Raw genomic sequence first — 144,179 nt, 5'->3', positions numbered from 1 at the left:
TAACTGCACTTGAAGCCATCAGAGGGTTTTAAGCAGAAGAGAGAAAGGAACTGACTGGATCAAATGAGCCCCCTTGGATGGGTCCAAGGTCAGAAGCAGAGAGGGCAAAGAGGGGACCTTCTCAATGGCCCACATGAGGTATGATGTGGCTTGGATAGGGCGCATTATGCTTAGAAGTTAGTGCCAATAGGATGCTCTGATGGGTTGAATTTGGAGTGTGAGGGAAATACACAAGGATAATTTCATTTTCAGCGGGACAAAATATAGCATTGTAGTTAAAAGCTGGAGCTCCAGAGGGAGACCACCTCATTGTGTAACCTGTGTGTTATTCTGGAGAAAGATATCTGTAAACTGGAGGTGTTGAAAGTGCCTATGTTCCTCCCAGGGATTTTGTGAGGATTGCACGAGTTACTACGTGGAAAGAGCTTAACAGCGTGGCTGGTACACAGTAAGAGCTCAATAAATGTTAGTATGGGAAAACTGGAGAACGTGTTTAGGAAAATAAAAAAAATATTTTTGCCCTTAAACATAGATTTATCTTTTCTAGCAATGCAAAGAGCTCTATTTAAGAATCCTGTGTTTGTTACATCAGTTTCTTACCCTTCACCAGCTAGGGAAGCATAGGCTTCTTACTATATCTATATCCATGAGATAAACTCAGCTTCTTATCTGTGTGTTTTCTAGTAAAAATCACTGTGTTTCTAAATCTGCTTAAACTCCTTCAAATAGACGTACACATACTGAGAGAGAAAGAGAGAGGTAATATGCACATACAGTGGTTGTAAATGTGTTAGTATTTTATTGTTGAATAACAACTTATCACAGAGTTAATGGTTTTAAACAACACCTATTTATTATCTTACAGTCGGTGAGACATGCGGATGGGGCCAACTTGATTCTGTACTTAGGATCTCACAAGGCCAAAATCAAAATGTCATACAGGTCAGGCTCTTATTTGGAGGCTCTGGGGAAGAATTCACTTCCAACTCTTCAGGTTGATGGCAGAGTGTTGTCCTTGCAGCTGTAGGTCTGAGGTCCCCATACTCTTGCTGACTATCAGTCAGCCCTCCAATTCTAGAGATCCTCGGCATTCCCTATCATGTGCCTTCTTCATCTTCAAACCAGCCAATGTACCTTAAATCTTCCTCATGTGTAAAAGCTCTCTGATTTCTCCTTCTCTTACCAGTGGAGAAAACTCTGCTTTTCAAGTAATCATGTGATTATATTAGGGCCACCTATATAATCTCTCCTTTGTTCTTTATTGTAAGGAAATCATGGAAATCACACCAGAGACAAAAGTCATGGTGTTTTCTTGAAATTCTGTGTACCATGCTAAGTGTACAATTTGATGAGTTTTGACCATTTAAAAAAATTATTTTATTTTTGGGGTGCCCAGGTGGCTCAGTGGATTAGGCCTCTGCCTTTGGGTCAGGTCATGGTCTCAGGGTCCTGGGATCGAGCCCCACATTGGGCTCTCTGCTCGGTGGGGAGCCTGCTTCCCTCTCTCTCTCTGCCTGCCTCTCTGTCTACTTGTGATCTCTCTCTGTCAAATAAATAAATAAAATCTTTTAAAAACATATTTTATTTTTTTCAGTGTTCCAAAATTCATTGTTTATGCACCACATCCAGTGCTCCATGCAATATGTGCCCTCGTTAATACCCACCACCAGGCTCACCCTACCCCCGACCTCCTCCCCTCCAAAACCCTCAGTTTTGTTTCTCAGAGTCCACAGTCTCTCATGGTTTGTCTCCCCCTCCGATTTCCCTATCTCACAACCCCTCTCCATCTCCCAATGTCTTCCATGTTATTCTTTATGCTCCACAAGTAAGTGAACTATATGATAATTGACTCTCTTTGTTATACCCATGTCACACCACCCCAATCAAGATTTGAGATATTTTCCATCAGAAATTTCCCTTATCCCCATTCTAGTCAATCCTCAACACCACAGGCAAACACTGTTCTCATTTCTATCACCATAGATTGGATTTGACTTCATACAAGTGGAATCATGGTGTATACTCTCTTCTGTTTGGTTTCTTTGTCTTATAATAATATTTTTGAGATTCAGCCATGAAGTTATATACATCAGTAGTTTCTTTCATGTCATTTAGAAATAGTATTCTTTTATATGACCATATCACAATTTGTTTATTGATTGTTGATGGACATTTTTAAATTGTGACTATTATGAATAAAGCTGTTGTAAACATTCTTGAGAAATGTTTGTATAATGATAACTATTTTGGGTAGATAGCTAGGTGTGGGGATTTCTGGGTTTTTAGGTAGATATATGATCAACTGCTAAATAATATTCCAAATTGGTTGTAGCATTTTACACACTCACTCCAACCTCCTGTGAATGTGTGAGAATTCCAGCTGGTATACATCCTCACCAACATTTTTCATCAGTCTTTCTAATTTGAACTATTCCAGAGGATGTATATTGGTATCTCTTTCGTGGTTAAATTTGTGTTTTCCTGATGGCTAGTGATCTTAAGTAATTTTTTTTAAAGATTTTATTTATTTATTTGACAGAGAGAGATCACAAGTAGGGAGAGAAGCAGGCAGAGGGGGAGGGGAAAGCAGGCCCCCCACTGAGCAGAGAGCCTGATATGGGACTCGATCCCAGGACCCTGAGATCACGACCTGAGTGAAGGTAGAGGCTTAACCCACTGAGCCACCCAGGCACAAAAGTAATTTTTTTATATGTTCATTGGTCATTTGTATATCTGTGTGTGTGTGTGTGTGTGTGTGTGTGTGTGTGTGTGAAGTGTGTGTATAAGTCATTTGCCCTATTTTTAATTGGGAAATTAGTCTTATTATTTATTTGTAAAAACTCATTACATATTCTGGATATATGTGTGTGTGTGTGTGTGTGTGTGTGTATGTAAACTTATTTAGGTAATAATGTATTATATATTCATTATAATACACCTAATCAAATAAATATATATATATATATATATGAATATTTGAGGAAAGAAGAGATAAAAAGAAAGGGACAGAGGATAAGGAGACAGAGCTTTAAAAAAGGCTTAAAATTCTAACTCACTGACTTACATATCTGTTTCTTTCCAATCCCACAGATAAAAAAGAAAACTTGCATTGATTGAGCAAAGCATTGCTAATATGTGGTATAGAATATTGCATTGTATCCTTCAAGAGTAAGAACTTCTTAGGAGCAGCAATTTAAGTTTATGTTATTCATCTTTATATCCCTCCATTTGTTATTATATCTGACATATTGAAGATGGTCAAGCATATTTGTTGAGAGAATGAGATAATGAGTTAATTGGCTGATTATCTCATTTAATTATCACAAAAGAGAGAATCAATCAATGAACTTTGGGGAAAAAAAATAAAACCACTGCCAATAAGAGCAACGTGTATATTATATATTGATCGTGCTTGGCTTCATATTAATGAGGGATGGGCACAGTATGGAAACAAGATGGAACACACATCCACAGTTCCTAGATGTCCATAAATCCCTTTTAGCCAAAGGCTAAGAATCATGCACCAACGTTTCTGGACATAATCAATTTCTCTCTCATGCATCATGACTCATTCTCTCTTTCCTGGATCAATCTTATCAGCATTAACAGTTTTTTTTTTTTTCTCCTTTCACAAACCCTCTCTTGACCCCACATTCTCCTCTAGCATTCTCAAAAATGAAAAAAACAAACAAACAGAAAAAGTTTTTGAGAAAGTGTCAACTTGCTGCCTCTTCTTCCCAGTATACTATTTACTCTTCTCACCTTTCCTATCTGGTTTCTGCCAGCCACCACACCATGGATATTACTTTCGTTAAGGATTCCAGAATGCTAAATCAATGGGCAGTTCTGTGTCTTATTCTTACTTGGGAGTCTCTGCAGCACTCAGTAAGATTGAGAGAGTCAGGTAACAGTGTGGTTAATATGGGGTATGAAAGCACCCTGAATGAATTTAAATCTCAGCTCAACTGCTTATTCAGATATCCTTTTAGAACCATCATGATATCTTTGCTCTTCCTTTAAAGTGGTGGTTCTCATTTGGAACCTTTGCACTTGTTCTTTCTGCTCAAAATGTTCTTTTCCCAGCCCCTCCCCATACTTCAGGTCCTAGCTCAGATTTTCCCTCCTCAGAGAGGACTTCTGTGTCCACATTTACACATAAATGGCATTCCCCCTATAGTTCCTATATCTGGTTCTAAAACAAGATTGATATGTATCCTAGCTCTTCTGCAGACTGACACTATGACCTTGTTCAAGTGTATACTCTCTTGCACAGAAGCTTCCTACTCTGTAAACCATGAATGATCATGACACTTCAAAAGATTGCTGTCAGCCAATCTGTTAATGGGGGGTAAGCTACTTAGAATACTGTTTGGACATACCAAACTATTGCTTTAAGAAATGTCCACATTCACTTTCCCTTTTCCAGGTAAGCCTAAAAGATACAGTGTGGCTCAGATCGCCCACTTTCTTCTTTTGGGAAAACATCCCAACTAATTGGAATAGACTTACCATACCCACTAGGAGAATAAAATCAACTTAAGATGATCATACTAGAGGCAAGATAGTGGTGACTAGGTCTCCAAAGAAAATGGAATGAACCATCCCTGTGTTTTTTTAATAGAAGTGTTATTTAATTTTTATGGGCATGCCACAGAGAAGAGACTTGTTTCTGCTTGGTGAGATTAAAACAAAATAAACAGATAAGGAAGTAGTGGGCCATTTGATTTGCCTCCCGGAAAGACACACAGCAATTGGAGAACCAAAATTAGCTAGCTGTGTTTATCCACTTTTAACTTCTGTTTGGGTTGAACTTTCATTTCTGCCTAAGCATATGCTATTTTCATTGTTTGCTGCAGACTTTTCTCCAAAGAAAACACCAAACCCAAACTCCCCTTTGTTCACTAGCCTCCCCATCTGAATGTTCTCCTTGAACTGGTGATCTGAGTGCATAAAGGCGTACATGAAAGGCAGCATGGCATTGCGGCTAAGAAAAACCTTCAATCAGACAATTGTAGTTCTGTCATTTGACTACTGCCTGACCCAGAGGAATTTTCTTAGTATTTTAAGCCATATTTTTTAATTAAGGAAATAAAAGTCACCTGATTTATGGAATTACAGAAAAGTTTAAATAATATGATTCATGTAAAGCCTTTGGGAGTTGCCTGGTCTGGAATAAACAATGGTCCAATATTAGACAGTTTCCCACCTCCCAGAATCACTATTATTACAATTATTGCCACCATTACCATTATCAGGAGCAGCACTCAGGGGGCTTACTCCTTGTCCTTGCCACTTAACCTTTTCAGTCTCTGATTCTTTGTGATATTTGATACCCATACTTCATGGAAGACATCCAAAGAGAAATTGAACTGCCCTTCTTAGGGGTGTTAGAGAATGGGAGCTGGACCTCATATGTTCGAAGGCCCCCTCCATCTCCTCAAGTCAACTCGACAGTATAAATCAAAATAACTGTGACAAATGTACCTCCCATTTGTAAAGCTTCTTCATGTCTTGGCTTCTTTCTTCATGTAAATTCTGTGCTCCCCCTAACTAGCCAAATGACTCTAGGCTAGTAGAAAAAGTCTGATATTTGCCCATTATCAAAAAGAAGAAGGAAGGCAGACTAGATCACCTTTGAAGTTCATTAGAGCACCAAAAACCATGATCTTCATTCCTTTGCAAACAAATACATAAACAAAGCAACAACAAAACCATGTGTTGGTGTACCCTTTTTTACTGCTGCTGCAACTAAATTCCCAAACTGCAATAAACCATATTCTATTTTCTTGCTTTCATCAGTGCCTGATCACTTCCTTGGTGATGGAAGTCTCTGCATTGTTCCATCTCCACAGAATGATCGGAGCTGGGCCTCTCTACAGGTCCTCTGTACCAATCCAATAGCCCTCATGAAGGCCCAGTCCTTGGGTGATAACAGTTGCTCAGAGACAGAACTGGGGCAAGACTCCAGCCTCATATCAGAAATGAGAACATTCATTACTGGATGAGTTCTCTAGGCCTGGTTTGAAAAAACCCTCTCCAACTGATTGGACTCTTTCCTGATTAACGCTGGATAAATATGGAGACTATTACTTAGATACCACATGCTGGGAAGCAAACATGATGATTATAACTGTCAATCTGCAAAACTCCCTGGTCTCAACCAGAGTGAAACACTACCATTTCAATCTAATCTGTGAGACAGGCAAATGGAGAGGGGCCGATAACCGCGGAGCACACTGAAAGCACCCCAGCTGTCAATATCCATGTGGGAGGCAGCTGATGGTTTGGATGTCATCACATTAGCAATCTCTTCAGTGAAAAGGAAGTCTGGATGCTTTGTGCCTTGAAAAGGAGCAGCAGTTGAAAGCATTAAATTTAGTGCCATTTTACTGAAGATCATGATCACTTAAAATGTCAGTTGCTGTTCCAAAAATTATCATTTATGATGGATTGTAAGGAAGAATATCAACACAGCAAGAGACGAACCTACAGTGGAGGAAGATGCACCATTTCAGGAGTCCCTGAGGAGTGAAAGAGGTAGAGGATGTGTTTGGATGGATGCATGTGCACACATGTGAGCACTTAGGCATTCCCAATGCCACTCAGAATTTACATCTTCTGATTGGCCCAAAATGCAGGCTGGGGAAGATCATGGGAGGCTGTCCATGAGTGAAGAGGAAGGAGAGGCTCACGAAGAAACAGTGAAACATTGACAGTGTCCGCCAAGATAGAGCACCAAAGGAAGAGCAGGAGCCTAAATAATGATGGTGTTTATAACAACAATACCTAGCATTGACAGGCTGTCAAGTATAGGACTATTTTATTTGTGCTAACCCATCAAATGCACTCGATTTATGGATTGGAAAATATTTTTAATCCCAATTTTACAGATGAGTAATCTGAAGCACAGGTAGGTAATTATAGCTAGCCCAAGATCAAATGATGGTGGGAAGTTTGGGAAATGGATCTAGAGTTTATACTCTTATCTTCTAAGATAGATGCTTCTCAGAGTGATGGGTTGGATAAGCACAGGGACAAGTATGGAGTAGCAGTTGGCTCATACACAGGAAATGGTTAGAGAAATTACTGCAAAAAAAAAGAAAAAAAAAAAACCTAGGTGTAATGTGGAGGTAAATATAGGGTTCCCATATGTGAAAAGCCAGGTGGATTCTAAAAATATTAAACCTCAGCAGGGAACCAGGACAAAACATGAAGATGTCACTGAGGAACCACCCTAGAATATGTCTAGAATATGTGTGAGCATAGATTTCTAGGATGCATATATTTGTTGAGACATCTTGCTCTTTTTTTTTTTTTCTTTCATTTTCTAATACTCTAAGCTCCTTTCTGCCACAGGGTCTTTGCACATGTTGTTGCCCCCTCTTGATATGTTCTTCCCCAGAGGAAAGTTCTGACCCCCCAAATTACATAGTACTATACCAGTCCAGTACCCCATTCTTCTTTACAGCACTTAATAGCTTGCCAAAGTATATAATTTTTAATTACAAAGTATTGAAGTTATTAGGATTTTTTGGTTTTTGTTTTTGCATGATTTGTTTTGTTTGCCTCTTCTACTAAAACAAAAGTTTCTTGAAGGCATGGGCTGTCTCTTTTCTTAACTATTGCATTTCCAAACCCTGGCACAGGTTATGGCACATAGAAATATTGAGTAATAATCACTTTTATGAATACTTTCTGTATAGCAGATTCTATTCTAGATGTTTATTTGTATTATATTTATATTCTCACCATAACTTCATAGGACAGGTAATTTATTATTCTTTTTTATAGATGAGGAAACTGAGTCACAGAGAATTTAAATCCTATTGATCAAAACGATAGGTCTGTGATTTATTTATTATTTATTTATTTATTCATTCATTCATTCATTCATTCATTCATTTATTTTTAGTTTCAGGGGTAGAATTTAGTGATTTGTCAGTTGTATGTAACACCCAAGGCCCTCCTTAATGTCCATCACCCAGGTACGCCTTCTGCCCCACCAACCTCCCCTCCTGCAATCCTCAGTTTTGTTTCCTAGAATTCAGAGTCTCTTGTGGTTTTTCTCCCTCTCTATTTTCATCTTATCTTATTTTTCCTTTCATTCCCCTATGTTTATTTGTTTTGCTTCTTAAATTCCACATATAACTGAAATCATTTGGTATTTGTCTTTCTCTTAACACAGGCATTTAGGCTCCAAACTCTACTCCCTTTCATTGCACTCTCTCCTCTGTAAGTCCTCAGGTAGGATTTATTGAATGAACGAATATGTTGATGAGAGGCCAAAATAAAGTCTTCTGAGGTCCCGTAACTAAGACACCAAGCCTGAGGGGATAAATGTTTGAAAATTTAAACTGTCCATATAGAAGGAGGCAGATTCTGCACCTTAGTTAGATGGGATTGGGGTTGAGAGGGTCTGAGGGAAATCACAGTAAGCAGCACAGAGGTCTCAAGGGCCACCACTCAGGCAGAGCACAAGATGATTTCAGTGTAGCTAATCTTTTACCACTTGGCACATTCTGTTACTAAAACCCAAGTTCAGCTGCCCATGGCATGAAAGGTCAATACTTAAGAGATGAGTTTTTATTGGAAGGGAATATGAACTTTATTCAGGAGGCTGGCTGCCTAGAGAGAAGGCAGACTCTTGTCCAAAGGCCAACTCCCAGGTTTCTGCCTGGCCCACAGAATTTTATAGGGGTTTAATCAGTTAAGGGAGTGCAGTGGTCTGTGACATTTCTTGCTTACATGCAGACTCCATAATGTCAGCTACAGAGTTATCTTGGTACTCAGATGTTGTGCAAGAAGTTCGAGTTTCTTGGTGCTCAGGATCGGGGGGCTTTGTGGGGGTGTGTAAGAAAGTCTGTTTCCTTGGTACCAAGAGATTGTGCAGGAGTACTCTGTTCCTTCTGCAAAGGAGGGCAAGGCCTACAGACGCACAAAGGGAGGTCAGTAAAGTCATTTGTGTCACCTTAAAAAAGAAAAACATTTTGCTAAAAGATTGCTGAGCTATTCAGAAAACTAAGGGGGCTTCAAAAGGACTTGCTGGCCTCTGTGGCCTGGGAAAGTGCGGGTCTTTCATTCCTCAGGGCCAGTGGTCGGCCAATCTCAAGAAAGTAAATAAATGAGTTCTATTACAGATCAAGGACCTTAAGTCAGCAGGCAAGGAGTGTGTTACCTTAAAGCATGTTAAACCTTCAGACCAGCTTGAGCGCTGTTGTAGGTCTAGGTGTTTTTTGGTTTCAATTCTTAAGGAACCAAGGGCGATCCCACACATGACTGATACTTGGGTGTGGATATGCCCATTAAATTAAGCAAAGCTGTGATCATGTTGATTAATCTACCCATTAATCAAATCAATCTCTCCAAAACCTTATCTGAATCAGAACCTTTATGAAGCAGACATTAAGACAGGATTAGATGTAGAAGAGATTTATTGGGGAAATAAATCCCTCCACAGAAACACCTGTGAAGGATAAAGAGACATGTGTGCAGATGTGGGAAGAGCTTTTAGACTATGATGTAGCTATTGCATCCATGAAAGGGAATAGGGAAGGAAAGAAGATGACACTGCATTGCAACTCTAAGAAAGTTTCAACAAGGTCAAGGGGAGTCTGGGAGCAAAGTTGTTCATTAGAGGAGTCCCACACTGGGAAGAAATAGCCTGGCCCTAGTAGTCCCATTATGTTCAGTCACTGGCTGGGAATCAGGGCCTCAGGTGGGTGCTATATGGGTTCAGAGATAAGGTATGGCAACTGGAGGCTATCAATCCACTTGGTCTTTTTGTGGCAGGTTCTCTTGAAAGGAGCTCTGAGTCATGCAACTGCATGGTCTCTACACTATCAATTCTTTAATGTTTTATTCATTTGCCACCTCCATTTTGAAACTCTCCCTATTCACCTCACCTGATAGTAACTTCCTCCACTAACACTCTTGGAACTTGTGTGTTCCCTATGTTTATATCACTCTGAATTTTAGTTTAATCATGCATGACATAGTTCATGATGGGGCGGGGGACTTTGACCTACATGCTTATTGTGGTAATTCTCAGATATCAGAGCTCCCAGTGACATCTGGACATCCACACCTTTGCAAAGAAAACATGATGAGAACTTTGGTAAAGGAAAGATGAAGATGTTTTTGAGGGCATCTTAATGATCCCTGTTGTTGGTGTCCTGAGTAGACAAACCACAGTTTGCTGAATAAAGGTGGTTCGGAATTGTTCAAGATCGTCATTTTTAAGTGCCATAGTATTGCCACTTAATACCCTCTGGGGAACTTGTTTTTGTTCCTTGGCAAACAAGATCACAGTGGAAGGACCAGTTTCCTTTAAGGTTTATAAGGAAGCTGACCTTCAAAAGCTGACCTAAGGACTTCATACATCTTAAGATTTTCCTGCCTCATGTTAAGATTAAACACTGCCCATAGATGGAGGAAAAGGTTAAAAAAATTAGGCAGGAGGCTAAGGGATTACTCAAAGTTGAGAAAGCCATGGGTACTAGCTGATATTAACCTATAGGCTTCAGATTCAGCCTTAACAAGGACCCTTTCCTTCTAGCCAGTTTCCCAGGTCACATACCAGCCTCCTGAGACTACATGTCTGTTCTCTGCTCAGTTCACTGATACTGGTTGAGTTTCCAACTACCAACTCTGCTAGTTCCCCAGTTCTCTCTCCTCATCAGGGAATTGGGTGTTCTTCATGACTAACTAAGGTATTATACCAGCTACTTCAAAAACCTCACAGGAACCAGCAACCTGTTCTCTATATTTCTGAGTAAAATTGCCTAGCCTGATTCCAGATCAACAGCCTCCACCCTCCTGCCGTTCCTCCCCTCTTCACTGGCCCCTCTTATCTGGCATCATTACTGGAATGGAGACACTCCTTCCATACTCTATATACCTCACTGGATCTTTGTTGTCTTTCCACAGTGATCTGAAATGGGGTAGAAGACACTGGTTTTAGGAAGCTATCACTAAGTCCAGAATCAATCAGCATCTCTGTCATTTGTTTTTATAACATCATGCCCATTTCTTGTGTTGTACATGTCACAATTTTAATCATTGTTTTATTTACTGGGTAATATCTCCCTCACTATAAGGGCTTCATGAAGTCTTGCTTTCTTGGTCATTGTTATATCCCCGGCTTCTGGCATAGTTCATGGTATATAAAAAAGGAACAATTAAAATTGTTCAACAGATGAATCAATAAATTAATTAATAAATGTTAAAAGAACCACTGAGATTAAATTTATCCTTTGGAACAAGAAATCTCTGCTTTTATATGTGTTATAGTATCAAGCTATATACTACAAATTCTAGAGGATATACTGTATCCTGATAGGTTCAGGTTTCTTCATTGTAAAATGATTTAAAAAATAATCTATATCATCTATCAGCTCTAGGTTTATTTAGTCTATTGAACCAACTTGCTTTGTGTCAGAGTGTGAGTGGAATGTGTTTTGTTTTGTTTTGTTTTTCCTCTCTAACATTTTAGGAGTTTGAAAACAGCTCCTGGACCAGGACTTCTAAATCAGTTCACAAATAACCTTTGTAGTAAAACAACTGGGCTTTTTTACAGATTGTTTTCTATCATTTCTACTTTTCTTAATTTTGAAATTATTTTAGTCTGACATAAAAATATGCAAAAAGAGTAAAGAAAATTCCCATATCCTCTTCATTCAGTTTCTTCCAGTGATAACATCTTCATTTACCATGGTAACCATTCACACCATAATAATAACCAAACCACAGACCATATGCAAAATTCACCAGCTTCCATGTACACTCATTTCTGCATTTGTGTCTGTGTATGTGTATGGTTCTGACTTTTTGGAACCTGTACACTTTTGTAAAGCCACCAGCACAATCAAGATACAGGACTATTCCATCACCCCAAAGGAAATCCCTAATTCTCCTTCTTTAATTGTTATACCCTCCCTCTAACCCCTGACAACAATTCATCTGTTCTCTTTCTCTCTGATTTTGCCATGTTGAGAATGATAAATAAACAAAATCATATAGTATGCAACATTTTATTTAAAGAATTTATTTATTTATTTGAAAGAGAGAGCATGAGAGAGCAGGGGGGAGGGGCAGAGGGAAAGGGAAACATGGGCTCCCCGCTGAGCAGGGAGCCCAGCTCAGGATTCCATCCCAGGACTCAGGGATCATGACCTGAGCCAAAGGCAGACCCTTAACCGACTGAGTCATCCAGGCGCCCCGCAACAGTTTAAATTGGTTGTTTTTTACTCAGTTTATTGTGCTTAAGAAACTTCAAGCTGTTGTATAATCAATACTTTGCTCCTTTTCTTTGCTGAGTAGCATTTCATTGTATGGATGTACTAGAGTTTAATTAACTCTTCACTGTCTAAAGGACATTCAGGTTGTTTCCAAGTTTTGGATATTGCAAATGAAGCTGCTATTTTTAATTTTTATAAATGAAGCTGAATATTTGTGATAAGGTTTGGGTACAAAAAGTTTCATTACTTTATGGTTAATATTCAGAGGTGGAATCGTTAGGTCATATAAGAAATGCATTTTTTGGACACCGAGGTGGCTCAGTCGTTAAGCATCTGCCTTTGGCTCAGGTCATGATCCAAGGTCCTGGGATCAAACCCCGCATCAGGATCCCTACTCAGCAGGAAGGCTGCTTCTCCCTCTCCCACTCCCCGCTGTTTGTGTTCCCTCTCTCACTGTGTCCCTCTCTGTCGAATAAATAAATAAATAATTTTTTAAAAATAAAAAAAAAAAAGAAAAAGAAATGCATTTTTAACTTTATTAAACACTGTCAAGCTGTTTTCCAGGACAGTTATACCATTTTGCATTCTCAAGAGAAATGTATGAATGATCAAGTAGCTCCTCATCTTTAACAACACTTGGAATTGTCAGGTGTAATTGTATCCATCTTAACAGGTGTGTACCTTATTTAGAAATAATCACTTTTTTCCCAAGAATCTGAGATAAAAAATGCATTTTTCCAATAGGCAATACCATAACACTTCCAATGTAATACAATTAAACATGTCTCTGATAGCTATGACAGAAGAAATTAATGTTTTCATATCAAATGTCATGGACATCCACAGGCACTTAATAAATTATAAAACATTACATCAGTGAAAGCTGTTCTTGTTTTAGCACTCACAGAAAACATTTAGGGAGGACTTAGATACAGGACCTGTACCACAGGACCTGGATACAGGAGTCCTTGAGTGGTAGGGATGGAATATGTTCTCAATTTTGTAGACAGCCAAAAGTCATCAGGAAAGCAGTATAACCAAAGCTAATATGTTGGAAGATCCACATAGTGTCATCATGAATGATGAAATGAATGGAAAGGATGCTGGAGGGAAGACCAGGTGAGCAGTATTAGAGGAATTTTGTAAACTCTGTACAGTACCAATGGTAGAGGGAATGGAATGAAAGGAAAACCAAACAGAAGAACACATCACAAAAAAGAGCCTATATAACAATGGAATGAATGCTTTGATTTACGATGACCCAAGACTATTAAAACAGAAATAAGAAAGTCAGAATTAAACTATGGCCTAGCGTAAATAGAGTGATTGTTACCATAATATCAATGAATATTATTAACAAGTGGCTGTGTTGTATTTTATTTGGACCCCGTGATCCTGACACCAGCTCCATGACACAAGGACAATCAGCTCCGTGTACAGAAAAGGAAACTAAACCTTGACAGCACAGGGATTTGTCTGATATCAAACAGAGAGTAGAATCCTGGTCCCATGTGTGAAATGGGACAGTAATAATATCAAAATGATCATTGAAATACTTAAATAAGATCATATCCGTAAGTTTTCAAGGGCCATATGATTGTTATCTATCTATGATTTTTGTTAATAATTCTTCTCCAAAAGTTGAATTCACAAAAGAATCCCAGGATTTTAATGATGTGTGTATTCTTGCTACGGAAAATAGCTATCACTCTTTAAATGCTTTTTATAGCCAAAGTGTAAGCTCTATGGGCTTAATTCCATGATCTTTCATCAGAGTCCTTAATTTAAAAAATGAGCATGAGGGGAGCTCAGAAATCTTTTAATTTTCCATCAATTACGCATGCATATAAATGTGCATTGAAGCAAATATTGCAGGACCAAAATAATATTTTATCTCTATTTTTCTAAAGAATGTCAAGAATGATAAATTTGAATATTTGTGGTAAACACTCAGTGAAATGTCAGAAACATCACTTCCGCAAGACATTGTCTCATTGTCAGCTCTTTGTAATCAGTTTAATTTTTATTGAGGAAAAGCAACAATCACAAATCAGCCTTCTTGTGTCCTTAGAATTCTTATGGCTGCAAATGAGGCTTCCAGCCGCTTCAGTTTCATTTTGCAAAGGCACCATGTTGAATCATTAATTACCTAAGAAGGTACTGCATTCTCATCTCCTTCTGGTAGAAAAATATATAAATCAGATCGGAACCTGGGGCTGTGAAGTCATTTTTTCTTAAAATGCCATCTGCCAGGTTCCACTTCAGAACATCCAGAAATCATTAAAGGTGAGGGAAGGAGGGAGGAGGGAGGCTAGTGAAGCATCAGAGTGTCAGGGTGTCTTGTCATAGCAGTCTTTGTTGTCACACCTCCGCCAGCCTTCACCAGCCCCTCACCCCCACCCTGATTACTGACACAGCCTCCTAACTCTGTGCCTGTCATCTGTCCTATCCAACCATCAATCTGGGCAGTTAGAGCAGTCACTCTCTAATGCCCATTTCACCATGCTTCTCCCCTTCTCATAATCTCTCAAAGGCTTGCTGTCCCTGGGATGTTAGAGGTCCTGCATGACCAGCAAGGCCATTCACACCCAACCTCCACACGCCTCTACAGTCTCAACTCTCAACTCTGCCCATCAGATTAACCACACTCCTGCCATGTTTAATTATTAAAGTCACCTTAACTCCAGTCTTATTGTTTTGTTGACCTCTATCTGAGGCAGAGTTCAGGACTCAGTTCATGTTTTACCTTTTTGAAGCTCCCCATAACCTTCCTTCAACCACTAACACCCATTACTCATCCACCTCAGCCAGCAAACTGATTATGGTGCCCAACAGAAGGGCTTCAACAGACTTCAATACTGACCACATGCTCTTACAAATGTCCTTTGCCTTTTCTCCATCTTCTAATAGATTGTGAGATGCTTAAGGGTAAATATCCTATTAGATTTGCCAGTGTAAGTATATATACTGTTATATTTGCCAGTATAAGGCACCAACATTATAGATATGGTTGTCAGGGAAAGAAAAAGTCATCTGTGAAGATATCTGAAATGAAAGAAAGAGGAGAAGGAAGAGAGGGAGGAGCAATACAAAATTGTGGTGTGGAGAGATGTGTGGTGAGCTGCATGACCAATTAGTTAACTATATGGACACATGTTTCTATATCTGTAAGATTAAAGAATCCCTAGGGCTTATTTTAATTTGAAAATTCTATGACTCAGTCTCAGCAGTCACAGAGTGATTTTAGCAGTAGAAAAAGGTAGGACTTCAGGTGAAGTTAAACATGCCTATCCTACCCTGGGAGCTCAGAAACTGCCTCAACATGAAGCCTTCATTTAGATCTATCCAGGTACAAAAACCTTCCTAAAAATCTGCGAGTTGATACTGACATCCTGGATATTCCACACTTCTCACCATTATGAAACAACCCAACCATTTCCAGGCCTTTTCAACACTCCAAATGTCTGCATGAGACCACACCTGGAGAAGACTAGAGACCCCTGAGAGCTTGGCACTATACCATATTGATCCATTCAACAAAGACTTAGTAAGAACTTATTTTATAACTACCACTATACTAGGCATGAGTGATATAACTAAGAAAGAAACCTAATTCCTTCCCTCCTGAAGCATTAGTTTAGTGTTAAAGACAGATACTAACCAACTGTACCTATCTTGATGATTTTTGTAACATGCCAGAAAACAGCTCAAAATGGATAATCAAAAGAAATACAGTTGACTCTTGAACAACATGAGTTTGAACTCTGTGGATCCACTTATATGCAGATTTTTGACAAACGCAATATATATGATAAATGCATTTTCTCTTCTTTATGACTTTCTTAATAACATTTTATTTCCTCCAGCTTTTTAATGTAAAAATTTGTATATAATACATATATAAACTAAGTGTTTTTTTAAGTTTTATTTTATTTTATTTTTTCAGTGTTCCAAAATTCATTGTTTATGCGCCACACCCAGTACCCCATGCAATATGTGCCCTCCATAATACCAACCACCAAACTAAGTGTTAATCAACTGTTTATATTATCATAAGGTTTCCAGTCAACAGAAGGTTGTTAGTAGTTAAGTTTGGGGGGAGTCAAAGTTATACATGGATTTTTTAAAACACAGGGATCGGTGTCCCTAACCCCTGCATTGTTAAAGGGTCAGTTATATATTTGGTATGTAACTGAAGACTCTGTCACTGGGTCCGGTTCAGGGATAGATTGATCAGGTATTTAAATGATAATCAGAAAAAGATACACACACACACAAACACACACATTTCCCTTTCTCTTTCCCTTTCTCTTTCTTTACTCTAGCTCTGGCCTCTACATCTTTCCTGATTCATGTCCATAGGAAAGAGGAAGCTGCTTCTCCAATCACTTTTTATGGCCCAGAATTGAGTTTCACTTGGCTATACTTTCTGATTTGAGAGTGAGAAAGATCTTTGAACCCATCACCACGAGCAAAGGGCTAAACTTTAATGATCGTTTTGTTCTATGTCATGCAATCCTGTCCTGGAGCCTGGAATGAAGTCAGCTTCACCTAAACCTCCTAGCTCCTCAAAAGCTAAATTCAAATTATCCTGAACTAGGAAGTTTTGTGCAGCAAAACTCAAAAATATTCTCCACTGTAATTTAGATGTTAATAGGGGCACCTGGGTGGCTTAGTGGGTTAAAGCCTCTGTCTTTGGCTCAGGTCATGATCCCAGCGTCCTGGGATCAAGCCCCACATCAGGCTCTCTGCTCAGTGAGGAGCCTGCTTCCTCCTCTCTGGGCCTGCCTCTCTGCCTACTTGTGATCTTTCTGTCAAATAAATAAATAAAGTCTTTTTTTTAAAATTTAGATGTTAAGTTATATGAAAGAAACAAATTAGTGAAGAAGAAAAAAAAAACAAAAAACAGGAAAAAATACTAACTCTGAAAGCATGGCCTAGGAAAAGCTCCATAAAGAAATTATCTCGCAACCAGAGGGAGTCTTTCAAAGGGCAAGAAGGAAACAGCCAGATGGAAATTCATGGGAACAATATCCCAGGCATAGGAAGTGCACAAATGCCCAGAGTCTCAGAGGTGCTGGCCGTTTCTGGACATGGTGAAACCAGTGCGTCTACACAGTGGTGACAGAAGCAAGGACTCTCGGGAGGTTGGGCTTGTGCCACACACAGCATTTTAATTGTAATCTGATATTATAGGAAGTCACTCATAGATTTATTCCTCTTATTCCCCAGTGTTGCCAAGCCAATTTTCAGCATATTTTTGTGTTTTATTTATTCAGTAAGTTGAAGATGTCTGGGAGCAGGCATGCTTCTAACCTTCCAAGAGTCTTTATAGTCTTTTCACCAAATGAAGACTGGGAGAGACAAGACAACATCATGGAGAAATAAAAAGAGGAGTGATCATATTTGGATATCTGCCATACACCAGAAACTGTGCTAGGCATATTATCTACATTTCCACTAATTCTTATAACCAATATACAAGATGAATGTAATTTTTCAGAAAAAGGCTCTCAAATATCTGAAGGCTAAGAAACTGTCTTCAAGTCTTACCCAGAGATTACATAGTACAAAAGGAGTCTTGAATTTAGGCCTGGCTGAATAATAATTAAGCAGTCATTTACATAGAGCTTCGGCTCATTCTCACAACACTCGCCAGTCAGTAGTACCTTCTCTTTAATAGTAAAAGTGATGTGGACTCAAATAAATAAATATATTTCCAAGGTCACAGAGCAAGCACGTGGCACAGCAAGATATCAAAATCAGGGTGATCTGGGTTACAAACCGGTGTTATCCTTGTCCTGCCACAGTGTTCTAAGATCCTTAAACACAAATTACTTTGCTGATTCAGAAAATACACGGGTGCATTTCCAGCTGAAGAATTAATGGAGGCTTCTTATTTGAGCAGTAACTTGCTGGTGAGGCATTGAAGGAGCCTGTGAAATCTCAGAGGCGGTCCCTCTAACCGTGAGGAACTCAAACAGTTTCTAAGTCCCCTATCTCCCTAGTGGGTCCTGAAGGACAGAAATTAAACATATACCTCCAACAGGCTAGTCTTCCCAGATGGTCTCATGATGGCTGGGCTTGGCAGGCCTCCTCTCCCTCCCTCTGGGCCATTGGGGAAAAGTGGCTTCCAGTGAACAGAGGAAAGTAGGAATCTAATGGTTCTGGCCTCTCTACCTAAATAAGCTCTCATAGTTTACAACTCTGCTCTGTGCACCTACAGTCTGGTTTTCCTCCTGCCAGAGATACCCACGAGTACCAATGGGGTGATAAAGCTGGTGTAAGTCTCATTTGTGCAGATTAGTCCTTCAGGATATGTGGTTTTGTCCCACTTCTCCACAGCATATCCTAATTAACTTTCTTTGAGCATCTAAAATGGGGGCTGAGTGCCCTGGTGACCAAAAACAAATCCTGCCTAGTTTCTCATGTCTCTTAGTCATGGGGAAGAGGGAGCACCAAGAATTACAATTCAGTGTGATTATTTATTTATTATTTTATTTTTTGGAGGCAAAGTGCATTATATGCATCAGCGATACCCAGAGGAGTCTCAAGAGAGCTCTGAACCCAGTCTACTCCCTGTGTTTTCACCTCCATTGAAACCTCAGGGGACACAATGTCTTCTGTTGAGTTTGCTGAGACTGTAAATGAAATAAAAAACCTTAAGGATTTATTTCCTTGAACTCAGAAAGTACCTGTTACAAGAACAAATATTAACGCGCTGAGCCTTGCGCAAAAGGCAGCTGGAACAGGGGAAAGACGGATCTGGTGCCTGGCACATAGTCACCTTCTTTCCTTGGCTGCCCCTCCAGTGCTCAAGGGCAGAACTTGCAACTTCTCAGCTTGGCTGTACGCCCTTCTGTTCTTGGATCCTGGTCTGTATTTGCAGTGTCACTTCCTACCACTTTACCCACAAAGGTGATTCACCAGGCTCCACATCAAAGACCACAGCTACTACTCAGACTACCTTATTTCATCTTTTTAAAAAATGGGTTCTTTGATGATCCAGCTCAAATAGCACCCACTATGCAAACTGTACCCTGAACGTCTATTGGCAAAATTGAAAGGTCTTTGCTTTTCGATCTGAAATTAGGCTGTTGATATGACACTTACCAAATTATAGCCCAGATAGGTGTATATGTGTTCCTCTTTGTCATCTCCATACCCCAAACATAGAACACAGCACCCTGCCTTGCATGTGGTAAGTACATAATTCAATGATGATATTCATGATAATAAGGTAAGATCATGGATTTAATAGAAGGTCAGGTTGCAGAAAAAGGGAATCGGCAAAAATACATCTGTCTAAACCCCTGCAGATATGTTTGAGAAATCTTCCAAGAAAGCCATATCAGTCCTTTTTTTCTATCTTCCATGGTTGGAGGTCAATTTCTCAAAAATACTCACACAATGACAAAAACAAAATACAGAGAATAATAAAAATTGAACCATGTGGCTTGAGTATTGAAAACATTTTTATCACAAATATAGCATATGTTCATTACAGTAAATTTAGAAAATGCAGAAAAGATAAAAAAATACATTAATTGCTCCATAGAGAGATAACTACTATTAATAATGCATTGTAAACTCTTGGGTTTTTTTGTTGGTATGTAGTATCTAAATTCTATCCTCTAACCTTCCTTTCTGACCCTTCTTTCTCCCCCCTCCTTTTCTTCTATCCCCTTTCCTCCCTTTGTACATATTAATAGAGTCATTTCTCCAAGATTTAAAATGATAGCTAGTGTATAGTGTGCCACCTTTTGTGTAAAAACCAGGAGGAGAAGGATATACACCCATAAAGGACCTGGGAGGCAAAGAAATGAAAGTGGTTACCAGCTGGAGAGAGCTGAGGGAAACCAAAAAGATGAGAACAAATATGGAAGGAAGGAGTCTTCCTTTCCACTAGCATTGCATAGTGCTTTGCTTTTTCATTATTAAATAAAAATAGTAATTGTGGCAGGTCACACCTGCTCTTTTGTCATGGGCTACCACCACTCTCCACCCACAAGTGAGCCTGTTTCCTATGTCCTCTATGTGCTTTTGAATCCAGAAGGAGCCTATGACGTTTGCCCCATAGAATGTGGTGGAAGTGATGCTGTATTCACTTGGGATGCCATCAACTAGCCTAGAAGCTTCCACTTCTCATCTCTAGAAAGCTAATGGCTATTGAATAAGTGCAGTTACCTACAGAACACCGTGCTGTAAGAAGCCCAAGACTAATGCAGATGCCAAGAAGCATCAGGGACTCTGACACATTGTAAACAAGCTTCCAGTGGCCAGTGCAGCCACACCTTCACCTATGCTCTCACTAGACCTTCTTAGCGGACCCCAAGGGAGAATTGCCCAGGCAATCCACAGAAACCCGTGAGTCACAATAATGCACTTTATTTTAAGAAATTACATTTGGCATGGGAGGGAGTGGGATGAAGTAAGAGATAATCTTAGCAAAAATAATAAAAATAATAAATTTAGGTCAACAAATATTTACCATGTGTCTGCTGGGCAGCCACAAGGGTTAAGAACCTCAAGATCAGGGGTAGGCTGCCTATATTCATATCCTGCCTCTGACTGTACTATCTGTGTGACTTTGGACAAAATCCTTACCTTTCTGTGTTTCCACCATTTTATGTAAAATGGGGACAATAACACTGACCTCAAAAGGGTGTTATGAGGATTTAATAACATTTAGAATAGCACCTGGCATATAGTAAGTGCTCATTAAACATGAGCTATTATTATTATTATATGCCAATTAATTGCAAAAAATTGTCAATTTATTTCTAATATTAAACTATTTCTTAAGTATATAATGGATATTATTCTTGAAAATATTGCAATTGATTTCCTTTTTAATTTGTGTGTGTGCATGTATAAATTTGAACCCTGTGTTCATAAGTGGAATTGGATCGGAATTTTGTTTCTGGACTGTCTTTTCCAAGTTCACAAGGTTATGTTTATCCCATAAGCCCTTTAGGTCTGGAATAATTTGGACAACATATGACTTACCTATTCCTTAAAAGTTGGAAATCCACTATAAAAACGCTTGGGGATATGGACTTCGAATTTATTTCTTTGAAAACATGTAATGAGTTTGTAATCTATTCTATCTGCTTTGGGAGGAAATAGAAGGTGTTTATATAGGCAGTGACACGCTTGAATCATCTGAATGGCCTTGTCCCATGTAATACTGTGGAGAAGTGAAGTGGAAACATGAAACTTTTTGCCATTGTAGATATAGTCCCATTTTACTTCCTGCTTAAATTAAAAATTATTTTTCCTTTCCCTTTTTCACTGCGAATGTCACAAGGCCAAATGCAAGTATTCCAGTTAGGAGCCTCATAACATTAATTTCATGGGTGAGACTTTCTGATTTGAACATTAATTATTCAGCCTTATTTTATTATTTCTTTCATTTCTCATCTGATCCTACATATCATTTATTTTCTCTTTAGTCATATTTCTTTTATTTTCCTTGAACAATGGAAGTATATTTGAACCACCTTCTGAAATCCTGATGTATTTACTTTTCTTATCGAATCCTGTTCTACCCAGTATCTCTATTACTTTTTTCCTCAATTCTGAAATCATGTCTCTCCGCATTATAAAATATTTTTATTTTAAATCACTCCCATTCATAACCACCTTTCTTTTTTTACTGACTTGATATCATCTCAAGTTTTGGTGAAAATATGAATGAACATATCTTGAATATATGTCCTAGATTTTTTTTTTTTAATCCAATTTCTTACCCCCTCTTTTTTTAGTTCTTTTACTCTCTCTTTTCATACCCATAAATCCCAGAAAATCAATTTATTTAATATTGGGAGTTGACAGTGCTTCTGTCAAAGACAGCACATATCTGTCTACATGATGCTCTGGTATTGGCATTAGAAGTTGGAAATGAGGGAAACACACTGGTTGGCAGTTTTGAGATGTGAATTTGTGACCTACACTTGCTGGTCACTTTCTTTCTTTGAGCTCCAGGTTATTTCTCTTCTAGCTCAACCAAATATTAGGCTAGATGCCTTAAGTGCCTCCTTTCTTCCTTCCAAACTGATCTATAGGATGGATCTGATGGATTTGCTTTTCTGTTCTATGCATTTGGTATATTATAAGAACTAGGTAAAAGGAGATACAAATAAAGGTCACTGCAGTAGGAAAATATACTCTTTGGTAGCAATTTTCTTTCTCATGAGTGCTCTAGAAGCTGTGTGCCAGTTGGCATCTCACTGTTTTCTCTGAATGACATGAATCTAAACCTTCAGTGACAGCATTGTTGGCATCTTCCCCCTTCACTGAGCTCTACATCCCTGCTATCTTTGGCCCCTGGTGTCCAGAAAGTTGACTAGATCTCATTTAGAGTGTCCTTACCACAAAATTATAATAATAAAAATAAAAAGAGGAAGAAGAAGAGAAAGAAAGAAAGAAAGAAAGAAAGAAAGAAAGAAAGAAAGAAAGAAAGAAAAAGATTCAAAGAGAAAGAGAAATAAAGAGAAAAGAAAAAAGAGACCCAGGTAATTTTGGAGGTGTTGGAAGTTTTAACACCTGGATTTTGGTGATGGTATCATAAATATTTGCATACATCCAAACACATCAATTTATACACATAACATATTCAGTTTTTTGTGTATCAATTACACCTCAAGAAGACTGTTAAAAAATAAAGAAAAAATGTAGATCAGAACATTTCTATCATTTCAGAAAGATCTTTTGGGCAGCACTGGGCTAGAGGATTGGGTCTGACCTTCCACCAACCCCTTGACCTCAGACCAGCCAGCACCTAGCTCCTGCTCATATATCTTAGGGGCATTAGTGAACTTATAGTGGGCACAACTTCCACCTATTGTCCTGGTGGGATTCTAATTACTTCCCATATAACCCTGTAGAAACTCCTGGGGGATGATCCTCTTATCTTGCTTCCATATCATTCACCAATATTATTCTAGTTTAGCAGAAGCTGAAGTATGTTGCCATCCAAGAGGTCAAGAGAATATGGAATTGAATAATTTGAAAAATTCTCTTGAAAGAATTCTGATATGATCCTTCTCCTATTTAAGGATCTCCTAGAACAATGTTCAGTGTTATTCCAAGTGTCAGCATCTCAAATGTAGTTTAGAAGAATAAAAATTGAGGTAAACTTCAAGAGGCCAGTTACTCTAAACACTGGCCTGGAGGCAACACCTCATTCCCACAGATTAGTTTGCAAGGAAGAAAGAGGGGACATCAGGGCGTCCAGCCAAATCCTCTCTTGAGCTAGACAAGAAACCTGGGGTTCAAAGAAAGTCAGTGACCAACATAGGGCAAGTCTAGGTCACAGAGCCAGCTCCCAGACTCCCAGCCACTGTGTTTTCCCTGGGCCAAGCAAGGCTGAAGAGACAGTCTGAGGCCCGATGATGAAAGGCTCATCTCTCCCATCTGTAATTTAAATGAGGTAGGCAATTGGTCATAACAATGATAATGTTAATAAATCATGTCCCTTTATTCTTTGCAAAGCACTTTCACATCTATTCTATCATTTGACTCTTAATACAATCTATGAGGTAAGAAGGGCAGGGAAGACTCCCCCTATTTACAGATGAGGAACTGAGTCTCGGAGAGGATGTGTGAGTTGTCTGAGTTCATGATCATGTGACAATGGAAGGATGACAGAGAATGGGCACAGACCTGACACAGGCCCCCGAACTCTACCTCAGCCAGACTTCTGTCTTTACAAAGAATGACAAAACTGGCTGGGAAAACAGAGGGAAGGGTAACAGAAGTGGTGCAGAAAAGATTTAAAGGGATCTAGGAAGCAAGGGCTGGCAGAATTAAAAAATGATAAACAAGGTCTTCTCCGTGTAAAGGCTCAGAAATATGCAAGATCTAACATAAAAAGTGGAAAGGAGGGAGGATTATCTCACTTAATTTAGGCAAAACCTTTACCATTTTGTCATCTCCATATGCACACAAGAGGCCAATAAAGATCTAATTAGCCTCTAGAAAAACTGTGTGATTCTCCTTCTTACGTTTTTCATTTTGGGGGAGGAGAGAGGGTGTAGACATTTCCCTAAACCAGTGTTCTCACTTCGGAGAGATTGCCTTAAGAACAAATGTCTGGAAACATTTTAATGGTCATGACTTGGACTTGGAGGAGGGAGGTACTAGCATCTGATGGGTAGAGACCAGTGATGTTTCTGAACACTCTCACAATGCATAGGAAACCCCCCAACATTAGGAATCATCTGGCCCAAAATGTCAATAGTGCCAAGTCTGAGAACCCCTGACTTGAACTGATAAAACCACAATTGTGATTGGAAGACCCCACAGGAGTTCTACTTCTGGCTGAGTCCATGCCCTGTCATAGGCAGCCTCTCCAGAGAAGGGGAAAGGGAAGGACACTGAGTACAAGGGCCTTTCCCCAGCTCCAGAGGATATGTGCCCCTACAGAATCAGATGTGTCAGAGACTCTGGCCCCCCAATCCAATTTGTGCTGGGACTGGATGCTCCCAGAGAATGTCCAGGAGAAAACAGAGCCCACTGGATATGTCTGAAGCCCCTGTGGTGAGAGCACTGAGCTTTCAGGTGAGCCCTGGTTTGGGAGTCAGAAGGGCCATATCCTCCCTCTGTCCCCAGTGACCTGCTGGTTGGGGGAGTGGATTAAAGGGCACCAGTTGTGGATGTAGTTGGGGCTGCCTGTCTCTTGCTAACTCTGGCCTCAGATAACTCTCTACCCATTCTATTTTCTTTTCTGGGTAGGCTGAAAATAGTAACAGCCTGACAATTTTGAAGGGAACATGGAATATAGTAATTCACATAAAGTTCATGTACTAACTTATGGTAACTGTTATTCCTGTGACCTTTCCACCCTCCGCCTTCACTGAACCTCAGGTTCCTTAATGATGAAGCCAAGTCGTTGAGCTAATTCCTTTCCAAAATCCTTTTCCAGTCTAAAAAAATCTGGACTGTTAAGAGGTTCTTCCTGAAATTTCAGACTTGTGGACTGCTGATATTTGGCATTGTAATTCAAAGAACCAGGGCTCTCTATCTCCTTGGGCAATAGATTTTCCCATCAGCCTTGAAATTTTGCTCTACTCCATTTCACACGCTCTGATGCCAGCCTTCACACCTAGTTCAGGCATGATCTGTCCTCATCGTCCTGGCCTATCGTCCGTCTGGTGGAAGGACACACTACTTCTCTCTGTTCCACCACACTGGAGATGGCCGACTGAGTACCGAACATATTTCTAAAAGAAAGACATTATGTAACAGGAAAGAAGTGGGTGATTTATTATATGAGAGTAATTTTAGTGGAACGAAGTTTTCACTTTGATATTTAACACATATAATTATTTTTATTATAGAAAATGCATGTATGTAAAAAGAAAATGAAAGTGTCTATAATTCTACCATCTAGAGGTCACTAGCTATAATATTTAGGCATAATTCATTTCAACTGGTAGATAGACCATGCTGTACAGTCCTATAATCTGCATTTTCCCTTAGTAATACATCATGAACATTTTCTATGTCAAATTATTTGACTCTGCTATCACCTCATAAATGGCTGCATAGTGGCCATTTCTGGAATGTGAAATAATTAGTTTTTCTATTCCATATTATTGATGGCATTTGAGTTCTAAGTTTAGCTACATCAAGTATATGGGGAAAATATACCCTTGCACTTATATATTTGTGTATTTGTTCAGTCATCTGTTAAGGATATATTCCCATGTAAATGGAAACTCTATGTGAAAAGAAGGGGGAATTAAAGAACTTATCTATCTTTTTATCCCCAGTATCTAACTATAGTATCTATCATGTAATATAGTCTAATATCTACTTGTTGATTAAGTGAAGTTCTCTAGAAATGGAATTATTGAGTCAGAAGGTATGCATATTTTATTTTAACACACATTTCAAGTTGTATATAGAAAAAAATATACACATGCAACCCTATCAACAATATCTGGAGGTGTCTGTTTCTACCTTGCACTTGCTAATATGGAACATCACTAATATTTCAACTTTTGCCAAATAATCATATACTCATATAATTAAGACCATCTAGTACTTTATTACTGAGACAATCAGAAATGGTGTGTCTTTGAGGTTCTTTTCTTTATGTTCCCTCTTCCTTCCTTCCTTCCTTCATTCCTTCTTTCCTTCCTTTTCTCCCTCCCTCCCTCCTTCCCTCCAACCTCTTTCCTTCCTTTTTCCTTCCCTTCTGTCTTCTTTGAAATCCTCCCCTGGCCAAGATGAATGCATCTGTTGACAGTATTGAGTAGGTATCATCAGCTTGTGATGTCTGCCTTCACGAGTTCTTAGATGTCTATATATCTCTCTACATCTTCATGATATGGTTTTTAATATTTGCTTCTTTAGATTTATATTTTAAATCCATCTGGAATCCATTTTAACTGAAGGTACAATGGATGGATTTGAATTTGTTTTCAAAGTGATTCCATTTGTCTCACCATTTTTCAAGTTGTCCCTCTTTCCCTAAGAATTCTGGAAGACTGATGTAATCATACACCAATTTTTATATACATAAAAGTCTCTTTCTGTATATTGTTCTTTCCTTTCAATTTATCTCTCTATCTCTATCCATGCCACTACCTCTCGATTCTATTTTCTATATCTCTGTAGCAGATCTCTAGTAGAACAATCCCCTAAGTCATCCTATGCAACTCCCCACACCATTATATTCTTTCCCAGATGTTTATTAAATATTATTGGGCTTTTATTTATCTAAATAAATAATTTGGCAAGTAGAAATTTTGATTGGAATAGGATTAAATTTATTCTTTGAAAGAACTCTATAATAGTTTTAGTATCTAATAACTTTATAAATAAATAGTTGTTTTCCTTTGTACACTTGAGTGCAATTTTGTGGTTGTCTTCATCAAATTCAAAATTTTTCATCTTTCTTGTTCATGAATAATTATATATTTTAAAATTCTATTGCTATGGGGTACCTTGGTGGCTCAGTTGGTCGAACACCCAACTCTTGGTTTCAGCTCAGGTCATGATCTCATGGGTCATAGGAATGAGACCCTCATCAGTCTCCACACTCAGCAGGAAGTCTGCTTGAGATTCTCTCTCTCCCTCTGCCCCTCCCTCTGTTCTCTCTCTTTCTCCAAAAATAAGTAAATATGTTGGCTAATTGAATTTAAATAAAAAATAAGAATAAAGATAAATGCATTTTTAAAAAGATAAAATAAAATTTTATTGCTATTTTGAATGATATAGAGAAATATATATTACAAATGAATTACAAGAATGAAGGTATAGATACACACACATGATCTTATTGTATTTTGTGCTAATCTTCCCAAAATATTGAATATTAATATTGATGCCAGGCATCTAATAACTTTCTTTTACTGGATTTTAGTGGTACTTGCTTGTAATACTCATAAAGGCTTATTGCATGGTAAAGCCTATTTGGAAGCCAGTCTGCCTGAGTTCAAAGGACAGCGCTATCATAATCGTGATTAGTAAACATGATATTTACTGTTAGATTCCGACACATGCTTTATCATCCTACAGAAGTATTATTCTCTTTCATTATTAATATACTAAATTTTAAAAATCAATAATAGATATTTAATTTTAATAGACTTATAGCAACCTATCAGTTAATTCAAACTTTTTTTTTTCCTTTTCTCTTTTATTGCAATAAATGTTGATTAATAATTTCTTAATGTTGAAAAATCCTTGAGTCAGGGAAAAACCCTTCTGGGACATATTATATTATACCTTTAACACATCAATAGGTTCAATTCATTCTTATCTTTTGTGAGTATTGTGCTATTCAAATATTTTACTTCTTTATGATTAAATTTTCTCAATTATATTTCCTTAGAAAAGTATTCATTGTGTTGAGCTACTCAAATTTGTTAGCTTAAAATTTAACTATATATCTCTTATAATTTATAAATTTCCTGTCCATATATATTATTTACCACCTTTAAATTTCTGATGCTATATGTTTCCTGTCCCGAATAAACTTTGAAAATAATGAATTTATTTATAACACAACCTAGAAGACTCTCCTTAAGATTCACTCACTTGGGGGAGGAGTCAAGATGGCAGAGAAGTAGCAGGCTGAGACTACTTCAGGTTGCGGGAGATCAGCTAGATAGCTTATCTAAAGATTGCAAACACCTACAAATCCAACGGGAGATCGAAGAGAAGAAGAACAGCAATTCTAGAAACAGAAAATCAACCACTTCCTGAAAGGTAGGACTGGCGGAGAAGTGAATCCAAAGCGACAGGAAGATAGACCACGGGGGGAGGGGCCGGCTCCCAGCAAGCGGCGGAGCAACGGAGCACAAAATCAGGACTTTTAAAAGTCTGTTCCACTGAGGGACATCGCTCCAGAGGCTAAACTGGGGTGAAGCCCACACGGGGTCAGCGTGGCCTCAGGTCCCGCAGGGTCACAGAAGGATCGGGGTGTCTGAGTGTCGCAGAGCTTGCAGGTATTAGAACGGGGAAGCTGGCTACAGAGACGGAGTCGAGGAGTAAGCTCACAGCTCGGGCTTACCTTGAACCGGTCGCAGGCACTGTGAGCTCGGCGCGGCCGGAGGCCAGGCTGACAGGAGTAATTGGGCGCTGTTCTCTGGGGGCGCACTGAGGAGTGGGGCCCCGAGCTCTCGGCTCCTCCGGCCGGAGACTGGAGGCCGCCATCTTCATTCCTGTCCTCTGGAACTCTACGGAAAGCACTCAGGGAACAAAAGCTCCCGAAAGCAAACCCGAGCAGATTACACAGCCCGGCCCCTGGTAAGGGCGGTGCAACTCCGCCTGGGGCAAAGACACTTGAGAATCACTACAACAGGCCCCTCCCCCAGAAGATCAACAAGAAACCCAGCCAAGACCAAGTTCACTTACGAGGAGTGCAGTTTCAATACCAAGGAGAGCCGCGGAATTCCAGAGGAGGAGAAAGCAAAGCACAGAACTCATGGCTTTCTCCCCATGATTCTTTAGCCTTGCAGTTAATTTATTTTTTTTTTCTTTTGCAATTTTTTTTTCTCTTCTTCTGCCAAATTTTTTTAACTTTTACCCTTTTCTTTTTTAACGTTTTTTAACTAGTTTATCTAATATATATATTTTTTTTCCTTTTTATATTTTTTCATTATTGGTTTTCTTTTTTTATTTGTTTCTTTTTTCTTTTTTCTTTTTTTTTTTTTTCTTTCTGAACCTCTTTTTATCCCCTTCCCCCCCCATCACGATTTGGGATCTCTTCTGATTTGGCTAAAGAATATTTTCCTGGGGTTGTTGCCACCCTTTTAGTATTTTACTTGTTCCTTCATATACTCTTATCTGGACAAAATGACAAGGTGGAAAAATTCACCACAAAAAAAAAGAACAAGAGGCAGTACCAAAGGCCAGGAACCTAATCAATACAGACATTGGTAATATGTCAGATCTAGAGTTCAGAATGATGATTCTCAAGGTTCTAGCTGGGCTCGAAAAAGGCATGGAAGATATTAGAGAAAACCCTCTCGGGAGATATAAAAGCCCTTTCTGGAGAAATAAAAGAACTAAAATCTAATCAAGTTGAAATCAAAAAAGCTATTAATGAGGTGCAATCAAAAATGGAGGCTCTCACTGCTAGGATAAATGAGGCAGAAGAAAGAATTAGCAATATAGAAGACCAAATGACAGAGAATAATGAAACTGAGCAAAAGAGGGACAAACAACTACTGGACCACGAGGGCAGAATTTGAGAGATAAGTGACACCATAAGACGAAACAACATTAGAATCATTGGGATTCCAGAAGAAGAAAAAAGAGAGAGGGGAGCAGAAGGTATATTGGAGAGAATGATTGGAGAGAATTTCTCCAATATGGCAAAGGGAACAAGCATCAAAATCCAGGAGGTTCAGAGAACCCCACTCAAAATCAATAAGAATAGATCCACACCCCGTCACCTAATAGTCAAATTTACAAGTCTTAGTGACAAAGAGAAAATCCTGAAAGCAGCCCAGGAGAAGAAGTCTGTAACATACAATGGTAAAAATATTAGATTGGCAGCAGACTTATCCACAGAGACCTGGCAGGCCAGAAAGAGCTGGCATGATATATTCAGAGCACCAAACGAGAAAAACATGCAGCCAAGAATACTATATCCAGCTAGGCTATCATTGAAAGTAGAAGGAGAGATTAAAAGCTTCCAGGACAAACAAAAACTGAAAGAATTTGCAAACACCAAACCAGCTCTACAGGAAATATTGAAAGGGGTCCTCTAAGCAAAGAGAGACCCTAAAAGTAGTAGATCAGAAAGGAACAGAAACAATATACAATAACAGTCACCTTACAGGCAATACAATGGCACTAAATTCATATCTCTCAATAGTTACCCTGAATGTTAATGGGCTAAATGGGCCAATCAAAAGACACAGGGTATCAGAATGGATAAAAAAACAAAACCCATTTATATGTTGCCTACAAGAAACTCATTTTAAACCCAAAGAAACCTTCAGATTTAAAGTGAGGGGGTGGAAAAGAATTTACCATGCTAATGGACATCAGAAGAAAGAAGGAGTGGCAATCCTTATATCAGATCAATTAGATTTTAAACCAAAGACTATAATAAGAGATGAAGAAGGACACTATATCATACTCAAAGGATCTGTCCAACAAGAAGATCTAATAATTGTAAATATCTATGCCCCTAACGTGGGAGCAGCCAACTATATAAACCAATTAATAACAAAATCAAAGAAACACATCGACAATAATACAATAAAAATAGGGGACTTTAACACTCCCCTCACTGAAATGGACAGATCATCCAAACAAAAGATCAACAAGGAAATAAAGGCCTTAAGTGACACACTGGACCAGATGGACATCACAGACATATTAAGAACATTTCATCCCAAAACAACAGAATACACATCCTTTTCTAGTGCACATGGAACATTCTCCAGAATAGATCACATCCTGGGTCCTAAATCAGGTCTCAACCGGTATCAAAAGATGGGGATCATTCCCTGCATATTTTCAGACCACAATGCTCTGAAGCTAGAACTCAATCGCAAGAGGAAATTTGGAAAGAACCCAAATACATGGCGACTAAACAGCATCCTTCTAAAGAATGAATGGGTCAACCAGGAAATTAAAGAAGAATTGAAAAAAAATTCATGGAAACAAATGATAATGAAAACACAACAGTTCAAAATCTGTGGGACACAACAAAGTACATTAAAAGCATTATTCACCACGACCAAGTGGGATTTATTCCAGGGCTGCAAGGTTGGTTCAACATCCACAAATCAATCAATGTGATAAAACACATTAATAAAAGAAAGAACAGGAACCATATGATACTCTCCATAGATGCTGAAAAAGCATTTGACAAAGTACAGCATCCCTTCCTGATCAAAACTCTTCAAAGTGTAGGGATAGAGGGCACATACCTCAATATTATCAAAGCCATCTATGAAAAACCCATCGCAAATATCATTCTCAATGGAGAAAAACTGAAAGCTTTTCCGCTAAGGTCAGGAACACGGCAGGGATGTCCCTTATCACCACTGCTATTCAACATAGTACTAGAATTCCTAGCCTCAGCAATCAGACAACAAAAAGAAATTAAAGGCATCCAAATCAGCAAAGAATAAGTCAAACTATCACTCTTCGCAGATGATATGGTACTATATGTGGAAAACCCAAGAGACTCCACTCCAAAACTGCTAGAACTTGTACAGGAATTCAGTAAAGTGTCAGGATATAAAATCAATGCACAGAAATCAGTCGCATTTCTCTACACCAACAACAAGACAGAAGAAAGAGAAATTAAGGAGTCCATCCCATTTACAATTGCACCCAAAACTATAAGATACCTAGGAATAAACCTAACCAAAGAGACTAAGAATCTATACACAGAAAACTATAAAGTACTCATGAAAGAAATTGAGGAAGACACAAAGAAATGGAAAAATGTTCCATGCTCCTGGATTGGAAGAATAAATATTGTGAAAATGTCTATGCTACCTAAAGCAATCTACACATTTAATGCATTCCTATCAAAGTACCATCCATTTTTTTCAAAGAAATGGAACAAATAATCCTAAAATTTATATGGAACCAGAAAAGACCGCGAATAGCCAAAGGAATATTGAAAAAGAAAGCCAAAGTTGGTGGCATCACAATTCCGGACTTCAAGCTCTATTACAAAGCTGTCATCATCAAGACAGCATGGTACTGGCACAAAAACAGACACATAGATCAATGGAACAGAATAGAGAGCCCAGAAACAGACCCTCAACTCTATGGTCAACTAATCTTCGACAAAGCAGGAAAGAATGTCCAATGGAAAAAAGACAGCCTCGTCAATAAATGGTGTTGGGAAAATTGGATAGCCACGTGCAGAAAAATGAAATTGGATCATTTCCTTACACCACACATGAAAATAGACTCAAAATGGATGCAGGACCTCAATGTGAGAAAGGAATCCATCAAAATCCTTGAGGAGAACACAGGCAGCAACCTCTTTGACCTCAGCCGCAGCAACATCTTCCTAGGAACATCGCCAAAGGCAAGGGAAGCAAGGGCAAAAATGAACTATTGGGATTTTATCAAGATCCAAAGCTTTTGCACAGCAAAGGAAACAGTTCACAAAACCAAAAGACAACTCACAGAATGGGAGAAGATATTTGCAAACGACATATCAGATAAAGGGCTAGTGTCCAGAATCTATAAAGAACTTAGCAAACTCAATACCCAAAGAACAAAGAATCCAATCAAGAAATGGGCAGAAGACATGAACAGACATTTCTGCAAAGAAGACATCCAGATGGCCAACAGACACATGAAAAAGTGCTCCACATCACTCGGCATCAGGGAAATACAAATCAAAACCACAATGAGATACCACCTCACACCAGTCAGAATGGCTAAAATTAACAAGTCCGGAAATGACAGATGTTGGCGAGGATGTGGAGAAAGGGGAACCCTCCTACACTGTTGGTGGGAATGCAAGCTGGTGCAACCACTCTGGAAAACAGCATGGAGGTTCCTCAAAATGTTGAAAATAGAACTACCCTATGACCCAGCAATTGCACTGCTGGGTATTTACCCTAAAGATACAAACGTAGTGATCCGAAGGGGCACGTGCACCCAAATGTTTATAGCAGCAATGTCTACAATAGCCAAACTATGGAAAGAACCTAGATGTCCATCACCAGACGAATGGATAAAGACAATGTGGTATATATACACAATGGAATACTATGCAGCCATCAAAAGAAATGAAATCTTGCCATTTGCGACAACGTGGATGGAACTAGAGGGTATCATGCCTAGTGAAATAAGTCAATCAGAGAAAGTCAACTATCATATGATCTCCCTGATTTGAGGGAGATGAGATGCAACATGGGGGATTAACATGGGGTAGGAGAAGAGTAAATGAAGCAAGATGGGATTGGGAGGGAGATAAACCATAAGTGACTCTTAATCTCACAAAACAAACTGAGGGTTGCTGGGGGGAGGGGGCTGGGGGATGGGGTTATGGACATTGGGGAGGGTATGTGCTATGGTGAGTGCTGTGAAGTGTGTAAACCTGGAGATTCACAGACCTGTGCCCCTGGGGGGAAAAAAAATGTTTATAAAAAATAAAATTAAAAAAAAAAAAAAGATTCACTCACTTATTCTGAAGCTTGTTCAGATCAGTCCTTTTAAAAGATTTAATGAAGGGCTTATTTATAAGATTTTAGAAATTGTAAGATTTTAAAAATTAACAGACATCTAGAAACTTAGCTCAGAACTTCAAAATTAAAACTAGCCATTTATTGAATACCTAGTACCTGCCAGATATCTAAAATGCATTCATCTTACTTAATCATAATCCTAATCATAATGTATTTTTAGTCTAATTAAACAGGTGAGAAAACCAAATCTCTGGACAGTCAGGTGTCTTGCTAAATTGACAGTAACTGGCCAGCAAAAGCAGGATTTGAACCCAGATCTTTTCCTAACATTATGTTCCTTAAATAGTAAGCTTTGTTAAGATGAGCAATGAATTGTGTTCTGATTCAATGACCAAGGTTAACCTTGCAGTTGCTAAAACAATACATGAGGCAATCATTTCACTTCAGACAAACCTTGTGACCCACAATGTTATCTGGCTTGTTGGTTAAAAGATCAGTCTCATGTACAGCTGCCTATTTTCCAAGAGTGAGGCTGCAGTCAGCTCCACCTGATACTCAAATAGCACCAGTTGCTCTTCTTGTCATTAAACCCTTGTGGGTCTCGCTATCACCAAGTTTTATCAATTCAGGAGAGTATGGCCCTGGCTGATGAAGAGTTTCAGCTAATGAAGCATTGGCTGATAGAGAGCTGATCATACTCTGTAGACATGAAAAGCCTACAGACAGAGAAAATTGTTAGTCTTAGAGTTGGTTGGAGTGCAAGAACAGTTTGGTCAAACTGATCAAAATCATAAATATTCAAACACTTTGACCCATAGAATTCCTCTTTCAAGAATTTACCTTATGGGTAACCCACAGAGATATGAAATCATATACGTATTAGCTTTGTTTTTAAAAACAAATATTAGAAACAATTAAAATGTTCATCAGTAAGACCAGGTTAAATAAAACATGATAAATGTCCATACTCTCTTATCCAGAACACTTATGGCCAGTTTTGATTCAGAAGGCATATTCACCTTTTTGGGACACATAGGTGACTTAGTTAAGCATCTGACTTTTGATCTCAGCTCAGGTCTTAATTCAGAATTGTGAGTTTGAGCTCCATGGTGGGCTCCAGTCTTTAAAAAAAAAAAAAAAAAAGGAGGAAAGAAAGAGAAAAAAAAAGAATACAGTTTCTCCTTTTTTATTTTAATAAAGTTATACAAGACAAGTATGATATATACTCCCATTTCCAGCAGACTCTGAAGAGCACCCACCAATAAAATATATTCATACTTCTGAAGCATACCCAATATAACTAAGTGAGATTAACAAACTGATAAGTATTCTCATATCAGCTCAAGTAAGTTTTGCTGCTAGATAGTTTGGGTATCAAAATTTGGGGTAAAATTAAGTTTTGGGGGCTTTGGGATTTGAAAATTAAATGTAAGTATTCTGGATTTATGCTGTGGAATACTGTGAAAACAGCTAAAGAGAAGTGGGGCAATTCTACTACTGATATGGAAATGTTTTCCAAAATACACTGTAAAGTGAAAAAGCTAATATGTCACGTTTTTTGTGTACACACACACACACACAGACACACTCAAAACCTTACGTAGTTACGCAGGCTTGAACAACTGAGATTATCTCTGAAAGATCCCACGCTGCTGTTTTCCCATACAGTTTGGTGTCATCCATGCTGATGTCCACATATTGCTTTTATTCCTTTTCAGTCTTATATATTGCTTACATGTTTCTTAAAGAACAGTATTTGGAACTTCCACTTCTGAGAGGATATACTAGATGTAAATTTTGCTCTTCCTCCTGCTCAGTACAATCAACAATAAAATACTTGTGTGTAAATCTAGCAAAATGTGTGCAGGAATGGTATGGGGGAAACTAAAAAAATGCTGATGAAAGAAATCAAAGAGGTTTTAAATAAATAGAGAGGCAAAGTGTAAATGGATTAAAAGAGAAATAGTAAAGATTTCAGTTGTCCCAAACTGGTGAACAGGTTTAACATAATTTTTATCAAAATACCAACAAGCTTTTGATATAGATATAGACAAAACTATTCTTCCACTTATATAGAATGGCAAAGAAACTAGAATTGGTACAATTTTAAGGAAAAAAATAGGCAGGATGAATTACTCTACTCAATTTCAAACCTTATTATATAGTTACAGTAATTAATATTGTGTGGTATCTGTGGAGAGATGGACACATAGATCAATAGAACAAAACAGAAAACCTAGAAATAGCTGCAAACAAGTACAGTCAACTAATTTTTAAGACAATCTGTGTAAAAGACTAGTAATATCCTTAATATATAAGTAGTACTTACAAAATGCAATATGCAAAAGAAACTCAGTGATGGAGAGATAGCCTCTTTAACAGAACAGTTGAGCATTCACAGGCAAAACAAAATAAAATGAAACAAAAACAAAGAAAAGAAAAAAAAAAACGACCTAAATCTCATCTTTATTTTTGCATAAATCAACTTAACACGGACCATAGAATGTAAATACAGAATGAAAATATAAAACTATAAAAGATTTAGAAAATAATATTGGGAAAATCTTAGACATAGGGTTTGAGGAAGTGTTCTTAGACATGACACCAAAAAATGATTCCATTTAAAAAACTGATAAATTAGAAATGTTTGCTCTGGGAAATCTTGTTAAGAGAATAAAAAGACAAACTACATAATGGAGAAAATATTTGCAAACTACATACATATAAGTCCTGACTAAGGACTTATATGTAGATTATATAAATAGCTCTCAAAACTCAGCAGTAATAAAACTATCCAATTAGAAAATGGACAAAAAACATATCTTCACCAAAGAAAATACACAATGTAATTAAGCACATAAGGATGTTCAACATCACTAGTCATTAGGGAAATGTAAATTAAGACCATAATGAGATACCACTACACACCTATTAGAACAACTACAATTAAAAAAACAATAATAATGGCAATACCAAGTACTGATGAGCATGTAAAAAATGTAGACCTTTTATAAGTTTCTGGTGTGAATATGAAATGTCACAGCCACTCCTGAAAACACTTTACAGTTTCTAAAAAACCTAAATGCACATCTAACGGTAGTGTTTCTGGGCATTTATCCTAGAAAAAATGAAAACTTTTTTTTTTTTCTGATCAAAAACATTTGCATGATAGTTTATAGCATCTTTATTTATAATAGCCCCAAACTGGAAAGAGCAGAATTTTCTTTAATACCTGAGTGGTTGAATGTTGTACATCTATAACATGTGCTATGGACCAAACACTCACATCCATCCTAAAATTCATATGTTGAAATCCTAATACCTGTGGTAATGGTACTTGGATATGGGGCCTTTGGGAAACAGTTAGGCAATAAGGGCAGAGTTCTTATAATAGGATTAATACCCTTTTAAGAAGAGAACAGAGGCAAACCATAAGAGTCTCTTAACTCTAGCAAACCAGCAGGGTTGCTGGAGAGGGGGTGGAAGGGGGCTTGTAGTAACTGGGTGATGGACATTAAGGAGGACACTTGATGTAATGAGCATTGGGTGTTGTATGCACCAATGAATCGCTCAATTCTACGTCTGAAACTAAAAATGTACTATATGTTAATTAATTGATTAAAAAAGAGAAAGGGAAAGAAAAAGAAGAGACCAGAACCTTGTTTCCTCTCTTTGTCATGTGAGGATTCAGGATGAAGACATCCATCTGTGAGCCACGAAGAGATTTCTAACCAGACACCAAATAGGCCAACATACTGCTTTTGGACTTCCCAGCCTCTGGAACTGTGAGAAATAAATTTCTGTTATTTAAGCCATACAGTCTATAGTATTCTTTCCATTACAGCAGACTGATCATATTAAGACACCATGGAATACTACTCAGTTTTAAAAATGAACTATGGATACATGAAACAGCCTGGATGGACCTCAAGGTCATTATGCGGAGAAAAAAAAAAAAAGCCAGTAGCAAAGGTCACATCATGTATGATTTCTTTTCTATAACCTTCTTGAAATAACATTCTTGAAATAACATAACATAGCAATGGAAAGCAAATTAGTCGTTGCCACTAGTGGCTTAGGGATCTTAGAGGAAGGGAGAGGGTGGATGTAATTTAATAGGAGAAGCATGATGGAGATCTTTGTGATGGTGGAATAATTCTCTATCTTGTTTCTGTGGTAGTTCTACAAACCTATACATGTGATAAAATGATGTAAGTCTACATGCACATGTAAAATTATTGTTTTGATATTGTGCTACAATTATATATAATGTAATCACAAGGAATTTGGGTGAAACATACCCAGGCCCTTTCCATACTATCTTCACAACTTCTTGTGACTATATAATTATTTCAAAATAAAGAGCTTATAAGAAAACTATTTTTCAATCTTGACTCATTAGCCATAGGAATGACTGGCTGTCTGATTCTGATTCTGATTTGGCAACTATCATCTCCTTCCAGGAACTTGCTCTCTGTCTTTGCTCTGGGGACATCAGCCCTTTTCTCCACCACACATACCATCTTCCTACTGTGGTGATGGGATTGGCTCTAAAATCCCTTTGGAGAGTAGAGTCTCTTTATGTTTGGGCTTTAAACCAACAACAAATGTGACATCTTCTCAATGTATGCCCTTTCCTATGTCACACCATTTAAGGACCCACTTGGAAGTGATGCACAGTGTATAACTGTTTAATTATATCAGGTCTAATTCTGTATAGATTACACTACAGTTTGCTTATAAAACTCTTGGTTGTTGTTTGGTTGGTTGATTTCTCTTGTGATTTGTCATGCACTATGGCCTGAACATTTGTGTCCCCCAGAATTCTGATGTTGAAAACTTAATATTCAGTATGATGGCATTAGGAGGTAGGGACTTTGGGAGGTGACTGCATCATGAAGGCAGAGCCCTCATGAATGGGATTAATGTCCTTATAAAAGATACCCCAGAGAGGTCCCTAACCCTTTCTGCTATGTGAGGACACAGGGAGAAGATGGTCATCTGTGAGCCATAATGTGGACTCTCACCAGCACCAAATCTGCTAGCACCTAGATATTGGACTTTCTAACTTCCAGAACTATGGGAAATAAATGTTTGCTGTTATAAGCTACCCAGTCTATGATATTCTTTTGTTATAGCAACAAGGATAGACTGAAACAGCATGTTACAGTTCTACTATAAAAATGTAAAATTATATAAGAGAAACATCATAGTTTGTAGAAAAGAATATTAGACTAGTAATGAAAACTTAAATTCAAGCCCTTTTATAGTATTTTTATATTATTGAGAGCAAGAGAACAACTTGTATAACATTTGAAAAAGATCACTCTAAAAGTCATTGGAGGTGAGATTGGAAGGGAAGAGATTGAAGAAAGTGAGGAAGTGATAGAAATAGTCCAGCAAGGATAACCTGGGGGCTCCCTTTATCTTTGCTAATGCTGTGCTTTCTGTCTAGATACACCATTCCACCTCAGTTCAAGTTTAATATATGTTGGACAGTGGGTCAAGCACTATTGGTTGCCTACCTAATAAGAATGCCCAATTTTGTTTCACTCCTTCACCACACGGCTCAGAGGCAAATCCTGATTTATTTCACCCAAACACGGCAATCCCTTCCCCATTAACAATGACTGGTTTGAGGGAGGTCTGTGACCGAAATTTAGTCAATGAGTTGTGAGGGATAAGCTTGCTGGTGGTCTTTCATGAAAATTCCATATGGTTACACATAAACAGTGGGAATAAATAGTTCCTTTTCTTCCACTGAAAGTGATGGTGTAGGATTCTAGCCAAGGACATAGTCAAATTAATGAAGATGGTAAAGTGAAAGATGGGGGGAAAAAAAACTGGGTACTTGTTGGATTGCTGAGATACTGAATGACCAACTCTAGAGCCACATGACCCACAGACATGAGCTAATATATTTGTCTGTTTTGTTTAAGTCAGGTATTGAGTCTTCTGCTATTTCGAATCAAAAGCACTATTACTAAAACAAATGATTACCATGAACCAGACATAGTACCATGAGTTAGAAACTGTAGTAAATTGTTCTAAGTCTTGTCCTCTAGGAGCTTGTTGGAAAAGTTCACGGTCTGGGTGCTAAGTATTAAAATTAATCCCATCCTTCTAGGCTGTTGTCAAATTCCTGAGTCTCAAAAGCCTACTCAGATTGAGTTCATTTTTTCATGAATTTTTAACACGTCTTTTATTCTAGTCTGTCTTGTCTTGCCAATGAGTGTATATGTCCTACAATGGAGGAGAGGGATGAGGCTATAGTGGAAGTAGTGTATTGTTATTACTCTATTTTATCTGATTGTGAAAGTAGGTATTCAAATTACACAATTGCATATAGCCTACACATAAAGACAGCCCTGTCTGTAACTCTGGTCAGATGATTTAATCTTCTGGCCCTGAACATAGGTCTACAAATATCATAAGTAAATATTTAAGAGAAGAAAGGCTAACTACTAAGCAAACAATTGATATTTCAGGTCTCACTTTACTCCCTTTTGAGGTCAATGCCACAAGGACATTTTCAAAGCTCCCCTTTGTCCCTCTGCCTGTTTACATGGCACTACCTCTTTGGTAATTGGGGATACACATCATGTAGTCTATTACAAAAATATACATTTTATTCTGTTGAGTTCTTTAAAAACAAACAAACATAAACATATACACTCACTGGTTCCCTTCTGTTTTATCCCTGGGCTTACTCCATCACATACAAGTTGACAAGTCTGAGTTTAAGGAAAATCTATAGGAGTGCAACACATTTAATATGTATAATCATGCCATCTGTCAATACATAAACTCTTGAGTTTGGTTCTTACAATGAAATGTGAAGCTCAAAATGATCAAATTAAAATGGAGAACTTCTTTCCTTTTCAGGTACAGAAGAATTGCTACATCTTAAATTGGGAGGTCTTCTACATGAAATAAACCCTAAGGCAAAAAAAAAAAAAAGCTATGCAAATATTCTACATGGCAAATGGTGGTTTGAACTAAGAGAAGATCTTTTAAACCAAAATTAAGTTGGAGATTTTTGCCTTAGGAAATCAACCCATTTATTGTAAAGAAAAAGTTTTTAGGTTTGGATGTCTGGTTGGTTGTCCTAAGGTGATAAACATCAGAACAAACAAACAAACAAACAAAACCACATTCTCCTTTAATTTCTGTGGAGCTGATAATCAAACACAGCCCTATCCTTGTAAGTTACTTATTTTGCTCCCGCAATGACTCCAGGCTTTGAACTTAAGAGTATAATGCTTTGGGCGCCTGGGTGGCTCAGTGGGTTAAGCCTCTGCCTTCAGCTCAGGTCATGATCTCAGGGTCCTGGGATCAAGTCCCGCATCGGGCTCTCTGCTCTGCGGAGAGCCTGCTTCCCCCTCTCTCTCTGCCTGCCTCTCTGACTACTTGTGATTTCTTTCTCTGTGTGTCAAATAAATAAATAAAATCTAAAAAAAAAAAAAAAAAGAATATAATGCTTTTTTGGAAAAAAAAGCCCTAGGTACAAAGGTACATCTTCTAATCAGTAACTGTAGTTTGAGCCACTCTGCAAAATGTGTTAATCCTCTCCACAGTCTTCAATCTTACAGAGTCTCTGTGGCACTTCCTGCAACTGAACCAGCACTCAGAGGGCACAGGGGATCAATGATCAAAGTCCCTGCATCTGGAGGTGCCAGAATTTCCTCTGCCTGGAGTCCTAGGCCCAGGACCTCCAAGCTGGGAATTTCCCATCTTCTCTCAGTGTCTATTCCAGGAAAGAAAATTGATGGGAATACAGTGAAAACCAAAGAGAAAGTGGAGGAACAATCAGTCTCTAGACTTTTTTCTTCTAGCTAAGAAGACCCAGATCATACATCAAGTCCTTTGAACTTGATGTATGATCTGGGTCTTCTTAGCTTCCACCCTGGTACTTTCTAAGACTCTGGCCAGATGTCTCATTTGATGTTCCCACTCCTGGTCATCTCAGGTAGAAGAAACTATCTTTACTCCTTCTTAGGGACAAACAAAACAAACAAAACAAATAAACAAACAAACAAACAAAAACTGGTCCCCCCAAGATATTTAAATAGAAAGAGAACTGGGTGATGGGCGTTAAGGAGAGCACAGGATATAATGATCAGTAAGTGTTATAAACAAGTGATGAATAACTGAACTCTACCTCTGAAACTAATATGTACCACATGTTAATTAATAAAATTTATATAAAATTAAATTAATAAAAAGAGAGAGAGAGAGTTGGAAGAAACAATCCAGAGGGGTGATGGACAATTGACAAGAATGAAGTTGAAGAAGTCTCATGTTGGTGCTATTGGAGGTCATTTTCATGGGAGTATATTAGTAAGTATTTTATATATATATATATACATATATATATATATATATGTATATATATATACACTATATAGTGTATATATAGTATAAGTAAGTATATTAGTAAAACTAGTTATGAAAACAGGCTATTTTAGATGTTAGGATAGTAAAGGTCAGAAGAAGCAATGACTCATTTTGCAAAATTAATATTTTTTTTAAAGATTGCATTTATTTGAGAGAGAAAGAGAGAGCATGAGCAGGGAGAGGACAGGGGGAGAGGGAGAAGCAGACTACCCTGTTGAACAGGGAGCCAGATGTGGGACTCCATTCCAGGATTCTGAGAGCATGACTTGAGACGAAGTCAGATGCTTAACTGGCTGAGCCACCCAGACACCCTGCAAAATTAACAATCTTATTTCTTCTCTGATACACTAGCCTGTCTTCTCGAAGAGTTCTTTCATGAGTATCTCCTTGTCACAAGCCAAACTGTGTCTGTAAGAGACCTTAGGGGTGCTTTGCGTGATGGCCATGTATCTAAACTCTACATTTGACACTGACTGGGTATGGGGAGCAGACTGTATAGTTTAGTATATACCATGGTGCATACTAAGGGAAGGGAACTATAGTATAGTATAAAATATATTATGAGTAGTGTATAGTTTAACTCTATACAGAGCTGAGGTTTCATTCTTGGAGGGCCAGCACTGGATTATAAACCCTACCTAAGGCACCCAGGAACAAAATGGGTCAATTTAACAAAGGACCAGTTGAAGACAAAGCTCTTAGATTATATAATGAAAATCAATGATAAGTGTCCAGTCCAAAGAAGAGCATGTTTGAGTTATCTATTGCTACATAACAACTCAAATCAAACTTAGTGGCTTAAAAGTAACAATAATCATTTATTTCCCATATGAATTATTAATATCTACCAGGTTTGTATGGTACTATGGAGACTGAAGGATATACTTTAAGATAACATACTCATGCAACTGGTATGTTAATGTAAGTATTATGGATTAGATTATATCACCCCAAAATTCATACATTGAAATTCTAACCATTGATACATCAGAAGGTGATCTTATTTTGAAATAGGGTTTTTATAGAGGTAATCAAGTTAAAATGCAGTCATTAGTGTAGCTCTTAATCCAATAGACCTATTGTTCTTAGAAGATGGGGAAATTTGAACACAGACATATATAAAAGGAAGACTGTGAAGACACAGGGAGAAAATGGCCATCTACTAGACAGGCAAAAGGAGCAAAACCTGTTGACAATTTGATCTCAGATTTCTGGTCTCCAGAACTGTCAAGACAATACATTTCTGTTGTTTAAGCCATGCAGTTTGTGGTACTTTTTAACGGCAGCACTGAGAAAGCAATCTAGCTAGCTATTAGTTTCTCTGCACATGGGCTTCTCCCTGGAGTGGCTTGAGCTTCCCTGTGGCATGCTGGCTGGGTTCCAAGAATGAACATGCCAACAACAGGGAAGCATAAACTGCCAGTCATTTCCAGCTTGGGCACAGAAACTGGCATGGTGCCATTTTTCCTCTATATCCTATCGGTCAAAAATTAAGAAGCCAGATTCAAAGGAAGGGACCATAAATGTTACCTCACTTCTTGTTGAATAAATCATCAAATAATACTTAGGCCATGTGTGAAAACATCTTAAGAATTGAGACTGGGAAACAAAGTCAAGGATGGAGCATCTTTGTCATGTCTTGTAAAAAAAATAACAGCTAATATCTGTGAAGTACTCTCCGTGTTCTAGGCACTGTATTAAATGTTTATGTGCTTTATTTCTTTCTATTCTACCCATTATCTTATAATGTAGATGTTATTATGCCCAGTTTGAAATAAAAAAAGATCAAGTAACTTACCCAGAGTCATATAGATAATGGAAGTCAGAATTATCATCTAAGACTAAATTTCTGACCCCTGACCCTGCACTTTTAGCCATTGTCATACTGTTACATGGGTCTTCCAAGATGGTTAAAATAGGAGTCTTTATTGGAGGTAACTTTGATCTGAGGCTTTCAAATATGTACCTGTTGGTGTCCAAGCTTCTCTTCCAAAGCATGTTGCACAGATCCTCAGGTTTAAAAGAAAATGCAACCCAATTCCTCTTCCTTTCACTTTTTCATAAAGGATAAGAATGAAATCTCATAAGTTCTATAAAACATCCATAGATTTAAAGAGGACAATACAGGCCAGATGAAAAAGTTTGTTACTCTGAGAATAAACCCAAGTGCATTGAGTTTACAGGAACTGGTAGGGGAATAAATCAATTTAACTCTATATCCCATCATTCTTTACAGGTTTGTAACAAGGTGTACTTTGTTAGATTTTAATCTGCCTACATTTGAGACAGCAAAGCTCTCCACAATCATCTTTTAATGGCATCGCAATTTATAGACAGTAACTAATTTCAAACTTCATAGCACTTGGCTTTTATGATTATTTCAAATCATTTAAATGCAAATGAATTTCCAGAGAGAGAAAACATCAAATGCCCTTGAGTGGCAACATATAATAGAACTGTGCGCGGAAGCCACTGTAGGAATCTGAAGCGGTTGGATAAGGTTGGATGGTAAGGCTGTATAAAAGTATTTGCCTAAATCCAATTTACATTTCATTCTATGTTATATTCTATTTACGCATTTTGTCATTTTAATATGACTTATTTACTTAATCCTTGACTGAAATCCCATCCACTCCTCATTGCAAACCTAAGATTCAAGTTAGGAGAGGAGAAATGGCAATGCAAAATTCCAAAACAATCAAAGACTCCTGGATATCTCCTGCTTCTCCACACCTCTTTGCAGCTAATGATGTTACTGCATGAGGCAGTCCCAAACATCCATGCATGCATAAAACTATTACTCTTCCTTCAAATTAAGCTTGTGTTTGCCTGCTGATCAAGTCATATTTCCTACACTGAATTGCTAAGCAACCATATACATAGAGTGTTGAGACACAGAAGGCTGGCCCTTATGTGAATGAATGCTAGCTTGATAGCTCACAAAAGCGTTGGAACTATCATGGTAAAATGCATTTAGAGAAAAGCTGAGGATAGTGATGTGTTTTTCAAAGAAGAGGAAAGATGATGTTTCATTCTCTCATTCCACTTAGAATATTACCAGTTCTGAGTTAAGTGCTGAAGATTAAACCATAAGCAGAACACCATCTCTGGTCTCTTTGAGTTCACAATACAACAGAGTGAAAAAATGTAACTCTTCTTATTTTATTTTATTTTTTAAAGAATTTATTTACTCTTTTGAGAGAGAGAGAGAGTGCACACACAAGTAGTGGAGAAGGGCAGAAGGAGAGTGGTAAGCAGACTCCCCACTGAGCAGGGGCCCTGATGTGGGGTTCAATTCCAGAACTCCGAGATCATGACTTGAGCTGAAGGCAGACATTTAACCATCTGAGCCACCCAGGGACCCCAGGAAAGGTGTAATTAAATAGGTATATACCAAGAGTGTCCACGACTGCAGGACAATGTCATCTCTGAGCCTTAAAGAACATAGAGACAAAGAAGAGGGTGGATGATGTGACAGATATTACAAAGAATAGCTTCCTAATGGGATCTCCTGTTTTTACTCCCAGTCCCTGGGGCTTTCCCTCCACAATGTTCATCAGGCCTAATTTTCAGTGATTCTAATTTGTGTTCCCCACTTCTACAATGGAAGGGCCAAACAGAAAGGAACAATATCTGTCCTTCTCAATGCCGTATTTCATACCTTAGCACAGGGCCCTGCACATAGCAGGAACTCCATAATTGTTTGTTGAGTATAAGCACCAATCTAAAATTTTTCATTACCATTCTCAAAATTGGCTTTCACACCCATTATGTGATCTCCTATCCATCCCTTTCCTGCCTGCCATAATAAACTTCCAAATCCTGTGCTCATTCCCACTTCTCCACATTTGCCTGTTCTGGTCTTTCTATTTGGACCACAGTCCTCACTTTTCTCTATGTGGTCCTTTAAGGGCTCCTTTAGAGATTTGCTTTTATTATAGGAACTGATCTGATAATGCCACCTATAATGACCTTTATGCCTCAAATTTGTACAACATGAATTATCATTTTCATGCCCTTCAGCATAAAACTAGTTTGTTGTTCTTGGCTTCATGAAGTGAGTGTTGCTATGTCTATGCGTGTTCAACATGGAACCTCTCATGAAATTCCTTAAAACTGGAGACTATTGAATGTTCTCTGTTCTTTTCTCCATCTTCTAGAACACAATGGCAACCTCAACCAGCAGAATATTCAAATCTGATAGACATTAACACTAGACATTGCTCTGCATTTTCCAGTGGAACTACGTGAGTGTCAGAAGCATGAAGTAGCCTAGCCAGCATCAAGAAGCAGGTGCGGATAGTAAGTATTCATTCTCCCTTATTCTAAACTACTCTTGCTTTAACTCTTTTTCATAGCTGTTATTAGATGCACAATGATGAATCATATGAAAGATAAGAATTTGAACTAGTCAAAATCTATCTTTTTAAAACCAATTTATCTCCCTGATCCAGGCTTCCCTCTTTTCCCCTCCAAAAACAAAAACTTTGGATTAAGGGACTTTCTCCATCCCCTTACAACTCAGAAGTGCCAGTTTCCATTTTCTGAGTTAATGGTTTCTGCTGCTCAAGGAAAATAATGTAAGAATCTGAATTTCAAAATTAAACACTGTGATATATGACATAATAAACTTCCAACCCTCATATTAAAATGTAATTATCTTTTTACATTAACTTGTGTCAAAAAAATGAACTAGGCAGGAATACAGTACATAGATATCACTTCTAATCTTTTCTAAAGAGCTTAGAATTTAATTAGATAGACTGACAGGTGAGATGAAAATTATAGGGAGAAAATGAGTCACCTACTCAAGGAACATAGAGCCTACAGGCAGGCTCCTTGAGTGGTATGTATCTACTAACACAAACCCCATTCACTAATTCAACAAAAGCTTCAGGACAGCTTCCAGAATAATGTTTGGCAAAGACTGTGAAAGATTAGTTGGACATCAAAAAAGAGGTTCATTTGGGGCCACAGGATGTGAAGGGTGGTATAGAGTAACAATTAAGTGCATAGACTCTGTACTCATTGAGAGCTGAGTTAAATCTGGACTACATAACTTCTAAGTGCAAGCCAGACCAAGTTACTTAACATCCATAAGCCTCAACACAATCATCATCAAGCAAAGATAAATAAAAATATTTCCCTCAAGTGTTTTGTGTGTGGTTTCAGTGATACGATTTATGCAGCTCCCAGGGCATAGCAAGTGCTCAATAAAGTTAATATAACAGGAGATCAATATTTATTAAATTGAATTCACACAGTTTTAGAAAGGTATATTGCTGAGACAATTGCCTCAAATTCTTTCTGGAAGTCAGAGATTATAAATAAGCAACAAAGATGGGAGATGGAATGGGAGTAGGAAAGGAAGCTGCATAATATTGGTCACTAATATTAGCAAAGGATTTAAAAAACTTTCTTCTGTTCTTATATCACTTGATAGTCTCAGCAGTTCTTGAAATGGGCAGAAAAGGAATTGTGATACTCACTTTAGACATGAAGAAATCAAGTGACTTGTTTGCAGTCATCTACTTACAGAGATGGGGAGATGGGTCTCACATCCCAAGTCTTCCAAAACAGGAGCTCAACTTAGAGACTTAGATTTCAAAAGAGGCAAGTAGGGGTTATATGTAAAGACCTAGAAGGGAAAGGATAGTGAATTTATAAGAATGCGGTAAGTGTGGGACAAGTAAACACAGAGGGTGAATCTAGAAAATAGATAAGAAAATGGCAAAAGAAGAAATGTCCAGGAACTCCATGGGAAGGAGTACTTGGTTGTGGTCTCAGTGTGTAGGCTAGGACTTTTAACTCTCATCCTGGAATGTTGTAATACAGATGTGATTACCCAATTGATATCTGCTCTAGAAAATGGGCTTTCATTCTAACCTGAAATAGATGAAGGAGAATCTTGGTTCTCTGTTCCATCTCATAGTGTGTCCTAATGAGGGTCAGATGCTGTTTCAGAGGCTAGACATAGAGAAATGAGAAAATGAGAAACTAGCCCTGTTAGTATTGTTGAGACTTAACAGGGAAACCAAACAAGGAAAAAGACAACTAATTAAATGGAAAAAGATTATAATAGAGGCAAACACAGGGTACTCTGAGATCAGAATAGAAAGACCTTCACAGGGACAAAAGTTGTGGACACTTTCTTGACCTGCAATGAGTAGACTGAGCCTCAAAGGCAGGGCATAAGATGAGCAGGGGAGAAAACTGAAAAAAGGAGGTACAGGAAGAAAGAGAACTCCAAATTCTAGGCAGAGAGTATTTCTCATATAATAGCATTGTAGTATTGAGTGGATTGATCAAATTTCTCTATCCCTGTTCCTAGGCTGTATCAAGAAACCCACTTACCTGGAGATGTCATTGTTCCTGCTCTACCCTTAGTCCTTCTAAATGTACCTCTCCATTTGTGGTAAGGAATATCCAAAGTTATTTTGTCCCACATAGCCTGACCTTAGCTAGTGAAAGCCAATTAGACCAGGTTGGGCATCTGGCCCATGGGCAGAATAATCAGTGACATCTATACTAACATAGGTATAAATCCTTCATGTGACATGAAAAGATGCTTCAATCAGATGTCTCACTCATTAACAACAACAACAACAACAAAAAGTAGGAGAACAGAGGGATCAAAATAGTAAGTAATATGAGCAAAAGCCAAAAGAAGGTATCTAGAATTATCAAAAGCAAGAATCAGAGGAGAGAGATTGGAAGACAAAGCCATAAGGAAGACAAAGTTAGCAGGGCAAGGGAAGCATGAACAATCCAAGACACTCATCTGGTAGATAGAGAAAAGTGAAGATATAAACAAAAAGATATGTCAGATCTTCATGTGAGAGAGAAGAGTGGTCTGTTCCCTAGTGGCCCCTGGCATTATCATCATATTATATGCTACTGGAGATATAGTAGAACTAGGTGAAAAATAACAGAAAATTCTGAGTCATAACTCTGAACACTTTTCTAACCAGAGCCCATATTTGGGAGATAGACTAGCCAAAGATATTCATATAACAATGTTAACAAAATATAAATTTAAAATAAACAAATATTGATGACTGACTTGTCCCTGAGCTTTCTGTCTGTGACAGCAATAGGGGTAATGCGCTGTCAGTGAATATCATTAGTACAGGAAGGAAGGTCTCAGTTTCCTAAAGGAAATAGTAGTTTTCCTTTTTGAAGTTTGTCTCAAACTTCAAAATTGATCTCCATATGGGTCATTCACTGGGGCTACTCATTTGTGTGGTAAACACCATCCTCCATGATAATTTCAGAGCAAATGCAGAAATAGTTTTCAGTCTTAAAGTCTAACCAACTGAAAGGGGTGCTGGGAGGAACTCATACGGCCTATGTATAATCTGGTGACTCTAAATGGAACTCAGCACACTCTGAACTCTGGTCAAGCTTTATCTCTTCTTTTCCATTCTTCCTTTCCCTCTCCATGCCCTGGGGGCATGTGGACAATAGAATATAACCTTCAAGAGGGCAGGGAATTTTATCTGTTTTGTTAACTGCTGCATTATCAGTGCCTACAATAGGGACTGGTACACAGTTAGGACTAAGTCAGTATGTGTTAAATTAATGTGTAATGAACCATTCAGATCTCAACCTATAAACAAAGATAGATTTCCTTTGCTAAATGTTCTATCAAGTATTTTTCACTCATTACTGAAATTACATGTTTGAAATTGACCTTCCTGGAAGACTGTAAACTCTTTGAGGGCAGTGTTAATTTCTGCCCCATCTCAGGCTTTGCTCTGGGCCCTGTATTTAGAAGGTGTTCAATACACAAATGACCAGCGGTGCCTGGGTGGCTCAGTAGGCTGAACATCTGACTCTTAGTTTTGGTGCACGTCATGGTCTCAGAGTGGTGGGACTGAGGCCTGTGTCAGACTCCATGTTCAGTAGAGAGTCTGTTTGAGATTCTCTCTTTCCCTCTCCCTCTGCCCCTTCCCTGCTCAAAAAAAATTTTTTTTTTCAAAAATACATAAATGACCAATAAGTGACAGTAGATATGAATGACCTTTGAGTCACATAATGAATCATGTGATGCAGTCTCTAAATGCAACATTATCAGAGACAAATAAGATGGAAGGATTTCAGGGCTATTGAAAACAAAGAGAAGGGATGCAGTGACTAATGATGGAAGAGGAAGATAACAACGACAGATGAAAAGAGATCAAAAACAAGGAGTGTGGAGGCCGAGAACATTAAGGCCACCCCACCTCAAGTTTAGCATTAGCACAAGTACAGCCATCTTAGCTTTGGCAGCCATCTCAGGCCCCTGTGACCAAGGGCTGAACTTTTCCCTACTTTACTTTAGTTCCAGGGACCCACCCCTGCTTTAGTTCCAAGAAAATACCCCACCCTGCAACACCCTGGCAACAGCTAATCAGCTTACTGCAGAAAAGTCTGAAACTTCTTCTCCTCCTCCCCGCCCCAAGCCCCTTGTAATGACCCATAAAACCCCCTGCCTTAACTAGCCTCGGGGTCCAAGTCCCTACTTGGCTGTGTCTGGTATACTTGGGCCCAAGCTTAAGCTTGTCAAATAAACCCTCATGTGATTACATCGGTGTTGGCTCCTTGGTGGTCTCTCAGACGTCAAAACTTGGCCATAACCGGAGAACCAGAACAAAGCCGATGACAAGGAGGAGGACAAAATTATACTTATCATCTTAATTGATTTTCTCAATTCTGTGAAACTTGGTTTGTAACTATCTAATAGATAAAAAGACCAATATTAAAGGAGTGTCAGTAAGATATATTCAATACATTGAGCTAAAGATATGAGAACTATGATTGTTAAAGATTGTGCCAAAGAACCACTGTATCATATTGCTGGTATAACTTGCTCAGGACCACCTTGCCCATTCATCCATTTACAGACAAAGGAAAAATGTCTAGAGAGATCTCACTGGTTGCCCAACCTTGCCCAAATACCTGTTTGGTAATGCAAGTGACTCCTCAGATAACTGACACAATGGTTAAGTCTTCAATGTTCTCGTGGGTTCCTTCAGAACTTTGTGGGATCAGCAGAAGCTGATCAGGATGTGAGTGAAGGCAGAGAAACTTATCCTCTCTTACTAAGTAACCCCTGTACCTGACCCTGAAAAAACCCCAGGGAAAGTCAAAGGTCAGATCAATCCAAGACCAAAACAATAGGGCTGACCTTTGCAAGAGATTTGTAAGAATGGAGAGCTTGTCTTGCAAAGTTCAGCTACCTCTTGTGAGGAGAAGTGGCACTCTGGTCAACTAATGCTAAGTGAAGCCTGCAGGGGTACTGAAGGTAGTCCCTTTGGCCTTGGTGAGCCAGGTGGCCTCCCTCCACTGACACCCTGCTGGAGTCACATTTGGAATTCTTAGAGAATAGACCTTTACAACCTGAATGAAGTGGGATTCAAGGAGATAAACACATAAGTGTTATGCCTAGAAATAGCAGCACACCAGGAAAAATACAATTATTCTAGCATTTAGCACATTACCCATTCTCCTAAATGTAGAGTTCAGAAGTCTTTGGTATTTTGCATAAAGTGAAAAATTTTCAAGCACATACTTATTACAAATACTGTTTGCATGTCAAACAAAATCTACATATGATTAACTGAAATAGAGATGGGAACCATCTCCTGTCCTTTAAACCCCTTTATCCCCATAGCTGCTGCAGAAGCACTTGTAACTGACTTAATGTTTTTAAATACCAGTGTAATAAAACAAATCTCAACAGCACACTACATTGCATGATTATTAGCTTAATATCTACTTGCCCCACTGTCCTAGTGCCTTCCCAAAGACATATACCATGTCTGATTCTGCTCAATGTAGCTAGCCTTGCCAGTGCCTGCCAGAGTGCTCAAAAAAGGGCTTGAGAAAGTGTATGGGAAAATGCTTTGTAAATTCTAGAAACTCTAAAAGGCTAGAAGGGAGTAGTCTCAATTCGCTTGCCAGAATCTATTTTCAGGAAGCAATTATGTTCAGTCGACTTGAAAGTGTTTTCTTGGTAAGTTCACGGACTCCCAACAAACAAACAGAGAATTATTGTTTTACTGATGCCTGGCACACACGTGGAATGATTCCCAAGCCCATCACTGCTTGTCATGATTTAAACATTGCCTGTCCCTCTCACAGGCTCTGTGTCCCACAACTCATTCTGTGGGGGGCATCCATCGTCTCTGGATGCTCTCTCTCTCTCTCTCTCAAACACCTGCTCTCACTCCTTTCAAACTGCCACGCAACAGCAGAATGTAATTGCACTTTCATCTTCCTTAGGTATCATGTCTAGAAAAAATCAGCAGTGGGTCTTTTCTTCTGATTAGATGGGCACAGTAGCAGAAAAATAAATTGAACTTCTGTCTTTCCATGAAATCCAATATTTCACAATATACTATTTGACACAGCTCAGATTACATTGATCTGAATCAGAGCATTGTAGCACACTCTGAAAACATTCCCTTTTATTATGTTACATGGATAAAGAGAGGTTTATAGTCTCAAAGCATAAACAAAATCTTGAACTTTCATTGCTGGTTCATTGATATACCGGGTGTTAATTAAATCTTTTGAAAGTGTACTGCTTGGTTCATGAACTGGCACATAATGACAATGACTTGTAATGCTTCATACCTTGCAGGGTCATGTGGCATAACATGTGGATTGGAAAATCTATCCTTCAGGACTCCCCACCCTGTGGAGAGACAGATATCCCCACAAATTCAGCCTATGGTCATTCCTTTTACGGAGGTGCCTTTTGCCTGTAGATGACAAGGAAGATCCCATAGTGGAGGAAACATTTGAAGGACGTCTGGAAGAGCCAGCTGGCTTTCCTTGGTGGTACCAGGTAAAAAGACATTCCAGAGAGAGGGACTAGAATGTGCAAATGAATAAGCACAAAAATCTCTCCGTCTCTGGTTCATCTATATTCCCTCAAAAGCACAAGAATGGGGTATCTCACTAGAGACTGTCCACTGTGCAAAATGAGGGGCTATAGCAGTAAGGCCCTGCTTGTTCAGTCCATCACTCTTCTGAGGGTATACATAAGGCTAGCAATCAAGTAAATCCTTAGTCATTTTTCAGTGAGCAGCTTTCTGGTCAGTTCTCTTTCTGAAGTTATGAAATTTCTCTTTAATTATTTTCTCATGAGCAATTTCACCTCTACTGATTTTCACTTTTACTATTTTTCAGAGCTTTTGTGCCTCTGGAGATTATTTTAATCTCATTCTTTTTTTGTTTAGGCATATAAATTACCAATCCCCTCTTCGCTGTTTCTTTAGCAAGCTTATCTCTATGTCTATGTACATCCTTTATTAAAAAAAAAAAAAAGAAAAAGAAAAAGAAAAAAAAATTGTCTAGGATAGGATCAGGAAAGCCCTGTGAAAAGAGGACTTTGACTACTTCCATTCTGACCTCAGTCTGTATTTTCTAATTGATTAAATTCTTCATTCTAGCTTATGTCTTGACTCAGACAAAAGACCCCATGGCCAAAGCATCCTGTGATGGTAACCAAAACTACTCCCTCAAGCCCTGTCATCAGCAAAACCCATATGACTGACCCCAAGACAATGATTGACTTGACTTTCACTGCTCACCAGCACAGATACACAGACCTTTGTTCCACATTTTCCCTATATAAGCTTAGAGGTATTTTCAGCACTTTGGAGACAGTCTTTGAGATGTTATTCCATTGTCTTCCTGGTGTGCACCTCACTGAAATCAATTCATTTCTTGTTTTACCATTACTTATCTCTCTGCTTTTGGATTTTGTCAGTGGCTGGTGGCCAAACCTGGTCTGTTTGGGATACTTGAAACCAGGTGCTCTTGTATCCTTATGCTCTGGTTATATTCTGGTGCCCCAGGAGAGGGCTGACTTGGAGATCCCACAGAATTAGTTATCAGCAGTCTCTGTGTAGGGTTTATCTACCATTTTTTACAGTGATTTCCATTATTACTCTTGAGTTACATGATTTTTGAGAACACAATGCTATACAGTGAAAAAGCACCCAAAAGAGATAGGATTTAAATGTGAATTCTGACTTTGTCACTCTCTGTATGAAGAGGGGCCATTCATTCTACTCTGAGTCTCAGTTAATCTCTAAAATGGAGATAAAAATTCCTTCCTCTAATGAATAGTTTGAAAATGTAATTCACTGACTCTCAAACCTGGAGTCTAATAGACCCACAAACATACAAATACCTGTGGATGCTCATACTGACACTGATATGGGGCCAAGCCTAAAAATAAACACTGCTTCTTCTTATTTCCAGGTGTTGAATAACTTAGAGTATTTTCCTCCATCACTCGTTTAATCCTTCTGGGACATTTTGTCATTGACCTCTTTCAAAACATCTTCCATCCTGTGGTAATGGCTCGCTTCATTATGCAATAATGGGGCCTAGCAAAACTGATTTTACTTATTCTTTCACTACAAATAGATCACTGGTCCTGAATATTGTTTCTTTAAGAGCTCAAGGAATGGGTGACTGCAGATCAGACAAGAACTTATCCCTTCCATTTGATTCCAGCATTCCTTCTCTTTTAAGTACCCAGGGATTGTAAGTGTTGCTGGGACAGAAGTGGTCTCTTGTAAGGGAGCTTGTGAACCACATCAAAGCAGGACACAATTCAGAGCTAAGATTCAAGCCAAGGTCCACTTCAGAATCACTCTGGTACCTTGGAAAATATATTCTACTTCTCTGAAACTTTTTCTTCCTTATCTAGAAAGTAGGCACAATATTATCTACTTTGCAGCAAAGTAAAGAGAGTAGTATTAAATACCACAAGGCTACACTTAAGAAGAAGGTAGCTGCTGTTAATAAAATGCTTCAGGGGCTGCCTGAGTGGCTCAGTCAGTTAAACATCTAACTCTTGATTTCAGCTCAGGTCATGATATCAGGGTTGGCTCATGTCAGGAGCATAAGCACTGAGCATGGAATACTTATGATTCTCTCTCTCCCTCTCCTTCTGCCCCACTTTCCCCACTGGCCAAGTGTCCTATGCCTAGATGGGGAAGCTCTTTTCTAATGTGTAAGTTAAAAACAAACAAGCAAACAAAAAACACACAACTATTTTTTATTGAGAATTTGCTGTGTGCAAGTATCCTATAAGGCACTATAGAGAAAAAAAAATGCAAACCATGCTGTCAGTGAACTACTGTTCTCATATGGGTGATATTCATCAATGTTAATATGCTTCTGACAAGTTATAATGGTGATTGTCATGAGAGAGGTGAAAGCAAAGGACTGTGAAATTCCAGAGGATGGAGAAGGCTTCTACTTATGAAAGGCCATGAAGATTCCCTATGGAGAAAGAAAGACCTTGAATGTGACCTTAAATGGCAGACAAGGGTAGATTTGAAAAGATAAGGTTTAAGGTAAGTTAAAGCTCCTTGGTTTTATACACCAGAAAGCAAAGAAAAAAAAATAGTTCACTTAAAGGAAAAGGTTTGTTAGAAAGATCCATTAAGGAAGGATTGAAATACCAAGCCTGAGGAAGGCCAAGTACCAGGAGATATTTGTCTGGACATGTCAGCAGCAGAGGCACATGACTCTTCTTTCTAGGATGCAGCCAAAAAATAATTAGCTTTTAGCTGCATTTCACAACTTGACATCTCTGTTCTTGTGCTAAAATTCTAAGGAGAGAGTCCAATTGATACAGTGCATATTAGTGAAAAATGACCAGTGTGGAGGGCATAGTGATTAGGGACACCTTTATAAGCAGGGCAGTCACCCCAATTTGTGTTGATTATGGATTAGAATGAAGTAATGAATTCCAGGGAGAGGGACTCAGTAAGTAGTAGCATGGAGGTCAGAGAGCTCAAAAATAGAGAACTGTGTGAAGCATGGGCAGATTGTATGGTCTGTGAAGGAGAAGAATAGAAGATGAAAGCCAAAATCTGAATCTATTCCAATAATGCCTTCAAGATCCCTTGGAAAAAGAGTGAGTAAGAGATGAGATCAGAAAGGAACAAGTGACATTTAGACAGATTATTGCAAAGAAATTAATCATGTGGTATCTGCTGGGGTTGTTACTGAAAAACTGGGACAAAAATTACTCCATGGTGGGGGCACCTGGGTGGTCAGTGGGTTAAGCCTCTGCCTTCAGCTCAGGTCATGATCTCAGGGTCCTGGAATCAAGCCCTGCATCAGGCTCTCTGTTCAGCCTGCTTCCCCCTCTCTCTCTGCCTGCCTCTCTGTCTGTTTGTGATCTCCATCTGTCAAATAAATAAATAAAATCTTAAAAAAAAAAATTACTCCCTGATCACCGTATAGCAAAAGCAGAATGTGTTAAGTTTAACTCCACCTCATGGACCAAGTGCCTGTTCACAGCAAAAAACAAAATGGATCAAAAATTTTGAAAGTACTTCTTGAATTAAATTTATCATAACCTGAAAAATCTTGCCTGATTTTGTTACCTAAATTGATTATACTCTCTATTGGGATATGTGCTTTGTTTCCAAATTCTGTTTAATTTTCTCTCATTTACTCAACAATTTTCTTTTCTTTTTTTTTTTTTTTTGATAATCTGAACAACCTCTCATTCATTCAATAGGCAAATTCTGTCAGCCTCAGGGTGGGGAACTTAATTTCTACATTTAACTTCTGTCTCTCCTAAGACTTCACTGAAATGAGATTTAAGTACAATAAGAAACACATTTATAGCAGAAAACAAAGGACTGAAGGAGTCACTAATGATGACAGGGGAGAGATTTCAGCAAATTACCAAGTAGAAGAAGATAGAAACAAGTTCATGAATGAATATACAGATAAAGTAACAATATAGAACATGTATAGGAGACTACAGAGGAGGTGAGGGCTCCAGTGCTCATATGGACCCAAAAAATCCACTGCCTCAGTCAAGGTCAACAAGCACAATGGAAGATTAGAATGAGAAGTGGGCCTGAAAATAGGGAATAATTCAAGAGTTACTTAACTCTTGTTCACCTGTTGCACAACACAGGGGTAGACTGACATTTACCCATAGTCATGAAGTAGGGTCTGTTGTCTAAGAAAATTGAATGAACCGTATGGGAAAAGCCAAAGATTCTTATGTGGATACTGGCTAAAAATAATCACTTAATCAAGCTTCACTGAGAACCCAATACCCCTAAAGCCCTTTTCCTATCAAATGATTCTAAAACAAAATCTTGCATTGAGGTCTCCTTTCCATTAAAGTTTCTACACAGGTGTGAAAATGTACAGGAAAAAAAGAAATGAGAAAACCATAGTAGTTGCTCAGGTTTTCTTCTTAAATGTAAGCATAAACTCAAAGATTACCATGTATATACATATATACATGGTAATCATATATATATATATATATATAGAGAGAGAGAGAGAGAGAGAGAGAGAGAGACACCATCCTGAAAGAAAAAGACTTGAATAAAGAGAATGCTGCAGTGGGAGGAAACAGACATAACTTGGGGAACAGTAGAGAACTTTTAAAAACCTCTAACTTGTATCTTCAGAGAGATTGAAGAATACATTGTATCTACATATAAGGGACCAAATAAAATGAAAAATGAATTAAACTACCAGAGGACAAAAATTATGGCTTAGAGAATAAAATTATGAGTTAAAAAAAGAAAGTAGAACATCTGAAAAATAGAATAAAGAAATTCTTTATAGAACATAGAACAAAAACACCAATCAAAATAAAATTAAGGTATTACAGAAAAAATCTATCAAAATCCTAGAGGAGAACACAGGCAGCAACATCTTTGACATAGGCCACAGCAACTTCTTTCAGGAAATGTCCCCAACGGCAAAGGAAACAAAAGTGAAAATGAACTTTAGGGACTTCATGAAGATCAAAATTTCTGCACAGCAGAAACACACCACACCCAGTGCTCCATGCAATATGTGCTCTCCATAATACCCACCACCAGGCTCACCCAACCCCCACCATCCTCTCCTCTAAAACCCTCAATTTGTTTCTCAGAGTTCACAGTCTCTCATGGTTCATGTCACACCTCTGATTTCCCCCAACTCACTTCTCTCCATCTCCCAATGTCCTCTGTTTTATTCCTTATGCTCCAAAAGTAAGTGAAACCATATGATAATTGACTCTCTCTGCTTGATTTATTTCACTCAGCATAATCTCCTCCAGTCCCATCTATGTTGATACAAAAGTTGGGTATCCATCCTTTCTGGTGGAGGCATAATACTCCATTGTATATATAGACCATATCTTCTTTATCCATTCGTCTGTTGAAGGGCATCTTGGTTCTTTCCACAGTTTAGTGACTGTGGTCATTGCTGCTATGAACATGGGATACAGATGGCCCTTCTTTTCACTGCATCTGTATCTTTGGGTTAAAGACCCAGTAGTGCAATTGCAGGGTCATAGGGAAGCTCTATTTTTAATTTCTTAAGGAATCTCCACACTGTTTTCCAAAGTGGCTGTATCAACTTGCATTCCCACCAACAGTTTAAGAGGGTTCCCCTTTCTCCACATCCTCTCCAACACTTATTGTTTACTGTCTTGCTAATTTTGGCCATTCTAACTGGTGTAAGGTGGAATCTCAATGTGGTTTTGATTTGAGTCTCCCTGATGGCTAACGATGATGAACATTTTTTTCCCTGTGCCTATTAGCCATTTGTATGTCTTCTTTGGAGAAGTGTCTGTTCATGTCTTCTGCCCATTTTTTAACATGATTATCTGTTTTGTGTGTGTTGAGTTTGAGTTCTTTATACATCTTGAGTATCAGCCCTTTGTCTGTAGTGTCATTTGTGAATATCTTCTCCCATTCTGGGTTGCCTCTTTGTTTTGTTGACTGTTTCCTTTGCTGTGCAGAAGCTTTTGATCTCTCAATTGATGGTCCTCTCAATTGATGCAGAAAAAGCATTTGACAAGATACAGCATCCATTCCTGATTAAAACAATTCAAAGTATAGGGATAGAAGGAACATTCCTCAACTTCATAAAATCTATGAAAAACCCACAGTGAAAAAAATCCTCAATGGGAAAAACCTGAGAGTCTTCCCTTTGAGATCAGGAACACGACAAGGATGCCCACTCTCGCCACTCTTGTTCAACATAGTATTAGAAGTCCTAGCAACAGAAATCAGACAACAAAGAGAAATAAAAGGTATTCAAATTGTCAATGAAGAAGTCAAACTCTCTCTCTTCATAGATGACATGATACTTTATATAGAAAACTCAAAAGACTCCACCCACAAACTACTAGAACTCATTCTAGAATTCAGTACTGTGGCAGGATACAAAATCAATGTACAGAAGTCAGTTGCTTTCTTATACACTAACAATGAAAATACAGAAAGGGAAATTAGAGGATCGATTCCATTTACTATAGCACCAAGAACCATAACATACTTGGGAATAAACCTAAGAGGTAAAGGATCTGTACTTGAGGAACTACAGAACACTCATGAAAGAAATTGAAGAAGACGGAAAAAGATGGAAGACCATTCCATGTTCATGGATCAGAAGAATAAACATTGTTAAAATGCCTATACTGCCTAGAGCAATCTATACTTTCAATGCCATTCCGATCAAAATTTCACCAGCATTTTTCAAAGAGTTGGAGCAAACAATCCTAAAATTTGTATGGAATCAGAAGAGACCCCAAATTGCTAAGGAAAGTTGAAAAAGAAAACCAAAACTGGAGGCATCATGTTGCCTGATTTCAAGTTTTACTACAATGCTGTGATCACCAAGACAGCATGGTACTGGCACAAAAACAGACACATAGACCTGTGGAACAGAGTAGAGAGCCCAGTAATGGACCCTCAACTCTATGATCAAATAATCTTTGATAAAGCAGGAAAAAATATACAGTGGAAAAATGACAGTCTCTTCAATAACTGGTGCTGGGAAAACTGCATGTAGAAGAATGAAACTCAACCGTTCTCTTACACCATACACAAAGATAAACTCCAAAAGGATGAAAAACCTTAATGTGAGGTAGGAATCTCAAAATCCTAGAGGAGAACATAGGCAGTAATCTCTTCCACATAGGCCACAGCAACTTCCTTCAAGATATGTCTCCAAAGGCAAAGGAAACAAAAGTGAAAATGACCTTTTGGGACTTATATATTATACCTTAATTCCAGTGAAATAATTGCTCCTTTGTTTTGTTTTAAGTTACCATTCCCAGATTAATTTTAGAACTGACTTATCTGGGTATTATTATTCTATTAGGTAATATATCATAAGATACAGGTAAGCACACAAAACTCAATTGCATTTCTTTATACTATCAATAATCTATCAGAAACTAAAATTCAAAGCTAAATAATTTATAATCTCTCTAAAAAATAAAACATGTATGTGCAAATCTAATAAAACACCAATATGATATAAATGTAGAAAACTATAGAACTCTGATGAAAGGAAGCAAACAAGATCTAAGTAAATGGAGAGACATATCATATAAATGCAGTGGAAGACACAGAAAAAATGTCAATTCTAACCATGTTGATATATAGATATTACATAATTCCTACCAAAATCAAATCAAAATGTTATAAATGCAGAGAGACTTATTTTAAATCATATATGTAAAGACAAACACAGCTAAAATTATTTTGAAGCAGAAGAGTAGAATGGAAAGAGTCACATTTCCCCATTGTAAGACTTATAATTTTATCACAATAAGTAATACAGTGTGGTACTGGTAGAGGGATTGGCACATAGACTACAGAACAGAATAAAAAGCCCATAAACAGATCTACAGAAATATAGTCCTCTGATTTTTTATAAAGGTGCAAAAGCAACTCAAAGAGGAAGGATAGTATTTTCAACCAATGATGCTGGGACAATTGGACATCAAAAGGCAAAAATAAACCTAAAACTAAACGTGATTCCTTCGACAAAAATAGGTTGAAAATAAATCACAGATCTGAAAGGAAAATGTAAAACTACAAAATTTTTATAAGAGAAGATGAGAGCATCTCTGTGACCTAGAGTTGGGCAAAGAACTCTTAGACACAATGATTTATGAGAGATCTAAAAAATAAAGTGGATAAGTTAGGCTTAATTGAGATTTAAAATGTTTCCCCTGTGAAAAACCCTGTTCAGTGGACAAAAAGATGGGCTACTCATGAAAAAAACTATTTGCAAATCACATATCTGACAAAGGACCTCTTTCCATAATATATTTTAAAAACACTCTAAACTCAATAGTGAGGGAAAAGATGCAATCCAATTAGAAAATGGAAAAAAGAAATAAGACTTGAACACTTTGCCAAAGATGACATATGAATGGTGAATAAGCATGTGAAAAGATTTTCAACATCACTAGCCATTAAAGAAATGCAAATCAAAACCACAATGAGATACCACTAAAAATCTATTAAAATGTCTAATATAATTCTGATAGTACCAAATCCTGGAGACCATGCGAAGAAAGTGGATCTCTTATACATGGCTAAAAGGAATGGAATTAGTGCAACCACTCTGGAAAAGAATTTGGCACTTTCTTTAAAGTTAAACATTCATTTGCTACGTGATCCAGCAAAGCTCTTCTAGGTCATTTGCTCAACAGAATTGAAAATATATATTCACACTAAAACTTAAACACAAGTATTAATAGAAGCTTTATTTATAATAGCCCCAGGCTGGAAACAATACAAATATCCCTCAAGGAATAAATGGTTAAACAAACTCTGGTACATCATACAAGGGAATAATATTCAGCAATAAAAAGAAACAAATTGTTGGATAGGTGGCTCTCAAGAACATCATCCTCAATTAAAAAAGAAAAAAGCCAGTTTCAAAAGATTGCATATCCTATGACTCCATTTATACATCATCCTCAAAATTACAAAATTTTAGAAATGGAGAATAAATTAGTGTAAGTCAGGATTTAAAAGAAGATTATATATCAGATGGCGAGACAAAGCACGAGAGACTGTGGACTCTGAGAAACAAACTGAGGGCTTTGGAGGGGAGGGGGTGAGGGGTTGGGTGAGCCTGGTGGTGGGTATCATGGAGGGCACATCTTGCATGGAGCACTGGGTGTGGTGCATAAACAATGAATTTTGGAACACTGAAAATAAAATATAAAATAAAATAAAATAAAATAAAATAAAATAAAATAAAATAAAATAAAGAAAAGAAGGGTTAGAAAAGAAGGGATAGCAAGAAATATTTCCTATGTAGTGAAAAAAAAATAGTCCTGTATCTTGACTGTGGCAGTGATTATACAAATCTGTATGAATGATAAAGTGGTATGGAACTTACACATGTAAACTATAGACATAAAAAAAATTAGTGCGTATAAAAATTCATGAAGTCTGAGCATGGTTTGTAGTCTAGTTAATTGTATTAGGCTGATGTCTACTTTCTAATTTTAATGATACACTGTATTTATCTAAGTAATGGGTACATTAGTTCTCACTGTACTCTTGAAACTAAAGAGCCTATAATTATTTCAAAATAAAAAGCTAAAAAACTTACACAAATGGGATTGCACTATATATATATTCTCCTGTAACTTTTGTGTGCCTCGACATTGTTTGTAAGCTTCATCTAGGGGACTACTTATAACTCTTATTTATTCATTTCCATTGCTATAATATTTTCACTGTGTACTATTCCATGATTTATTATTTATTTTCCCATTGATGTACATTTAGGTTATTTCCAGTCTATATAGTTTTTGTTTTTGCTTTACTCTTCACAATAGCAATGCAATGAACCATCTGGAGCATGCATGAGATCATTTCTCTGGGGAACTCGACCGTAAGAAAGGACTTTCTGAAATTCACTCTCCAAAGTAGTTCTACCAATTTGTACCACAACAAGTAGTTATGAGCAATCTCATTTTTCAATATGGGATACTATCAGGCTTTTAAATCTTTTCCAGCTTGAAGATGGGAATCAGTATCTCATTGTTTACTTTTGCATTACCCTCATTATAAGAATTGTTTCAAAGATTTGGTGGTTGCTTTTGCTGGCCTCTTCAATCTCATTCCCTGCCGCTCTATCTCATCACTGATTACATTCTATTTTTCATCTTCTTGTCCAAGCCTACAAATTTCTTTTCCTAGGGCTTTTATACTTGTTGTTCCTTCTACTTAACCCTTCTGCTTGAAATAGTCTACCATTGGACAGTTAAATGATTATATTTTTCTTGTCCTTCCTGTCTCACTGTACTTCCTCAGACAGGCTTTTTCTGACTATGTTCATATAATTATTAATTTTTTTCAAGATTTTATTTTATTGTATTTTATTTTATTGTGTTGTGTTAGTCACAATACAGTACATCATTAGTTTTTGATGTAGTGTTCCATGATTCATTCTTTGGATATAACACCCAGTACTCCATGCAATACATGCCCTCCTTTCATACCCATCACCAGGCTCATCCACCCTCTACCCATCCCACCCCTCTGAAACTCTCAGTTTGATTCCTAGAGTCCATAGACTCTCATGGTTCTTCTTCTTCTGATTCCTCCCCACCCCATTTTTCTCTTCCTTCTCTTAATGTCCCCATGCTATTCCTTATGTTCCACATATAAGTTTTAAATATGTTTCAATACTCTCTGTAAGAATTGGAACAATCTTGATCATTTTGTGTTTAATAACTTGTCTCTCTCACCTTCTAAAATATAATAATCTCCTTGGGAGAAGTGACATTGTAAGAGTTCTTTATCACAGTCTCCCCTATACCTAGAAATAGTGAAGAGGTAACAGCATATTGTTAGGAAAATTATGAGTCCTGGAAAAGCTTGACATGTAGAGGTTGCAAGACCTTGTGAGTCGTGTTAAAGAGTACAGATTTATTTTTGAAAAGATGTTAACATTAAAGAAACATGGAAAGAGCATAGACAATCTTAAATATATAAGATTAATGTGATTTTCCTGCAAAAGACATAAACTCTAAATTTCTTTATTTTTTAATTTTTTTTATTTTTTTAAATTTCATTTTATTTTTTCAATGTTCCAAGATTCATTGTTGAGATTCAATTAGTCATCATTAGTTGCAGATGTAGTGTTCAATAATTTATCAGTTGCATATAACACCCAGGAACACTGAATTTCTCATCATAAGCCTGTTTCCCTTGGATCATTGGCCTCTAGAGAAGTTGTACTGTGGCCATTCTGAGATTTTCCATTTACTCCACTAATAACATGGGTCATCTGTCTCTAAGATTCCACATCATCTTCTTTATTGAGTTGCTTCTAAGAAAAGATACCCAAAATAAAAACTTTCAGAATTGGGCACCTGGGTGGCTCAGGTCATGATCCCAGAGTCCTGGGATTGAGACCCACATTAGGCTCCCCACTCAGTGAGGAGACTGCTTCTCCCTCTGCCTGCTGCTCCCTGTTTGTGTTCTCTCTCTTGCTCTTTCTCTAAGAAATAAATAAAATCTTTAAGGAAAAACTTTCAGAATTGTTGCATATACAATCTACTCTAATTTGATACTTCAATAAGATATCAAATTATAAGCTAAATTATTTTAATAATAAATAAAAACTGAAATTATAGAATATGGAATCAAATAAAAAGACAACACTAAATGTTAAATTGTTAGATAGTCTTAAATGCATTTATAGAAAACAAGAAAGAATAAATGATCAAGCTTTCAATTCAATACAATAAAAGAATAAGAGACCAAATAACAGAAAAGGAAACATTAAGGCAAAAGTATACACTATTAAAATAGAAAACAATAAAAGAAAAGAAAAAAATACTGTGAGCTGAATTTTTGAAGAGTCAAAGAGAGATAGAGACAGAAAGAGAAAGAGAGACTGATGGGATGAAAAGCACAAAATAAGGAATATTGAGATAGGCAAAGAGCTTTCTGACTATCAACATTTTTTTTAATTTATTTTCAGCATAACAGTATTCATTGTTTTTGTACCACACCCAGTGCTCCATGCAATCCGTGCATCTCTAATACCCACCACCTGGTTCCCCAAACCTCCCACCCCCCACCCCTTCAAACCCCTCAGATTGTTTTTCAGAGTCCATAGTCTCTCATGGTTCAACATATTTTTTAAATACAGTTGACAAAAAATATTACATTAATGTCAGTGTATACAACAATGATTCCTCAAGTCTATATGCTATGCTATGCTCATCACAGCTATATCTACCATCTGTCACAATACAATGCTATTATAATACTATTGATTATATTCACTTTGGTGTACCTTTTATCCCCATGACTTATGTTTTTTAGAAGATTTTATTTATTTATTTGACAGAGATAGATCACAAGTAGGCAGAGAGGCAGACAGAGAGAGAGAGAGAGAGGGAAGCAGGCTCCCCACTGAGCAGAGAGCCCGATGCGGGACTTGATCCCAGGATCCTGAGATCATGACCTGAGCCGAAGGCAGAGGCTTAACCCACTGAGCCACCCAGGTGCCCCCCATGACTTATTTATTCCATAACTGGAAAGCTCTATCTCCCACTCCCCTTCATCCATTTTCCCAACCCCCAAACACTTCCTCTCTGGCAAAAACCAGTTTGTTGTTTTTATAAGTATGTTCTGCTTTTTTTAGTTGGTTTATTAATTTGTTTTGTTTTCCTTAGATTCCACATAAAAGTGAAATTGTATGGTATTTATCTTGAAAATGGCAAGATTTTATTCGTTTTTCTGACTGAATAGTATTCCGCCCTTCTTTATCCATTCATCTATCAATGATCACCTGAGTTGCTTCCATATATTGGCTGTTATAGATAATGCTATAGTAAAATAGGGGTGTATATAATATTTTTTAATTATGTAAGACAAATAAGCAAACTGATACTAATAATTGTGTAATGTTAACATCTCAATCTTAAAGAATTATACTTACCTTTTATGACTATGCATTAAATTTGCATTTAGAAATTTTTCCTAGAAAATAGAAATTTCTGAAAATCCTTAGAAGGAGAAGAACTCAAAAATGCCACACTAGTCAACAGTATCAAAAAAATTTAAATTTCTTGTTTTCACAGTCCCAGATCTGTAGAATTTGACATCATTATGAGATGTGAAGAAAAAAAAAAAAAAAAAGCAAAGATCTTTTACATACTTAAAGTGACTCTTACTTTTAAGTATTCACTTATAAACATCTAACCCTTTTTAATCTTTCTTGGCCAAAAATATGAGTCTTTTTCAGTTCTTTGATCTCTCTATGTTGGGGGCAAACTCTTCTTCATTGCTTCTTATATTTTCTCATATTTGAATAATTGAGTAGGAAAGTCTGTAAGATTTCTTTTAGTTCAGTGTAATGAATTCCACTTGCTCATGGATATAAACCACTATCTCCAATATCACCTTTATCAGTAATAAAAGTGATAATTTTTTTTATTTTTAATAGTTTCAGAACTTGAATATGGGAGAGAGATGTTGTTGACTGAGCATTCTTGAATCCTCAACCACTGCTCCAAGCATAAAAACAATAAAGGAAGAATTGTCAATGCCATTCTTTCTTAAGGAGACAATTGTATCCAGTTGGGTTGGGAAAGGCAGTTTTCCAGGCTTCCAACAACCCACCCACCCAGGAGGAAAAGGAGTGAAAAATGAAAGGGGTGGAATTCAGAGGGGGAGATGAACCATGAGAGGCTGTGGATTCCAGGAATCAAACTGAGGGTTTTAGAGGCAAGGGGGAGGTGGGGGAATAGTGAACCCAGTGATGGGTATTAAGGAGGGCATGTATTGCATGGAGCACTGGGTGTTATACACCAACAGTGAATCATGGAACACTATCAAAAACTAATGGTGCACTGTATGGTGACTAACATAATTTTAAAAATATATTTAAAAAAAATAAATTGGAAGTGAAACTGAATGCACCATTACATTAAAAAAAATAATTTTCTATTTATTTAAGCCACTGGATTTTTGGCACTCTATATCTCAGAAGCCACCTGTTGGTACTAACTAATGTACCCCATGAATTAAATTACTTTTTAGTAAGAAATACAACTTGATAGAAGTGCAAAGAATTGGCAGAATTCTGTGTAGAAAACCAAGGAAGCAATTATGCAAATTATTTCATGGCAGGTGTGTGGGAAAGTATTTGATTATATTTATATTTGCTTTTAAAAGAACGCGAAAAATAAAAAGCAAATGTTGAAAAACAGTGCAATCAGCAAGGCAAAAGATGGTCCAGCAAATGGTGTACTATGCCACTCCTCTAAAGGACAAGGAGAAAGTACTTTAGAAATTAGAAGTTTCCATTTCTGAAGTTAATTAGCACTTCCCAATGTCTGGTTTGCTCACCTTATGAGCAGTCCTATTATTAATATACCAAGAGCTAATATGAAAAGCACATTCTTATGTTAATTATCTAATTAACTAATCCAGGCACAATTAAATCACTAAATTCACACAGTATTAATTTTTCTTAGTTTCATTTCATAGATAACAAATTTCTTTAGAAGTTAACATTTTTGTGGGCCTTCCCACTACTTTGATATTTGATAGGGACCATTGGACTTCTTAAAATGTATGAACTCAGAAAAATCTGAAGAATTAGAGTTCTCTCATATACTTCCATCAGTATTATTTCTAGAGAATTTTGTCCAACTTCACCCTAAGAGCTCAATAAATAATAAAACCATCCAAATAAAATACACAAATAAAGGTACTTATCCCTTCCTTTTTAGCAACTAATGCCATGACAGGGAGAGAAGTAGAAGGGAGTGGGATGCATTGAGTGCCTGGGAATATGAGGAAACCCTCCTTTGAAGCTCAAAATTTGAAAACCAAAGAAACAGTTATTCCCATTCCATCCTGGGGCCATTGAGAGTGGCAGTATCACTGATGATTCCATTCCACATACCAAGGACAAGATGGTAGGCATCGGATCATAACCTGATTGGGCACAAGAATTTCTTGAGGCAGCTCCTGTCATCCTTTCCTGGGTCTCCCTAGAAGCATGGAGAAAATCTGAATAGTTTCCATGGGCCATGTTCTAAGGGTAAGAATGGATAACCACAAGAACTGGTTTGCCTAATTTAATAGTAATAATAATAATATTAATAATAACATAAGATTCATGTAATATATCATTATATTACAGATTATCTATATATTTATAAAATATGCCTCATATTATTGTCATATTATTGTGCTCATTTGCTAGAGGTACCAGAGAAAGGAAAGAGAGGCAGAGATTGTCCAAGCCAAGCATCAGTTGGTAGTAGTAGATAAATCTCAAAGCAGCAGTAGCTGCAGCCACATAAGAGGTGTACATAGAGTCAACAAAGGAAAATAGCCAAATTCTCCAGGAAGCATTATGGGAAGATGTGTAACATGATGTCAAGGGACAGCATTATGTTATTTGATGAACATTTTTCATTCATAGTCTATGCTGCTGTATTCATGACCTTTATTTTTTAAATTTCATTATTGAAGTATAGTTGACATACAATATTATATTAGTTTCAGACATACAACATACTGATTTGAAAATTCAATGCTTGTTGTTCACAAGTAATATTTTCTTCTTTTTTTAAGATCATTTTTTTTTCTTTTTTAATCACATAGTAGGCAATGCAGTAGGATGCCTCCTGGGAATTTGCCTCAAAACTAAATTTTATGCTGGCAAGTTATTGAGTTATAGGCTCACACTGACTTAAAGAATAACTGGATTGATCTGAGAGTTTCCCTGATGTGATGAGACTGAATTGGCTGCTAATAGAGTAGCAGCCACAGCTTATATCACTTTTGATGTTTTCTCTATCTCTTGAGGTGAGATAATGAAATGTATTCCACTGCTCAGAAGAAATAGTGTAATATTCTAGGCTTTGCAGATGGTAAGACATGGGTGTGAATTCATCCTCTGCCACTAAGCTGGCTGCAGTACACTTACACAAGACTTTTCCCTTCCCCAAGAATCATTGGCTTTCCTCTATGTCAGAATGGGAATAATAAAGTACCAGACAGTGTTGGTATGAAAATGGGTGTGTGACTCATATACCAGTGTCTACAGAATCCTTTGAATAATTGGACTTCATTATAACTGATCCTACATCTTGTGAAAACTCCTTCACAAGAGTTCTGGGAATGCCTGAGATTTTCTATCTTTCCCAGTTACCTTCAGCTTTAATTGCTACCCTTCACTAAATGATCAATCATTACCTGCAATTTATGATTTGTTATTTATTTCTGTTCTAGTGTAAATCAGAATTTGGACATATGTACTTCTCATTCCTTTCTCAGCTTCTTCTAGTAGTTTATTATTCCTTAGTGATTTCACACTGTAGTATCATATAAAAATACATTTATATTGAATATTAAGTTTCCCTAATATTTTAAGGCTTTTTAAAAATTTTAAAATTTCTGGCAAGTCAGATTTAGCCTAAAGAGGATTCCCAGCTCTCTGTCCTTTTATGATCTCCCTCAACCTTCTTTCTCTTTTATTTTTCAGTTAAAAAACAGAAATACCGGGTTAACACCTCTGCCTTCAGCTCAGGTCATGATCCCAGAGTCCTGGGATCGCGCCCCACATCAGGCTCTCTGCTCAGCAGGGAGCCTGCTTCCATCTCTCTCTCTGCCTGCCTCTCCGCCTACTTGTGATCTCTGTCTGTCAAATAAATAAACAACATCTTAAAAAAAAAAACAAACAAACAGAAATACCATATGATCCAGTAATTCCACTACTGGATATTTATCCAAAGAAAACATAAACATTAATTTGAAGATATGTGCACTCCTATGTTATTGTAACATTGTTTACAACAGCCAAAATATGGAAGAAACACAAGCACCCACTATATGTATATGTGTGTGTATGTGTGTGTGTGTGTGTGTGTATATATATATATATGGAATATTACCATTTGTGACAATATGGATGGGCCTAGGGTGTATTATTCTAAGTGAGATAAGTTAGACAGAGAAAGACAAACATCATATGATTTCACTTATATGTGGAACCTAAAAAATAAACAGACTCTTAAATGCAGAGAATGGGCTGGTAGTTGCCAGAGAGGAGATGGGTAAGGGATAGGCAAAGTAAGTGAAGGGGATTAAGAGGTACAAATTTCCAGTTATAAAATAAATAAATCACAGAGATTAAAAGTACAGCATAAGGAATACAGTTGGTAATTTTGAAATAACATTATGTAGTGACAGATGGTGTCTATACTTATCACTGATGAGCACTGAGTAATGTATAGAATTGTTGAATCCCTATGTTGCACACTTGAACTAATACAACATTGTATACCAATTATATTTCAAATAAAAAAAAGCCATCCTAAAATTTCAGTACCTAGAAACTTTAATATTAGTGATTAAAAACTATCTGGGTTAGAATCATAGCTTTACCATCAATATCTATGTTGGTTTGGCTAATTTACCAAACCCCTACTATTCCTTAATTATTTCATCTCTAGAATGGGTATAATAATGGTACTTGCCTCTTAATATTGTTGTGAGATTAAATTAAGTTTTATATGTACAGTGCTCAGGAAAATTCCTGCATTGAGTAAGCACAGTAAGTAGTGCCAGCTGTTCTTACTATTATTTATTATTAGACAGTATAATTCTAGACATCAACTTATGTATATATACAGAAAAAAGCATAAAACACATGAATAATGAAAATAATTTCTAAGGGAAAGAATAATTCTGTCAAATGCTATTTATTAATTTTAAAAATTTTATACTGAATTTTAATAACCAAGTAAAATTAAGGAGACTATTTAATTCACAAAAGAATTCCTTTACAAAAAGAAATGTCATTTACTAAAAACGTTCCTCTATAGTTAAGAAAAAAAAAGTGTTTGAAAATTTAGTATAAGGTTGGATTCATTAGTTTGTTTGACTACATGCTTTAATTTCAGAAAGTTTAAATTCCTTCTTTACTATGAAACATGTCAGATCAGGTCATGAGTCTACCCTGCTGATAATTCCTCCACCCTAGCCTTTCTCCATTTCTAATCTTTGTAAGCTATATTATTACTTTTCTATTATTAAGTTTTATAATATTCACATTCTGTTTTGCATATATAATTATATAATTACCTAAATTTTAGTTCTATATTAAGGCCTTTTAACACAGATTTTTCGTTTTTAAATTCCGTTTGTTCTATGCTAATCATCTATTTTGTTTGTTTCGTTGAAAGGAAGGCCCATGGTTATTGCATTTCTAGAATATTTGTACTTAACCTCACTGTAATCTCTATTCATGCTACTAGAACCAGGTAAGTATTTAATCATTATCTATTGGCACTGAATATTACTATCAAGAGGTGTTAAGTCCTGACTACTTATTTCCCTTGTAGGTCGCTTTTTTTTTTTTTTTTTCCTAGCCAGGCTATCAGAAGCATTCTTTCTTTATCTCTGACAACCAACAATAACTCCATTAGAATGTGCCCCCATATTAGTCAATCAGAATTTCATTTTTTACAGATTCACTTTTTTAATGCTTTCAAGAAGTTTGCTTGTGGGGCACCTAAGTGGCGCAGTCATTAAGTGTCTGCCTTCCTCTCTGGTCATGATCCCAGGGTACTGGGATGGAGCCCATAAGACTCCCTGCTCATAAAGAAGCCTGCTTCTCCCTCTCCCACTCCCCTGCTTGTGTTCCCTCTCTTGCTGTGTCTTTCTCTATCAAATAAATAAAATCTTAAAAAAAAAAAAAAACAAGAAGTTTGCTTGCATTATATCTTTAAGTATTTTTTCTATCCTTTGTTAAGGTCATATTTTCTGCATTTCACATCTATCATCTCATTTCTATTTGTTTAGTCTCTTTATCTTTTCCTTCTGTTCATCATGATTATCCTAAGACTTTGTTCTATGACAGACATTCAATTTTCAACCATTCTATTTTACTCTTTGCTGTTTGTAATTTATTTATTAGCTCTGTGATACCTTCTCTTAGAGCAGATGCATGTGTTATCTTTCTTTCTGACTTTTTCTTCCTCTTTCCACCCTCATTAATCCATTTTCCATAATGAAGTTAGATGAGTTTTTCCCAGATTACCATCATTCACCTTTCTAATCACTGACTCAAAAATCTTTAAGGACACCCTGTCTCTTCAATGAACTCTGAGACTTTCAAAAGTTGCTCTAATGAGTCTTAGCTTTCTCACATGTGTTTTTACAGATTTTGAAGGAGGCTTTCATGATAATGATAATGGCAATTAAAGTGAGGGTAGATGAAACATATTAGCCCTTGCCTATGAGTTAAGGGCAGTTGTGTTTTTAGATTATTGCCTCACTTAATCTTTGTAACAACTTTATAAAGAAGGTTCCAGTACCGTTATTATGCTCATTTTGCTGCTGAGAAAATGAAGGTAGGGAACAGTTAAGGAAATTACCCAAAGTCAGACAACAATTTTAAAGTGTTTTTTTATCTACTGAATAAAAGAAGATATTTGCAAATGATATATCTGATAAGGGGTTAACATCCAAAATATATAAAGAACTGGGGTGCCTGGGTGGTTTAGCCATTAACCATTTACCTTCGACTCAGCTCATGATCCTACGGTCCTGGGATCAAGCCGCACATCGGACTCCTTGCTTGGCAGGAAGCCTGCCTCTCCCTATCCCACTTCCCCTGCTTTTGTTCCCTCTCTCACTGTGTCTCTCTTTGTCAAATAAATACATAATATCTTTAAAATATATATATTTTAAAATATATATATACATATGTGTGTGTGTGTATATATATATATATATGGAACTAATAACTATATAAGTAAAAACAATATCATTTAAAAATGGACAGAGTGCCTGAATAGACATTTTCCAAAGAAGATAAAGAGGTGGCCAACAGACACAGGAAAAGATGCTCAAAATCATTCATCAAAACCACAATGAGATATCACCCCACACCCATCAGAATGGCTATTGCCAAAAAACAGGAAATAACAAGTGTTTATGAGGAGATGGAAAAAAGGGAATCCTCATGCACTGTTGGTGGGACTGTAATTAGTGTAGCCACTATGGTAAACAATGCAAAGTTTCCTCAAACTTGGGTCTGTTTAAGATTGACAGAGTCATTTTTTTGTTTCTTTGTTTCCAAGGTTCAACTACTTTTAAAGGGAAACATTCTTTTTGTGACTTAGAGTATGTTTTGTTTGCAAATAAAGTTCTACCTAAAGTAGACAATGATCAGGTTCCATTCCATTACAATTTCAAATGACTTATAAAACTCATGGTACCATAACAATGTGAAAATGTCTTATCAGATTTCTGGAAGGAAATTCTATATCCCAGCTTCATAACATAGACACTAGAAATGCAACTAGCTTAAGGTCCTTTTGTACACAGTAGCCTCTGGCAGGAGGTGGGGGGGGCAGTGGTGGAGGGGCAAAGACCTAGAAGCTAAAACCTCAAAAGCCAGCCATGCAGACAACCCACAGAGATGATGAATGAGGTGTCAAGGAGATGAATAAACAGTAACTCTGCCATCACATTCAATACTTTATTTTGATCAAATAAATGTCATTATAGAGATACTTCATTTGAGAATCATTGAGTTGGAGAGGACCTAGAGATGTTATTAATAAGAGTAGCTAATATTCATTCAATATTATCTAAGGGCTTGGCAATTTATACTGATTTCCATATATAGTCCTCATAACAACCTTATGGGATAGTTAAATAGGTTATAGATACTTACTGTGCAAAGAATGCAAAGAGAGAACTAACTTGTCAATAGTCTCATAACTATGTAGTCTCATAATTATGAAATAGCAGAATGAAGATTTGGACACAGAGAGTATAGTTCCTACATTATAGTCAATTCCTTTACCATACAGAGATAACAATGTAAGCAAAGCTACAATTTGTTGAGTTCTTAACCAATTCTCTATATAAGTAGAATATATTTATTATGTTGTTTACATATCAAAATAACACCATAAATCTGAACCTCAACAACTGGGAGGGGAATAATTGTGAAAAGTAATTCAGTTAAACACAAAGAATCTCAAAAATGTTCAAGATTGGTGTACTATTTATGGAAATTTTAGGTAAGCTTAAATTTAGGTTTGACCCCCATATTTCCTCTCCCACCTCATAAAGATGTAGCTAGCTAACTTTTTCCTTGCTCCTACAAGAAACCGGAATTTATTCTTTCAAGAAATGGTAACCACAGATATCTTGAAAGCAGAGTCACCATGTCTGGTAGAAGTTGAGGGTAAGAAACTGAAAATGCAGATTACATAGATCTCTGCATAGTGAATGGGGAAAACCCAAGTGCCTATTCTTTATTTCCAAACACCAACAAAATAGAGGATATAAGATAGTTTTACTCATATGTGTGGAACTTTTTTAGATTAGCTGGACCATTCTCTTTCTCTATGTCATCTCAGGACCTCTCTATGTGGTCTATTTCATGGCATATATTCAGGGATCCAAGAAACCAAGGCAGAAGCTTATAGTGTTCTTTTTTTTTTTTTTAAGATTTTATTTATTTATTTGACAGAGAGAGATCACAAGTAGATGGAGAGGCAGGCAGAGAGAGAGAGAGAGGGAAGCAGGCTCCCTGCCAAGCAGAGAGCCCGATGCGGGACTTGATCCCAGGACCCCGAGATCATGACCTGAGCCAAAGGCAGCGGCTTAACCCACTGAGCCACCCAGGCGCCCAACTTATAGTGTTCTTAAATGAGAGGTGAAGACAGCCAAAGCATCACTTCCCCTGTGCTTCATTAGTTAAACCAGTCACAGGTCAGCTCTGGTAAAAGAGAACAAAATGAATGAATAAGGAAAAAATGGTGAGACTCTTCAGGCATGGCTCTTTGAGTTCAATCCTTTCAATCTAAAGGCCAAGAAACCAAACACAAAGTTATATGACCCTTATACACCCCATATACAGTGTTGGAACAGAGAAAAAATAACTATCACAGATTCTCCTGTTTAAAAAGAAGGGATTAAGTCTCATGTTGTGTCACTACTCCAGAGAAATTTTGAAACCTAAATAGATACATGTTGCTAGTTCTTACATTCCATCCCAGTCCTGCTTCTTGGGAAAATTTTTCCACGGCTCTTGAACTTGTGACTTGGCTTTGAGTTCCATCATGAATTATCTTTCCTTTTCCATAAGAAATAAACTAGATAGTATATGTTCTAGTCTGATTCCTGCTGAGAGGTTAGAAACCTGATAGCTCTTATTCTGAGCTCTCTCTTACTCTTTTCACACTAAGTTGGTGATGTATATACCATTTAAATTATTTTTAAAACTTCATGGGTTTCTTTTGAATCTTACTAGGGCCCACCACATTAAATGATATTCATATCTACAAATCTTTCTTAGCAAGGCTCTCCTGTACTTTTGCTTGACTGTGAGGTTGCTGTGGGACAACATGTCTAAAATTCTTCAGAGTCCTCCCACCTAGCAAAAAGAGTCTGTAAGAAATCCAAGAGGATCAAGGAAAAACTACCAGTCTTCCTAAAGGCTATGTTCAAAACTAGCATAGCATCACTTCTGCTACATTCCAGTGATCAAAACAGTTATAGGCTAGAACATATTCAAGGGGAAGGAAATAGATCCTACCTCTCAAATGGAAGGGGTGACACTGATTTTTCAATCAGCTCTAGTCTACCACATCTATTTAAGAGACAATCGGGAGAGAAACAAAGAGCTGGATGTAAGAGAACTAAATACTCATCAACTGCCATGATACAGAGTCAGTAGATTACATTCACAATTAATCAATGAAGAAAGAAATGTACATGTTATTTAGAGTTTGGAAGATAAGTAGCAGAAATAATGGCTTTAAGAGCTGAAAGCAGGTACTTTGAAGGAAAGAATTTGTGGATAGAAAGAAATGGACAAAACTCCTGCTATATTTGATTTAGAGCTTTTTAAATAATATTTAATTATGTTCACTATGCACATGAATTTCTTGGCAAAAATAAAAATTAATCTTAAAAAATAGTTTCTATTTTTTTTTCAAAACACAGTGGGAATTATAATGTATCAATCTAAAATTCAGTTTAATAGATTTGGCAACTTGTTATTATTCTGAACTAAATAACAAAACAATTCACCAGGAACTTTTCTTTAACATCTCTGCTCAGTAAGTTGAAAAAATTAAAAAATAAAAATTAGAAGAGTCAATAACATAGTTTACAGAAGAAAAAAAATGAGAGAGAATGTAAGTGCACATATCCCCTTTTTTCAACCAACATTTTTTACACTTCAAAAGTGTGTTAAAGTGCATGCCAATTTTATAATTGAACTCCAAAATAGAATCCTTGGTAATATTTGTGTGGTGCCATGCTTTTAATGAATGACTCTCTTATACATATTTTTTCTCACCCTCATAAAATTTATGTGACTTTCATTGACCAGACATTATTATTCTTTTCATTTTCCAAAGGAAAGAATGTACAGTTCAGATAAGTTAAATTCATCATCTAAGGTCATATGATCATCCAAGGTCATATAATTACTTAATGTCAGAGCTGGTTTTCCAGTTCCAAACCCTGACTTCTTTCATCTCTCAGGTCTGCCAGACTTTGAAAGACCAAATCCAGAATGGCACAGGGAACTAATATGCTGAACATCCATCTAGGTGTGGAAAGTAGCCTTACACTTGGAGATTTCACCAGAATGAGTATAGCCCTGACACACACAGTAGTAGCAGTAATATTTATTTACTATGTCTAGATCAAGAAGAAAACAGTGTCTTTCTTGCTAAACACAATGAACAGAAAAGGATTCCATTCAGTAACATTTCAGTGAGAGTGTTAAAAGTCTCCTTCTATTAGTAAAGGAACATTATCCAGAATACTTCCTTCTAAACAGTGCCAAAGCATATGTAATTTGAACTTAGCCAACAGTTCAAAGCCCAGTTTGTGGAAACTCTGACAAGATTTTTAATAAGAATGAAAATGTGTGATCTGTGTTAAGCTTCAGAGACACATTTCACAACACAGGGGACTCAACTACTCCCCTTGGATGGACTGATTCAACAATTCTGCACTTATTTTCTCACATGACTCAATCCATGGACCTGCAATTTGTCTTTGAGGAACAGGATTGTCATCTTGTATAGTTGGTGGTAAGCCATTGGGAGGTGTGAGTTCCAAGCTTGGCTATGAGTTATCTGTGTACCCAGGAGCATATTGTACCTCTGTGTCTCAGCACTCTTGTTTGAAGGTTGATTGAATGTAATTTTCCAAAGTGTGGCACCCATACCACTGAGGGTACATAGCTGGCCTGTCAGGAGAGATTTGGAATTTTAAGTTGTGATAGTCATTTGGTTGTTTTAGTACAACCAAGAAGCAAAGTATCTTGTCTGCTTTGAGATTTCACAGATTTTATGGCTTTGGATGAGACTACAATAGATATTTAAATTGTTGTCAACTTATGTATTAGTCAACTTATGGGGGAAAAACTAAATGATAATACTATAAGCATATATAAATGTAAAATTCTGAGAAATGAGGAGTAAAATGGAAAACACTGGACCAGAAGAGTGATTTCTGTTTGAAAAGTGTTATGAAAGTGTTTTTTCCCCTTTAAAAGACAAGAAAATCAACAATGAAAAAAGTAAATATCTTCTACATTAATAAAAACACTAATAATAACAGCTACTTTACAACAACACTGTAAGAAAGGAACTAATGCTTTCCTTATTTAATAAATAAACAACAATTCAGAAAAACTGAATAATTGTGTGGCCAAGAACTACACAACTAACATGTGGTACTTGTAAGAATCTGAGTAGGTTCCTGATAACTGTTAAGACCATGGTATTCAACAAGCTGTGGCAGAAGATGGGGGATGAGACATGGACAGGCAGGACTCGACCTGGCAACTGAAAGCTGCCATGAGATCTTGAGCATGTTGTTGAATATGTGCCTTGCTTTCCAGACTTGTAAAATAGGGTTAATAACAATAAAATGAGAAGATTTTGGTCAAAGGGCAGAAAGTTTCAGTTATGGAAGATGAATAAGCTCTGGAGATACAGTGCAAAGCCTAGTGACCATAGTTAATACTGGGTTGGATAGCTGAAATTTTCTAAGAGAATGGTTCTTAAGTGATTTTTTTTAAAGATTTTTTATTTTATTTTATTTTGACAGAGAGAGATCATAAGTAGGCAGAGAGGCAGGCAGAGAGAGAGAGAGAAGAAAGCAGGATCCCTGCTGAGCAGAGAGCCCGATGTGGGACTCGATCCCAGGACCCTGAGATCATGACCTGAGCTGAAAGCAGAGGCTTAACCCACTGAGCAACCCAGGTGCCCCTTAAGTGATTTTTTTAAAAGATTTTATTTATTGGGGCACCTGGGTGGCTCAGTGGTTTAAAGCCTCTGCCTTCGGCTCAGGTCATGATCCCAGGGTCCTGGGATCAAGCCCTGTATTGGACTCTCTGCTCAGCAGGGAGGCTGCTTCCCTTCCTCTCTCTCTGCCTGTCTCTCTGCCTACTTGTGATCTCTGTCAAATAAATAATAAATAAATAATATTTTTAAAAATAAATAAAAGATTTTATTTATTTATTTATTTGAGAGAGAGAGAGAGCACAAGTAGGGGGGAGAAGTAGAGGAAGAGGAAGAAGCAAGCTCCCAGATGTCTAGGGAGACCAATGTAGGGCCGTATCCCAATATCCTGACACTTAATGGAATGAGCTACCCAGGCTCACCAGTTCTTAAGTGTTCCTACCCCATGTTTCAAAATGCTAAATATAGATAATGATAGATATGTTAATTAGCTTATTGTGGTAATCATTTCACAATGTATAAGTGTAGCAAAACACCACTTTGCAAACCTTAAGGGCAAAAAAAAAATGTCTTGGGAGTTTATCAGTACAAAAATTTAATAATAAATAAATAAATTAATTTAATTTAAACAAAATAAATACAAAATAAATAAGAAACTCTGAAAAACAATCCTAGGGTTTTGGAGGGGCAGGGGTGGGAGGTTGTGTGAGCCTGGGGGTGGGTATTATGGAGGGTATGTATTGCACTGGGTATGGTGCATAAACAATGAATTCTGGAACACTGAAAAGAAATTTTAAAAATAAATAAAAATTTAATAAAGAATATCTACAGATATAAATACAAATATGAATTAAGATAAAATGTAAAATATAAAAATACAAAACAAAACATCCATGGTGAGCATTTAGTATGTTTTTATGCATAATAAGCTGTCAATGTCCAACCAGGGTTGCTGTTGTTGTGATCCTCTCTGTATAATTGAACTCCAAAACAATATTCTTGGTAATAATTCTGCAGGGCTGTGCCCTTCATATAAAATTTCCCTACACATATTTTTATTTGCATTAAAAGCCTTCTCCTATATTTTAAGCAACCAAGTTTATGTGTCTCATTTCCCCCTTGAATCACTTCGTGTTTCACATTGTTCTTTGGACCTTAAAATGCCTTGAAAGCTTCAAAGTTCATGTTTCTTAGGCTGGCTGTTTCCATCTTTTTCTCCCTCTTTCCCATATGTGGCAGAATCCTGAAAGATGATACCATGAAAGGTAATAGCTGTCATGTGTTGTGTGCCAGCTCTGCCCTAGTGCCTAGTATAAGTGATCTAAAACACCTTTCATAATGACACTTGATGTGGTTGTCTACATCAAGACTTACAGATAAGGAATGTGGGGTGTAATGAGGTTAAATGACTGGCCCACTCTTATAGATGAAATATGGCTGGGCTAGGATTCACACCCACTCCCATGTGGCTCTACATGCAGAACTTCAGCTGGCACAGCACATGGCCTACTTATGACTCACTGGGACTCAAATTCTGGTGGTTTAAGACTTTCCAAGGATTTACTCAGGGGCTGTCAAGTTTGTTTGCAGATGATTCCTGCAATACTTCTGTCTTTTTACCAAGACAGTTTTAATTTGAGGCTCTAGGAATGCTCTTCTAACTTGAAACATACATCTGGCAAAGCATTCTTCTAGGACATCATCTGGGCAAAAGAAGATGTTTCATATTTGCTTTGCTTCAAAGTGCTGTTCTTATGTCAAATAAACACATTTCTTTTGACTAGCTTAATTTTTTTTTCTAATTGAGATTTGATGTCTAGTGTTGTTCAGTTATATATTAAGTTTCTGTGATGATCATAAATTGTCGTACGGATGTCCAAAGGTTTCTGCGATGTCATAAATTGCAAGGACCTCCAAAGTCTCTGAGTCTAGTTCCACACTACTATATTGGGTGAAAACCTCAGATTTTAGAGGAGGAAGTGTTTCAGTAGGGACCAAGACTCCCAGTACTTCCTATAATAATGGTAAAGCTGTCAAAGAAACCTGCACTATTGGAGTAACACCAATCCCTGCAACAAAATATCTTACCTGATATATTTTTTTTTTTATGATGCAGTTCAGTGAAGAAAACTTCCAGGAAGAGAATTCTGAATTATATTTCTGTTTCTATTATGGTTTTGCTGGTGACTAAGGCTTCTCAGCTTGCAAAAACATATTATTCGGGCCAATGGCACTTATAACAATTTTAACTTATATTGGTTACTAATTTGAAAGGTTTTCCTCCTCCAGAGTTTTGACCTTGAAAGATCAATTGCTGTTACAATTAACACATGGGAGCTATTACAGCTTACAGTAAAGGAACTATCAACTAAGCAGCATCCATCTGAGAGTTTAGCGTCTCTTATACTTCTCTCTTTCACTGTTGTGAACTTCCAGGAACCTCATTTATATGTGAATATCCAGCGATATTTCCAATGGGGAAACAGGGATATAATAGAATTGCAATTGAAATACACATACAGGAAAAGAGTAGACAGGGAGGGATTTGGGGGCATTATCACTTATGTATCTAGCACTATTTTGAATCCTTGTGTGGGCTCAATATGTGATATTATTTACTTCTCACATTCACTTTATTTCTATTTATATCTCTCTGCATCTATCCCTCTACCAAACCATCACACCCTCCTGTCACAGACCCAGAGCAAAACCTGAGATAAGGTTTAACACTTACAAATGCTGATATTTATTGGTGTGAACATTTGTGTGCTTTTATTCTTTTCTCTTGTGTAGTTTCTTTTTGTATGTTTTTAATTACAAATGTATTGTTTTCAAAGTTATCATAAATAAATTAAAATAAATAGTAACGTGGGGTCATCAGAAGCAGACACTGAGGCGGTTTAGCGTACAGAAAGTACCATTGGAAACACCTGAGGCCAAGACAGGGAAAGCAGAATTAAGTAGAGTTAGCAAGTAAACTGGGATGCAGACCAGATCCTCAGCAGATCCTTGAGAAAGTGTGAAAATGGAGCATCCAAGTTGTCTCATGTGGAGCTAAAGTAACCAGTCCTTTTTATCCCTGCCACAGTTGGGTATGGTCCACCCCAGGAAGCTACATGATCTTGAGCAAGGTGGCTCCCTGAAGCTGAGCCTATTCTTGACATTCCTCACAGCTGAAGTACCAACTCTTCCTTGAAGGGACATCTGGGGGGTGCCAGAGCCTGCCTTATGGGTATATAATCTTTGTACTCACTTAGGGCCCCTCGGGGAACTTTGTTTTTTTGGGTCAGTGCTCTGCTGTTGCTGTCCTGAAATTCTTGATAAGTAAAAAATGGATCCCTGCATTTTTCTGCACTGGCCCTTCCAAATTAGGTAACCACAGGTGGCACGTTGCTATGTCTACAAGAGTTCCTACTCTGTGAGAAGCTGATGGAACCTGATAGGGTGGCCCAGCCACCAAAGACACTTTCTGGGTCAAAGAGTGCTGGTGGATGCTACCCCACAGATGTGCTGATGCAGAATGAAAGTTTTGAGATCCTCTGAAATAAACTTTAACTTCCACACAATTTAACTAGTGAGATCTAAGTAAAAGTAACTAGAGATTTTTTGTTCAGTGAAATTAGGTAACTGAGCCAAAACTATAGTGTGTTTTTTCTCCTTTTTCTTACAACCTTTTAATGTATTTTATTATGGCAGTGAATATTGAGTAAATTCGGTCCTGATGTGTTTCATTCTTCTTTTCTATCTCCTTTTTCTCTTAGCTTGTAAATAAAAGCAGAAATGGAATAGATTTCTAGGACTGAAGGCTCCAACTGTAGCCCTTCATTTACAAGGAAAAAAAAGGAGACCCTACAAGGACATTGCCCAAGGTTACACATCAACTTAGATCCAACTTGTGAATTAGAAATCAATTCTCTTGATTTTAAATAAGGTATTTTTCCATTATATTTGAGCTATAATTTCTTCTGTATGTTATATCACCAGTGATCCTGACATTAATTCTCTGATGAAAGGCATTTCAGTCCATGCTTAATTTCTCAGTAGCTTAGAAAATTTCTAACAAATCAAATTTAAATTAGAATCTGTATACCAAAAGTGGGACAGCACATTTATGAGGTGACTATCCAAGCTGCAAATGCTGTCATTTTCTCTATTGAGGGGTTGTCAGTCGTTGCACCTGGAAGATTTCATTCCAAATGGTTGCAGTGAATTCACTTCGAGATGTTACCTGTTCCTCTTTGTATGAGCAGATAGTTGTCAAAACAGGAAGTCCGATTATAATGGAGCCACAGATTCAGCCTGAGGCTGTATTTGCACATCTGGTAACTTTGAGTATAACATCCCCAGAGATGAGAACCTTCATAAAAATGTAGAGGGCAGAAACTGTGATTTTGCCTTCGGAGACAAAATGTGTTGATGGAAAGCTGATGGTTTGAAACAAAGCCAACCAGCAAAATTATGCCAAATATCATTGCTATTGAGATTGGTTGGAAAATGAAGTATTCAGGCCAATGATTCTTTCCTGGAGCCTAAAATAAATCTGGAACAATGGAATAAACTCTTGGGTACAAGCCAGTACTGGTCATAGAGCTTTGGGTAGCCAGTAAGAAGTCACAATAAACTCTCTTTCTAGCATTTAAAGTGATCAGCAATCTCAGGTGACATTGATATTGTTTTCCTGGTGTTTTAAACTTGTTTTACCTATTCATTTTGCCTTGGTTCTTCCTGCAGCTTTACATCTTTGCCTCTATCTTCAACTACGAAAAGAGAGAGATGGGGGAGGGAAGAGAGAGAGAAATAAAATTAATTCCTGCCTATGAGTAACATTTTTTCAAAATAACAAAGAACCACATTTATAAATTAGAGTGTTGTGTCCTTAATATTATTTTACTTTTGGGAATGCATGCCCCTCAATTTTAGACAATATGTTTAAAGTAGGTTACCCTAATTCCAGAAGTGAGGCCCCACTGACCTGAAAGCACATCATCTGGCCATGCCTCTGACCACAATGATTGGCTCAGACATTGGTATATAACCAGGTTAGAGCCTCTGACAGCTATGGCTTCTGCAATGAAGTAGTTTTCAACTCTCTTTTCCTAATGGTTAAAAGACATTCTCTCCAACACACGTTGTTTCCTGTCTTGCTAATTTTGGCCATTCTAACTGGTGTAAGGTGGTATCTCAATGTGGTTTTAATTTGAATCTCCCTGCTGGCTAGTGATGATGAACATTTTTTCATGTGTCTAATAGCCATTTGTATGTCTTCATTGGATAAGTGTCTGTTCATATCTTCTGCCCATTTTTTGATATGATTATCTGTTTTGTGTGTGTTGAGTTTGAGGAGTTCTTTATAGATCCTGGATAGCAACCTTTTGTCTGTACTGTCATTTGCAAATATCTTCTCCCATTCCATGGTTTGCCTCTTCATTTTCTTGACTGTTTCCTTTGCTGTGCAGAAACTTAATCTTGATGAAGTCCCAAAAGTTCATTTTCACTTCTGTTTCCTTTGCCTTTGGAGACATATCTTGAAAAAAGTTGCTGTGGCTGATATCAAAGAGGTTACTGCCTATGTTCTCCTCTAGGATTCTGATGGATTCCTGTCTCACCAAAAAAAAAAAAAAACAAACAAACAAACAACCAAAAAAAAACAAAACAAAACAAAACAAACATAAGGCTTAGAGCCATTTTTCTACCATTAGAAGAACTAGGCTGGTGGTGAAGCCAATATAAACAAAGACAGTGTGTCAATGTTTCTCAAATAAAAATTATTTTAAAAAAAGATGCATTGGTTATATTCAACAAGAATGGCAGCTCATGAAGCCACTAATAATCTATTCATAGAACAGAAAAGTAATTTCTTGGTGTTTTTCATTAAATGGTGTGTTTTCCTATTTATTACAAAAATTAAAATAGTCGATAATGGCTCTTAAAAAAATAAATATGTAAACCAAAGGAGACAGATATGATCAAATAAATGCTAATGACCTAAACTAGAACTATCCAAGTGAAGTCATACCTCTGTACTTTTCAGCTACTTGATCTCAAAAATTCCCTTTATGGTTTAGTTGTTTTGAATATCTGTTTGTCCATCATAGCATAAGTAAAAGCCATTATATCATTTATCATACATCTTTAAGTCAACCCAACCTGCTGATGAAGGCGTACCCGAGTGATTCAGAATGTCTTAGCCTCAGGACCTAACCCCACCTCTGGATACTTGTCAGAATTTGCTTAACCAGGCTTTCCATACTGCTATTCTCTGCTCCACCTCTTGTACACCCCCTCTCCAATTTGATCTTCTTAACAATCAATACAGAATTTAAGAACCAAAGAATTTCTATCTGTAGCAACTCACTTGGGCTTTGAGATGACACTGAGCAATCCCCCTCGAGTATGATAACTGTCAATTTGTCAAAAACTAATTGAGAAAATGCTATATATGGGATACTGTCCTAGTCACTCTAGATGCAAATAAATGGGTCAATTCCATATTTCGGGGTCATCTACTTGCCTTATTCTCTGTAGCACCATGAAGACAGTTCATATCATTCCAGAATAATGGAGCTACAATCGCACAATTTTATAAGACAGAATATCAAGGATTCAAGAGGATCTGAATATATAGTTTGCGGAGGACGAGGACTATCCTTTGACTACTTCATGCTGAATAAACTCTATTTTCTTACCTATATTATAAATTATTTTCATGGATAGATATATTGGCAACAGAAACTGCCTTTTTTGGAATGAGGTCAAGATGGCGGAGAAGTAGCAGGCTGAGACTACTTCAGGTAGCGGGAGATCAGCTAGATAGCTTATCTAAAGATTGCAAACACCTACAAATACAATGGGAGATCGAAGAGAAGAAGAACAGCAATTCTAGAAACAGAAAATTGACCACTTTCTGAAAGGATGAATGAGGCAGAAGAAAGAATTAGCGATATAGAAGACCAAATGACAGAGAATAAAGAAGCTGAGCAAAAGAGGGACAAACAGCTACTGGACCACGAGGGCAGAATTCGAGAGATAAGTGACACCATAAGACGAAACAACATTAGAATCATTGGGATTCCAGAAGAAGAAAAAAGAGAGAGGGGAGCAGAAGGTATATTGGAGAGAATTATTGGAGAGAATTTCCCCAATATGGCAAAGGGAACAAGCATCAAAATCCAGGAGGTTCAGAGAACCCCATTCAAAATCAATAAGAATAGGTCCACACCCCATCACCTAATAGTAAAATTTACAAGTCTTAGTGACAAAGAGAAAATCTTGAAAGCAGCCCGGGAAAAGAAGTCTGTAACATACAATGGTAAAAATATTAGATTGGCAGCAGACTTATCCACAGAGACCTGGCAGGCCAGAAAGAGCTGGCATGATATATTCAGAGCACCAAACGAGAAAAACATGCAGCCAAGAATACTATATCCAGCTAGGCTATCATTGAAAATAGAAGGAGAGATTAAATCTTCCAGGACAAACAAAAACTGAAAGAATTTGCAAACACCAAACCAGCTCTACAGGAAATATTGAAAGGGGTCCTCTAAGCAAAGAGAGACCCTAAAAGTAGTAGATCAGAAAGGAACAGAAACAATATACAATAACAGTCACCTTACAGGCAATACAATGGCACTAAATTCATATCTCTCAATAGTTACCCTGAATGTTAATGGGCTAAATGGGCCAATCAAAAGACACAGGGTATCAGAATGGATAAAAAAACAAAACCTGTCTATATGTTGCCTACAAGAAACTCATTTTAAACCCGAAGACACCTCCAGATTTAAAGTGAGGGGGTGGAAAACAATTTACCATGCTAATGGACATCAGAAGAAAGCAGGAGTTGCAATCCTTATATCAGATCAATTAGATTTTAAGCCAAAGACTAAAATAAGAGATGTGGAAGGACACTATATCATACTCAAAGGATCTGTCCAACAAGAATATCTAACAATTTTAAATATCTATGCCCCTAACGTGGGAGCAGCCAACTATATAAACCAATTAATAACAAAATCAAAGAAACACATCGACAATAATACAATAATAATAGGGGACTTTAACACTCCCCACACTGAAATGGACAGATCATCCAAGCAAAAGATAAACAAGGAAATAAAGGCCTTAAATGACACACTGGACCAGATGGACATCACAGATCTATTCAGAACATTCCATCCCAAAGCAACAGAATACACATTCTTCTCTAGTGCACATAATATCTCCAGAATAGATCACATCCTGGGTCCTAAATCAGGTCTCAACTGGTATCAAAAGATTGGGATCATTCCCTGCATATTTTCAGACCACAATGCTCTGAAGCTAGAACTCAATCACAAGAGGAAATTTGGAAAGAACCCAAATACATGGAGACTAAACAGCATCCTTCTAAAGAACGAATGGGTCAACCAGGAAATTAAAGAAGAACTGAAAAAATTCATGGAAACAAATGATAATGAAAATACAACGGTTCAAAATCTGTGGGACACAAAAAAGGCAGTCCTGAGAGGAAAATATATAGCGGTACAAGCCTTTCTCAAGAAACAAGAAAGGTCTCAGGTACACAACCTAACCCTACACCTAAAGGAGCTGGAGAAAGAACAAGAAAGAAACCCTAAACCCAGCAGGAGAAGAGAAATCATAAAGATCAGAGCAGAAATCAATGAAATAGAAACCAAAAAAAAAATAGAACAAATCAACGAAACTAGGAGCTTATTCTTTGAAAGAATTAATAAGATTGATAAACCCCTGGCCAGACTTATCAAAAAGAAAAAAGAAAGGACCCAAATAAATCAAATCATGAATGAAAGAGGAGAGATCACAAGTAACACCAAAGAACTACAGGCAATTATAAGAACATACTATGAGCAACTCTACGCCAACAAATTTGACAATCTGGAAGAAATGGATGCATTCCTAGAGACATATAAAGTACTACAACTGAACCAGGAAGAAATAGAAAGCCTGAACAGACCCATAACCAGTAAGGAGATTGAAACAGTCATCAAAAATCTCCAAACAAACAAAAGCCCAGGGCCAGATGGCTTCCTGGGGGAATTCTACCAAACATTTAAAGAAGAACTAATTCCTATTCTCCTGAGACTGTTCCAAAAAATAGAAATGGAAGGAAAACTTCCAAACTCATTTTATGAGGCCAGCATCACCTTGATCCCAAAACCAGACAAGGATTCCATCAAAAAAGAGAACTACAGACCCATATCCTTGATGAACACAGATGCAAAAATTCTCACCAAAATACTAGCCAATAGGATTCAACAGTACATTAAAAGGATTATTCACCACGACCAAGTGGGATTTATTCCAGGGCTGCAAGGTTGGTTCAACATCCGCAAATCAATCAATGTGATAAAACACATTAATAAAAGAAAGAACAGGAACCATATGATACTCTCCATAGATGCTGAAAAAGCATTTGACAAAGTACAGCACCCCTTCCTGATCAAAACTCTTCAAAGTGTAGGGATAGAGGGCACATACCTCAATATTATCAAAGCCATCTATGAAAAACCCACCACAAATATCATTCTCAATGGAGAAAAACTGAAAGCTTTTCCGCTAAGGTCAGGAACACGGCAGGGATGTCCCTTATCACCACTGCTATTCAACATAGTACTAGAAGTCCTAGCTTCAGCAATCAGACAACAAAAGGAAATTAAAGGCATCCAAATCAGCAAAGAAGAAGTCAAAATATCAGTCTTCACAGATGATATGATACTATATATGGAAAACCCAAAGACTCCACTCCAAAACTGCTAGAACTTGTACAGGAATTCAGTAAAGTGTCAGGATATAAAATCAATGCACAGAAATCAATTGCATTTCTCTACACAACAACAAGACAGAAGAAAGAGAAATTAAGGAGTCAATTCCATTTACAATTGCACCCAAAACCATAAGATACCTAGGAATAAACCTAACCAAAGAGGTTAAGAATCTATACCCAGAAAACTATAAAGTACTCATGAAAGAAATTGAGGAAGACACAAAGAAATGGAAAAATGTTCCATGCTCCTGGATTGGAAGAATAAATATTGTGAAAATGTCTATGCTACCTAAAGCATTCTATACATTTAATGCAATTCCTATCAAAGTACCATACATTTTTTTCAAAGAAATGGAACAAACAATCCTAAAATTTATATGGAACCAGAAAAGACCGCAAATAGCCAAAGGAATATTGAAAAAGAAAGCCAACGTTGGTGGCATCACAATTCCGGACTTCAAGCTCTATTACAAAGCTGTCATCATCAAGACAACATGGTACTGGCACAAAAACAGACACATAGATCAATGGAACAGAATAGAGAGCCCAGAAACAGACCCTCAACTCTATGGTCAACTAATCTTCGACAAAGCAGGAAAGAATGTCCAATGGAAAAAAGACAGCCTCTTCAATAAATGGTGTTGGGAAAATTGGACAGCCACATGCAGAAAAATGAAATTGGATCATTTCCTTACACCACACACGAATATAGACTCAAAATGGATGAAGGATCTCAATGTGAGAAAGGAATCCATCAAAATCCTTGAGGAGAACACAGGCAGCAACCTCTTCGACCTCAGCTGCAGCAACATCTTCCTAGGAACATCGCCAAAGGCAAGGGAAGCAAGGGCAAAAATGAACTATTGGGATTTTATCAAGATCCAAAGCTTTTGCACAGCAAAGGAAACAGTTATCAAAACCAAAAGACAACTGACAGAATGGGAGAAGATATTTGCAAACGACATATCAGATAAAGGGCTAGTGTCCAGAATCTATAAAGAACTTAGCAAACTCAACACCCAAAGAACAAAGAATCCAATCAAGAAATGGGCAGAAGACATGAACAGACATTTCTGCAAAGAAGACATCCAGATGGCCAACAGACACATGAAAAAGTGCTCCACATCACTCGGCATCAGGGAAATACAAATCAAAACCACAATGAGATACCACCTCACACCAGTCAGAATGGCTAAAATTAACAAGTCCGGAAATGACAGATGTTGGCGAGGATGTGGAGAAAGGGGAACCCTCCTACACTGTTGGTGGGAATGCAAGCTGGTGCAACCACTCTGGAAAACAGCATGGAGGTTCCTCAAAATGTTGAAAATAGAACTACCCTATGACCCAGCAATTGCACTACTGGGTATTTACCCTAAAGATACAAACGTAGTGATCTGAAGGGGCACGTGCACCCAAATGTTTATAGCAGCAATGTCTACAATAGCCAAACTATGGAAAGAACCTAGATGTCCATCACCAGACAAATGGATAAAGACAATGTGGTATATATACACAATGGAATACTATGCAGCCATCAAAAGAAATGAAATCTTGCCATTTGCGACGACGTGGATGGAACTAGAGGGTATCATGCTTAGTGAAATAAGTCAATCAGAGAAAGACAAGTATCATATGATCTCCCTGATATGAGGGAGAGGAGATGCAACATGGGGGATTAACATGGGGTAGGAGAAGAGTAAATGAAAAGAGTAAGAGAAGAGTAAATGAAACAAGATGGGATTGGGAGGGAGACAAACCATAAGTGACTCTTAACCTCACAAAACAAACTGAAGGTTGATTGGGGGAGGGGGGTTGGGAGAGGGGGGTTGGGGTTATGGACATTGGGGAGGGTATGTGCTATGGTGAGTGCTGTGAAGTGTGTAAACGTGGCGATTCATAGACCTGTACCCCTGGGGATAAAAATATATTATATGTTTATAAAAAATAAAAAAAAAAGAAACTGCCTTTTTCTTTTTTCAAAGCAGTACTAAAGCTGATTTAGAAGCAACAGTGAGCATAACATTTATGTCCAAATTTCTAAAGATCTTCAATAGATTCCATTCTGGAAGTTCTTAGTTTCTTGAGCTCTACCCTCACCATGTTTCATTTCTTCAACTATCTCATCTACATTCCCTTGATTTCCAAATATGTATCTCCATCAAAGAGAGATCTATATCTCTTCCTAGCTCCAGACTCCAATGTCCAAACATATATCAGATTCATCCAGCTAGATGCCACACTGAGATATCTCAATAGTTCTGATTCCTCAGTTCCAAGCTAGAACCTTTCATCCTTCTTTCAAAATTTGCCCTAAAAAAAAATAAAGTTTTATTTATTTATTTGACAGAGAAAGACACAGCAAGAGAGGGAACACAAGCAGGGGGAGTGGAAGAGGGATAAGCAGACCTCTTGCCAAGCAGGGAGCCCAATGAGGGGCTTGAGCCCAGGACCCTGGGATCATGACCTGAGCTGAGTCAGATGCTTAATGACTGAGTCACCCCAGAGCCCCAAAGTTTACCTTTCTATCCCCTATGTAACTAAGTCTGTCTAGCTGCTTAAGTGAGACATAACATATTCATCTACAGCTTCTCCTGGAAGATGGCAATTAGGTAGATGTACAATTAGGTACTGCCTCTGTACCCAATTGGTTACTAAATATTTTCATTTTTTTTTCTTATTTTGTCTCTATTCCACTTCCTCATTTCAATTCTCATTGACCTATTTGGAATCTTTATTGCTTCCAAATTGAACTTCCACTTCACTGCCCTGTAATTTGTCTACAACTTTACCACCAGGATTCTACTTTTTTTCTAAATAAATTAATCATGTTACTTCTCTACCAAAAGAATACTTCAACACTTAACCATCACCTAGTAGATGAAGTTCAGATTCCTAAATCTAAGTCTATATATTCTGGTAAGACTCTACATCACATCTCTAATGATTTGGGTCACTCCTGTTAAAGTACAGTATTACCTGACCAAACCAAATCACTAGCCATTGTCAGAAGGTAACATAGACTTTCAGATTTGTCTTTGCCTGGACTTTCCTTCCTCAATTTCTTACCCGTCCAGATTGTATCCATCAGTATTCATCATGTGCCGCAGTTGAATGACATCTCCTCTGTCAAGGCTCTCCCCACCATTCTTACAAATAAAAATAAGCCCATTCTCACTTTCAGTACAATAGCCCTTTCTTACAACTATACTGTAGCTTTCTTCACATTATGTTATCATTCATTGCATACCTGTTAGTCTCCTTAATTAAAATGTACTCTCTAAGGATGTTGGAGTCATGTATTTTATCCTCTTTGCTACTCTTAATGTCTACCAACTTGCACTGCATAAAGAGGCAATTCAGTAACAATTAAGTAAAGGAATACTTGAATGAACTCATGGATACTGAAGGAAATCTTTTGTAATTAGAAACATCAGTGTTAGATTCATGTGCAACTAATCCAAAATTCTCATTTAAAACTGAGGCATATGAAAGTCCAGAATGACAGAGCCAAATGAGAAAATGCTCTCACAGTTTGCTGGGAGCAGAGAAGCGGGGTTGCAGTGTGGGTGCTCTAAATCCTGGTATAGACCTTTCTACTCAGCTGATTTTTCTCTAACTATAAGCCTCTCTCCTCCCCCAAATTATGATGCTACCCTTCAAGAAACTTAACTTAAAAAAACCACAATACTGACTTGTATTTGTTAGTATAAAATAGGAAAATTCAGTGATTCAAGCATTTGCCTGGAATTCAGGACAACTTGGTCCTCATGTTAGGTTCTAATCCTGGAGTGCTACTAATAAACCATGAATATTGGAAAATGTGTGTTAGGAAGAGAAGTATCATTCATTTGTCAATTTATTACTATAAAGTGAGTTTCATGACATTTTTATGCTATTATTCTATGCATCCATAATACCTAGAATAATACCCAGTTGCACAGTAAGCTTTCAAAGCAATATTTAGTAAATATAATAAAAAATGGATTATTATATGTTAGGAATTGTTTTTGGTGTTTTATATGCTTTACTTCATTTAATTTTTATGACCATCATATAAAGCAGGTCTTATTTGCTATATTTTGAAAATGAAAACATCAAGGCATAGAGGGTAAAGATGCTCCTAGAATACCCAGGATTATTCAATGTTAGAGCAAATGTTAACACCCAGCTATGTTCAACCTAAAAGGTCTTATTCTTTTCTGATCTGTGAAATCAGAAGTTGGAAAAGTTTAATATAATCTAGCAATCCCACTTATGGTTGTATAACCGAAACAGATGAGATCACTATTGAAAAGAAATATCTGCACTCCCAAGTTTATTACAATAATGTTCATAATAGCCAAGACATGGACACAACCTGACTGTATCAACACATGAATGGGCAAAGAAAATGTAATTGCACTCTCTCTCTCTCTCTTTCTCACACACACACACACACACACACACACACATTCTTACAGTGGAATATTACTCAGTCATAAAAGAGAAATCCTGCCATTTACCACATGGATGGACTTTGAGGACATTTTGCTAAGTGAAATAAATCAGACAAGGAAAGACAAATACCACATGATATAATTATAGGTGTAAAGGAAAACATTGAACTCATAGAAACAGAGTAGTATGGTGGCTGTCAGGGACATGGGTAAGGGAAATGGGGAGATGTTAGTCAAAGGGTACTAGCTTTGAGTTATAAGATGAACATTCCAAGGATCTAATGTATAACATGGTGACTATAGTTAACACTACTGTATTGTTTACTCAAAAGTTTCTATGGAATATAGCTTTAATGTTCTCACCATAAAAAACAACAATAATAAAATGTTAATTACATGAGGTGAAGGATGTATTAACTAAACTTATTGTGGGAAACATTTACCAATATATACACGTATCAAATCATCACATTGTATACCTTGAGCTTACACAATTTGTCAATTATATATCAATAAAGCTGGGGGGAAAAAGACATATTTAGGTTCTGAGCAACACCTAGACCCATAACAAACACAGATATTCAATTGTCCTTAGGTTGACACCTCTCAACTTGCAGACAACTATAACACACAAACAAGATTGAATTATTCTTGAGTAGGAAAAACAGACAGGCAGACTCAAGCACATTTAAACCCAAAAGAGTGTTCAAAAGGAAAGAAGAAGAAGGAGGAGGAAGAGGAGGAGGAGGAGAAGTTGGAAAGTCAAGACAAAAGGAAGGAAAGAAATTGAATAAATATATACACACACACATACATATACACATACATAGATATATTCACTGAAAAGAGAAATATATTCATTCTTTACAGATCAAAAGACACAATTGGTTAGATATTTAAAATTACACCATGCATTACTTAGCTTGTTCATAAAATTGTCATTGTTGACATATTTAGAATTTTTAAGGATGAGAAAATAAGGCAACATTTCTGGGAATGATGTTAAAGATTTTTAGAAGAATTTTTGTATCCTTTCACTCCCAGATATGACCTTAAATTCCTTAAGAAGAATTTTCAAAATAATCCAAAATTTATTATTTTTCCTTCTGGGCTTTCACATCTCTAGGATGAGATTACCACCAAGGTCTAATCAAGCAATAAAAATTTTATGGTTGTAATAAAGTGCAGAATGGAATATCAAGAGCCAAAAATGTATGCTCCAGAGACCAAGTATGAAGAAAAGTCAGGAAGGAAAAAGATAATTATTGCCTGAAGTCATAGAGGCAGGCTTCATGGAGGACATGGGACATGAGCCATATCATTATGGTGGATATCTGGGTGAGTTGTTTTTTTTTTTTTTCTTTTTGCCTGTCCAGTGTCCATTTCCTAATTCTTTTTCTTTTGGGAACTTTCTTCAACCATACTTTACCCATTTGATTTGAATTTGGACTAACCCCACTTTTTACCATCAATCCATGGGTGGGCTCTGGCCTAGAGTTTAGCCAATAAGTATTGCATAGGTTTGTTGAGGGTAAATAATATATTTAGGTCAATAGAGTGAAACATGAGGCTCTTACTAGAATATACTAGAAAGAAAAATTCTCTTTCTACTGAAGTTGCTAAGTTGGTAGAATGAAGCTGAGCTCCAGATGATCATCCTGACAAATTATGAGAGAAACTTAGAGATGACAACCCAAAATACACATTCCAGGCAAGCTTTCATGAGTTCTCAGACCCATTCATTCCTGAAGGAACTAGATATCCTCATGGGCTTTTCATTTATATCATCACAAATTCCTCTCACAGTTCAAGCCAATTTGCGCTTTCTCTGTTCCTTGTAAACAAGAGTCCTGATTAATAAAAGTGCAGATATTAATTGGATTAGGAGAGGTGGAGACAAGTGGTGAGGGCATTCCAAGTGAACTACTGTCCATCAAAAGCAAAGGTCAGGTGTAAAAGCAGAGGTGCAATGGGAAGAAGACCAGGTGATATATTGGGACAGAATATAAGATAAATGTTTTTGTTGGTCATATGGGGTTAACAGATGAAAGACTTTAAAACATATCAATGAAAGACCTTATGCCACTGATGTCAAGGAATCATTGATGATTCCTGAGCGGTAGTCATAGTGATGAGATTAGTTTATATCTCTACAGCATTGTACAGCTTCCAGAGTGATTACCTATGCATTATCATATTTAATGATATTTTGAAGATATTAATATTATTATACCTATTTTAAAGACAGGGAAAAGGGAATTTAGAGAGGTGATGTCAAATATACATCATACCCTACCTCTACTGCCTAAACCCTTCAACAGTTTCTCATTGTTTTTAGAATAATTCAAGCTCTTTACCAGAGACTACAAGTTTCTGCATGATATGATTCCTCACTTCCTCTCTACTTTTATCTCACTCCCTGCCTTTTATACACTCTCTGAATTGTTCACTGTGCTCCAAGATACTGTGCTGTCTTCCATTTCTTCAAAACACCAAGTTGTTTAGAATTCAGATCCTTAACACATGCTGTCCCTCTGCCTGGAGGAATACATTAATAGTGGACACATATGTAGCTTTAAACTTTGCAGAAGTAAAAATAAGCAAAGAAATTATTTTGAACAATGTCTTTTAATCCAACTATTTAACACACTTCAACATGCAATGAGTATGAAAATTATGAAATAGATTTATATTCTCTTTCTCAAAGTATTAAAATCTGATGCATATCATATACAATTGTTAAATCAATCTGAATTAACCAAATTTCATGCTCAAATAGGAATATGTGGATTGTGGTTACCATTTTGGACTGCATTAGGTTAAAAGTATTCATTATGACTAAATTTAGATTTGACTAAATGTTTGATTTCTTTCCTAGACATCCGTGCATGGGATTTAGCAGAAGACTAGAGAGAACATACAACAAATAAAAGAATTATGTTCTGTCTGGATATCTGAATTACCAAGTGAGTTAGTGCTTCAATCCCTTCAACCTCCTCATACTTATAAATCTCTTAAAATCTTGTCTGGCACAACAAGAACTCAAGGGGTGTAAACAATTTTTTTTATCAGTATTATTAATATCAGAGACAGACTGGGGATACAGGTCTCCTGACTGCCAGCCAAATGCCCTTTCCAGAGCCCCAAGAGACCTCTCGTGTTAGCAATACATTTATGCAAAAAATACATCATGGGTAGCCACCAGAACTATGCAAACTTGCACACTGGATTCCTGATGCTGTAAGATCTGAGATGTTCCAAATCACTTGTTTGCAAAACAAAGCACTGAAAAACAAAATGATTTCATTTTCCTGGATTGACCTTTAAATCCATACATGCTGCCTCGACTATGCAGCCCTAGCTGCTAAGCACCCTGATGTTCTTATTAAAGATGCAAGATCCAACTTGGGACCAGGAAGCCCTAAATGCCTGTTGTGGATTAAAGTCAACATTGGAAGGCCAAGCTTTTTTTTTTTTTTTTTTTTTAATGTGAATGTACTCCCATCAACGAAAAGACTTAATGAAGCCACATTTTAGTTACATTCCCACTAATGAATCAACTGAGAAAAAAGAAGGCTAAAAATACTTCATAACTATCTTTTTGTAACACCCTGAGAACTGACAATTGGGAAAAAAATGGATTTTCTTAAAACAAGAACATCTTGAGGACAGCCATAGTAACCGAATCAAAACCACATTTTTACATAAAAAGAAGAGGATAATAGTGAGTAGTTAAGTACCTAATTAAGTCTATTTTCTAGACATGAATCTCCAAGATATCTCTGTTGTTTGTATTCACTAAATATTTTTAAAGGTTACTTAGTCTCTCAGGAAACCTGTCCTCATATTAATAATTCAGTGCAAGACAAGGACAGACACAAATGCTCATGACCAATGTGACAGAATCATAGGTAGGACACTCATCCACACCCCTACCCAGGTAATATGCAAAATCCAAACCCTTACTCTGAGAGGAAGACACAAAGGGGATTATGTGTATGGTAGATCAGAGGGCTTTTGTCCATAACATAAGAAAAAGGGGGTGATTTCATTTATTTATCTATCACAATGTAAATGCTCATCTACCATGGGCCAGGTATTTTGCTAGATCCTGAGGATAGAAAACAAATAGTGTCCTGCTTTCATGGAACTTACAGTCTTGTGGAGGAGGAAATAACCTTATCAGGTAATTACAGAATAATAATTAAACTTAATAATTTCAGTAGGTTGTTCCAAGGCCTATAATCAGTATCTAATATATACGATCTCAATTAATCTTCCCAATAGACATGAACATCAATTTACAATTCAGATAAGTACTACAAATAGGAGGAGCATGGTTATGGCAGCAGGTCATAGGAGGTCTTAATTTGAGAGATCAGGAAGTGACAAAGGAGCACTGCAATTCTGATAAAGGTTTAGCAACGAACTTTTTAGAAGAAAAATCATGATGTGTCATGTTTGCCCATTTCCATAGTATAAATACTTCCATCGTGTTTTATGTTAAACTACCAATCTGATGTCACCAAAGGGGAATTGGGAATAGATGTGTACCATCAGCCCTATGAAATAAGCAGCTCCAGCATATCTATGCAATAAGCTAAGATCTATTTAGAGAAGACAGGCAGCAATTCGGGCCTAATGCTCTGTTGTTGCCAGTAAGTATATGCATCAGTTTCTGACTCAGGACCACAGGTAGAGATGGGGAGAGACATTATGATGGATCCAGCCAAGCATAAACACATACCAATAATCTATCTATAGAATAAATATATGCCTTGCCTTTACAGATAAACTATAAAATTTCATAAGCAATTACATATTTTTATGATTTATAATATACTACATTAACGGCTTTGTTAAGTTTACTGTACTTTTGTTTATAGAGTATTTTGTCAATAAGGAAACATAATCTAATTGAGAAAATGAGACATTGATACTGGGTCTTGAAAATGAGTCCATTTTCTCAGTTATGAAACGGAAATAAAGACATTTCAGAGAAGGATCCTATTGATAGCTGACTCAGCATGGCCCGTGGTGTGGGTAGATGGAGCATGGTCTTCTTGGGGATGATAGGGATATGCGGGTTGTGGACTGGGGTTAGATGTGAAGTGTTTGGTGATTGTCCTAGGTAGTATGGCCACCCCATATCTGATTCTCCATGAAGAACATTAACCTGAAGAGTGATCAGAGAAGACTTTTATCTTAGAAGGTTCTTTCATTAATGGACCTTTCATTAATTTCATTAATGGACCTTTCATCCTGGAAGATGGTTCCAAGATTAAGAATCTGAGAACACAAAGACCAGTTCAAAGGTTATAGAATTGTTAAGAAACAGATACTTAGAACCATACCAGAGGTGCCTATGTGGCTCATTTGGTTAAGTGTCTTTGGCTTAGGTCATGATTCCAGGGTCCTACCATTGAACTTCACGTGGGGCTCTCTGCTCAGCAAGGAGCGCCTGCTTCTCTCTCTCCCTCTGCCCCCTCCCACTTGCGCACTCTTTCTCTGTCAAATTAATAAATATAATCTAAAAAAAAAAAAAAAAGGACCATGCCAGTGGAGATGCAAGAGGAAGGAAAGGCCAAAAGTTAAGGTGTTCCTACCACATTGTTCCCCTACCCAGATGTAGACTTGTGAATTCTTACCAGATCACTGGATGATACAAAGACGGCGAATATTGAAAGAGAAGGTCAGGGGGACCTGGGTGTCTCAGTCAGTTAAGCATCTGCCTTTGGTTCAGATCATGATCTCAGGGTCCTGGGATGGAGTCCCACATAGGGCTCCCTGCTCAGTGGGGACTCTGCTTCTCCCACTCTCTCTGTTCCTTCTCCCTGTTTGATCTCTATATCTTTCAAATAAAAAAAAAATGAAGTCTTAAAAAAGAGAGAGAAGACCAACTTTCTATCAACAAAAATTGGTTAAACAAATAATAAATCTATTGATCTTTTTTCTTGTTTTTCCTTTGGGTCACTGTCTGTGAACCTACATTAAAATTAAGATTCTATTTATAGCTTTTACCAAATAGCATTTGGAGGAACCTATATTTTGTTTCACTTATTTATGCCTTTGGTTTATAGAACAACACGGAAGAAAATCCTGTTTCCAAATGAAGGATTTGGACCTGTTTTTGCTGTGGCTTCAAGTTAAACAATGCTTCTCATTTTTAAAAGTCTAGAATTAGTTTTTCTTACCATTTGGAATTAAAATCTTTGCGTCATAACAAGAAATAAATGAAATCAAAGAGAGATGAATCCAAATAGTTGACATACTAATTTATTTCTGTATTCAATATTTTGCATAATGTTTGGCATACCTAGAAAAAGTCAAACCTTGTTAAGACAACATTCTTTAAGGAATCTGCTTATCAGGACGCCTGGGTGGCTCAGTTGGTTCAGGTCATGATCCCAGGATCCTGGGATCGAGTCCCGCATCAGGCTCCTCGTTCAGTGGGGAGCCTGCTTCTCTCTCTGCCTCTGCCTGCCTCTCTGCCTGCTTGTGCTCTCTGTCTCTCTCTGACAAATAAATAAATAAATAAAAAATTTTTAAAAAAGGAATCTGTTTATATGATTATATCCTCTTGAGGCACTACGGCTCACTTCATTATTTTATGCCCATATCTTTTAACTTAGAATATTATAAAAATGATGTCTCCACAGCTTTAACCTTTAAAGCATGTTATAGAGTTGAAATCATATAGTATCAAGCCTTCTCACATAGGCTTCTTACATCTAGTAATGTGCATTTAATGTTCCTCCATGTCTTCTCATGGCTTGGTAGCTCATTGCTTTTTAACACTGAATAATATTTCATTGGATGGAATTTATCCAGTCACCTTCTGAAGGACATCTAAGTTGACAAGAGCTATTTTTAGTATTGTGGAATAGAAACTCTATAAAATTTTCTTTCCATTTTGTGGGCTCAATCATTCTTAGAAAAACTTCCCATCACTTTTTTTAAGATTGATTGATTGATTGATTGATTATTTGAGAGAGAGTGTGTGTGGCAGGGGGAAGGGGAAAGTGAGTGGGAGAGAAGCAGACTCCCTGCTGAGTGTGGAACCTCACGCAGGTCTCCATCTCACAACTCTGAGATCATGATCTGAGCCAAAATCAAGATGGACCCCAAAGGAGAACACCTCACTTTCCTATATCTGGACTAGGCTCAGATCTACTCAGAATGAACTATGAAATATAGAAGAAATCCTTTCATCTCAGTAGACTTTAAACTCCTCACCTCAGTATGAAGAGTTTTTTGGTGTTTTTGTTTTTGTTTTTGTTTTGTTTTTGTTTTTAAGATACATCAATGATCCTCCATCCTTGCTATTACCTGGGATGCTTCTAAAAATTCCAGAGTTGGTACCTCCTCAGAAAATCCTGATTTAATTGATTGGTCTGAGAAAGCACCTGTGCGTGAGGTCACTGTAATGAAGACCCAGGGCTAAACCTTATTGCCTCAGATAATACCTAGGGTCCTTATAGCTCTTGTTGCAACTCTAAAGGAAAAGAAAGAAAACTATGCATCCTAAGCCAAAACCAAATCTCAACTGTAATATGGCAGGCTGTGCACAGTATAAGCTCTCAAGTCAATCCCATATCCACTTATTTTCTAGTCTCTGTTCTCTCACCTATAAAATAGAGAAGTAGAGTTTACCTCAGGAAGTAGTTATAGTGATTAAATAAGGAAATATAGATAGTGACTTCTACACAATACTCAGTTATACATATTTATTATGTAGTATATATTGTATGTATAATACATATGCATATATGTGTAATATATTATATATGTATACATGTATACATAAATATTTCAATGAGTATAACCAATCACTCCTACCAATTTATCCAATTATATAACGGATTCCTTTTAAAATATAAATGAAAGTGGACTATTCACACTCTTCTTCCCAAAGCTTAAATTTCTTTCCTGCTCAAAATAAAAGAAAACAAAATCTTGACAGTATGCCAAACTAGGACTGAAATGATATGATGCCTGAATCTGCTTTGAAATTCTTCATTAAGGAAAATGAGGTTAGGTAAAGTAAATGAGACAAACTCCTAGCAATGTAGAATCTAAGAGTGTATGAGAATGCATTTTATTCATAATTCTAAATTATTCTAAATAATTCTAAATATTGTGCTAGTAATTCATCCCACTTTTTTGTATTTTTGAAGTTTTTCATAATAAAACTTCTTTACAAATCTAAAAATAGAAGAATAAAGTCTCAGTTTTATCATAATCAGACATGTAGACAACATACAAGTAAAACTAGTTTCCATGAAGACCCAGGAATTTTTCAGAAGAGTCGGAGAGGAAAAGATTTGTCCACAGCATTCATAACAAAGAAAAAAAGGAAAAATGAAGTCACTAAGTAAATTCAATTTTTGTCTGTTTTGCTTTGTTATTTGGTTGCTATTTTCTCAAGAAAGAATGCAGAACAAATTGTCCAATCCTTAAACATATCAAATAATGTAATGTGGAAAATAGCATAGCAGAATTCTGATTTTGTGGAAATGACTTTACCTGGAAACACCTGAGGTCCCTATATAGAAGGGATATTCAGAGAAATCTCTACTTTTTGTCTGAACTCTTATGAGAAGTTTTAGTTTCTAAGAAATGTGGCCTCTTAGGACCACAAAGAAGCTTGACACCTGTTGATCCAGCAGTCTCTACACTGTTTCCCAGGGAACTCCAAGAAAACCCTGAAGGAGCCTAGTTCATTCAAAAGTATTTAATGAGTACCTACTGGGTATCAGACAATGATTTAGGAAATTAGTGAACAAAACATGTGAAATTCTTGCCCTACCTTAGAATGGAAAGTGATGGGTTCTCAGTGTTCAGTTGTTAACTATCTACCATAAGATTTGCCTTATGAGTTTGTAGTCCATTGTAAGATTTTTTTTTAAAGAAAAAGTTTGGATAAAAATGGCTCAACACTATTTAAAATTTACAAGTTTATGCTCCACAAATAAGTGAAACCATATGATACTTGACACTTATTTGTGGAGCATAACAAATAACATGGAGGACATAGGGAGATGGAGAGGAGAAGGGGGTTGAGGGAAATTGGAAGGGGAGGTGAACCATGAGAGACTATGGACTCTGAAAAACAATCTGAGGGTTTTGAAGGGGCGGGGGATGGGAGGTTGGGGGAGCCAGGTGGTAGGTATTAAGGAGGGCACATATTGCATGGAGCACTGGGTGTGGTGCAAAAACAATGAATTCTGTTATGCTGAAAAGAAATAATAAATAAATAAATAAATATCCCCCCCAAAAAAAAAATAAAATTTACAAGTTTACTCTAACCCCTTGCTTTAAGATTAAAAAAGTTATGGCTCAAAGAGAGAACTCAGACTGCCCCAGGATGCATCCAAATGTTGGCGGGGCCAGGACCAAAAAGCAAAACTGCTGATTCTCAAGTGATTGCTTTTCCCACTTCCCACATTCTTCTCTCTCTTGCCTTGGCTGATTGACCTAGGGGAAGTTCACAGATTTGGAGTGAGAAGCTTGACATCTGAAAAACAGAGAATTAATTCCATTTTCCTGATACTTCTTTTCCTCATTCACAAGATACATGTGGTTTAGAGAATCAAATCAGCTAAAGTATTTTGTACACAATTTATATATAAACTGTAAAATACTATACAGTTGTTAACAATTATAGTCTAATGCCCTAAGTCTTTTCACTGATACTCCTCAGAGCAAAATAATTGAAAGATGGAGTAATAACAGCAAAATGAAAAGAAAATAAGATGCGCAAATTGATTAAATTCTTATAGTTGAAGCAAAATAAATAAATATAAATAAATAAATAAATAATCTGGGTTGCGACCTGGCCTTCCTATATGATGTCAGTTGACAGTGACCCTGCATGCAGGGATTGAGGCCTGGGCTCTAGAAAGTCAAACAGACTCTAGAGGAGCATCATTATTTGAACTATAAAATGGAGATGAACCAACAGAAACTACTTCATTGTGTTCTCTTTGAGATGGTATTTTAAAGCATTTATTATATTGTCTAGGACATAATAGGTGGTGAATAATGATCGAATATTATCTTTAACTCTAAAATATTGAAAATAATTCCATCTCATAGGATATTCATTAGTATTAAATTAACTAAGGTTAATTGCACATCCATTAAGTGACTGATGTATAAGAGATATTGAAAATATGTTCTTTTCCTTTCTCTTTCTTCTCCTGATATGTGAAACTAGATGCAACAAGTATAATTACTGGAAAACTGCAAGGGATATGTCACAAGTCTATTTCTCTAAGTCAGTGGCCATACAATTTTAGTGTATGACATAATCTCCTTTAGATTTGTTAAAAACAAAAAAGCATCGTTAGTCCCACCTCCTATGGAGAGGAAGCCCAGAAATCTGGTTTTTAGCAAACATCCCAATACAAATAATACAAATGATGAGTTAACACTTCCTGAATGGTCTAAGCCCTTGTTACTCAAAATGCGGTCCTTGTTCCAACAACTACATCACCCAGGAATTTGCTAAAAATACAGAATCTCAGCCTTATACCTAAATTACTGAATCTTCATCAAATTTTAACAAGATCCCAAGGTATTTCATGTACATATCACAGTGAGTTGTGTTGGTCAAAACTCTTTCTGGGCCGTTAGGCAAGTCATGATCACCTGGATCTCATTGGCTTCTCCTCTAAGAAAATCTCTTCATTACATTTCATCATAAATGTCATCTTTATAAGATATTGGTAGAAAAAAAATGGGCTTATTAAGATATTTCAACATTTCTGCTGAATTACTATCAGAGATTTTGTCCATTGTCCAATTACTATCAGAGATTTTGTCCATTATATTGTCCAATGTCTTTCATTTAAAAGACTACATAAGTTAATTTTACAGGGAAAATGTCACTTTTAAAATCTCTCTATGATGATTTTCTTTTTATTTTAAAAAATGAGAGTGACAAATGACTAGGATTTTTTTTTCCATTGGCTGCTATCTCAAAATTAAATTTGATATTCAATGATCATAACTCTATTAGCCTAGGTTTGGGGTATGTTAATTGTTCTTTCCATTGGCATAGCTCCAGCTTTTCTACTGCTCTTTTATTTTTTTCTTTTAAGATTTATTTATTTATTTGTTTTTTTGTTTTATATTATGTTACCCACCATACAATATGCCATTAGTTTTTGATGTAGTGTTCCAAGATTCATTGTTCGCGTATAACACCAGTCTACTGCTCTTTTAAATATTTGTGTTTTAAACATATGCATAATTTATGTACTTAAAAAGCACACAGGCTTATGCTTGTTTGCATTTTTACACACCCTTATAACCACACCCAGAACAAGATATTGAGTATTTTCACACTCCCATATGCTTATTTCCCTTCCCAATCAATAGTTCCCAAACCCAACTCCATTATCTGACTTCTGTGGCATTGATTAATTTTAGCCATCCTTGAACTTCATATTAATAAGATCATAGACTATACAATTTTTTGTGTCTGGTTTCTCTTATTTAAGATAATGTCTTTGAAATCCATCTTGTTATTGTGTTTATCAATAGTTTTTCCTTTATGCTGCTGTGTAGTATTCCATTGTATAAATATATCACAATTTTTGTTTCATCTATGTTTCTGTTGATGGGTTTATGACCTGTTTCTAGCTTGAGAGTATTATGAATAAAGGTAATGTGAATATTTGCATATAATTATTTTGATGGAGATATGTACTTCTTTTTTTTAATTATTTTTATTAACATATAATGTATTATTTGCCCCAGGGGTACAGGTCTGTGAATCATTAGGCTTACACATTTCACAGCACTCTCCATAATTCAGCCACCCTATCCCTACCCCCACACCTCCTAGCAACCCTCAGTTTGTTTTGTGAGATTGAGAGTCTCTTATGGTTTGTCTCCCTCCCAATCCCATCTTGTTTCATTTTTTCCTTCCCTAACCCCAAGCCCCCACCCTGTCTTTCAAATTCTTCATTTCAGAGAGATCATGTGATAATTGTCTTTCTCTGATTGACTTAGTTCTAATGGGTGTATAGTTGGAATTGCTGTCTTACTAGTCTATGTACCCGAGTAAAACCTTTCTGGACATAGGGAAGATATACATTAGTATTGGAAATAAATTTTTCAAAAAACAAGAATGAGGAGCCATAAGAAGACAAGAGAGTAAAGAAACAATATAACATTTCAAGATTAAGTGTATACTATAGTATAGGGGGAGAATACTGGTTAAGGAATATAGAACCCTGGAAATCTTCTTTAGAAAGTCACTTCTTTCTAGAGCTTTCAAAAAGATTGGTTGGTAGACTAGATGTCCTCAATGATTCTATCCACCTTGTTAATCTAGGAATTTAACATGAATTTTTTAAAGTGAATCATCTGGCTGTTTGAAAAGGAAATACATTATAGTCCTTTCTGATTAATAAGTTGTGAGGGAGAATACTTTTAGAACTTTTTCTTCAAATGTTGAAATTGTTTCTCATGCCAGGCCTATTTTGTGGAGCTGACTGATCAGAGCCCATGGTATTCATTGGGCCACAGTTACTGGAGAACAAGGCCACTGTAACTTATAAGGCAGGAACCCACATTGCCCATCTTATTTTCATTATGTCTTCTGTGGCAAAAATCTCTGAGGCAGAGCCTCAGATCCAGGGCAGACTGTCTTCCTTTTTAGTCTCCTTTTTCCCACCCCATGTCCTTGTTTGGGTGAATACATTCAGGGAACTTGCTGCCCATTTACATGCTCCCTCCCCTACAGGTATGCTTTCACCCATGAGTCCCAATACTTAAATTTAGGAGAGATAAGACACCTCACTTCCTCTTTTATTTATCAACTCTAATTCAAGATTATCAGATATCCATGTATTAGTGTGTGCTAAATTCTTGGCTATTAACAAAACATTTTCCTTCTGATTTTTTTTTTGCCTTATGTATAACATTTATTTATAACATTCTTTGTAAAGAACCCCAGCAGGAAAAGGGTGAAAGGGTATAGGGCTGCTTGGACTCCCTCAAGGACTTCAGAAACAGGATATTGAGAGATCACAGAAATCTTATAACTAGAGCAGTCAAAGATCATGTGCCAAGAAAAGTGAGCTGTTAAAACAAGGAACCATGAGGAGAATCCTGGCATGTTATGGCTGCCAGAGAGACAAGCGTCATAAACATTCAAGCCACACATCCCACAGCTACAGATCAGGAGGGTTGCTTGGCCTTGAGTGCCAATGAAAATAAAGATGCTAGGGGCACCTGGGTGGCTCAGTGGTTAAGCCTCTGCCTTTGGCTCAGGTCCTGGGATCAAGCCCCACATCTGGCTCTCTGTTCAGTGGGGGGTCTGCTTCCCCACCCCCACCTGCCTCTCTGCCTATTTGTGATCTCTGTCTGTCAAACAAATAAATAAAATCTTAAAAAAAGAAAAAAAAGAAAGAAAGAAAGAAAGAAAAAAGAAAGGTGCAAAAGAGAGACAGGAGCTCCGGGAACCACATCTTGTTTCCAGACTCACCTAATGAAGAACCTGACCATGTCATGGAGCATTAATCTGGGCATCTGCCACAAGCCTGACCTGAGTTTCTCTCTTTATATAACACATTTATCTGCTGCAACAGCTTTTATTTTAAGGCTTTAATCCCAAACCACATATGAAAAAAAAATTCAGAATGATTAAGACACCTGCCCTAGCATGCACAGTTATTATGTGGTGAAATCAACTTTAGACTTTGTCTGACTGCAAAGTCCGTGACATCTTTGTCATAACCAGCTGGCTCCATCTATCATTCTACAAATGAAGACATTACAGTGCAAAAAAGCCTATACAAGTTGTCAGAGTCAGGATGAGAATCTGGAACTCCTGACTTACTACTGGGTCGGCCCCAGTCCTACTGCCCTGTCTTGTTAATGCTAAAACAAAGCAAAGCCTCATGTGGTTTTCAAGACATTTTCTGAAATGTCATGAAGAGATTGTTTTGTCATCTCTCTTTTATAGATTCAAATACTGGAGTCATAGTGCCTTGATTTGAAGCCTAGCTCTGTTATTTGAAGTGTAACATTAGCAGGTTACTTAGTTTTCCTGTGCTTTAGTGCCCTCATTTATAAAATGAGAAAAAAGCAATGCCTTCTTAAGAGGTGTTAAGACTAAATGAGATAATACATGTAATTAGTTTGCAGTTGCATTGGACACACAATCACCATATCATAAATAGCAACCATTATTATTTATCTTCTATTTCTGATGCATTAGCAGGCAAGGTGGTTCCACTGTAAAGTTAGAGGCTTGGGAGCTAGGAGGATGATTATTAATCCAATGATACTCACAGGTCTACTCAGGTACACTTCCTTAGGGACTTTGATCAGATTGCTTTCATAGACGAGAGTAAAGAGCCAGAGAATGCCTCACCCTCAAAATTTTCCAACAGTTTAATTCATTATAATCTGGTAGATTATAATAAGATGGGCTCCAAGACTCCAGAGATGAAAAGGATAGAGTGCTTCCTCACAGTTCAGCCAATCAAAGGCACCTCAACAAATGAAGACAGTACAGTGGAATGTTGAACTATGTTGAGGAAGAGGTAAGACCTAATTTATTTGCCAGCAAGGCTCGTCAGACAGCCCCAAAGGTCACTAGCAAGTTGCTCTAGAACTTGATGAATGCTCAAGCTGAAAATCCAGCCTGAGATCCTAGGAATAAGACTGAGGGACAGGAAGATGACTATTTGTCTTTGAGCAAATCTCTTTTCTGGACCATTGATCCCTCATCCATAAAATGGGTAGATTTGTTAGGACCACTAAGTATTAAAGAGGAAATATGTTTATTGCTCACTCAGTTGTACCTGTACCAAAATTGGAACAATACAGAGAAGATTAGCATGGTCCCTGTGCAAGGATCACACACAAATTTGAGAAGCATTCTATATTTTCAATCGAAAAATAAAATCCATACAGAAAAAAAGAGGAAATTTGTTTGGCATGTAGCAAGCATGTACTAAATAATAATAATAATAATAATAATTTTAAAGTGCAAAACAAAGATGGATCCATTAAAATGTTCTCTGAATTAGATCTAAGTTAACTTTTTCCAAAACTCTTAAAAAATATTCCATAAGGAAACTGAATGTGTAGCATGGCTACACTGGGTGGCTAAATAGACAGCTTTAACCCCAGAGAAGTGTCTGCTTCCCACCCCAAACAGAGTTACAGAGTTGCAGTGAGTGTTAGAATCCAGGTCCTGTGGTCTCAGAAAGCTAAATCCAAGACAGTCAGCAGCTCTGGTTAAAGCCACAAAAAAGACAATAGAAATCAGTCCATGAACTACCAAGAAAGCCCTTTACCCTTCACCCAAAAGAATATGTAAACTGTCAGGGATCCTGAGGGGGGTGAAATAAAGTTAAGGGATTGGAGTCATAATAATTCTTCTGTGCATGAGCCTTGATTCAGAAGTGCCTTTTCTTTATCATTATCATCCTTCTCCTGATAGGTGTGGCTTAGGGAAGTAAACCTGTGTGTGTGTGTGTGTGTGTGTGTGTGTGTGTGTGTGTGTATACTTCCCCTGGGAAATGACAAATGGGCTAAAATTGTAGTAACACCAAAGATTAAAATATACACTTGGCTATAAGAAGTAGGGATGGGGTGGGAATGAAATGGAGAAAGACTTTACAAGAGAATCACTTCAACTTACAAACACCATCAGAACAGGGACTGGGTTGACCTAATATATCATTATATCTTCAGCATCTAGCACAATGGCATTCAGCAGGCATTCAGTGAATATCAGTTGAAAGGACAGATCAATGAAAAGGAGAAGAAAAACATTCCAGACACAGATACACAGGTTGTAGGACATCACTCTTGTTCTGTCCAGAGTCTACCTAATAGAAATGAGAATCAATTACCTAAGAGAGAGTAGGATTATCTTCTCTTCTATAGCCAACATGGGCCCAAACCTTTGCAAAGGTGAAGCTGCTAATTGGAGGACATGATAGAGTCTTTTACCTCCCATCTCACCTGTGACTTCTGCCCAATCACAGGTTGGCTTCCTCTTCAGGGAAAGGAATCATCTTGGTGGATAGACCACAAAAGATAAGGGAAAAAGGGAGGGGCTTCTTCTCCCATGAGTTGCAGGTACAAGAGAACAGTGACCTTTTGCTTAAGGATTACCACACAAATGAGAAGCCCAGTGGCTACTAGCATGTTTCCAAGAAAAAAGAACCGCTTATTTTTTGGGTAGGAATAAGCAAGGACATAGTGAATCAGGTTCCAATATGAATCAAACCAAAAACACGCAGGGAGGAGGATAAAGATCTCATACCATTGTCTTAAGCTGGGCACAGGTACAGGAGGGATGAAGATAGAATATTTCTGCATGATGGAGCCCAGGGTATTATGAATGGGCACTGCTGATGAGAGGTAGGCAGAGGCCAGACTATGTTATAATGAGAATTCTGGAGTTTATTCTGAAAATCAAAGATGCCAAGGGCAATTTATAATCTAGAGAGTGGCAGGATCCTATTTGACACTGGAAAGCAAATTCTTAAAGTGTGGAAGATTCTGAAAATGGCTGCAACTCCTCCAGTTCTTGCATGCATACCTCTTTCATCAAGTGGCAGGACATATTTCCTCCCCTACCTGCCTTCACTCTGAATTTGGCCTTTGGCTTGCTTTGACCACCAGCACATTGGTAAGCATGATATAAATAAGATTGAAAGTGCTTCACATTAGGGTTCTCTCTCTCTCTGAAACTACCAGGGACCTGAGCCCAAACTAGTCTGCTGAAGTAGGAAAGATCAAGTGGAGGAGACTGAGGCATGGTGTGAACATCCTACAATAGTCAGACATTGTGAGTGTGAGCATGCTAGATCATCCAGCTACTGGCCAATGCACCAGCTGACCACAGGTCCATGGGCAAGCCCAGAAGAGACTAGAAGTGACTCAGATCAGAAAAGCCACCCAAGCAACTAGCAACATATGTGAGTGATTAAAAAAAAAAAAAAAAAGTCTATTGCTGTAAGCCACTAAGCAACAGTAGCTAACTAGTTAACTAGTATGGAATGTGACCTGAATGTCAACTTCTCTGTACTCATACTAATATAGTATTGAACAGTAATAAACAAATAAGAAACTATAAAAATATTCTGGAGAGCAATCTCAGTATATATAAAACATGTAATATATGCTGAGTCATAGGGTAGCTCTATTTTTAATTTCTTGAAGAACTGAAGGGGCACCTGCACCCCAATGTTTATAGCAGCAGTGTCCACAATAGCCAAACTATAGAAAGAGCCTAGATGTCCCTTGACAGAGAATGGATAAAGAAGATGTGTGTGTGTGTGTGTGTGTGTGTGTGTGTGTGTGTGTGTGTAATGGAATATTACTCAGCAGTCAGAAAGGATGAAATCTTACCATTTACATCAATGTGTATAGAACTGGAGGGTATTATGCCGAGCAAAATAAGCCAATCAGAGAGAGATAATTATCATATAGTTTCATCATATGTGGAATATAAGAAACCATACAGAGGATCATAGGGGAAAGGAGGGAAAACCAAATGAGAAGAAATCAGAAAGGGAGACAAATCAAGAGAGACTCTTAACTCTAGGAAACAAATCGAGGGTCACTGGAGGGGAGGTGGGTGAGGGGACAGGGTAATTGGGTGATGGGTTAAGGAGGGCACGTGATGTGATGGGCACTGGGTGTTATGTGCAAATGATGAATTACTGAACTCTACATCTGTAACTAATGATATACTTTTTGTTGGTTAATTGAATTTAAATTAAAAAAAAGAAAAAAAATGTAAAATATGACAAAGGTGATATTTCAAGACAATGGAAAAAATGATAAATTATTAAGTAGTTCTAATGGTGGGTTATCTTTCTAAAGAAAAATAAGGTTGCATATCTATCTATCTCACGCTAAATGTAAGAAAAAAGTAAATGGATAAAGTATTTAAATGTAAAAAACATAAAATCAAAGGACCATATACACAAAACTACCTAGGGGTTGGGGAGGCCCCCCAAAACACAGAAAACCCAGAAGCATTAAAAAGAATATAATGTAACTGACCATAAAGTGGGGGGAAAATATATTATAAAGTCAATAAAATGGGAAGAATAGGGGTAAGGGAATAGCAATATGTTGACAGATAAAGGACCAGTATGTAACATACAAAGTTATCATGTATACTCAAAAAATAAAATAGTAAAATCTACATATATGTAAATTGCAGAAGAGAAAATTCAAGTGTACAACAAACATAAAAAGATACTCAAGTTCACTGGTGGACAAGAAACAACAAAATATTACCTTATGTATCCATTTCCTGCCAAGGGTTGAAAAGTATAGTAACACAGATTACCAGCAAAAATAGGAGAAATGTACTCACATACATCACTTGTGGACATGTTACTTGTTACAACCATTTTGGAAAGAAACCTGGAAACATCTGCTCAAAATAAAAATATGTCTTTGACCCAAGAATCTCTTTCAACCCAGAAGTCTCACTCTCAGGAACCTATCCTATAGAAATAAAAGGAACTGAGGGGTAACTGGGTGGCTCACTTGGTTCATCAGCTGCCTCAGGCTGAAGTCATGATCCTAGCGTCCCAGGAGGAAGCCCAGTGTTGGCTCCCTGTTCAGCAGGGACTCTGCTTCTCCTTCTTCCTCTGCCCCTCTCCCTTGTTCATGCTCACTCTCTCTTGTCTCTATCTCTCTCTCAGATAAATAAATAAAATCTTAAAAAAAAAAAAAAGAAATGAAAGGAACTGAATTGTTTCTCAGGGGCAAAAAAAAAAATGTCAGACTAGACATATCCATCAGGAGAATAAGATTAAGTAAATTTTAGTGCATCTACATTTTTCATGGAATACTGAGCAGTCATTAAAATGAAGTTAAGCAATAACAGTTAACTTGATGGGATTTCTATTAACTACTGACAGGTAGTTAACATGTAGAAAAATGTATGGGAGACATAATGAGGTTTTTCTTAAAGCAAACAAAGAACTCCCAAATCCCTTTATTTATATATTTATAAGTGACTATATATCTATATTTTTGTAAGTGGTTATAGAAGCATGAAGAAACTATGCATAAAAAGATGCATTTTGTTAATATGGGTTGAGGGAGAGTGGATGAGGCAAATGTGTGGCAAGAAAAAGAGCACAAATTGAAAATAAAAATAAAACAATGGGAGAAAAGTTGACACAACAACACAACACATATGGAATAATCCTACTTCTGTAAATTGTCAATTTAGAACAAAAATATTATAAATTATATATGTAACTTTATATAATATTATTATGGAATATAACATGTAATATATAATGAATAGAATATATATGCATGTTCTATTCATTACATAGATTCTGACTTAAGCCAGAATGGAGATGATGAAGGAATATGAAGTAATTCACTGTGAATATGCCCTGAAAGAGAGACAAAAGGATTTGCTGAAGGATTTGGTGTGGCATTTCAACCTTGGGAAGAAAGAGAGGACACATGGGCAGTTACAAGATATTTGGGAGCTGAAGGGGGTTGCCTGGGTGGCTCAGAGGGTTAAGCCTCTGCCTTCAGCTCTGGTCATGGTCCCAGGGTCCTGGGATCAAGCCCTGCATCGGCCTCTCTGCTCATGGGAAGCCTGCTTCTCCCTCTCTTTCTGCCTGCTGCTTTGCCTACTTGTGATCGCTCTCTGTCTGTCAAGTAAATAAATAAATAAATAATCTTTAAAAAAATAATATTGTTGGGGTGCCTGCGTGGCTCAGTGCGTTAAGCCTCTGCCTTCGGCTCAGATCACGATCTCAGGATCCTGGGATCAAGCCCCGCATCGGGTTCTGTGATCAGCGGAAAGCCTGCTTCCCCTTCTCTCTCTGCCTGCCTCTCTGCCTACTTGTGATCTCTGTCAAATAAATAAATAAAATCTTTGGGGGAAAAAAAAAGATATTTGGGAGCTTAGTCAATGGAATGATGGGATTCCCATAAATTAAGATGGGACAAAGCACAGGTATAGTTGGTTTTGAAGAAAACATTAGGAGTTCTGTGTGAGACATGGTGAATTTTATGATACAGGCTAAGAGTGATGATGAGAACATAATAGGATATGCAAGTCTGATAGTCAGGCAAAGATCTAGTCTGGAGATATAAATTTGGAAGTCAGCAACCTAGAGACTTTCAATGGCTTGTGATTGCATGATATATCCAAGAGATCAATGGGTTATAGAAGGGGGCCCAAGGACTAAACCCTGGATGAAAATAGCTATGATATCCGTTATATATTCATAACATATAAAGGACCAGTATCTGTAACATACAAAGTTACCATGTATACTCAAAAAATAAAATAGTAAAGTCTACATATATGCAAATTGCAGAAGAGAAAATGCACATGGACAACAAACATAAAAAGATGCTCAAGTACATTGGTGGACAAGAAACAACAAAATATTACCTTATTACCTTATGTATCCATATATACATGGATATATATACATATATATGATATATTTTAAAAAGAGCAAGTTTCAAAGTAATGTGTATAGTATGATTCTGTTTGGCTTAAAATAAGTCTAACTAAACACTTACATTATTTTATGTACACATATCCGAAGAGTGGGAAAATTGGAAGGATATACATGAGCTTATTAACACTGGCTACCTCAGGCACATGGAAATGCAGGTATCACTGTGAAGGCGATGATTAGTCAGGCCATTATACATCTTTGTTTTTGTCTTTAATTTTTACTTATTGTAACAGATAATTGTAATTTATAAAACTTCAAAGGAAAAAAAAAAACTTTTCTTCCCACCAAAATAGTAATTTCTGATTTCTCTCTAGGTGGGAGGAATAATAACCCATGTTCTCTCCAAAGCCTTGTGCAAACATTCAAGCCAAACTGGAAGAGTAGAAAGGCTTCCTTCTGTTCTGCAATTACATGACGTATCAGCCAGAGATTCCAAGGAAGGAAGCTGGCATTGAAAATTTGCCTTGAGCAAGAACACAGCTTTAAGAAAAGGTTCAACTAATCTTCTTTGGCTGTGGTTAACTGAGCTGGAGAAGAGCAGAATCGTTCTGAGAGCTCTGAGATGGAAATGGGAAAAGCATATTCATATAAACAGGAAGGTTCAAGAGGAAAACATAAGAAGGGAACAGGAGCAAGAGAAGTGCCTCATGTGCTAGATTAGGACTGGAGGAAGGATCTACATTTCTACTGACTGCAGGAGCAATTACTGAGTTGGACACAGATGTTAACTGTATAATATATTGAATGAGAGCATTGACTCTGGACTGACACTGACTATCTCAGTTCTAGCTCTGTCAATTCATTTTCTCACCTAGGGTAAGGTATCCATACTTCTCCATATTTCAGTCAACTCATATGAAAATAGTGTGATGATGATGATGATGATAGTAATAGTAAAAATAATAATGATATCCTTGCTTCATAGGGGTATTTTGATTAAATAAGGCAATTTTCATAAAGTACCTAACTTAATGTCTGGTATTTAGCAAGCATATTATTGTTATTATCATCATCATCATCATCTCAGTATAATCAATTTAGTTAATTCTGTGGGCTGAATTGTGTTCAACAAAAATATATTTTCACATCCAAATACCTGGCACCCATAAATATGACCTTATTTGGAAATAGGATCTTTAGAATTAATTAAGGTGAAATGATAATGGGTTAGGATGAGCCCTAATTTAATGACTAGTGTCAAAAGAAGAGGATAGTGGACACAGAGACACAAGAAGAATGACATGGAAAAATAAAGACAGAGATCAGAGAGGTGCAGCTAGAAACCAGAGAATACCAAGGACTGTCAGCAACCACCAGAAGCTAGAAGGGAGGCATGGAACACTCACCCTCCAAGCCTCCAGAAGGAATCGACCATGACAACACTTTGATTTCATACTTCTAGCCTCCAGAACTATGAGACAATAATTTCTGTTGTTCAAGCCACCAAGTTAAGTTTGCAGTAATTTGTTATGGCAGCCACAGGAAATTAATACTGTTAGAGGTATGGAAGCAATTGGTGAACTTGCTAGCAGCAGCCCCCAACACCACAGAAACCACATTAGTCTGAGGAATTATTAGTCTCGTGAATTTGGACATGTTGATTATGGAATATAAAATGGAATATTCCTTCATCTGTTCCATTCAGTGGACTCTAGAGGTAACTTACAGACTTCATAATAGGTCAGAGAAGACAGAGACACCCAAAATTCATGGACTGAATTGAATACCAATGTAGAACAGGGTCTCATTGGGAATCCTTGAATAACCATTAAAAAATAAAGGTAAAAGCCGTTTTGTTTTTTTTTTTTCAGAAAATATAAAAATAATAGATATCAGTGCTTATACTTACTATGTACCCATTCATTATTTTAAGCATTTTTCATTTACTGACCTATTTAACTCATATTACAAACCTACTTAATAGAAAAAAAAGAATAAGTGATACCATACTTTTTTACTTGTAGTAAAAAGGTATTATGGAAATGAACCTTGGAATGTGCCTAAAATATATAATAAATGCAGACTACTAAAGATTCATGTTCCCTTTCTATGGTACAGAGCTATTGCCTTAAAGTCACTGCCAAACCAGGGATTATACTTTTCAACCCCCTTGCATTTACTCTATATGAGGCCCTGTCACTCACATATGGCCAATATGAGCAGAAGTGATATGTGTCAATTCCAGGCCAAAAAATTCAAATATACAACAAACATTTACCATTTCTTCTTTCTATGCACTGAAAGCCCAGCGATGTGTAGTATAGGGCTTTTCTAAGCTTCAAGAAACCTGCATCCCTGAGCTGTTCATTAGAGGCAAGGCATCCAGGAGCTCTGTTCCACTGGGAATATCAACATTGCTAAGCCATCCTGGGATTCTTTATTATAATATTCAGCTCAGCTTGATTATTATTATCATTATTATTATCATCATAGAATTATTATCACATAACTTCTCACTTTTAAGAGCAAGGAATGAACACTTTAAACTCTACTGTTACACTGAAGCCATCCCAACCAAAGAAATTTTGCAGCCTAGAAACTCACTACAATGTCTCTAATGTCTGAAGTTTAGGTCAAGAGAAAAATCTTTCTTAATGCATTTGTCCATTTTATTTCCAGGTCCCTTCCAAACACGAAAGTAAAGAGCCCATATTCCCTGAAGTGTTTGGAAATTATAATTTTGTTGAATATTGCTGTTTTTCAGATTGTAATTCTCAGCTATAGATAAGGTAGCAGATAGACCTAGCTGATTAAGCTCATCCGGCTCTTATATCTGGGCAACTAATGTGTCATAAACAATTTAGGAACATGTGCACATCACTGAGTGGCAAAGCAGATGAAAAACTTATTCTTCTCAGATAGCAATATAGGTTTATAATTTTTCAGTATTCTCTGAAAAGAAACAGAATTGAATAATTACATTATTGGGTACCATTTTGAAGATCCTTAAAAGCCAATCTCCTCTCCTTATCTTAGCTGATTAAAATGATAAGATAAGAGGACATTTCTCAATATCTCACCATTCCATTGTACCCAGGGTAATATATTGGATGTTATTTAATTTTTCCCCTAAATCTATAAGCTTGTCTTTATAGACTCAAGATTTGCTCCAAGTCAAGGTGGTTGGAGCATTGCACAATTTGTTCTTAAGTACTTCATAAAATGCCTCTTTTCCTTTTTTAATTACTCATCACCCACTGTCATAATACTCAACTCCATCACTGTAGCATGAAAGCAGTTACAGTCAGTACCTAAACAAATGGGCATAGCTGTATTGCAATAAAACTTCATCTACAAAACAAGCATTTCAATCAGCATTTCAAAGACAGGGAAAATTAAGTACAACACATATACAGCATTAATGTGAGTGACACATTCAGGGGGGAAAATGTCACTGATAAGAGATTAATGAACAAGGAGGATAGCCATATGAGAAGTCCAAGAAGTATCAGGGACCAGATCACACAGAACTTGCTAGGCAACAATTTAATTTTAAAATCTGTGTGCTTTTGATGTTCAGTGAGGAAAAGATAGAAATCAAGGCAGATTACTAACATTTTACTTGAGAAGCAAGGTTGCCCATGGTGGGAGGTAGGGAAAGTTTGGAGAATGGAGCTCAAAAATTCTATTTCAGCCAACACATGATTTGCAAGTCATTTTTCCTGCAAAATGTTGGAATGATAATTACCAATCCATTTGTTCAGTCTTGAACTCTTTTTCTAATAATTCTCTATCACATTTTGGTGTCCTGGAAAAGAGGGTAAAATTTAGCATAGACAGAATCAGGTTGAAATGTCAATTCTTACACTGTCTAGCTGTGTGAATCAGGGAAGCCATCTCTCTGATCCTCTATTTTTTCATCTGGGAAATAAATTCATTATCATTATTAACTTCATAGAGTTGTTTTGAAGAAAAGTTCTTAATGAAAGATGTGGCATAAAATAGGTTCTCCATGAAAAATTGCCTCTTCCTCCTCATTTACTTATTTACTCAAAAAACATTTATTATATTTTGTGCCAAGTATGTGTCTGGCATTGTTCCAAGCACTGGGTTAGAGATGTGAGCAAGACTAATAAGTCTCAGCCCTCGTGAACCACACAAGCATGTTTGTTGGGTGTATATGGATATGGAGCCCCTAAGAAGGAATTTGATAATGTCTGGAGATATTTTTGGTTGTTATACTGTGGGAAGATGCTATCAGCTAGTGGGGAGAGGGCAAGGATGCTGTTAAACTTGTTACAATCCACAGGATAGCCTCACCCATATTAAGAACTTTTAGCCCCAAATGCCAATAACATGGTGAGAAATGCTGATATAGGGATGTGTGTGTGCGTGTGCACACACACACACACACACACGTCCTTAAAAAAAAAAAAAAGGTTATAGAGGCACCTGGATGACTCAGTTGGTAAAGCATGATGTGACTCTTGATATTGAGATTATAAACTCAAGCTCCACATTGAGTGTAGAGATTACTTAAGAATAAAATCTTTGGAAAAAAAGTATAAAAAGAATACTGAAAGGAATGTTATGTTCTAGAGTTCTAATTGAACAGGAACCCTGAAAAAAATAAAATCTTCATCTCAGTAATATCTGAAAGAACTTCCTAAATAGAAGGACTACATGATGTGATGAACACTTGGTGTTATGCACAACTAATGAATCATTGAACATTATGTGAAAAACTAATAATGTACTCTATGTTGGCTAGTTGAATTTAAATGAAAAAAAAAATAAAAATAAACAGAAGGATTAGGATTTATAACTAAACACCACAATTTAAAAAATGACTCCAGATATAAACATGAATTTAAAGCCAGTCATTAATTTTGCTTTAATCTTCGGGCTTTATGTACTTCCTTATATTCCTGTATTATTACCTATGATAAGGAAGACAATTTTTGAAGTTGAATAGACTTTGGACAAAATCCTGGATTTATAATTTATTACAAAATCTTGAGAAATCTCGCTTAATATATTGTACCCTTGGTTTCTTTACTTCAAATAGGATCATAATAGAAAATACATAAAGTGGAGTTGTTTTGAAAATTGAATAAAATAACCCATTTAAAATGCCTATGTCAAACCTTCCTGCACTGTTGATAGGAATGCAAACTGGTGCAGTCACTCTGGAAAACAGTATGGTTGTTCCTTAAAAAGTTTAAAATAGAACTACCCTATGACCTAGTAATTACACTACTGGATATTTACTCCCCCAAAATACAAAAACCATGATTCAAATGGATACATGCGTTCCTATGTTTATAGCAGCACTAATTACAATAGCCAAATTAAGGAGGCAACCCAAGTGTCCATTGACAGATGAAAAGATTAAAAAGTGGCATATATACACAATGGAGTATTATTCAGCCATAAAAAAGAATGAAACCTTTCCAATTGCAAGAACATGGATGGGCTAGACAGTATAATGTTAAGTGAAATAAGTCAGTTGGAGAAAGACAAATATCACATGATTTCACCATATGCGGAATTGAAGAAACAAAGCAAATGAGCAAAGGAAAAAAAGAGAGAGAGAGAAGCCAAGAAACAGACTCTTAACTATAAAGAACAAATGAATGGTTACTAGAGGAGAGGTGGGTGAGAGGAATGGGTGAAATAGATGATGGGAATTAAGAAGTGTGTCCTGATGAGCACTGGGTGATATACAGAATTGTTGAATCTCTATATTGTACATCTGAAACTAATATAAATCATAAGTCAACCATACGGAAATTATTTTTTTAAGATTAAAAAAATAAAAAATAAAATGTCTATGTCACTATCCAGCACACAGTAAGAATTCAATAAACAACCATCCACTTCCTACCTAATTATCTTGGAAATGGGAGTGGAGAGAGGGGTGACCCAATGCCTCTTGGCTATTTCTATCTATTATCACTAGTAAATCAGTGGCTAAAAATCTGAGACTCTTTTTTTTTTTTTAACTTTTCTCCATCTTTCTCTCTTCTCTGGCATTCATCCTCTGAATCAATCATACAGCCATACAGATTTAGTCTTTTTGGTAAAAGTAGATAAGTTTAGTGTACAACAGTTTAGGAATGAACCAAGGGAGCTGTCCAGCAAAGAGTTAGAATTTTAAGACCAGAAAATAGAAGAGAAGATAATTCCCTTATTGTCATTAGAGGAGCCATCCATCTTGTGGCAATATCACAGAGGAAGAAAGCCTCAAGAAAGAGTGAAGATGAATAAAGCTTAAGGAAGATTTTCATGTAAAAAACACCCATCAATGTGTCATGATAATCAAGAGAAAGAAGTTTTACAAAGCCTGAAGAATGGAGGTAGGTAGTCAGCAAAATCAGATGTCTTGGAAGATGATGAGTTTGCTAATTGTAAGGTCACTGTCAACTCAACAATTTAGAAGAGTGATATGAATGGAACCCAGATCACAAGAGGATCCACTGGAACATAATAACTCTGAGGCAATATATGGATAAGACATTTTTAAAATACTCATAGCAGTGAGTGAACACATGGAGGTTTGGGGATAGTGGCAGCCTGGAGAGGACAGAGAAGCTGCTTGTTCTTTCTCCAGACCTTGCCTTACCTAACTCTTGCATTTGGCTCTTCCTGAGTTACATCCTTTTCTAATCAACTACTTTTGCAATCTGGTGCAAAAGACAGCCCAGCAGGTAGAAATGCCCCTGCAAGCAAGTGTGTGCTGCCAGAAGATCCTTTGAAACCTCAGTCACCTGTTCAAGGAAGAGCAAGAGAAAAAAATGACCAATGATATTTGTTACTGATGAAGAGAGTGAATCAAAATAAGAGACCATAGCTGCAGCTGAGACAGAATGAAGTAACTCAGGACAATTCTGCTGATCCAAGTTATACACTGTGTATACAGAGGCCTCAAGACCTGTAACTCTGCAGTTTCCAGAGAAGTCTGTGGAGAAATGGCCAACCATGTAGAAAGCAAATGTTATCCCAATGGGGTACATAGATTGCAATGATTAAAAGCAACAAGATATATATCTATATATATATACATATATATGATGTTCATAGCAAAACTAAGTAGAGAAATGGGATGGCATCTTTAAAGGAGGTGGGCATGGTGAACAAGTGCAGAAGTAAAATTAGTAATTTGGGAAAACAAGGGAGAAGGAACAATGGAAGAGAAGCTGTGTGAAGGTATAGAGTAGCTATGAAGTATAGCAAAGATAACTCTTATCACACATATCATCATTTTTTCCAGTGAGGCAGGGGGTGAGTCACTGGTGAGTAAGCAGGTAAAGAATTGGGATGAAATTGTAAAGAGCTTGTAGCTGTTGTTTTGGGAAAACATCAGACCACTTAAGAGAAAAATCTAGGAATGCTAAGCTGTGGGCAGACCCCCAACTGAGGATAAATTGAATCAACTTGCCACGGACTTGACCATCAATATTTTATTCAGCATCAGGGTCTGGTATGCAGCACAGCAAAACCAATAGACTGGACAGTAGATGATCTGAGTTAGGATGTTAGGGAGACAAGGATGAAAAATGTTAAAGTTGGAATGGAAAATCTCAGAGTGGTAGCAGGTGCACGAGAGGTCTATATGCTGGTGTTCAGTTTGGTTGGGAAGATATGGGGGACTAAAAGGAATAAAGGAAGGGATTATTCTTATAGTCAGTTATTTATCAAACATGTAAATTTACCATGTAGGGCTGTAAGTGAGACACAGGGAAAACAAGTATGAGCAGAACACAATTTAAGGATCTTGCTATCCAGTGGATAAAAGAAATAGTCATCATCTTGAGTATTTTAAACAGCATCCAAGTCCAGGGGAAAGAAAGCCATGGAAGTGACTTTAAACTCAGTAGGGAATTTATTATAAGGACAAGGGTATAACTCAGAACCAAAGGGCAGGGAGTACAATCACTTTTCTATAAGGACTAGAAGCAGAGATAGGAAAGCTTTACCTTTTCAATTCCTATTTTTGTTCAGTCCTCTTATTTCATATCTTTGAATCTTCTTTATCTACAGTCTGGTTTTCTCTATACTCATGTATCTTCTTATTGATGCTTTAGCACCTCCCAGTTAATAATCCAACCAAAAGATATAAGTGTCACCACATACTGACATCAAATTCAGGGAGGAAACTTGATTTGCTCACCCTACCAAGGGATTGATTCCCCATGGGCCAAATATCTACCCTTCAGTCAATCAGCTATATCCAAGGGTTGCAGGGTTACTTGTTCAAAACACAAGGAAATGTGAATGGTGAAGAGACTCAAGAGGAAGAAAACAATATTCAAGAGGCCAGTCTGAGAGGGGAAACTTTGGTGAATCTTTTTACCTGTTCACACTGCAATGCAGTAGATGCATTACTTACAGAAGTAAACAACTGTACCTACTATTTATTGTACTATGTGCCAGGAACTGCAATATACTTTATTGGATGGAAAGGCCTTAGTTTGTGTTTCCTGTAAGTAAAGATTGAGGCAAAGTCTTGAATACAGATAGTTTACTTAGAAATATGGTTTCACTTATTTGTGGAGCATAAGGAATAACATGGAGAACATTAGGAGAAGGAAAGGAAACGTGAATTACAGGAAATCGGAGGGGGCAGATGAACCATGAGAGACTGTGGACTCTGAGAAACAAACTGAGGGTTTTGGAAGGGAGGGGATGGGGGATGGGTGAGGCTGATGGTGGGTATGAAGGACGGCATGTATTGCAGGGAGCACTGGGTGTGGTGTGGTGCATAAACAATGAATCTTGGAACAGTGAAAAATAAAATTAAAAAAGAAAATAAATGTGATCTCAGAAAGGAGGGATGGGGTTAGGGTCCTGAGAAAAGGGAAAACGAACTGGTTGTCAATCCTGAGTGACTTTCTAAAGAGTTTAATGAAATATTTCTAAACAAGGGACCAATAGGTAGGGCATTTATTTCCCAGGTCACGGATAGCCCTATAGTCATTATTTCCCCTATACTTTCAGGTTATGTGCACAGTGCATCCTAATCTTCAGTGTCAGAGAATCTTCAGGGCAGAAGGTAAGAGGTCTTCAGTGCAGGCTTAGGTGAAATGCTGTCAGTCTTCACCTGATCAAACTAGTCCAGCTTCCATGTAACTGGTTACTATAGCAATGGCTGCATAAAAGTTGGGGCTGAGAGAATGTGAAGCAATGAAAAAGGAGATTCCAGAACAAGAGATGTCAAAAGATAAATAGAATATGAGATCAGGCTGTAGGAGCTGGCTTCATCATCATCTCTACTGACTCATTTACCTGCATCACCCACATTCATCAAGCACTTTCTGTGAATGAAGTAGGATGTTAGGATATAAAGATAGGACAGAGAGAGCGAGCTAGAATAGGAACCCAAAAGGGAAGGGGGTAAGTATAAACTGGGTCTCCATTTGTTCCCACGTACATTATACTCAGAATCTTGTTTGTGCATGCGACAACTCTGTGATTTAAATATTCATGTGTCCTGGGGCGCCTGGGTGGCTCAGTGGGTTAAGCCTCTGCCTTCAGTTCAGTTCATGGTCCCAGGGTCCTGGGATCAAGCCCCACATCCTGCTGTCTGCTCAGCAGGGAGTCTGCTTCCCCTTCTCTCTCTCTCTCTCTGCCTGCCTCTCTGCCTACTTGTGATCTCTGTCTGTCAAATAAATAAATAAAATCTTTAAAAATAAATAAATAAATAAATAAATAAATAAATATTCATGTGTCCTATTAAACAGAAAGTGAGGGCCAGGTTAGTAAATAATAGTGTAAGGTCACATCACTAGAATTAAAATCCAAGTCTACTCCTCACACTCATTTTTTTCTTCAAAGCAATTTTAAGTTAGACACTGCTCTTGCCTTCAAGAAGGTGGCAGTCTGTGGAAGGGAAAACTATGTATAATTACTAATGATCACGACATCATAAGAGATTATTTGACCACTGAGAAGAAGAAAGCTGATGATTGGATTTAGAATACCAAGGGTTGGGTAGCTGTGCTCCAAAATATTGATAGTACTTTGCCATTAGATGTCTTTAGGAAACCTAGGGTACAAAACACAAAGATGAGGACTCATTTTGTTTTGTTTTTTTCCTATCATGCAAAACAACATTTGCCAGCATTCTGAAAATGTTCTTTTAATGAGAATGTAGAAGTGGTAGTGGAAAAAAAGAACATAGTCACTTGATGGGTCCTGTTGAGTTTCTTCCAGGCTGAAGACTTTGGCAGAGTATCAGGACTAGGATTCTGGAAGCAATGAATTAGAATGAAGAGTTCTCCATCTGTAAATGGGGCAGTCATTTACAAGGTTAAGATTTGCTTGTTGGGACTCTCTGTGTTCATACAGAAATTTAACATTTAGAACATACTTTGCATGTTAATAAAATAGTTTCCTACAAAGTTGTCCTTAAGGATAAACAAATGAAAACTACTGGGGTTGCTCAGGACAGTAATTATTGCTGATTTTCAGTGGATTCAGTGGAATCATGCCACAGCAACATGAATCACTGTGAGGTGAGTATTTATGATCCTCATTTCACAGATGAGGAAGCTTCAGCTCAAGATGAAATAACTTGCCCAAAGTCCTCAACTACTGAATGATGAGGCTGATACTCAGACTCAGTTTCATATCTCCCTGATTGAGAGCTCAGGTCCTCTCAGTACCCATTCTGGCTCTGCCTTAATGTTATTTTATTGAGGAAATTTTTAATTGATCTCTTCAACCTGACTGTTCTGTTTCATCAGATTTGGGTTTTAAAAAATCACTACATTCAACAATGAAACAAAAAAGGGACTAAATCTTAACATATTTTGCATCTAGTTTTAACTTCCTTTTATTTTCATGTATTTATTTGGTCATCCTTAACAGATTTTTAAGTTGACTTCTTGAATCATGGACCAAGATACATTGAGCATTGTGTTGAATGCTTAGAAGACACAAAAAAAATAGGTCCCCAGCTTGATAGTTGGGGAATTGAAAGTACAACTAAATAGGAAAGGAAAGGAGACATAGACAAAGATGGAAATTAGAAAAAGTATGACAAATATCACATTGATTAGTCTACACAGTGTCCTGTGTGGTCACAAAAATCTTTGTTAAAACCAAATACGATATCCTAGAGGACTGGGTTGAAGAGATTTTTGGACTTAGCAAATGGAAGGAAGGATTTTTCATCAACTTAGATGGGAAGGTGCCAGAATGGGTCAGGTCGTGACAGTGGGTGGGGTGAGGAGATAATTGGCGTATTGATTTGGAGTAGTCTGTTAGATTTCTAAATAGAGATGTGAAACAAACAGTTGAATATTAGAACTGGAGTTTGGGGGTTAGGTCTTGACCCTTCAACACATAGATGCTATTTAAAATCTGCTATTGCATAATCATCAAGAAAATAAACTTGTAAGGAAAAAGACAAATGCTAAGCTCAGGGCAGCTTCAGATAAACAGGTCATGATGACAAAGTACCAATAAAGGAAACTGAGGAAAAAAAATCATCAGTAAAATAGGATAAACATCATAAAGCTTTAGAGTCCTGGGGATCCTAAGGAAAATATATGAAAGAGGAGAAGTGAATCACCTGTGTCAAATACTGCTGATAAATCAAATATGATGGAGATTGAGACTTGACCACTGGATTTAACAATTTGGAGGTCAGTGGTGACCTTGAAGTGAGCAGTTTCCACAGAGTGGTGGGGAGAAAGACTTTTCTTTAAGTCCATTTAAGGGAAAAGAGGAGAAAAATTGAAAAGAGATGATTCTTTCAACTTTTGAAGCAGAGAAAAACATAGAAATGGGTGAAAATTCCCAGAAGTAGAGCCAAGTGATTATGTATGCTGATTGCAATGATCCAATCAAAAAGAATACTTTTTGAGAATGAAACCTATAAAGGGAAGAATTGGTAAAGCAAGGTCCCTGAGGGGAGATGTGTGTTCAGGAGCATGATATGAGAAGTTTTTATTTATCTTATAAAACACAGAGAAATGAACTAATTATCTGGCACCTGGTATATGCTAGATGCCAGGTAAATGTTTTATATTCACTATCCTGCACAAATTTCACAATAGCTCTTTTACACTATTGCCAAGCCTCTGAAAGATTACATATCTGGAATGGAAAGCTTGGATCCTCACCTATCTGAGTCCAAAGACCATTCTCTTAATCTAGACACATGTTACCACCTCTGAAGAGGAAAACAAATAAGGAGACAAAGAAAATGAGCTTTTGGCAGCTATAAAAGATGGGGAAGATTAGGAGGCATAAAACCAATTAGGAGGCTATTTTGATCATCAACATGAGCAGTGATGACCATAAAGGCCTTAAGTTGGAGCTTGACACTGGGACTAAAGAGCCAAGGTCCAACCAAGAGGGTCTGGGATGGTGAAAAGTGGGAAGTGGCACTAGAGTCAAGAGAGGCATGGAGGAGAAGAGGAGTCTAAGATGCTTTCTAGTTTCCCTATGTGGTTATATAGGTAAATCCACACATGGTTATGTGGGTGATATTCTGGAGCATGAGTGAGGTAAGAAGAGGAAGAGTTCTCAAAGGAAAAGAAAATATTAATATGTGTGGATTCATAGTCTCCCCTTTCTCTCTCCTGCTTTGACCAGAGCTCTCTCCCTTCTTCTAACTCCTACTTTCACCCCTTGTTCTCTGAGGAAAGAAAAGTTAATTCCTAGAAGAAAGCTCATCTTGGGTTAAAAAAAAAAATGGTCATCAAAGAAGAATGATATTATCAAAATGATGTTTAAGTGTTGAGAAAAAGAAGGAGTTTTAAAAATATGGTAGGAGAAATAGGATGAGAGGAAGAAGAAAGGCACCTAAGAATTTGGTAGAGAATAGAAAAGAGAAAGGTTTTTTGTTTGTGTGTTTGTTTTCTCAGTTTTGGGTTTTTTTTTTTCAGTTTTTTTTTTTTAATGAAACAGCAGTCATTATTAATATTTACTGTCAGACCTGATGAATAATTTAACACTACATGAAAAACTAATGATGTACTATATGTTAGCTAATTGAAAACTATATATAGATATAGATATATAGATATAGATGTACATAGTTATAGATACAGATATTCCACAAACCTTTTAGGTGGAGAATGTTGGCTTAAAATTAACCCCCAAAGTCTGGAAAAAAGCTGTGTCCATTGTAATCTATCCTTCTGGTCAGGTAATATATCAAATGAATAAGAAATATATGCCTGAAATACTTTGAATTAATGATTTCCAGGAAGGTAATAATTCAGAGACAACCATGGTTGCAATAGAAATAACTAACCTCTATCATTGGCTCCTGGTTTAAGATCTTCCTATTTGTGCCATGTAGTTAAGAAGTATAGGCTAAGCGAAATAACCCAATCAGAGAAATAATATTATCATATGATCTCACTCATAGGTGGAATCAAGAAACAAAACAGAGGATCATAGGGGAAGGGAGAGAAAAATAAAACAAAAGATGAAATCAGAGTGGAATACAAACCATAAGAGACTCTTAATCATAGGAAACAAACTAAGGGATTCTGGTGGGGAGGAAGTGGGGGGATGGGGTAACTGGGTGATACACTGTATGTTAATTAAATTTAAACAAAAAAAAAAAAACAAAAAATATTTACTGACCATTTACCATATATAGGGCAGATGTTGGTATGTTTGTATGTGAGTTGGGGGTGAGGATAACAATTTAATCTTCACAATTACCCTACAAGGTAGGTGCTTTCATTAGATCCATTTTATATTTAAAAACATTGTGGTAGGCTGAAAAAGTAGTCACTCAACACATATCCTGAAGATTATTCTATATGGAAAAAAAAATGGAAAAAAAAAACAGTTTATCTCAGATATGATTAAATAAAAGACCTTGAGGGGGTATCCTGGATTATCCAGGTGGGCCTTAATGCAGTTCCATTTATCCTTCTAAGAGGGAGATGGAGAGACAATTTACTACACATTGAGGAGAAGGCTATGTGAAGATGGAGCACAGAGATTTAAAGATTCTGGCCTTGAAGATTAGACAGTGACAACCACAAGCCAAGGAATGCCAGCAGCTACCAGAAAAAGTGAGAGATAGTTCTCCAGAGCATCCAAGAGGGACATGATGCTGTTGATACCTTCATTTGACCCAGGGATGTTGATTTCAAATTCATGATCTCCAGAACTGTGAGAGAATAAATTTCAGTTGCTTTAAGCTACCAAGTATGTGGTAATTTGCTGCAGACACCAGGGGTCTGAGAGTTTAATTAATTAGCCAAATAAATGGCTAAGTCCTTTTACATTCAGACATTCTGAATTTGGTGGCCTTTAACAACTCTACTATAATCCGTCCCAGTAACGGCTCCTTTTAATTTTTGAGAGTGACAAGATTAAGGCTCTGGATTTCTGTTGGACTTCATTCTCTAAGAGTAATACCACTCTGCCCTAATCTTTGGAGTCCTGATTGAGAAGCATTTCGGGTGCTCACTTCAGCAGCACATATACTAAAATTGGAGAAACATTTCAGTAATAACACAATAAAATCAGTGAATTATTAAACTAAGTCTCTAAGAACCACCTTGGGGCAGCTTTGGACAGGCCCTCTGGGAGGTTGGGTGAATAATGCCTGTGGGGTCTGGAGCTTTCCCATCTGTACAGCCTCAGACCTCCATCCAGTCCTCATATTTGACAAGCCCATTCCCAAGGCTGCTATCTCACCTTTCACCAAAGGAGACTAAAGCCTTGCCATAAGAGGGTGGGGATGAAGCGGGTGGGGGATGGAGTTCAACCCTTCCATCAGCCCTTGGGCATTTTCTCTATGCATCTCCCAGCGATTAAAGGAACCATCCTTCTGAAATGAGTGGTGGAGTGGAAAAAATATTTAGGGAAAAACAAACTTTCCTTGTTCTCTCTCTTTCACAGATCTGGTGGTTCTCTTCAGTTAGGCTTTAGAATAAAACAGAGGGCCTTCCAAAAGATTTCCTATTTCTATGAAAAGTTTCTTTTGTCTCTGAAGTTTTGCAGTCTCAGTACTGAAAGGCTGCCTCCTCTGTGCTCCTCAGTACCTCAGACAGCCAGCCCCTCATCTGAAGCTCAACCCTGGATGGTAAAGCCCTCCCTACTCAGTTTTAGGTCCACCCAAATCATTTCCTGCTATACCCACCTCCACTTATACATGTTTCCTTCTAGTCACACAACCTCCTCACCTCCTGCTCTGCAAAAGATACTCCTTCGTCCCAAAAAATGTCTTCTCTGCACCCTTTAGGAAAAACAAAGCACTCCTTCCCTCCTTGGCTGAACATTGTTATACTCTAAGGGGTCACACTGATACTGGTTCCCATAGGTAGCCTTCCTTGACCAAACTCCCACTAGAACTCTGAACTCAGACCCCTGTACATACCCTTGCCATACCTTGCCATGACCTGTAACACTTAACAGCATAATCATCTGTTTCATTTCTATGAGTTCCACAGACAAGGATGTTACTTCATTTAATCATTTTTCAAGAATCCTAGAACATCACAATGGTTCACTAGGATTTATAAATGACTGGATGAATATATGAACAAATGAATGGGTAGCTTTGGGTTTGTTGTGTCTGTAGCCTCTTTGTCTCTCAGCAGAGAATCTAATATGAGGATAATGTATCTTATTCCCCTGTCCTTCACAGGCCTTGACCAGAGTAAATGCTCCATACTCTGTAGTTCATTGATTCTCATCAAAAATTAATCTTGATTGAAGAAAATCTCAGAACTTTCTGGGATGGTATTAAGAGAGGGCTCTAGTCCTCATAACCTAGACCCAGAATCCATTTTCAAAAGCTTATCCTTCATAATTCATCCCCAAATCCTTTAACATACTGTTTCCAATAAGGAGATATACTTATCTCTGTGTTTTTATCCATGCTGTTGTCTCTAATGAGAAAGGCATTCCCCTTCTGTCCTTTAGAAAATATTTCTCAGGGCACCCAGGTGGCTTTGGTTAAGCAGCTGCCTTCGGCTCAGATCATGGTCCTGGGGTCCTGGGATCAAGACCTGCATCTGGCTCCTTGCTCAGTGGGGAGTCTGCTTTTCCCTTTCCAATCGCCCTTACCTCTGTTCCCTCCCTCCACTCTCTCTCTCTCTCTATCTCAGATAGATAGATAGGTAAATATTTAAATTGTTCAATTAATTAATTAAAAAAAGAAAATATTTCTCATGCCCCAAGGTCTTGTTTAAATATCATCCTTGTCAACCAAACTTCTATTAGACTTTGTACCCACTTCTTTCATAGTATTTTCTACACTTAAATCAATGTAGTTGTTTAAATGTTGGTCTCACTATGCTGTGAGAGTCTTAAAAACAGAACAATATCTTGCTAAACTGTAACCTAGTGCCTAGAGCTGATCCTGGGGCCTGGAACGTTGAAATGTTCAATAAGAGTCTGAGAAATGACTAAATGGTTAATACCCAGCTGACCAAACCAAGCCAAAGGGGTCACCCACAATGATAACAATGTATAGTCCTTACTTTCACAGCCGTTTTTCAGAAAAATTAGCTAAAATACACAAAAGGCAAGTGGCCAAGCCCAAGAATGTAAAGTTAGCAGGGGAACCAGATCAAGAACTGAAGACTCCAGACCTCAGCCTGACATTTTTTCCACTTGTCAGCTCAGAGGAACAGTTTGATCTTATATATACCTTCCTTTATTACAGGGGCCATCAAGCACTGAGTGAAGGGTTTGGTTACATTCCTTTGACTCCGGGAAGCAAGTGGCTCCTTGTCCTAGCCAGATGTGTCCTCCCTAGGAGGGCTGCAGAGGAAGGTGATTAGCTCCCTCTCAATCTTCTATGAAATGCAAATGTGTTCCACTAACACACCAGTGACATCCATTGTCTGCTTCTGTGCAGGAGCTGATAATGCCAATTAAATGCCAAGCCTCACTAACAGGTGTGCTGATTGCTTCTGCAAAATGATTTACAAGAGCAACACTCCGAGGGTAAAGTAGACAAGAAAGAACATTCCATTTCCCCTTGATCTTCATCTCTGTTATTAGCTTTTACATTTGATCCTTACTACCAAAAATTATTTTTTCTCCTCAAAAATAAAATCAGAATCGTGTTTTATATGCGCAAACTAAATTAGTAACATTTCTGATCTGATATTCACCCCCTCACTATTGCCCCACTACAGCACTGACCCTGAGGTCTTTCTCTGGCTCCCCTCCTCCAAATCTAACCACCCCACTCACAGCTTCCTGAGTGATCTTCCTGAAGAAGAGAAGCTTTCTGTCTGTCATCTTCCTACTCCAAAGCTTTCAAAGACATGCATTATCTGTTCAATCAAGTGCAAATTCTTCTGATGGGCACTCAAAGTCTTCTATTGCCCCCGTCTAATTTTCACGAGATAATCTCCCACTGCACATCAGCCCAATGTGAACCTTGTACTCTACTTTTCATGTCTGCTTTCTTCAGCAAACTTCTGTCTGAAATGCCTTTTCTTGCAACCTCAGTCCAATGAAATAAACCTTCCTCCAGAGCCACCTCTGCAAAACACATTTTCAGATCTCCTTAATCAGAACTTCTTTCTCTTTCCCCCATAATACCAAAGTTATTGGGGTAGAATTACCAGTTTTTGAGCATTTATTGCTCATGTCAGACACATGTGAATTGCTTATTTGAGTAACTTCATCTTCACAAAATGAGATGTTGTCATTCTCATTTTATAGATGTTCCCAGTCTCTGAGGGATAAAGCAGCTGGTCCAAAGTCACAGAGTTCAGAGGCAGAGCCCAGGATTAAGCCAAGATATGGGGCAATTCTAACGCATAGGCTCCTGTACAGTATGTGTTGGCATCCTGGGTAGAATATTACTGATTGCCATGTAAATGACAATTTTTCATTTCTGTTACTACCTCTGTTAACACGTTCTAAATCCTGAGAGAACAGGGAACATGCCATTTTCACCTATATATGCCTACTACTCAGAAGAAGAAGCTAAAAAACAGATGCTGGGGGCGCCTGGGTGGCTCAGTGGGTTAAAGCCTCTGACTTCGGCTCAGGTCATGATCCCAGGGTCCTGGGATCGAGCCCCGCATCGGGCTCTCTGCTCAGCAGGGAGCCTGCTTCTCCCTCTCTTTCTGCCTGCCTCTCTGCCTACTTGTAATCTATGTCTGTCAAATAAATAAATAAAATCTTAAAAAAAAAAAAAAACAGATGCTGTTAAAATGTTTTTGGAACAATTCAATCTGTCCTAGAAAGAACATTTGTACCCTTGTATCCACTCTTTACTTTAAGAACATCCATAGACATGTTGCATAAAAATATGGATTTAAGGGCACCTGGGTGGCTCAGTGGGTTAAGCCTCTGCCTTTTGCTCAGGTCATGATCTCAGGGTCCTGGGATGGAGCCTCACATCAGTATCCCTGCTCAGCGGTCAGCCTGCTCCCCCACCCCCGCCTGCCTCTGAGCCTACTTGTGATCTCTGTCTGTCAAATAAATAAATAAAACCTTAAAAAATATATGGATTTAAATCCTCCTGACACAGAGGCTAAGCAGTGGTCATATTTATATCTAAGGTCGATGGTTAAGAGCCACAGGAGTTATTTATTTAATGTCTACAACTTATAAAATCAAATGGTATCACTTCAGACTAATTGAAGCACTGTATTTCTATCACCTTTGGTTTCCGTCCTCCACCAGCAGAGGACTCTGCCCAGAGAAAAACTTTGCCCATTCCTATTCCCTCCTGAGGTCTTGCCTCCTTTACCCAAATCCATAGTCACATTGAAAAGCCCTGCTGCTTCTGGATGAAGCTGTAGAGAAGCCTGCCCAAAGACAATTTTCACTTCAAAGCTCAAACATGACAAGGGCTCCCTTGCTGGGTAAATTAACCCACTGTTCTCTTGTTAAATTCAGGTCTATTGAAGGAAAGCCCTAGAATGAAACTGGCAGAGGGATTTGGAAGATAGGGAATGGAAAACAAACTTTCCACAGACTTTTTTATTTTTTTTTAATTTTCAAATTTTTAGCTAAGCTTAATTTGGCAAAGTAAATGAGTGGTCTTTTCCTAACATCTTTTGAGAAAGGTGAATAGTGGGGAGGCCTTGTTTAGTAATAAGATCTGATGTCTGTGACCTTTGATCTAATTTCAAGGGCTAATTAAACTGATTAATCCAGGACCAAAACCACTGCAGTAATCTGGACTTCAATTGTGGGGAAAGCCATAAATATTCATCTTTCTTTTGTAAAGAGGTAGAATTTCAACTTTCTGGAGTCCGGTATTTACGAAGTAGCAGTCTTTTTGCTACCTCTAGAAAACTATTTTTAAAAAAAGGCTGGAAGTTTTTCATAATGGGCAGAAGGCAGATTTTACCTTGAATCCCTCAGTCTGCTTTGGATCTGAGCTGTCTCTTCTATAACAAGCAGAAATAATTCTAATGGTGAATGATTCTAGTGGTAGACCTCAACTACTTATTCTGTGGAAAAGAATAATCTTTTCCTGTCTCTCAGGATATCTGCATCTTCAGGTGGTTTTAGGAGGACCCTACAGGATAAAGGAGAAAGGGCAGTCAGGAGAAAGGAAGAACAAGAGAGAAAAGGGGACAAGTATGAGACAGATTTTACATCTGGCCACCCTACTGTCCAGAAAGGAAATAGAGATTATCTTCTTATTCAAATTTGATCTCTAAGACTCAGCCCAAGTTTAAGCCTTGTGAGTAGCCTTTTAGGACATCCACTTATTCCCCTCAAATAAACAACAGCAAATTCCTTCCACTATCATTTAACTCTTTTCCCCAGTGTTAGTAAGACGAACTTCTAATCAGGGTCTCAGAACTCTGGAGAACACCCATTATTTCAAATGTTCTTACACAAACACAAGTGTACAAAAACATTTCTTCTTGCTGACTGAACCCAGTCTTCCAAGGGCTGTGAGGGAGACTTAGGAACACACGTGTGTGCGCACATGCACACACACACACACACACACACACACACACACGGCAGGGAGTTGGTTGGAGCGGGGGGGCTGGTTGCATTGGACCAAGGCTGAGGCTGGGGTGGAGCTAGACCTGAAGTTCTCATACCCAATGCAGTCGACTGGGATCATGGACTGGACCACAGGAAAACAATAATCCACTAGTTTAACAGCTTTGCTTTACTTCCCTTAATGCTTAAGCCCTAGTCCCAAATTATAAAATACTCTGGGTGACAGCAAGGAAGAACAAGAGAACAATGGTAAGACCTCCTTCCATTTGGGAGCAAATCCAGCACTTCTCATTTCAATTACATGGAAGAAAGCCTCAAAAGAAGGTGGGAGAGGGTCAGAGAGGAAGAAATGCCTGGATCTATTCCCACTGTAATTTCTGTATCAATTATCAAGAAGCCCAGATATACTGAAGACAAAGAAAAAAGATCAGAAACCTCTTTCCTCTTGGTTGTACTCTGGCTCTTCCTGCTTTAACAGTACAGAAGAGAATGCCTCATCCATCAATTATACTGTGATTCCCTCCTGTGAGCTAGGCCAATCAGTGATTTGAAAGTGACTAGAAGTAGTATTATCCCTCTCTTTAGGGATATAATATGAGAAGGAATGAAATAGCCACACAGAAGAGAAAATATTCTGGATATAACCATGTATAACATGTATAACCATGTGTATTACTTAGAGGAAAATAGGAAAATTGAAGGAATAAGAACAGTGGAAGAAATGTGTCTGGATGTTCAGGATATAATTTAAAAGTGGGCAGGACACATACTGTTTCAAATATCACAGCCTCAAAGACAGTGTGAAATAGTGGGAAAAGCACAGCCTTTAGAGTAAAAAAGAACTTCTGGTTCTGAATTTGTGCTGAACGTATTTCATTTGACTTCATCTGTTAATCACACACACACACACACACACACACACACACACACACACACACCCCTGGGAAAAAACACATAAGCCATTTGTAGAATACTCTGAAAGGTGCATAAAAGGATGGGCCAGAAGCCTTGGAACTTGAGAAAGATCTAAGTGCCACTCAGGGATAAAGCCAATGGGCAGGGTTCTGACTTCCACTCTATTTCTATGGTAACTAAATGACACCCTTCCTCCTGCCCAGGCAGGACCATGGGCACCGTAGGGTGGAGTCCTGTCATTTGGGTAACACACAAGTTGAGTAGACCAGAATGGCAATTCATGGACTTTAAACACTAAAATTGACATTTAAGCCATAAAAGGGAGCCAGGACATGAGTTCTGAACCTAAAGACAGGTTGACTGTCTACTTGTTAAGGACAGAATGTGTGTGTCACCCTCAAATTCACATACTAAAACCTTAATTCCTAGTGCCTTTTGAAGATCATTGGGATGAGTTAAGATCATGAGGTTGGAGTCTTTATGAATGGAATTACAAGAGTCAAGAGAAAGCTTGCTGCCTCTCTTTCCTCTCTGCCGTGTTGAAGTTGGCAGTTTGCAACCTGGAGGAGGATTCTCACCGGAATCTGACCACACTGGCACCCTGATCTCAGATTCCCAGCCTCCAGAACTGTCAGAAATACATTTCTGTTATTTATAAGTCACCCAGTTTATGATGTTTTGTTATAGCAGCCCAAGGTAAGACTCTACTAAAATAGATGATTAGATAGGGACTAGAGTCTTATAATACTAAAGATGTCCATGATACAGTCCAAATTGTTCTGTATGCCAAGAAACAGAAAAAAAACCCTCAAATTCCATTAGAAAAGCCAATCAACAGACACTAATACCAAGATGATACAGATGTTGGAATTGTCATACGAGGATTTAAAGACAGCCATAATAAAGACGATCCAATGAGCAATTACAAACACTCTTGAAATAGTAACAATAAATCTCCAAAAATAAATAGTAGACATCAATAAGAATCAAATGAGATTTTAGTTCTGAAAAATAAAATAACTAGAATAGAGTAAAAGGTGTCTGAGTTTGATGCAGCCTGCTTAATAAGCTTGTGATTTGGTGAAAATGGCAATGTCTTAGAATTCCAGCTTTATAAATTGCCCTCTCTGAGCTTGGGTGTCAGTACAGTGTAAAATGAGGATAATGCATAATGTCTCTTGGAGATTTGGGAAAAGTAAGTGCTATCAAACAATAACTTTAAAAAAGTATATAAATTATCAGTTGTTATTAGAACAAACCACCCCCAAATTTAGTGGTCTAAAACAACAACAAAAAATGTTCTATGCTTATGAATCTGAGAATGTGCAAAGGCTTGACAAGAATAGATGCTCTCTGTTCCATTTCACCTGGGGTGGCTAGACAGTTGGGAATGGAATGGCTGACACTTGGGCTGAGTAGACGCAAGTGGGTAAAAGTTGTGACTCTTCATGACTTCTCCATGAGCTCTGTCCAGCTTGGCAGTTTCAGAGCAAACGATCTTTGTATGTGTAAGTTCAAGACTCTCAGGTTGTTCAACTCAAGGGAGGCTGATGAAAGCTGCCTCATCTTTTATGATTTAGCCTCAGAAGTCACACAGCATATATCTGCTGTCATCACAGCACACTCAAATTCAAGGGGAGGGAGTATAGACTCCATTTTTGGAAAGGAATGTCAACAAAACATTGTAATAGGAGCATATTAGTTGGAATATAATGGTGTGATCACTTTGGAAAACACAATCTGCCACTAAGTCCTTTGTCTATTACTGTAAATAATGAATTGGCAAACTACAGTTGACAGGCCAGTCTGGCCCCCTGCCTCTTTTTGCAAGTAAATCTTTATTGAAACACACTCAAGACCATTTATTTATATAAATAAATGCTGGTTTTTTGCTGTCTATTGCTGCTTTTCTGTTACAGTAACAGAATTGAATATTTGTGGAAGATACTCTCTGGCCAAAACCTAAAATATGTATTGATTTATTTTCTAGGCCAAAGAAAGTTCACAGACCCTTGTTTCAGACAATGTCAACATCCTCTCAGAATATGCTACCTGCCTCTCAGCATCTCTATATGTCTAAGCTGACTCTTACCTTAGAATCTTTGCTCTTGATGCTGATCCCTATAACTTTTCTAATGAGTGGCTCCTTCTCAGTCTAAAGTCTCAGTTCTTATGTAATCTTCTAAGAAAGGCGTTCTCTATCTATCCGATCTAAAGTAGCTCTCTACATTCAGTCCCAGCTATTCTATCCCATTGTATTTCATTTTATTCCTAAAATTTGTTACAATTAAAAATTATCATGTATACTACCTCCCCACTCTACCAAAGTGTAAGTTTCGTAATGATGGGTAACATGTCTGGTTTTTGTCTGTGTGTTTTGTTTTGTTTGTTTGTTTTTAGAGCACTCCTGGGACAGTAGGCTCTCAATTAATACCAGTGGAATTGAAAAAAAAATGCCAGTTTTTTTTTCCCAACAAACTGTAAGTAGTTTAAATTGCTTTTATATTAATTTTTATGTCTTGAGTGCTCAGCAGAGTACAGGGCTCATAAAGTGTGCACTACAAATAGCTTCCAAGTACACGGTCAGATGACAGATCTCTTAGCGTCTGCATCACAGTAAATTCTAAGAACATTCCAACAGTCTCTGGCTATTTTCTGTGAGCTTAACTTACCTCCTCATTTATGTCACAAGCTGTTTGAGAACAGAGATTATCTACTTCTGGATATTTAGAGTGACATCTAGGAGTTAATGAGCTTTTATCCACCCATATTTACCATACACAAATAATGATTGCAGTGGGAAAATCGCCAGTGAACAGAACCTGGCCACAGTGAAAGAAGGAGCCCAAGTGACGAATTAGCTAGGATCAGATCATAAACAATCTCCTAGAGGAGATGAGATCTCAGCAGCATTTGGAAACTCTTGAGGGCCTAGAGTAGGAGAGAAGAAATTTAGGAAGAAAGTTCATGTTCAGAGGAACAGCATTTTATATCTCACCCTTACATGCCACATACTATGATTACTGTTCATAGGTGTTATCCCATTTTTTTTCTCACATCAGTCATATGAGAGAGGTAAGAACTACATCCTTCCTTAAAAAAGAAAAAAAATTGGGAGACATTTCCAACTCAGATCAGTCTGATAAATAGTGATAATAATAATAATAATAAGTAATTATAATAGTATATAAGAATCACTGTATGCCAGACATTGTCCTGGAAATTTCTGCATATTATCTCACTTAACCACAGAAGATACCTGTAAATAAAATACTATTATCCCCAATTCTACAAAAAAGGAAAATGAAGCACAGAGGTTAAGTAAATTGCCCAAGTTAGCTCATGACAGAGCCAAGGTTAAAACCCAGACAGTCTGGCTCTAGAGTCCCATGTTTATAACCACCACTTACTCTCTGGGGCTCCAACATTTCTTCTTGCCTTTCATTTTGTTCTTACTAATATCTCTATGGCCATCACCATCACTGTCAATATTTCCTTATGTGTCTAATTTGGCTCAACAATAAAATATAGGGTCAGTAGTGATGCCAAGTGAGGCCAGGTGAGTTTGGACAAGTAAGATGGGTTTATAACTTGGTGGAGCTCAAGTGCCATACCTAGAATTGTTTTGAAGTGTAGAGCTAGCAAACAATTTTCAGTAAAGGCCAGGGAACACAGAAGATAAACTTTTAATTGTTTTTGTTGTTGTTGTTGTTATTCTTGATGAAACTGGTATTGAAATGTCTGTGAAAGAACAACTTGAATGTGTGTCTGGACTTCACAACAGATTCTGGCTTCACCAATTGGAAGATGACAGATCAGATAGAAGAGACATAAACCTAGCGTTGAATGCTAGACTCCATTAATTTACTAGTCATGTGAGTTTAGAAAATTTGCTTAAATTTTCAAACCTCCAGTTTAAGCATCTGTTAAATGGAGCTAACACTGGTTTTTAGCTCCTAGGACTAGTGTGAGTAGATGACTATAAGCCAGACCACATTTACCTTTGACTGAATCCATTGGAAAAACTGAAGTATCTTTTATTTTTATCATTATTATGTTCAGTTAGGCAACATATAGTACATCTTTAGTTTTTGATGTAGTGTTCAATGATTCATTAGTTGCATATAACACCCAGTACTCATCACAACACATGCCCTCCTTAATGTCCATCACCTGGTTACCCCATCCCAACACCACCCTCCCTTCTATAACCCTCAGTTTGTTTCGTGGACTCCAGAGTCTCTCATGGTTTGTCTCCCTCTCTGATTTCTGAAAAAAAAAAAATGTTCAATATCACTAGCCATTAGGGAAATACAAATCAAAACCACAATGAGATACCAGCTAACACCATTTGGGATGGCAAAAATTAACAAGCTAGGAAACAACAAATGTTGGTAAGGATGTTAAGAAAAGGGAATCCTTTTACACTGTTGGTGAGAATGCAAGCTGGTATAGTCACTCTGGAAAACTGAAGTATCTTAAGAGACTCCCAGAACATAGGAATATAATTGAGTAAAGAGCTTGCATCCAGCATCCCAGCTGGTATAAATCATATACCTGGTAGGAATATACCTGGCATTTTAATATTCTGATGATGAGAATGAAAAGTGGTTATTTGACAAGGAAGAAAAAAGTAATCTGGAAGGGAATGGTTCTTAAAAAAATAAAAATAATAAATAGCAATCAGAAAAGGACAAAGGGGAGCAGTTTTTATTATTTGTACTAAGTGAAAATTAGAAGAAAGACTTCTAGCTTCCAGAACCACCATCCTTTTCTCATCCCCTGTGTTAGTGGAAAGGAACTCAACTGACAGGGTGGTGATTCAGACTTCATAATTAGATTGTGAAGGATAATTAATCTTGGGCCCTGAATCAGCTCCCTGCTTGTATGCTTCCTTTCTCTGATCTAGTTCTCCATAGCCCCGGACTCCTTCAGAATTGCAAACCCAAAACCACTAATTTTAGCTAGGCTTAATTAATTTTCCCTCCAATGTCTCACCTATTGCCTTTGCTCTTTGTTAAGCTTCTATTGAATTTCCCCATAGATTATGTTTGTTTCCTCAGAGCCTGGAGGAAAGACAACAAATGTGTAATTCTTTACCCTTTGCAACAATCTTCAAGGACATTATACAAAGTCCCTCCTCCTTTCCATTTTTGCAAAAAAAAATTGTATGAAGTTGACATTATGCACATGAACAAAGTTTGTAAAGGACTGCCAAGAACAAGGTTTAAAGGAATGGATATGCTTTTATTTTAAGTTATATTTTGGGTAAACAAGGTTGAACATGCTTCACTGGTTCTCACCATCACCAATGACGCCCAAATTATTCTTGGCCAATCCCTTGCAAGCCTCCATGTACATGATGTAAAGGACATAGAAATAAGATTTGGAAATTGGACTCTGAATGAAGAAGAGTTGATAATGACCCAAGTTTCTGTTTTAGTGCCAGGATAAATAATGTAGGCATTCTCTGAAAAGGACAGCATTGGCAGAGAAGCTAACTTGGGGAGAAAATATTAATGGTTGTTTTGAAGTGTTGAGTCTGAGTTGCCTTTGGGATTTTAATAATCTTAACCCTGATTTCCTTTCTTTACAAAACAAACAAACAAAAACAAAAACAATAAACTCCTTCAAAGACATATTTATATCCATTACCTCATGTTAGGGTTCATAGCAGGAGACCATGAGAGGGAGCTTTATATGAAAGTGTCTTACTAAGAAGTGTTCATCCTTCTGCCCAGGAAGGCAGATTCCCACAGAGATAACTCTGGCTAGTCCCCTACAGAGCCACATAAACAGTACAAGTCACAACTCAAAGTACTCAAAATGAAGAGTATTAGGGTGAGCAATGAAGACTCATGTTCCCTCATTTGCATTATCATTTTCCCAGCTTGGGATACTCTCCTCTTAGATTTTTGCAGGTCTAGCTCCTTATGATTCAGGTGTCTAAACAAATATCATTTTCTCATGGAATCCTTGACTAACTACTTAACATAAAATCTTTGACCACTGCAGGTGCCATTGCTACCCTCCTCACCTCCTCTCACAACCATAATAAACGTTACCTCTATTGCCTCTACTGGCACCAACATCACCCTCAATTAGCCCAATGAGATGACAACCCCCCCACAGCATGCTCATCACTATCCCCATCTTTGCCACCAATACCTTCATCATTGCCACCACCAGCCCCCTGCTGCTGTCCTTCACCTTGTTTTAATTGTCTTCCAAGCATCTTGCACTACTTGATGTTATATTCCATACCATAAACTTGTTAAGAGTTGTCTGTCTCTCCCCTCTTGAATACAGACTCTTTGACAACAAGGACTAATTTGATATTTTTGTCACCAGTGCCTCAAGCATGCCTGCCACATGGTAGGAAAAAAATAGACCAGTTGCCCATTTAAAGACTCTCTAATGAGTAACTGGAGAGAGATGGAATAACTGTTGAGAAACAACCTAGAGAAAATGAGAAGGATTTTGAAGTAAAAACTCAGGAAAAGAGAGTTACCTGGGGAAAGGGAAACCTCTTATTTTGATGCTGAAAATGAGGTATGGGGGGGATTTCACACCTGACAGCCTCCATTTTCTGTGGGTGTCACCTTACATTTTTGCCTGCCTCAGCCCCAACTAAGAGCATTAAATATAGTCTAGGGAATTTCTACATCATCTAATGACTTCATTTTAAAACCTTATTTTATGAGCTTATCAATTAATCTAGTGTGCTTCATTCACATCTGCTATGAAATGCCTTTATGCCATTTTATGTGTTTGAAGGTAGAGACTCAGAGGGGACCACAATCTCTGATGGTGTCCTGGGGTTGCCAATGACCTGGTCTGACAGGTGGCAGAAAGCATTCCAGGAAGGCAGGGAAATAAAAACAGTCTAGAAACTCTTCCCAATGCTTCACATGCTGATACTGACATCTGCACAGCCATTTACTGCATATCACACTTGATCCCACAGAAGCAACTTGTTTTCAAGGAAAGAATTTTAGGTGCTGACCCAGAGGAGCCCCTCTTCATAGCCAAGTGGTCTCAGGCCAATGATTCCTTGTGTCTGAATTTCATTTCCTTCAGATCTAAATGCCAGGTGGAATAAGCTGGCCTCCAGGCTCCTTCCATCTGTGGAGTCTTTACAACTCTATAAATGATCAACCTTGCATTGTCACACAGTTTGTACAAATGAGGAAGCTGAGGTTCAGGGACGTGAGGCAACTTGCCCCAAGCCACACTACTGTTTAGCTGCAGAGTCAAACCTAGAGTCCAGATCTGTCCAGTTCCGAAACTAGCCTCTTGTTTTCCCCTATGCACTGCTTTGGCTGGGCCTTCGAGTAAAGATGGCCACAAGTGTGCTGCTGCACAATAGCCCTGGGCTCCAAGTTCTGGATGGGGCCTCAGTGGAAGTGAACAGTTGTGCCCACAGACTGGACCTCTGCACTAACTTGCTCAACCCTCACTCCTTGGTTCTATAGCTTCTTCATTCCACCAAGATACACCATGCCCCTGCATCCCAGCATCCAGGGCTGATGTTGATGTAAAAACTGTCAATGATCTGGCTACTCCAGGAGAGATTGGCAGGAAAAGGGGCAAAAGCGTAAAGAAAATGATTAAATGAGGGGTGCCTGGGTGGCTCAGTGTGTTAAAGCCTCTGTCTTCAGCTCAGATCATTGTCCCAGGGTCCTGGGATTGAGCCCCGCATCAGGCTCTCTGCTCAGCAGGGAGCCTGCTTCCCCACCTCTCTCTCTCTGCCTGCCTCTCTGCCTACTTGTAATCTTTGTCTGTCAGATAAATAAATAAAATATTTTTTTTAAAAAAAGGAAAATGATTAAATTAACACCTTGCCAGAAAGATTCAAGGTCCTTGGGGACCAACTATAACTGTCTTCTCTGGGCATGGCGAACAGTGTGGCCAGTGCAGGAGGGCCTGGCTTTGGTCTCTGAGCACACCTGGCTTCACTCTAGCCTGCTGCTTCCTGTGTGAGTGGGTAGGGCAATTCTCTCTGAGCCTCTTTCCTTGCTATAAATGGGGAAAACAATAGCCACCTCACAGAATTGTAACATGAATTGGAGAAGAAAAGTTGCACAATGCCTGACACCCAGGAGGTGTTTGATAAATGGTGGTCATTCTTATTTTCAGCTGAACTGAGCAAGGGAGGGCTCATTTGAAGTGGCAAGAGTATGATAAGCTTTTTGCTGTACTGAGAAAAGGGACATTCTCAGACAGATGGTAGCACCTTCCTGGGGCACGGCACCTCTCCCTGACATCTGCCATCCTGGCCCGACATAGCACCATGCCACCACCCAGGCAGGTAATCCTGTTGCCATGGTGATGCAGTTCTGTGCCCAGTAGAGCTCTGCCCATCCAGGACACACAAGACGCGAGTCAAGAGCTCTTTGTCTGGAATGGAAATGAAGTTGCTAATGACAAGAGAGGCATGGGATAATCTGCTTCAGGGCTATCACTAACTCTCTGTGCATCTAGAAACAACTCACTGGACTTCAGTACATCTAGGTTTCTTCATTTGTAAAAGAGAAACACTAAACCTCACTCAAAGGATTGTTTGGAATATTGAATTAGGCTTTGCATGTGAAATCACCAAAGATGGTGCCTGACACATAGAGGTCCTTTCTGAGTGTTAGGTCTTTGCTCTGCTCCTGTTATTTTTAATGAGATAGGAAGGGAGAGGGAAGAAAGAAGATGAAGAGGAAGATAATGGGAAGGAAGAATGAGGGAGCAGAAAGAAAGAGGAAAAGGATGAGGAAGGGATAGTGAGGAAAAGAATAATAACCATAACTGCAACAAAACACAAGCATTCTGTGGGCCTGCCCAGCCCAGTACATTGTTGCTCCAGGCCATTTACACACCTAGTGGACAATCTCCACTCTCTTTTTTCCTCATCGTTGCTGTAACAAATTATCACAAAGGTGATGACTTAAAACAACACAAGCTTATTATTTTGTGGTTCTGGAGGTCAAAAGTCTAAAATGGGTGTGTTCCTTTACAGGCTCTGGGAGGGAATCCATTCCTTGCCTTTTTGGCTTTTTGAGGCCTCCCTCCCTCCTTGTCTCTAGCCCCCACACTACCCCACCCCAGCAGCATCACTCCAACTGCCCATCTCTTTGTCATATCCTTTTCTCTGACTCTTGGGCCTCCCTTTTTCACTTACAAAGTTTCTTGTGAATACATTGAGTCCACATGGATAATCCAGGATAATCTCCTATCTCAAAACCACTACCTTAATCCCATTTGCAAAGTGTCTTTGGCCATGTAAAGTAATATGTCCACAGGTTCTGGGAATTAGGATGGGAATATATTTGGGGGTTGGGGTGAGAGGGAATCATTATTCTACCTACATCTACACAGGCTAGAAGGTGGGTATCATTGTTGCCATTACAAAGGTTAAAAAAATAATAAAAATGTGACTCCAAAAAATTAAGAAATTCTCCAAAGATCACACATTTGTAAGTGAAGAGCAAAAATGTAAACCACACTCTATTTGACTTGCAACATATGTTCTTTCTGTGGAATATGTATTAAGATACTGTTCCCTATAAATCCAAGAAAGTTGTTTTAAATTATCTTTGAGGTTCACCTTGTGTCAGATATTCTATGTTCAGGGAAAAAAGCAAAGGCTGAGTTCTAGCCAGTGTCTACCACTGCTGGTTTCTCTTCTCTGGCTCTAAACTAAAGGGAGAATGCAAACGAGTCCTGGAACAGCTGCAAAAAAAATGAAGAAAATAATGGAAGTAAGCATTTTCTGAGGAAGAAGTTAGAAAAAAGCAGAACAAGCTCTGCTCCTACCTATACTACCTTGGAATAATAAATACAAAATCCGCTTAAGATCCTGAAATATTCCCCCATTGGGCTTTTCTCCTGGCAGCCCAACCATCAAAATGAATGACAAACACATTGGTGTTTTGCTAATTGAACCAAACAGGAGGTAACTAGTCTTGAGAAATTCTATAATGAAGTAATTAGTTACTCCATCAGTAAACGGAAATAATAATCACAGATTGTTAAAGCTGAAAATAAGCTTTCTGATTATAGATGGGGGACCTGTGGCCCAGAAATGTCTGACACTTGACACAGCTCTAAGGGACAGAGCTGGAACAGACACCTAGATCTCCTGGCTGCTGGTCTAGGATACTTTCTACAGGACCATCAATTCCTAGAAGTTTTAATATGACTAGGTGATTTTCTTATAAACTGGAGTATCAGATATGGAATGGCATATTGCATATACATGACAGATTTTGCTCCAAGTGAGAGACAGACTGATGAAAAGTCCATAGTCTGTGTGCAGTTGGGTCTGAGGTTGGGCCAG

The 144,179-nt window shown here is 37.6% G+C and overlaps 1 non-coding gene across 1 annotated transcript; it reads left to right on the top strand.

Annotated features, from left to right (window-relative positions):
* Positions 1-107,376: 107,376 nt before the first annotated feature.
* Positions 107,377-107,480, top strand: LOC116871616. Its single transcript, XR_004383451.1, has one exon. It is a non-coding gene; the product is annotated as a U6 spliceosomal RNA (small nuclear RNA).
* Positions 107,481-144,179: the final 36,699 nt, after the last annotated feature.

The sequence above is a fragment of the Lontra canadensis genome, unplaced genomic scaffold (genome assembly GCF_010015895.1).
Source record: "Lontra canadensis isolate GAN:19392208 unplaced genomic scaffold, GSC_riverotter_1.0 scaffold1, whole genome shotgun sequence".
In the NCBI taxonomy this organism is placed as follows: Eukaryota; Metazoa; Chordata; class Mammalia; order Carnivora; family Mustelidae; genus Lontra; species Lontra canadensis.
This window is presented reverse-complemented; position numbering and strand designations above follow the sequence as displayed.